At 41.4% G+C, this 144179-nt stretch overlaps 3 protein-coding genes across 11 annotated transcripts in view; 1 reads left to right on the forward strand and 2 right to left on the reverse strand.

The window, feature by feature from the left end:
• The first annotated feature begins 5872 nt into the window (after window positions 1-5872).
• Window positions 5873-86405, forward strand: Clock (clock circadian regulator). 9 transcript variants are annotated; one of them, XM_041671281.1, is made up of 24 exons: window positions 5873-6025; window positions 7150-7228; window positions 27396-27502; window positions 30350-30434; window positions 38542-38631; window positions 41250-41309; window positions 41550-41698; window positions 44386-44477; window positions 50380-50469; window positions 54142-54262; window positions 57073-57186; window positions 57318-57436; window positions 59613-59695; window positions 60097-60203; window positions 60909-61056; window positions 61936-62011; window positions 66182-66323; window positions 67209-67309; window positions 67766-67855; window positions 71959-72111; window positions 73461-73664; window positions 74297-74499; window positions 78713-79004; window positions 81726-86405. In XM_041671281.1, exons 5-24 carry the CDS (start codon window positions 38585-38587, stop codon window positions 81906-81908), a joined length of 2574 nt encoding a protein of 857 aa, XP_041527215.1. In that variant the 5' UTR covers window positions 5873-6025; window positions 7150-7228; window positions 27396-27502; window positions 30350-30434; window positions 38542-38584; the 3' UTR covers window positions 81909-86405. The 9 variants fall into 9 exon arrangements, with proteins under 9 accessions (XP_041527215.1, XP_041527214.1, XP_041527217.1 ...); XM_041671280.1 differs by lacking the exon at window positions 5873-6025 and adding an exon at window positions 6112-6322; XM_041671283.1 differs by lacking the exons at window positions 5873-6025; window positions 57073-57186 and adding an exon at window positions 6112-6322.
• A 3324-nt stretch (window positions 86406-89729) lies between these two features.
• Tmem165 (transmembrane protein 165) lies at window positions 89730-117480 on the reverse strand. The gene is made up of 6 exons (XM_041671290.1): window positions 117055-117480; window positions 104559-104784; window positions 95017-95192; window positions 94440-94619; window positions 90891-90996; window positions 89730-90123 (listed from the first exon to the last, which is right to left on the reverse strand). Exons 1-6 carry the CDS (start codon window positions 117253-117255, stop codon window positions 90047-90049), a joined length of 966 nt encoding a protein of 321 aa, XP_041527224.1. The 5' UTR covers window positions 117256-117480; the 3' UTR covers window positions 89730-90046.
• A 19222-nt stretch (window positions 117481-136702) lies between these two features.
• The window catches only part of Srd5a3 (steroid 5 alpha-reductase 3), a 15639-nt gene continuing 8162 nt past the window's right edge, over window positions 136703-144179 (reverse strand). The window contains exons 4-6 of the mRNA XM_041671644.1: window positions 143592-143789; window positions 140494-140628; window positions 136703-139570 (exon numbers count right to left, since the gene is read on the reverse strand). Coding sequence (XP_041527578.1) covers window positions 139311-139570; window positions 140494-140628; window positions 143592-143789 — 593 coding nt within the window. The 3' untranslated portion in view covers window positions 136703-139310. The remainder of the gene's footprint in view (window positions 139571-140493; window positions 140629-143591; window positions 143790-144179) is intronic.

Consider the following 144179-nt stretch of genomic DNA (forward strand, 5'->3'; position numbering starts at 1 on the left):
ATTCCGCTGATCTCTTAGTACTGTTCCCCCCTCACCCCCCAGAAGTATTCCTAGGCTTCTTGCTGTTAGAACTTCCTTTTTCTGTAGGTGTCAAAATGGTTCAAGCCCAGCAGTCAAATCACGAGAAATATCATACCCTGGCCTTATCAAATGGTGGGGATGTATGCTTTATTTCAGCCCATCTCTGGTCAGTGGTTTCTCTTTAAGTTTCTTTCTTCCTGTTTGGTAAGTATTGATGATATTGATACATCTTGTTGGGACTAACTGAGTCCTGGACTTCAGCTGCTCTTCCCTGTCTAGAGACTTCTAATTGAAGTTACTAGAAGCTGTTCTTTGCCTAGAGTATTAGAGGATGGGATTTTCACCTGTTGGCCATTGACTGCAGGGTATTTAAGCCTCCGTGGTGCTATTAAAGAAGGGCTTTTGTACCAGCGATTGGAGGTCCGTGTATTGGTCTGTCTCTGTGTGTTTCCTCAACCTCCAGCCTCTTGCCCGAAGCTTGCGAACTGGATTCTAGCTCATAGAGCGCAGACGGGGGAGAGGGGGCACGACGACGACGACGATGATGGCAGACACGGTGCACGGCACCCTGGCCTTATCAAATGGTGGGGATGTATACTTTGATTTAGTTCAGCCCATCTCTGGTCAGTGGTTTCAAGTCTCTTTCTTCCTGTTTGGTAAGTATTGATAATATTGATAAATCTCCCTTTAAACTCTCAACATTTAGAGACACCTTCAATTTGACACTATTAAAGCCTTTAGTCACTTAACATGGAAGGAAAAGGGGAGTAAAGAAAAAGACAGCACTCAGTAGGAACTCAAGGAGATGTGGCTTCAGGGGATACACGGATACAGAGATAAAGAACACAAGTCTGAGGGCAGCCTGGGCTACAAACATTATTGAGACTTGTCTTAATAAGAGCCAATAGCTGGAGATGGAGTTGAGGGGTAGAGCGCTTTGATCCTTAGCGCAAACACATACATGCACGCACACGCACACATACGAAAGCACAGAAGGAAGAGGAGGCAGCCACTGCAGCAACGTGGCTTCAGTGAATGATGCTCTCAGGTTTTTTTGTTTGTTTTTTTGAGGCAGGGTTTCTCTGGAGCCTGTCCTGTAACTAGCTCTTGTAGACTAGGCTGGCCTCAAACTCACAGAGATCTGTCTGCCTTCTGAGTGCTGGGATTAAAGGCATGCACCACCACTGCCTGGCGGGCACTCCTCTTTTTAAGTGCTGTGCGTGAGTGTGAAGTTAAGGATGGCCATGAAAGATCCACTTTCCACTACTTTTGACCATAGCTGAAGGGGCAGGTTGCGAGCATCAGATACTGGTAGTTATTTAGGGGATGAGATACTAGACACTCTGTTCCCTCCTTTGGACTTCACTTAGCATCATAAACTGGTGGCAGCATCCTGTTACTGTGTGACACCTGATACACAGGTGGTAGCTTTCTTGTCACTGTCACGTCTTCTTACAGACAGTAACTCATCTAATCCTGTGTTGAATGCTCCTACAAACGTGACAGCCTTGCCTATTTACAGTGCCACACATTCTTACACAGGTGGTAACTTTATTATGTATAGTCTCATGTTCTTATACAGATAATTCTATAAGAGTGTTCCACATTCTCCAGGATTCTCAAATACTAGGACAACAGTACTGGTCACATGATCTTCCCCAGTGAATTCCAGTTTATCCCTGCTTTGCACTTCTATATACATATCTAGAGCTACTTCTTGACAATCTGCCTCCAATCATAGTCTATTGGGTATAAAAATCTAGCATCTCTAATCTCATTCACTCAATTCACTTCAGATATTGAAATAAATGATACAGATAAAGCATGTGGTCCCTTTCCTCTTGAAGTGTATCATCTGGTAGGGGAGATGGTTAGTAAGACATTGAACATTAAACAAATACATATGCTACTAGGAAGTGTTATGGGAGAAAGAATAAGCCGAGAAGTGGTGGGCACTGTGCAGGTGGAAGAGTAGGGATCCTTTAAAATACCAAGCTCCTTTGACACATGAAAGTGGAGGAGGCAGGCTTAAGAATAGGCACAGCAGAAAGCAGGCAAGTCAAAGCCTGAAAGTGGGTGGTGATTAGCAAGGAATTGAAAAGATGTTTCTGGAATGTCACGAGAGCAAATGGTAGGCCATGACGTTGGAGGGCAGGCATGGGGCAGATCAAATAGGGGATCATGGCCATGGTTAAGCATTCGGATGAACTGCAAATAGATGTTTTAGAAGGAATACAATGTAATTTCTCTCACACTTTTTTCTTTTTTTAAAGACAGGGTCCTGCTCGGTAGCCTAGGCTAACCTTGAACTCACCATTCTTCTGTCTTGGTGTCCCTGGTGCTAGGATTACAAGTATGTACCACTACTAACCACTCACAATTTCAAAAGAATATTTCTGTTTGTGGGGCATACTTGAGACACCCAAGAAAAGACATCAAGTAGGTAACTGGACATGTGTATGAAAACTGATGAACTGGAAGCTGCAGTCAAAATGCTTGAGTCAATGGAACCATTCCTTGGGCTCTAGTGGCAGACTGTAAAGATGGACAGCAGCCATTCTCACCACCTAAAGCTACAATTCTCCAGAATTCCAATACTTGTATTTTATGGGTAATACTCGGAAGCTTGGGGGAATTACTTGCTCTGTGTCCCTTCAGCTTAAGGAACTTAAAATAACATTTTAAGTCTATATTGTTGACTCTGAGTTCTATAATACCACAGATATTGCTGAAATCCCCTCTATTTTAAAAGGACTAGAAAGATCCCAAGTCATACAGCCATGAATATTTAAAAACTGTACAGTATTCTTTTGCATGCCTGAAGCTTCCAACTCACCAAGAAGTATGGTGCACTAGTTGTGTCTATGGCAGATTGAACGGTATTATGAGAGGAAGACGCTACTTTGTGACTAGTGGGACATAGAGGGCTAGCCAAAGAATCTGACCAAAGACAGCTGAAATCATGGAAGGAAACTGATTTTTAAAATAGCCAAACAATATCCCTTCGAGTTTCATAGTAGCACACATCCATTGGCTGAAACCCAGCTCCTTCACTGGACTTAAGGCCCATTTAGCAAGAAGAAAATAATGCCTGGTATTGGAAACTTAGCCAGAGACTTGGTGCTAGTGAAATTGTGAAACTTGATGGAGAACCTACAATGTCCACATTACCAATCCAGCAAGAGTCCTAACTACATACTAAATATTAATCATTATAGCCACAGATAAGTATAGGTTTCACCCTTTATCAAACTTTTTTATGCAACAAATAGAGACTATTACAGAAAACCACAACAGATCAAAATGCAAGAATGAGTAACTGTATGGTACTTAGCCCCAACTTACACATCTACAACACAGTTCTGTACCTAGGGCTCGGGGGTCACAGTGGAAGAGGAGGCAGAAAGATTATAAGAGACAGAGGAACAGGAAGTTTGCTGTGAGATTGTATTTCCTAGAAATGTCAGAGAAGCTATATCTACAAAGTCTCAACAGTGTAGCTTCTGAAACAAGACCTGAGCAAGAAAGACATCAATAGACATGCTAACATGGAAGGGGTAAATCTCAAGGGGCCTCAACCCTTGTGTAGGCCACTAAGGAATGCTGAAATCGGGGAAACACAGTTCTCCCCAGAGATGAGCCCCTAAATTGGTTATTCAATATCAAGTGCCCAGCCCTGAAATCATAGCCGTACAGGTAGCATCATACAAACTAAGCAGGCTGTATTTATATATTTAGGAACACACACACACACACAATTAGAGAAACAGAGGCCATGAGTTTGAGAGAGAGCAAGGTGGCGTACATGGGAAGGACTGGAGGGAGGAAAGGGAAGCGGGGAGATGGTGCAATTAAATTTCAATTTCAAAAACATTTAAACTGGCCAATACTTGACATGGAATTTACTAGCAGGTAGTGTTAATGCACAGCTGTCTCAACTGTCCTATGCGCTGAGACTATTATCCTCATTTTACAGATGAAGAAGAGCTTTATATGGAAACATTTTAAATGGCAGCAAGGCACAGGGGAGTTTACAGAACACCTAACACATGTGGTTAAAATTGGGAGCCTTGATTTAGTATTTATGAAAACTATGAGGCCAAAATTTTTGTTTGACGGAAACATAGAATGTTCAAGTTGGGGAGAAAATAGTCCCTTGGAGAGAATATGGAAGGAAAGTTGTAAAGTGAACCGTGGAAATATTCAAACAGTGGCAGAGGACTGAGGAGAAAATCAAGGGATTATCAACAGGTCTTGGTAAATAATTAAACCCAAAATGTGAGAGGGAGGAGCCAGAGGTGACTAGGAGGACAATGAAATCATTTCAAGGGCAAAGGTCATGTGAAGATATATGTACTAGAGAATATGGAATATAAAATGGGACTGTCTCTAGACTAAAACAGAAGCATTGAGCCTAGGGAAAGCCCTCGGACTCTGGTCTGGCTGCAGCCTACTTCAACAGCACTCTGACCTTACTTCCTTTCACTACCGACGAGTGGTCAAGACACTAACTTGGACATGGCAGAAAATCTCATTGGTTTCAGCAATAAAACACACGCATTCGGGAATTTATTACTTCACTGAAATTTCCTGAGGAATCTAGCCCCCACTGACGGGCATCAAGCATCTAGGCTACATCTCCATCTTTGACTCTGCCTTTTTGTTTTTTCCTTCCCTTTTCATTAGCCACACAGGAAAAGGCTTCATTCTTCCAGATCCAAATCCACTGGAAACCAGTCTTCTGGGTAGTAACTGTCAGGCTGAAAGAGAACTCAGACAAGGTTTCCTCCTCTGCAGCGTTCTGCCTGGCCCGCAGGGACCGAGTGGAGAATGGGTAAGTTGTTTAGAGGACACGAACCAGAGCAGCACATGGCCTTCAGAACAGCAGAAATGTGCAGTAAGGGTTTTTTCGATGGCGAAAGGAACAAAGCACCCATCAAGGGAAAATTCTCCAGACAGGCTCTGGCTATGCAGCCCAGATTAGCCAGAAATTTGAGGATTCTCCTACCTCAGCGTTCACACTGCTGGGAGAATTGGCAGCTAAATTCTCCGGGTTTGAAGTTCTTTTATTCTGAGCATACACCAAGAATTTAATTCTTACTGAGGTGGACATACCTTGAAGAGAGATTTGGAAACTAAAGAGTACAGATTTATTTATTGCCTTCTGTTTCATGCCCAAAATGATTTTTAAAAAAGAAATTAGTAAGAATTAGGGCTCTAAAGGCTTCTTTTCCAATAATTCGGGTGCAGTGGCCACGAAATAAGTGTAATCTGGGGTCCTGGTTCATCTCTGGAGCCATCCTCAGATTTTATAGTGTTCTCTTGCCATTTTATAAAATGAGCAAACACATTCCGACCTTTTGCAGCCGAGGTCAATTGTGTCGCCCAAGTCCACGTCCGGGGAGCAGCTGGAAACCGAGTCCCCGCAGCCCACGCACCTCCAGGAGAGGAAGTCGACCTCTTACAAGTCGGGCTGGAGAATTTTCACTTGGCATCAGCTAAGCTCTTTGCTTTTCCAGGGACAGAGGTCCCTGTTGGGCCAGCGGCTCCCAGAAGCAGGGAGCTCTGCTCCCGGGGAACCGAGAGCCACCCAAACCGCTGCCGGCGGCCGCACCCTCCGTCAGGCCCCGCCTCCCGGCCCGCGCGGGACAGGGGACCCCGGGGCATCCCCGCTTCCCTCTGCGGCCGCAGAGCGAGCAGACGCCGGCCCGCAGGAGTCGGGGTTTCCTCGGGCGCCCGGGATCCTCGGGAGCAGCGCGACGCCGCGCGGCTCGGGGCTGCCTAACGGGGAAAGTCGCATGCGCGCCCGGGCGCGCTGGGGTAGGCGGCCGCGAGGGGAGGGGCGAGTGCTGAGCCCGGCCGGCCGCGGAGCCCCGCGTCCACGACGCATGCGCCGGGAGGGAGCGCAATCACAGACTCGGCTGGCGGCTACCGGCTGGGGAGAGGAAAGCCCGGACAGCGAGAGCGCGAAGGAAATCTGGCCGCCGCCGCGCGCGCGCTCCCGGTAGGTGCGCCCCACAGGGTGGGCCCCGGGTCGCACGCGCGGCGGGCGGGCGGCCGGCCTCGGCGGCGCATGCGTGCTTCCGGAGCCAGTGGAGGAGGGGAAGGCCGGGAGGGGGAGGAGCGCGGCAGTAGCGGTGAATTTGGAGGGGTGGGCTGGGGGCGCGCACCGGCCGCCCCAGGTGCTGCTGGCTGCCGGGGCCGCGGCGGCTCCCGGTCGTCACGGCCTGGCAGACGCCGGTCCCCACGGTCCGAGTCCGGGTTTGGGGGGGAGGAAGCCGGAGCCTCAGGCGGCCGCACGGTGAGGACGCGGGCGGGCGCGGGGGGCAGCGTGTGAGGCCGGGGGCGAGGGGGGCGGCGGCGGCAACCAGGCCGGGAGGCGGGAGCGGCGGCCGGGATCTGGGTGCTGGCCGAGCGCGGAGCTCCCCGGAGTCGCGCTCAGCTGGGCCTGCGGGAAGTGTCCGCGGGCTGCCGGGGTTACCTGCGGGGCAGGGGGGCGCGGCGGGTCCTGCGACCCGGGGGTGGGGGGTGGGGGACGCCGGGGCGGCCGCGCGCTGGAGGCTGGGCGCGGTGACAGGCCGACTCGGCCGCCCAGAGGGCTCGCGCCCGGGACCCGCTAGGCCTTGTGACCCACTTTATTCCTGTCACCATTCGGGCACGTTTGGAGCGGCGCCCAATGGGGCGATGGGGCGGCCAGCTCCTCCGCCGAGCCCCCGCCTTCGCGGCGGCCGGCGAGCGCCGCGGTCCGCGGTCCGAGCGGCCGCCGCTACCGCCCGGGGCTGGTTCCGTTAGTGGTCGTGGTTCCGGGGCTTGGTCGGCGGGCTGCGCGGGGCCCCGGGCGTCCGACCCGCCGCTCTCCGCTGGCGGAGCTGACCGTCCCGGCCGTGGTCCTGGCTCGAATCCTACGGAGCGCCACGAAGTTTATATTCCCGTGGGTGTTCTCAGCCGCCGTCCAAGTCCCGGGTAGTCAGTAGAATCTTGAAAGATGAAGAGCTTTGGCCTCCGACCTGGCAGATGACAGATCAGGTGGTGGATTTTTGCTATTAGAATGCCGTACCCCCACCACTTGAAAGGCTTTCTTGACGCTTTTAAGAAGACGACAACAAACCCCGGTGTTTTCTTTTCCAGTGAAAGAACAGCACAAGAAGAAACTTTTAAAGGCATTGTTGATTTGACTACGGCACCGATCCCCGAAATCACAGGAAAGGTAATTTCACTCGATTGCGTTGTTACAGCTTTAAAAGAGATGAGGGAAGAAAAGTTGTAGAACATCCATTTTCATAGCTGATTGAAAAGAAATTCTTAAGAGGCTATAACTTAATGAGTTGCTGTCTCTAAGTCATGTGCCCCGGAACAGTTCAAATCTGGTTTGTTTTAAAATCTTAGGGGAAAGAAACCTTATGTGCCAAGAGTTTACTGCCTAGAGTGACATTGGCTAGAAAAAAGAACGAAGCAAAACTTAGGCATAAAGTTAAAAAAGCAAGAAGTAGAATGGTATGAACTGTGTGTTGTTTTCTGTGTTAAGGGAGCATGTAATAACTATAAGGTTTGTATTGCTCTTCTGTATAAGGAAGTCCTAAAATAATACTAGAAAACCAATAATTTTGGGAAAGGGAGAAGTGGTCTAAAGAGGAAAGGGTGGAAGATGAAATGTTTTATGTATTGTCTATAGTATTTTTTTGTTTTATGGATTCATAAACAAAAATTACTTAAAATACTTTATATGCTGTTGGCTTCCTATTTTGTAGGGAATTTTGATTATTTTCAATATTTTTCTTAATATTTGAAAGAATAACCTGAAGAAAAGATTAGGATGAATTTGCCGGCTCTTTCCACTTTAAGAAGGTGAAGTCACACGACTTAAACCACAAAGGTTGTTCTTTTTCCTTGCTGTCACTTAGTGGTAACTGCATCTGGTGCCACAGTTGGATCATGCTCCTTTGATAGGGTAGTGGCTCCCTTTCATTTTTTCAGGAACTATAGTTCATATATTTTTTTCCTTTTGTCGATCCCTACCTTGGAAGTTTGAACACTGTATTTTCAATGCTAATAGACTAGATTGTTTAGCTCAATGTGCTGTTCTGATGGGCAGCCATTATTTCCTTTAAGGAGGTCAGACATGAAACCCAGTGAAGTGGGGGGGGGATTATTTCGTATGGAAAATAAAATTCAGAAGCATATATAAGAAAGTAAGCATTTTTATGATTACAGGTTGTGTAAATATACATTGTACCCTTTTCAACAGGGTTAAGGTGGAAAGGGTCTTGTGAGAATGGGTACAGTTTTAGGAGGGGAATACTCAGATGAAATGTTTTATGTGTTGTCTATAGTACAATAGTACTGGGTAGAAGCTAGTTGCTATAGAGATTTTCGTTTATAGTAGTATTTTTATTTTGTAGGCTAGGATATCTGTGTTGCTTCTGTTTGTTGCTGGTCGTCACTCTAGTGCACATGATATTTGTCTTTCATTTGCACTTCACGGGTGTCCCCCTTTCCAGTCTTGTAAGCCAGTGAATCACGGAAGTGAGGCTGTCTGCCCTGGTTGTTGTTGTTGTTGAGACAGGCTCTCAGGCTGTCCTGGAACTTACCCTGTGCTCTCGACTGGCCTTGAACTCATGATAATCCTCCTGCTTCAGCTTCCTGAGTACTAGGATTACAGGTGTGTGCCGCCACACTGGGTATACCTTTCTACTTTTACCTCCTAACTTTCTCCAGAATTAACAATTGGATGTGTAGCTTTCTCCATCTTCTTCTGTGAATTATAAGTATGCTCATTTTAGCCTTAAAAGCTGAATTATTGAGTTTTAGGTAGCTTTTTGTGGGGATGTTGGGGAGTCTTAGTATGAAGTCCAGATTTGTCTGGAGGTACAGAATCTCCTGCCTTATTGAGCCTTAACGTTGGGGTTATGCTTGGCCAGTTATTGAGTTCTTGAATGATTGTTCTGCCAGTTTGTCTCAACTGTACCCCACTCCCCAGGATAGAAATGATTAGAATATGTCATAGAGTTTCAACATCTGATATAAACTTTAGGATATAACCCCTTACACTCCCCACTCCCCAATGTTTGAAGGGAGTTCAGACTGGTGTGAATTCGGCACAGAGACTTAAGTTTTAACATTTGCTATAGCACTCTTAGGGGCCCAATTATAGGATCTCAAGTTTGGGTCCTCGAGGGTGAATAGGTATCTCAGCCTCTATCTAGTTAAGAAAGGAGAGAAAAGCAAACCAGAAAGCTCAGACTCTTCTTCACGCGAAGGAGTCAGCTGCAACCATACAGCAGGTGTCTCTGCGGTGGTGCTGTTTATCTGTGTACATGACTTAGTTTAGCTTTCCCTCTGGAGAGAGCCTTTTGCTGTTTTATTTGATGATTATAAACTAATTATATATTGATTTCAAGGTTGTTAGAAATATGAAACTCAGAACTACACTTGTCAGTGAACTGCTGCCCATTATCGAACACGTCGGGCAGGTTTTGCTAATAATAAAAGAAAGTTTTTTCCTTTCTTACCCTTTCCCCAGAGCACAGCATTAAATGCTTCCTCTCCTTATTTTTACTTATGCTTCTATATCAGGTAAGCTATTTATTTGTTCTTAATTTTTTAATAAAACATTGTAGGGAACACATTACCTTTAAGTTTCACATTTCATAGCACAACCATCTTTGTGACTATTCCTTTAGAACATCTGCAGACGTTGCAGCATCTTTTTTGAGGTAGATCCCTTGTAGACAGCACATCAACTGTATTTTCTCCCTTTCTGACCATTAAATTGTTGGTAGAGTTGAACGAATTATCAACTCAACACCGTTAAGTGTAAGAACAATTTAATCCTTACTAATTGGCTTAATTACATAATGGCATTTATAGATTTCTTTAAAACCATTTTTAATATCCCTGATATATGTAATTCCCATAAATTAAGTGGATAAAGAAGTTCTGTTTTCTCCATGCTTTACTCTGCAAATATTAAATTACCTAAACAATTTATCCTCACAGTTTTAATTCTGAGTTATCATGCTACTTGTATAATTCACAAAGAAGTACTTTGTCTTATTATTTTAAGTCTGTCCTGTCACTCTACAAAAAGAAATCATTTATAGAGTGTACATTTTTATTGTTTTGATTTTTTAAAAAGTACTATTTATTTTAAAATTTTATTTTATGTGTTTGGATGTTTTGTCTACATGTATGTCTATGCACCATGTCAGTGTGGGCTCTCTTGGGAGCTAGAAGAGTGTCGGGTCCCCTGAGAACTGGAGTTAGAGATGCTTGTGAGCTGCCATGTGGGTGCTGGGAATTGACCCCCGCTCCTCTGGAAGAGCAGCCAGTGCTCTTAACCAGTGACCCATCTTTCCATACCCTAATGGATTTAAATTTTTTTTAAATGCTCTCTATTTTAAATATTTAATTTTTTTGGTAAAATCTCTTTTATTTATATGGTGAGTGCTAGAATCAAAAGTGGACCCCTGTGTTCAGCAAATACTCTGCTTTTTAAAAGAGCTCATGTTTAATTGAATATCTTTTAATTTTTAATTTTCATTATAAGTAGTAGAAAATAAGACCTCAAATTGATTCCCTTTTTGTTTTTGTTGGTGTTCGGATTTGAGATAGAGTCTTGCTGTGTAGTCCAGGCTTGTCTTGTCCTCTGAATCAATCCTTCTGCTCTGACTTCTTTAGTACTGGGATATGCCATACTTAACTTGAAAGGTTTTTGTATTTAGGAAACGAGGCACAAATAAAGTGGTAATTGTAATCTAAGCCACGTGCCTAGCTAAGAGTTTATTATTTGTATTGAAATAGAACTTATGTTCAGTAGTTGACTTACTTTCTTAATTTTCAGCCTTTGGTTATAAATGCAGCACATTCCTGTATGGAAATTTGGAAAACATAGAAACCACAACAAAAAGCATAGTTTTAAGAATTTAAAATACTACTGAAAATCCTATCACCCAGAGGAGCCATTGTTATTTTTCTGTTACCTTTTCCTCCACTGTGCTTAAGCCTTGTGTGAGTTTATTATGCACACTCACAGACCCATGGCTGTATAGAGGGCACCGCCTACTCCAGTGTAAATGGCTGTGGTCTTTAACAGGCTCGTCAGCACGCTTTCGTGCCATTGTTTTCTGCAGTGTTACTGGATTAATATGTTGATTCTCATCCATGTTTTCCATATAATTTACTTAACTACTTTTACTATTGGATATGCAAGTTTTTAATTTTTAAGTTAATAAGGAGAATTACAGCTTGGAAATTTTCATAGGCTTCAGAATTAGAATACAAGTAAAATGATACTGAACTTGTGTTGATAACTGAATTCAACAGATTTTGTTGGAAAAATATGTCAGTCTATATAGTCGATTAATAATCATGATCAATAGTGAAGTGAATCAAAGATTTTTGTAGTATTTTCTTCCTAAATTTATGTTTTACTTTGAAATGTATTTCACGAGCAAAAATCAGTTGGGGATTTGGTTTTCTTTTTATTACTGAGGATGAATCTCATTGGCAGCCTCTAGTTTAACTGATTTCCTGGCGTTTTCTGCTTTTAAAGGCCTTGTTTTTTCTCTGCTGCTCATTGTTTTCTTTGGGTGTACTTTGTTTTCTCTAATCTCTGAAGCTAGAAGCTGAGATCATTTGATTTTTCATTATAACCATACTAGAAGTTCTGACTGCTTAAATTGGTTACTTCCACATTTTTCTATTTTGGGGACCTTGGGATTCTGTTGTTTCCCAGGTTAGCCTCTAACCTCTGGGCTGAGGAGATCCTTTTAGTCACTCTTAGGAGTATCTGGGCTGAAGGCAAACACAGCTGTGTGTGGCTTCTGGTATCTCTTTGATCTGGGATTATTGAGAAGTTTGTTTACAAGTATTAGGATCTTCGAGAGATATTTCTGTTAATTTCAGTGAGATGTGATTGTTTTAAATTCATTGAAATTTGTTTTATAGCTCCAAATGTGAGCTTGGTAAATGTCTTACATGTATTTGAAAAGAAGGTTGTTGGGTACAGTGTTCTATAAATACCAGTTATGTCATGTTGGTTTATTGTTTTATGTATACCTTATACTTTTGAATGAATGTCCAGACCTGCTCTTTTCTGCCAGAGCACACATGCACATTACTTTTTTCATTGCTGTGATAAAATATCTCAATGAAACGACTTAAGGAAGGGCGTTTTCTTCAGTTCCACAGGCTGACTGGCCCCATGATTGAGGTTCTGAGGTGAGACAGAGCTTGATAGGAGAGGGTGTGATAGCACGGGTTCCTCAGCCGGGCCAGCAGAGGCATAGAGCTCTGAGTGGAGCTCTAGTGACTTGGAAGTTTCTCATTTTCAGTAATGCCATCAAATTGGGAATCTGTCAGTGGGTTGATCCATTGATTAGGCCAGATCTCTACTGACCTGTTCTCTGTAGGGTTTTTTTTGGGGGGGGGTTGTTTGTTTGTTTTGTTTTGTTTTTTACTCTTTCGGGGCCCATCACCCAGCTTCTACTTAAATACATGGAGACTTATTCTTAGTTATGAATGTCTGGCCTTAGCTTGGCTTGTTTCTAGCCAGCTTCTGTAACTTAAATTAGCCTGTTTCTCCTCTTCTTTGTTTTGCTTCTGGGCTTTTTACCTTTCTTATATGACTTTCTTCCCTTCTTACTCCATGGCTGGTGTGTGATTGGGTGGCTGGCCTTTGGCATCCCCCTCTCCTCCTTTTCTTGCTCCTCCTCTTCTCTCAAGCCTAGATTTCTCCTATTTGTTCTCTCTGCCTGGCAGTTCTGCTTGTTTCTTTCTCCTGCCTAGTTATTGGCCATTCAGCTCTTTATTAGACCAATCAGGTGTTTTAGACAGGCAGAGTAACACAACTTTACAGAGTTAAACAAATACAACATAAAAGAATGCAACACATCTTTGCATCATTAAGCAAGCATTTCACAGCATAAATGAATGCAACGCATCTTATCACTAATATTCCACAACAGTTCTCCTCTTTGTAGTCAGATTCACCAACTTGGGACCATGCCCTCACCTTCCTGCCTTTTGGTAGGCGCATCTTATCTGGACCATAACAGAATGCTAACCTTTTCATTTAGGCCGGAAGGAAAGCACCTTAAACTAAGAGGAAGCTAAGAGACAAGATTTTGTTAAGTTGCCCTTGGATTCATGATCCTTCCACCTTGCTTCCTGAGAAGATGGATTGCAGGCCCAACATTTATGCCCTGTGTAGTTTCATAATTCAGTCGAGTATCCTAGAGGAGATAGAAGCTAAGAACTCTGAATTCCCGCATGCTGGCTGTTCTGTTACTCTAGCCCTTCACCAGCATCCAAGTGCTATCCTAGCTTCTCTGTTCTTCATCAACAGTATTCTGCACAGACCAAGCTGAAACTTAGTCTCTTCTCTGAGTCCAAATTAGAAAATGCTCTAGATCAGTGTAAGTCAGATAGAACGGAAACCTTTAAAAGCCTCCACCCGCCTCTTGTCCTCAAGCTGCTTTTGAATATGGTCTTTGTAATTCCATTGTTTTTTCTAGTTCTCAAAAAGAACGGTGGTCTATTGCAAGTTCTCTTTTGTACCTAGACACAAACATTTTCCTGTTAGTTTAAAAAATGCCTAGAAAGCTTGATTTGGGGAAATCATTTTATCTTACTGTTTATATATTTATGTTACTAGATTTTAATTTTAATACTTTTAAAAATCATTGTTTTAGAAGTGTAATTTATGTCTTAAAGTTCACTGATTTAAAACCTGTATATGTAAGTATGCAGGTTGAGTTGTAATAAATGTACACAAATAAATGTAGCCACTACCAGTACCAAGAAACAAAATTCTTTTCACCCTCGAAAGTTCCCTGTTCTCTGGCAGCCCCTGGTCTGTTTTCTGTTTGTATGTTTCCCTTTTCTGTGATATAGAAGTGGAGCTATGCAGTCTGTCTTCTGGGCCTACCTTTCATAGCATGCTCACATGTCAACTAGTTTGCCTCTTTTTGTGCTGGGTATTGTCTGTCATGTAGGGTATGCATATAAATTGTTTTTCCAGTTATGAGTTGATAGACATATGGGGCTACTACTGTAAGAACTGGCAAACATTGGAGCACATATATTCTCATTTCACTTGGGTAAACACCTGAGAATGGTATTACCAGGATTCGTAATAATTATATGCCTCACTTTCTAAGATACTGAATTGTTTCCTAAAGTGGGTGTGCAGCTTTACTATCCTTGAACCAATCATTGGCAGGTTTTTTTTGGCAACCTACTCTCAGTAATGTCGGTCAGTTTGCATTTTGGCCATTTTAATATGTGTGTATGATTAGGTATCTTGCATTTTTACAATAAACGATATTAAATACTTTCAGCTGTATGTCATTGGTGTATTTTCTTTTGTGGAGTGTACGCCCAAATCTTTGTCTACTTAGACATGTGGGTTATTTGCTTGTTATTGAGATAGAAAAATCTACTTTGCCTTAATATAGTCTATTAGAGTATATTTTGTTTTGTCAGATATTAGATAGTCAAATTGTAGAAATTATCTCCCGACCTGTGACTCACTCCCCTTTTTATGTTATTGGCATTTTTGAAGAGAGTTCTGTGATGATACCTGATCATTCATTTTGTCTCTCTTTCGCTTCCCCTCTTCCCCTTCTTTTTTTGTAGATCTTTCTGAGACAGGGTGTGCCTGTGTAGCCCTACCTGGCCTAGAACTTGCTAGGTAGGCCAGGCTGGCATCAAACTCACTGACATCTGCTTCCCTCTTCCTGCCCCGTGCCAGTATTGAAAGTGCACTACAATGCCTGGCAATTTCTTTTATTGTATGCTTTATGGTTTTTGGCGTCTTAGCTTAGAACTAGTATTTTTTTTTTGTCTCATGTTTTATCACAGAAGTTTTAAAGGTTTGCTTTTATATTTAAGTCTGTCTGATTCAAATTGATTTTTATATATAGTATGAGGAAAAGATTGATATTAAAAATAACTTTCCACGTAAATACACAGTTGTTACTTCAGAATTATAGTTAATAAATAGTATAGTTAATAAATAGTATTTCTCTGAAAATAATAAAGCATTAATGCTCAAAAAGCAAAGGAGAGTTTTTTGTTTTTGTTTTAATGGAATTGACCTTTTGTTTTTGTTTTGTTTGTTTTTTTGTTTTTTGTTTTGTTTTTCCGAGGCCAGCCTGGTTTGTTTTGTTTTTCAAGACAAGCTTTCTCTGTGTAACAGCTCTGGCTGTCCTGGAGCTCACTGTGTAGACCAGGCTAGCCTCGAACTCACAGACATCTGCTTTGCCTCTATAAACTACCACTGCCCAGCTAAAGGAGAGTTTTTTAGGAATCTTAGTAGAGGATTTCATGGACTTCTATCAGATAATACTGTATCAGATGAACAAAAACCAAGTCTGTATATAGTAGCTGAATATATCAATTGTAATTGGATGGGTAATCTTAATTCTGCTTTAAAAATAGAGATTGTTTTCCCACAAATGTTCTAAAAATAAGTATTATATTTGTGGGAAAATATAAAAATAGGCCATCATATTAGACAATAAAACTTGAGTGTATTCTAAAAGTAGTAGTAACATGTAGCAGTCCATGTTAATGGAGTAGTTATTAGTCATGCGTGCTTAAATTTAAAGTAAAATTTAGCACTCAGTTTTTCTCTCTCATTAGCCACATTCATATTTTAACTGAACTTGGTTGCCTTTAAAAGATATGGAGAAAAAAAATATATGTATACCTCCTCCTTTTAAAAATCTGTGTGTCTGTTGGTGGACACAGTCATATATCTAGTGAGCATAGAAACATAGGTTTCTCTTCAACATATTGCTGCAGTTCTTTTTGTTTTGTTTTGTTTTTGAGGCAGGGTTTCTCTGTGTAGCCCTGGCTGTCCTGGAACTCACCCTGTAGACCAGGCAGGCCTCACACTCAGAGAGATCTGTCTGCCTCTGCCTCTCAAATGCTGGGATTAAAGGCATGCGCCACCATCACCCGGCCTGACTGCAATCCTTTTATATACAGCTGTGGAATTGGTGGATTGTTGTTAATGTACTTGAGGAGTGTCCATACTGTTTTCTATACCAGGCCGCACTCATTTACATTCCTACCAGGAGTATGTAAGAGTTCATTTTTCCTCTGTGTCCCTGTCAGCACTTGTTATCTTTAGTCCTTTTTGGTATTAGTCATTCTTAATAGAATGAGGAAATACTTCATTGTGGTTTTGTTTTACATTTCCTAATGAGCAGTGATGCTAAGCATTTTTTCCTATACCAGTTGGCCTTTTGTATGGTTTTGTTAGTTTTTTCTTCTCTCCCTCTCCTTGTGTGTGTGTGTGTTGAAGGTGCACGTGCTCATGTGTGCCCACGCTGAAACCAAAGGCTGGCACTGGGTATCTTCCTTGGCTCTAACTCTCTGCCGTGCTTCTTTTTTCTGTTTTTATTGCCTTTTTTTGTCATATACTTAATTTTGATGTTTTCCCCTCCCCCAGTTCCTTCCAGATCCTCCTGAACTCTACCCACCCAACTTTGTTTATTTTTCCTCTTTCAAAAATAAAAACAAAATGAGAAATACAACAACCCCCCCCCACAAAATAAACAAGCAAAAGACCAATAAGAAAAAAAAAGGTCAAAACAAAGCAAAAATGAAACAAAAGGTCCACAATCAAGTTCCTTTTGTTTTGGCCAACTACTCCTGGTGGAGCCCTGCCCTGAAGTGTGATCGATAGACTCATTGTAGAAAACTGGTTTTCCCACCATAGGTGGATATCGATTGCAGATAGCTTCTTGGTTAGGGGAGGACCCTGTGTTGCCATTGCCCTCAGTGCTGGGCTCCATCTGTCTTGGCCCTGCTGCAGGTCCTGTGCGTGCTGCCACATCTCTAAGTTCATGGATCAGCTCTGCTGTGTCTGGAACACACTTCCCTTGGAGTCCTCATCATCTCTGGCTCTTACTGTCTTACTGCCTTTTCTTTCCCTTAGATCAGTGAGCCTTGAGGGGAGGTGCTTGATGAAGACCTTCCATTTAGGACTGCTCTCTCCAAAGTCTCTCACTCCACTCATAATTCAACATGGGTTTCTGTGTTAATTTCCAACTACAACAAGACACTTGTCTAATGTGAGTTGTTACTATCTTGCTATTTGAGGCACTTAGAACTCACTAATTTGGTTAGTCTGGCAGCAAACCCCAGGTATCCTCTTGTTTCTGCCTCCCCAGCTTTGAAATTAGAATTATGTGCTACCATGCTATCCCTTCAGCTCAGTTTTTTTGTTTGTTTTGTTGTTTTATTTATTTATTTTTGGGTTTTTGAGACTGCATTTCTTTTTTTTTTTTTTAATATGGAACGCTTCACGAATTTGCGTGTCATCCTTGCTTCGGCAGCACATATACTAAAATTGAGACTGCATTTCTTTATGTATCTTTGGAGCCTGCCCTGAAACTTGCTCTGTGGATCAGGCTGGACACAAACTTACAGAGATCTTCCTGTCTCTCTGTTTTCTTAGTGCTGGAATTAAAAGGTATGGTCATCACTGCCCGGCCAATTTTGTCAGTGTTTGAGGCAAAGATTTACTGAGTTTCCCAAGCTAGTCTGGAATTCCTGATCTCCTATTTGGAATTTGAGGATGTCCTGCCTCGAAAAGTAGTCATTGTACAGACGGAAGATCTCTGTGGTTATCTTAAATGGAGCACTGAATGGAGGAACAGAAGTTAAATCCTTGTCTACTGACCTTAAGATGCATCGCACTCTTCACTTTTTCAGCAAACACCTGATGCTTTGTGTTTGCTTATGTCTCTCAGGATTAGTACATGGTCTAAAAGTCTAGTAATAATTATTTGACATTTAGCCCAAATTATATCTACACTATGATTACCAGCATCGAAACAGTCACTTTAATGATTATGGTATAATATTTGATGAGCCCAGTGAAGTATAATTGGAACAGCCCTGCACTGAGGGCTTCCTTCGCCTGACTCTTACTACCCACCTGCTTGTGTGCTACAGGAGGGAGGCCATTGTTTTTCTTTAGATCCTCTCTGCTCCTTACCATTTGTTAAAAGCTTTGAGATTCCTTTCTAAAGATGTTACTAAAATGCTTTTTGTAGTTATAAAAATAATTTGAAGTATTGTGCCAATCATAAGGGGCTTGGTTTTATTTACTGATCAGCTCAGTTCCTAAAATAGTACCTAGTCATAGGATATATTCAGTAATTATTTTTTGTATTTAAGTAATTATTTATATTATTTTTTTAAAATAATATAATATTAATGAATTTAATTCCTTATGGTTTTCTTATATCTTTGTCTGGTTTTGATAAGTAGTTTTGATTTTCTAGGATGAATTTTTAAATGTCTTTTCCTTTTCAGGGCTTTGAAGGAGGACTGGTAGATAATTCTTAGAAGTGATCTGACGCTGGGTCTTCTTTGTGTTGTAACCCACTTTTATTTCTTGATTTAGTAATTTCAAATTGTATCTGTTCATCTCCTACTAAAAAAAATCTAAGAGTTCAACCTGGGTGGTGGTGGTGCACGCTTTTAATCCCAGCACTTGGGAGGCAGAGGCAAGCCAATCTCTGAGAGTCTGAGGTCAGCCTGATCTACAAGAGCTAGTTCCAGGACAGCCAGGGCTACACAGAGAAACCCTGTCTCAAAACAAACAACAACAAAGAAAGCTAAGGCTTCATCTCATACTGTCATTCTCTACTCTTATCATCACCGTCTGCCATGGAACAATCTACTTGAATGAAGCCTATGCAATAATAATGGAACAATTGCATTTCTTAGACAGTGTGTTTTAAGTTCTCTGTTTCATAGCAGGAGGATAGTGGACTTCTCTGCATTTTTCCATCTTGCCCCCTTTCCTTTTCCATCTCAGTTTTCTACCTTTTGTTTTTGACCACATTGATACTCTAAAAGCTGAATGCAGTATCCCTCACTTAACTTCCATTTCCATCCTCCAGCTCCTCCCCATCCTCTCCCATGTCCCTCTCCCAATATCATCTTGTTTCATTAGAATTTCTAGTGCCTATAAAGGCTTTGTAAGAGAAAAAACTGTGTGCTAGTGTGTGTATACACATATACATACACACATATACATTTATTTAAAATTTATATTGGTTGCTTTTGATAACTTTGTGACTTTAGAAAATAGACAAGTTAGTCAGTGACCAGTTTAAGAAGTCAGAGGTCTCCATGACAGTTTTACAGAAGACATTGTCTAGTTGGCTTCAGAAAGCTTGTGCTAGGAAGCAGGCCCCAGTCTTTTTATTGTTGTAACAGAATTGGAAAGGAGAGTAAATGTGTGTCTTTCTGTGTCTGTTAGGGCCCTAATGAGGAAAGAGTATGACCTAAGAATTTGGAGCCCTGCAGTTCCTGATGAAGTCTTTGTCTAACCCTAGAGAAGCATTTCCTTTGCTTTAACAGAGTATAACATCCTCCCCCCACACCACAGGCCATCGCCTAAAGACTGCCATGGTCCCAGGCAAAGACGAGATCTGTTTAATGACGTCCCTTCTCAAGATCAGTTCCCATTTGCTTCTTGTTGCCTTCTGCCCGACAACTATCATCAGCAACTTTGCACAGCCTGAGAGATTGGCAGTTTCTCTTCTGGCAAGACCTATCGTACATGCAAAATGGTTTATAAGGCTTAAATAATAAATATAAGAAGAAACCAGAGAGACAGGTGTGGGAATGTTTTGAAAAATGTTGACCTGAACAAAAACTTGGGAAGAAGGAAAGTTATTGATATAAGAGGTTACTATTGATAATCGGTGATTTGCAAATATTTTTCACAGTATGTAAACTTTTTCTGCATAGTCTTAATAGAGTCTTTTGTGGAACAAAACTTTACATATTGATGAAGTCTAATTTATCAGGTTTTTTTTGTTTGTTTGTGGATCATGTATTTGAAGTTAAGCTGAAAAATTGCACCAAGTTCTAGGTCCCTATGATTTTTCCCTTTTATTTAGTTCAGTTGTCTGCATTTGAATGCATGATATACCTGGGGGCTGGTGAGATGGTTTAGTGGCTAAGAGCTCTTACAGAGGACTAGAGTTCAATTCCTAGTACTTCTTTGAGTGACTTGTAACCATCTCCAGCTTAGCGTGCTTTTCCTGGTGCATGGACATGACTTACCACCCCCCCACCCACACACATAAATAAATATAACTTTAAATGTATATAAAGTTTGAAGATCAGGTCAGGGGTCTCATGATGAAGTTTCCTTGATTTGCCTATGGTTTTATGGTTTCTATACTGTGATGGTCCTTCAAGTTTTTAATCCATTTGAAGCTGCCCTACACTGAAATCTAGATATTGATGAGGTCTGGCATGTTCATTGCCATATTTCCAATTTCTGAAAAATAGGAGTGCCCCTACAGTTGTTCAGTATTTTAAAAATAGTAATAGTGGAGTCAGTGTTATATTTGGAATTTGGTTAGCAGCTGCCTTGTTTGTAGAGTTATTTTTTGTGTCGGTGTAAAACTCAGAAGCTGATTCTGTCAGTTGTTAGGAGAGAGGCCTTTGGAAACTTCTGCAGTCCTTCTAGATCAGTCTTTGAACTTGATGGATTTCACTCAGTAACCTCCAGCCTCTTCTTTGAGCTCAGAGGTGTGGCTCTGTGGGTTTTGTTGTTGTTGTTTTGTTTTTGTCATGTGGTGGAATTCATTATCCTGGTAAACATAGACCAAGGAAGTATAAGTGTATTTGGAGCATAGTCTGCTTCTTTTCTTTGTAGTTTTTATTTAAAAATAGTAAGGTTTTCATTTTTTATAAGGAATATGTATTAGTTAGCTTCCAATTGCCATAACAAAAGAACTGAAAACAAATTTTAAATGAGGAAAGTTATTTTGGTTCCGTTTCAGAGGTTTTAGTTCATCATCTGCTTGTTCTGTTGCTGCGGGTCTGTGGGGAGGCAGAGCTTCATGGCAGCAGCAGCGTGTGGAGAGGTTGCTTACCTCATATAGATATGAAAACTGGGAAGAAAGCCTGCTTTTCTAAGGCACACTCCTAGTAACCCGTTTGCCATCTCCTTATAGCCCATTCAGCTGTGGATTACATTCATTGGTAAGGTTAGCATCCTTATGGCGCAGTTCCTGTGAGTAGCACCACTCCCTGGGACTAAGCCTCTAACACATGAGCCCCAGGAACCATTTTATAGCCATGTGATAACAGAATGAAAAATAACTGAAATCCAAATGTGCTCTTTTTTAAAATCAATCTCTGAGATTTTCCCAGTTCCCTCTGAAAAATAAGAGCTGTAATTTTCCATTTCCTGTGATGGAGGTTATCTGCAAAAGTCTGAATAGTAGAATAAGAATTATTTGTTAGGTTTTAGACGGAGTAATGATTACCATGTTTTAGTGTTGCCTTAATATTTTACATGTAAATGCAATATCATTTGTACACTTTCTGTTTCTCTGTTATGCGATAAGTTCCCTGCTACAGCTCCGGTTCACATCAGAGGTCTACCTACTGCCACATTTGGTGTGCTAGCTGCTTACTTCTCTGTGACTCATAAGCTAAGACTGTTTGCTTTTAAAAAAGTCTCTTAAGTATAATGTGTGACATATAAAAAGGTGAAATTCAGATTTCAGTGTTGATTTTACTCAGATGTAGCCTCTCTTGTTTTCTGTGGACTGTGTAACTACGTTTAAACTATAGTGACTGTACAGTGGTGGCAACAGGGACTTTAAGACCCTTCTTCAAGACCGTCCTTTGCAGAATACGTTAGCTGACCCCTTACTTCTCTGACAAAACACTTAATAAAAGCAACTCAAGGAAGGAAGGGAGACTTTATTGTGCTTCATAGTTTGAGGGGTATAATGGGGAAGGCAAGGCAGTGTGGGTCTCTGAGGAAGCTGTCACATTGTGTCTGCAGTCAAGAATCAGAGAGACCAGCATGAATGCTGATGCTCAGCTCACTTTCCCGTTGTCTCTTTTATTCAGTCTAGGACTCATCCTGTGGGACAGCAACATCTACCTTTAGTGTGAGTCTTTGCTTTAGGTGAACCTCTGTGGAAACACCCTTATAGGCACACTCCCAGCTGTGTCTCCTCGTCTCTTCTAAATCCAGTCAAGTTAACAGTGAGGATTAATTACACCCTTGCTCTGTGTTGTAGGAGTATTTGTAGGTCAATTGCTAAGGTTTATAAAGTATAGGAGTAGGGGAAGGTTGCCAACTGGGGGTAAGAGTCGGTACCAGCTCTTAGTGACTGACTTAGGCTCTTTTCTATCCTGGGAAGAGTAACCCATATTAGGTAGACTAACTTGTGTTTCTTTTTTAAAGTAGGGAATAAATTAAGAGAATATATTCATTAATGAGTGGATATATATATATATATAATTAATATAGAAATTTTAAGTTTTTACCATGTTTTAAAGTCATCTCTATTTTACATGTAAATGCCTGTATGTGTCATTTACACATTTTCTATTTTTCCATAATGTGTGGTGATAGCTTGTTCATTTTATTTATTAAGTAAAAGAATTGATATCATTTGGAAACCACATAATGACAGTTATTAAAACTAGTACATTAAAGATGAAGGTGCACTGCCCCCTGGATGACTTAAGAGAATGATTTTGAGGAATTAACTGAAGTTAGATACAGGCAGTCCTATACTACTAGAAGAAAGACCAGGATTTTAGTATTTACCTCTGTTGTTCCTCTGGAACACTTGATAGCATCTGGGCATATCCATCTTTCTGAATCCAGTTCCTTTTTTTTTTTTTCAATCTCCAATCGTAACTTTTATTAAATGAAATTAACTCATCACAGAATTGTAAAGCCAGTCATTTTACTACACACCCTAGGGGCATTTAGGAAAAAAAAATTTCTGGCTGTAGGTGTTTGGGGGTTTGCTACAATTATTCATTGTGCGAGTTTTGCTCTCCATTGATTGATCTCCCACAGCTAGCAATAACTTGGCACATGGTTGACTATTTAAGTATTAGTTGAGTGGAAGAAAAAAGACTGGTTGAGGTTCCATGTCTCTCAGATAGGCACTATCACAGTAATGCCAGCTTCTTCAAAGGTTTGCTTTTGGGGATTTGACGAGTTTTTGTTAACTAGAGTAGCATTTTGATGGAAATAGAACTTTTCTTCAGATCTGTTATTTATAGAATGCTATCAATTTATTGACTAGATTTATTGGTATACTTAATTACATAATATTTTATGAATGCTTTAAATGGCAAGGTGAACTGCTATTTTAAGAATTAATAGCCTCTAAGAAACAGAGGAACTAATTCATTGTAAAGCCTTAGTGCGCGTGCATGTGTGCGTGCACACACACACAAACACACTCATTTGGAAAATTGATGTAAGTTTTCTGAACTTCCCCTAACTCTGCAACAAATCTCATTTTATAATGGAACTTGTCTACACAGTTTCTTCAACAGTTCAACTTACAGAGTCTGAGTTCACAACATGTAAAGATAGTGTACAGGAGTATTAATGAAGGATAATTGTTCCAGATTTTGAAAATGATTGGTAAGTGAAAGTAAAAAAAGAAAGCAGACATTTATCCGTCTCCTTCTATACAGATTATGTCCCAGGATTATAGAGTTGTAAGATATCTTTAGAGGAATCGCAGCTATCAGAAATGCTACAAAATGACAGGCCTCGTGGATTAATCATCAGTGACTCTGAAGATACTATGGAAAGACTGGTTGTGAAACGTGGGAAATGCATTGGCTAAAGCAGAATCCATAAACCTTTTTAACTGGTGAGAGTCAGGCACTCTGGCTAGGAGACAAAAGTCAACCCTGACAAGTAAATAGTAGGAGTTGGGCTGGGAAGGAAGTCGGCACTGAACAGCTGTGTACGGATGAGTGGAGGGGATACACTACAAATCGGTAGTGAGGACTGTGGAAAAGGCGCTCTCCTCATTTTCTTTCCCCTCCTACCCTGAAGCAGGGTTATGGTTTCATTGCCATGGTAGCATATACATTCATCATAAAGGTGAAGGAAAGTGTCTCTGGCCTGAAGAAGTGGGAAAGCTCCTTGGAAGCTGGACCATGATTTGGAAATCCTGAGAAAAGACAACTCTTTTTTTAGTCTTTTTAATGGCAAGTAATGGCTTCCTCTGAACCTGTGGAGTGACAAGGCTCAAACTGCACAAAGATCTCTGCAGCCGCTAAGGAGCAATTACGTGAGGAGCACGCCGATGTGTCCACACACACTACTCCAGGAGCAGAGAGCAGGGAGCACAACATGAACCTACATGGAGAAGATACAGCCTGCAGATCTCTACTATGCATCTCAAGTTCTCGCTTTCCATTCAATCTCCATTGAGCTGAGCCCACACAGTGAATTTATACTTCACATATTAATTTTTCAATTCTGAAATTTGACTTGATTCATGTTCTGATTTTCAGGAAAAATTTTCAAATATCAGAAGCAAATCCTGTACCCTATTTTTCCATTCACATCAAGTGCTTAGTTTTAACTCAAGGCTTGTTTAAGGACTTTCTTATAATTCTATTTTCTGGCTCCTCTCATGGTTTCCTTAAGAAATGTAGGTTCATGTTGTGCTCCCTGCTCTCTGCTCCTGGAGTAGTGTGTGTGGACACATCGGCGTGCTCCTCACGTAATTGCTCCTTAGCGGCTGCAGAGATCTTTGTGCAGTTTGAGCCTTGTCACTCCACAGGTTCAGAGGAAGCCATTACTTGCCATTAAAAAGACTAAAGACAAATATGTAGAGTAATTATTGGAGTGAAGAGAAAATATTATGGCTCTTATTTTCTAAATAATCTGCAGTTTGGATGCTCACCTTACTAAACCTGGATGGAGGTGGGCGGTCCTTGGACTTCCCACAGGTCAGGGAACCCTGATTGCTCTTCTAGCGGAGGAGGGAGAGGGACTTGATGGGGGAGGGGGAGGGAAATGAGAGGCGGTGGTGGGGAGGAGGCAGAAATCCTTAATAAATAAATAAATTAAAAAAAATAAACTGCTTATCTGCTTAACTGAAAAAAAAATAAAAAGACTAAAGACAAATATGTAATTATTAGAGTGAAGAGAAAATATTATGGCTCTTATTTTCTAAATAATCTGTGGTTCAGAATGTTTACTTAAACTAGTCAGATGGCTGTGAATTTGCTTGGCCTACTTGGTTGTACAAAAGTGATTTGGCACTTAGCACAAGTTTTAATAAATCAGGGTAACTCATTTTAGTGAAGTGATTATGCTGAAAAATATTTAGAGGACTTTTCAAGCCTTGAAAAAGGGTTTATTTACTGTGGGTGATGTTTTAAGTATAGCCTCGTTGATGGGATGGATATAAACATAATGGATATGTTGGAGTTAACTGCTGTGGGAGGAGGATAGATGGTGTGTTGTTTTCACTGGCGACATGGAGTTGTATATGTGTGTGTTTCTTATCAGACTTCCATAAGAGCATGTTCATGCAAGTGTGTAATGTACCTTGAACAAGTGTGTGTGTGTGCCTGTGTGTCTAAGCCTTGTGCTTTAGTAGTAATGCTGCGCAGATCAGATTTCCTAGCAGACCTCCTGAAGATTTGTGCACTGATGAAAGACTGGCCTTCTTTTAGGTTGGTACAGTTTTTTCTCTTTCATCTTTGGTGACCCATTTAAGAAGTCCACAAACATTTGGCTTTTTAAGTTAATGGACTCTTACAAAATTTGTGGATTAGTTAAATTTGGGTATCTGTTTCACACTTAAATCACATCATATCTTTTTAATGTGCATTTAGAAATTAATGTCATTTTTTAAAAAATACGACATAACAGTAAAGTAGTTTTTTTAGAAGAGAAAAATAGGTTCTCATATTTATTTGGACACTATACAAACAGGAGACTTAGGTAAAATTTGTAGAGATGTATTTGTTGAATTGTTGAAATGGCCATATGTTTTATTAAGAGAACTTACTACAGGAAGTATCTGTGGTACCGCCACAAGGCTTGATTCATAAACCTGGTTTGGGGTGCGGTTTTAAAGAATATTTCTTGAGTTTTGTATCATACCAACTAAACTTTAGCTCTACTTTTGATTAATGTTTGTATCAGGAAACAAAATTTGTGGTATCAACAAAATTCTAAAGTAGGTCATGAATCAACACGTTATTAGATTATAAACAAGTTATAGTTTTAATTTATAAATTATAGAAAATTTATAATTTTAGTTTTTACCTTAAGGTTTTGAGTTGTCCTTTGATAATGATAATTAGCAATAATTAAATCAAGTTAAAAGAATTTCCCTCCTTTGAGTGATGTAAATACATAGGAAAATAATTTTTTGCTCATGTGTTTGTTTTTTGGAATAAATAACATGTATTTTATCTTCCTTCTTACATGTAGGTCGAGCTATAGTATTAGACACCAAATTCATAAAAAGATAAAAAGAATACTTCAGCTTTCTAATTCGAAAAAGAATGTGTTTTCATGAAGGATATTTTAGAATATACAAAAGAAAATGTGAAGACCATTGTCCATAAAGCATCTCAGAAGCCATCATATGCTGTAGCTTTGATTTTGTTTTGGTCCCACTCTAAGTACAATTGGACATACAATTTTTTCTAGCTTTACTGTTGTATGAAGGCCACTTGTTTGTTCTTGGCTGACCAGAACCAAAATAATCGCACAGAACTATATTAATTAAATCACTGCTTGGCCTATTAACTTATGCATATTTCTAACTCACTTTTACTTCTTAAATTAACCCATTTCTATTATTTTATATTTTACCCAGAGGTTCATGGCTAACAGCAAGGTTCCACCTTACAGCTTGCGTCTTTCTCCTCTGGTGGTTTCATGGCATCTCCCGACTCAGCCTTCAGCATTCAGCATTCAGTTTTCCTCACCTACCTCTGTTCTGCCCCACTATAGGCCCAAAGCAGCTTCTTTATTCATTAACCGATAAAAACAACACATAGAAAGACCTCCCACAGCACTTTAGTTTAAGTAATATTTTGGTGATTATAAAACTTATGGTGCTTCTGGTTGTCTGTTTCCCAAAGTGAAATTATCGGGTCAAAGGATCTGTATATTCTCAGATTTTTTATGTGCCTGGGTCCCTCCTCCCCCTTTAAAAGTCAGGGTCTGGTGTAACCCAGGCTAGCCTTGAACTTAGTATGTAGCTGAGGGAGGATGCCTTTTATTACTTTTAACCCTCCTGCCTTCACTTCCTGAGTGAGTGTTAGAATTACAAACATGCACTATCATGCTTGGCTTATTTGGTGTGTTATCAAACTAGGGCTCCATGCTTTATAGGCAAGTGCTAGCAACTGAGCCACGGGCTTTCCTTTAAGAAGAGCAAATTCCTGGCTGAGGCTGTAACTCAGTTACTAGAGTGCTTAGTGAGTAAGCAAGTAAGCATGACAGCCAGAACTTGAGGCAGCTGGTCCCATTGAAAGCTCTTTGCTCAACTACCTGTTTCTTTTGCATGCAGTTCAGGACCCCAGCCCAGGGGATGATGCTGCTCACATCATAGTGGGTCTTGGCACCTCAGTCACCCAAATCTCGAGAATCCCTCACAGGAACATCCGGACTTCCTGGGTGAGTCTATATCCTGTGAAAAAAATAATTCGCGCTATCCATCATGGACATAGGACTTTCTCTGTACTTCTGTTTCTCCTTTGAATTTTTGTTAAGAAGGTCGTGCTGTCTTTGTGGAATCACTTTGTAATATCACTGAAGTTCTTTGGAAGAGTTTGAGGAGAAAAGGTGTTAACTCAGTCATGGTTTGATAGAACCAGTGAAGCCAGTTTGGTTTTTCTTTGTGAGTAGTTTTTGGTTATCGGGTCAGTATATTTATCTGTTTAGATTCCTTTCATCTTTAAATCTTGATAGGTAGTATGTGTGTAGGAGTTTATCCAGTTTTTTGTCTGGTTTGTAGTGGTTATGGTAATGTCTTACAGTACTGTGTCTGTGGCTTCAGTTCAATTGTCTCCTATTTCTGATTTGCTCTATCTGAATCTACTTCATAGAATGGACATAAATTCATTTGATTTTTTTTTAAGACTTAGCTTTGTTGATTTTGGAGGTGGGTCTTATTTCTGGTTGATGTTTATTTCCTTCCTTCAGCAGACTACAGACTTGGTTATTTTTCTTTCTGGTTCTTTGAGGTTTCTTAATTTTCCTTTTTCAGAGCTTGATGTTGGACCCAAGACTGTGAGTGCATCAGGCAAGTGCCCTTCAGAGAGCTGCACTCTGGGTGTGGTAGTTTTTATTGTGGGTATTTAAGTACTGCTCTAAAATGTAAAAATTCCTTTACATTTTGATGTGCTTTTGTTTCTCTCAAAGTACTTGATCATTTCCTTCTTGATTTGGTCTTCAGCTCTTTGGTTATCTAGTAATGTATTGTTAAATTTGCACATTAGCAAAAATCTGTTTTTATTCTATTTTGGTTGGAAAGCATACTTCAGACTTAAATTTGTTAAAGCTTGTTTTATGATCTAACATGTGACTTGTTCTATAGACTTTTCAGTGTATTTGAAAAGAGTGTACATTCTGTGACTGTGAATTTGAAATATTTTTTGTGTATTTGGTCTGTAATGTAAGTTTGCTTTTATTTTTCATCAGGATGAACTGTCCATCATCAAAACCTTTAGTTTTGTTTCTCTCCACGCTGCTTGTTTTATTTGGATGCTTTCTTGGTGGGAGTGTATGTCGTAATTGCTGTAGCTTTTGAGTGAAGTGACACTTTCCTGTCATGTATAGTATTTATCTTTGTAAGTATGCCCCTGTGTGCCTGTTTTTGTTTGTCACTTCCCTATGTGGAATATTTCTCTCTGTCCTTTCAGTTCTAGCCCATATATACTTTTAAATCTAAAGTGAGGCTTAAGATATTACATGGTTGGATCTTAGCTATTTTGAATTCATTCAGCTATTCTCTGTGTCTCACTCTAGGACAGTTACTCGTACACTCTTAGGTTAGTGTAATCCCTTGTTTTACAGTTCGCTAGTGCTCTTCTTGCCGGTTTCATCTGCATTTATTTTGTTCTCTTTATGTTATTGTGCTTGCACTGTTTTCACATTTCTTTCTGTGTATCCATAGAAATATCTGTTATTGTCATGGATAGTAAATAAAATGTGACAGTCTCTTTAAGCTGAAAACTTGAGTTAGGCGCAGAAATTCAAGTCATTTACTCTTCCTCCTGTTTTACGTTACTGATATCACATCTTACATTTATTTATTTATATTATATGCCCATTAGGATTTTTGTGTAGTTTTTAAAAATATCTATAGTTCAATTTCTGTAGAGAATTAAAAGTGATTTATCTTACTTATAGATTTTTTCTGTCTTCTCTTTTATTTTATTAAAAAGAGATTTATTTCGTATAATATATTTTGAATCTGATTTTCCTCCTCTTAGATTCCCCATACCTTCCTATTGGAATCCACACCCTTTCTATTCACAGGCATCTAAATAATAATAATAATAACAACAACAACAATAATAGCAAAAACAAACAGAACAGGACAAACAAACAGAAGAAATTAATAGCCCAAGGGAAAAAAGTACAGCATACACATGAAGATGCAGAGACACATTTTTGTTCACACAAGAATTCCCTAAAAACACAAAACCAGAAGCCAGAACACACACACACATAAAGCCTTCTCAAAACCTTATGGGACAGAGACCCTTCAAAATGCTATCGAATTCCTTCTGTATTGGCCGTCTCCTGCTAGGCATGGGACTTGGCTTTATGTCCCCAGACTCCGTTGGAGAGAACTGTCATTTTCGAATGGTTATCAACTGAACCATAGCTTCTGGGTTTGGGGTGGGGGCTTCTGTACACTTCTCCTCTCCGCTCTGGCACCCCATCTGTTGAAGACTTGTGCAGACCCTGTGCCTGTTGCCATGGCCTCCGTGAGGTTATATGTCCATCGGCCACTGTGTTTAAAAGGCCTTGTTTCCTTGGTGTTATTCATCCACTCTGCCTCGGACACTCTTTCCACCTCTTCCTCAGGGTTCCATGGAGACATTTCGTTTAGGACTGAGAATTCCAAAGTCTTTCGTTTTCTCTTCACATTGTCTGCCTATGGGTCTCTGTATTTCTTTTCATCTGCTGCAGCAGGAAACTTCTCTGATGATGGCCAAGCAAGGCACTGATCTCTGAGCATATGAGTGTATATGAGTAGAACATTGATAAAAGTCATTTTGTGGATATATTCCTTTAGAAAAAGAATAGTATTTGGTTTTCCCCTAGGCTCCTGGCCTTATTTGTAGTTTTAAAACTATTTTTTTATGGAATCAGTTTATAGAATTTCAATTTTATTGTTCATTTTTATAACAAAGTTCTAAATCTTCTATGTTTAAGAATTAGTTAAAATGTTTTTGTGTTAAAACTGTATATAAGTTGAATAGAGTTAACGTTTCTTTCTTGTTTAAATAGGGTTCTGATAGTCAGTCATACAGAGGAAGGCCTTGAGCACGTGGATTTTGGAGAATCCGTTCTAAAAGTGTAAAAAGTGCAAAAGGTAAAGGCATCTTATAGTGTTCTATTGTATTGATTTTTCCCTGAAAAAAATGTGTAAAAGGACTTAGAAATTACTTGGCATGCTCATTTGAGGAAAGCATTATTTAAAAAATTTTGCTTTTGTGCTAAGTCCAACTCATTTGGCAGACAGTAGTTACTGTTTATGTATTACTTTAATCAATGATTATGTGATGGTTAATAAGACTGCAGCTATCCCTGTCTCATAAAGATTGCATTTTAAAGAAAGACAAGCAGTAAACAAACCATTAGTGGTACCAAAAGAATTAAAATGGACAGTAGATTGGGGTGGCTTTAGTAGAGTTAGCCAGAGACAGCTGTGTTGAAAATGTGTTGTGAGTGAAATGGCAGGTGCTGAGCCATGTGTGGCTCTGAAAGAAAAAAAGAAATTACATTGGCAGGAGGAAAAGAATGACCGGGTGTTTAAAGAACAGAGTGTAAATGTGGCTGGTGTGTGCCCTAGGTACTGCAGAGCAGACATGAAGATCAGCCTGCAAAAAAGGAAATGAGGAGTAAAGCAGATGGCGAGAAAGCAGTCAGGTGTTCCGAGAACTCTGTTCTATTCTGGACACCCCGGAAGCCTATAGAAGAGTGTGGTGCTGGGGAGATGGCTCACTGGGCAGAGTGCTGGCTGTGCAAGCATGAGGGCTAGCCTGAGCTCACAACCCTAGCTCTCACATAAAAACAGACAAACAAACAAACAAAAAACTGTTGTGGCATTGTATACCTGTAAGCCCAGCACTTGTAGGTGGAGACAGGTGATTCTCCAGAACTCCCTGGCCAGATTAGCTAAATTGGTGAGCTTCAGGTTCAGTCAGTCTCTGTTTCAAAATGTTAGCTAGAGAACAATAGAAGAAAACATGGTATCAAACTCTGGTTTACACATGTACATGCCTTGCACTTACATGTGCATATACATAACATAACTACATAGTATACACCCACACAAACTACAGCTATGTCAAAAAGACATTGTGATACCAGATGTGGTAGCACATGCCTGTTTTGGAGGCAGGGAAAGGATCCAAAATTTGAGGCCAGCCTGGGTCCTGTGATAATTTGCCATGGGGCAGCGGGACGGGGTGGTGGTGGTGGGAGCGTCTATATTTAAGGCTTCGAAGTTGGAAATAATAGAGTAAGAAAATGTATTTAGGAATTATTGGCATAAAGAAGTGCTTGAGTGTTTTGCATTCAGTTACCTATGAAATGTATTCAGCCATGGTATGCACTCACTGATAGTTATTATAGGAAGTGTATTCAGCCATGGTATGCACTGATAGTTATCATAGGAAGTGTATTCAGCCCTAGTTCACACTGATAGTTATCATAGGAAGTGTATTCAGCTCTAGTTCACACTGATAGTTATCATAGGAAGTGTATTCAGCTCTAGTTCACACTGATAGTTATAGGAAGTGTATTCAGCTCTAGTTCACACTGATAGTTATCATAGGAAGTGTATTCAGCTCTAGTTCACACTGATAGTTATCATAAGAAGTGTATTCAGCCCTAGTTCACACTGATAGTTATCATAGGAAGTGTATTCAGCCCCAGTTCACACTGATAGTTATCATAGGAAGTGTATTCAGCCCTAGTTCACACAGATAGTTATCATAGGAAGTGTATTCAGCCCTAGTCCACACTGATAGTTATCATAGGAAGTATATTCAGCCCCAGTTCACACTGATAGTTATCATAGGAAATATATTCAGCCCTAGTACATGCTGATAGTTATCATAGGAGAAGCGATGTCATTAAAATGAATACAAAAGCTGAAAATGTTCTGCAGTAGAGAAGAAGAAATGATTAAGTCAGTACAGAAATGATGGCTACATCACATCCACCAAGGGATTGTCTAGAGAATCAAGGAAGCATTTAGCAATACAGTGTTTGTAAATACAGATAAGCGATCCAGTGGATGCTCCAGGAGTCCAACAGTAAGAGTGACAAGAAAGAGTGAGGACATCAAGACTGCAATGGCAAACAGCTCAGCTGAATTTCACGCCTTGAAATCTCCTTAAAGCCAGTGTGTTAGCTCCCTTGTCCCTGTGGTGCACTGCCCAGCGTAAGCTACTGTAAGACAGACTTCTTGATTATTATTTTGGATTCTGGGTTCAGTAGACCATGGTTATTTGCTTTTGGGTTTCTGGGCTCATTGTGAAGTTGACAATTAAGAGTAATTAATTGCACATTGCAGGAACATGAAGCAGAAGAGAAGGCAGGACACAGGAAGAGGTCAGGGCAAGACAACCTAGGATCTGGCTGCCATTGACCTACCTCTCCTCACAAAGCCTCACCTCCTGCCTTTTATGACCTGTCAATAATACCTTTGTATCATGAGTCAGTCAAAGCATCAATCTGCTCATTATGTTAGAACCCTTAGGATATATTTGACTCTAGAACTACCCTGGAGACACACCCAGAGATTTACTTCATTAATCCCTTAGATTAGTGGCTCTAAACCTGTGATCACAACCCTTTTGGTGGTCTAATGACTCTTTGACAGGGTACCTAAGACCATCGAAAAATGCCGATATTTACATTATGTTTTATAACTATCAAAATTACAGTTACGAAGTAGCAAAGAAAATAATTTTATTGTTGGGGTCACTATGAGGAACTATACTACAAGTTGCAGAATTAGGAAGGTTGAGATCCACTGTCTTAGATGTTTCTTAATCCAGTAAAGTTGACCAAGATTAACCAGTCACAGCTAAATACAGAAAAATAGTTTTGCAATTGATAGACATTCACAAGGACAGAGAGAATGGGAGAGAAAAAAAATGGACCTCGAGAAGCTAAAGGAAGTGTGGTAAGTTTCTTAAACTAGAAATGGAGATCTGAGGAACTTCTTGTCACCAGAGAGCCTCTGAAATCGCCATGAATTTCAAAGCTCTCTTTTATTTCTGGAAATGAAAGTGATGGTGGTATTAAACAGAGTAATTAGTTGCACATATACTGGAGAGATTTCTTTCTTCTGACTCTGAAATGTGTGTCGTTGCTCCTGATATTCCCAGAAGTCTGATTATTTAGTAAGTGTAAAATAAGTAAGAGCTAAATGGAAGGGTTGATAAATAAAAGCAATGTGTGAAGAGTAGAGAGAAAAGTTAAAAATTGAATAAACTGATTAAGCTGTCTTTTATCCTTCATATTCAAATAAGATTTCAAAAAAATCAAGAAAACAGAAAAAGTAAATAGGGAATGATGTAAGAAACCTGGCTTGAATGACATAAATTATAGCCTACCGAATGACTGTTACAGCTAGAAAAATAAGTAGAAAATGGGGTACATTACCATTAACTTTTAGAACAGAGGGTTGTTTTCAGGGTGAAAGAAGTCAGTCACATAAGAAAGGATTAATAATCAGAGCAGCATTGGACTTGTGATATCATTTCTCTTTTAACAAGCAAAAATTAAATTAAGTAAATAAAAAATGGTCACATCATGTGTTGGTCAGCGTTCGGTCACCTTGACAAAACACCCAAAATAAACACATTTTTAAAAGGAGGAAGGGTTAGCTTGGCTCATTGTTTCAGGGGGTTCAGTCTCCAGCCACTTGATGTCATTGCTTGTGGTGAGCCTGGACATCATGTGGTAAAGCTGCTCACTTTGTGGTACCCAGAAAAGATACTAGGGTACTGATAACTTCATTCCTTCAACATTTTACCTTCTGACATAGCTAGGAACTAAGCGTTCATCATGTGTCATTTGAGATCAAACCATGTCACCTAGGGTGAGAAAAGAGCTTCACTAGAGACCTAGGGAATCATCAGGGTGATACTGAATACTGATCCCAAGATGACAGCACTGTTCTTGGTGTACGATAACATTCATTGTAAGAATAGATTAGCAAGTTCTGGGGGAAACAGTTGGGAAATGGCGAGAAGTATATTTAGATAGTCATGAGTTTGTAGTAAATCAGCAACAAGTATGTGTAAAACCAGATAAGCGGTAAAGGGAAAAAGGGCATTACACACTTTCCTCCTGCTGTGATAAAACACTGTGACCAAGGCAACTTGTGAAATAAAGCATTTTATTGGGTTTACAGTTCCAAAGTGTTAAGAGTTCATGGTGGCTGCAGGAATAGCTTAGAACTCATATCTCAAACCACAAACGGGAGTAGGGAATGGCAGGAAGCTTTTAAGACACAAAGCCTGACCCTATGATAATCCCCAAGGCCACATCCTTCCCAAATAGTTGTACCAACTAGGGACCAAGTACTCAAATACATGAGCCAGTGGTAAACAATCTCTTTCAGACCTCTGGAGCAACTAACTACAGGGAAAACTACTCAGAGGGGAACTTAATGTGTACTGGAAGGCCGAGGCTTAGCTGTGAACCGCATTTACAGTTGTAAAAATGTGAACTTAGCAGTTGGGAGGGGTGTATGTTTTTAATGTCAAAAAGAAAAAAAAGTGAAAAAGATTGCTCAACAATTGTCTCAGTTGGGTTATCCATTGATAGGATTAAAATCGTGAGCTACAGAAACTTGGAGAGGAAAGGATTTATTTCAGTATCACACTCCGTTACTGAGGGAAGTCAAGGTAGGAACCTGGAGTTAACTGAAGCAGAGGCGGTAGAGGAGTGCTGTTTCCTGGCTTGTTCCTCGTGGCTTGCTCAGACTGCTTTCTTACACCTGTATCTAGCTATCCCACATCAGTCTCTAATTAAGAAAATACCCCCATAGGCTTATAAGGCCAGTCTTATAGTATCATTTTCTCAATTATAGTTCCTTTCTGTAGCTTCTGTGTAGTTGAAAAAAAAAAAAAAAGAAGAAGAAGACGAAGAAGAAGAAAAAAAAAGCTAAAACCAGCCAAAAAAGTGATTAAGATCTTTACCTGCTCTTCCAGAGGATTCAGGTTTGTTCAATACCTAACTTTGATGGGTGGCTTACAACCACCTGCAACTATAGACCCAGGGGAGTTTATGCCCTGTTTTAGCCTCTGAGGGCACTTCACTAGTGTTGTGCACTTATGTGCATATATACAAGCAGGCAAAACACCTATACATAGAAAAGTAAATGAATTAAAAATTTAAAAAATACTCCTGTTCCCTAAAAACAATGCTTTTCAGTAGAATTAAGTAGAAGATGTCTAAAAATCTAGACACTTTTGAGAGCCAAAGAAGCTAATTTAAATACATTGGGAGGATTATGACTATCTAGGTACTCTATCTGAAAATGAAAGAATCAAAATTAACCAAAGATGTTCGCAGTAGTAGGTTTATTACTGAAAGAAAGTGGAAACTGGGTCAGAACAAAGGGCTTCTGATTTTATAGTAAGTTTCTTACAACCACTCAACTGTATAAAGTTCATCCCCGTGTGTGCATGTGGGGAAAAAAAACTAAATTGTAAAATAAAAGAATGAACCGGACATTGAGATCACAGTTGTTTTCCTGGGGGAAAAGTAAGTGGCAATAGCTGAAGAAGGTCGGTTCATCAAGAGGAGTGAGGTTTTATCTTATTGTCTCCTAAAGCTCAGAAGTACGGTGCTAATACTGATCAATGGCAACAGTTGGAAAGGAAAGCCTGTGGTGGGGACAGCAGATGGGATTCAGAAAGACAGTAGTGTAATGCCAGTAATAATACACTGCACAGTTTATTTTTAAAACAGAATCCTTTTTATGTGAAGGATTCTATTCCAAAGATGGACTGCCAGACACTGAGATCGTCTCTAATTCTGTGCACTGCTCTCTGCTGAAGTAGGAGTTGCTTCTGTGTTTACCCCATTTAAATTGTTCATAGTTTTTTTCGTTTAATGCTGCCTGCCCATTCCCTGGTAGGCTTGCATTTAAAGCTGGTTTTAAAGTAGCATTTACACACCGGTACTTGTGCTCTCAGTACCCTGTCATCACGAAATAGTAACATGATACATGTTCACCTGCTAAATCTGTGATTTAGAGTTCAAGGAGCTTATGGAAAGGAACATTTAATTCCTAACTTAACTTGATCTTTTTGCATTTTGGTGAACTGTGCATTTAAGTAATTGCAACTGATCCTTTTAAAGACACATTGCCTATCATTCTGGGCAATTAATGTCAATACTTTATAAAAATAAATAAATGTTATTTTATATGAGTAGACTGTGTACTTGGAATTTCTCTTGAACTTGTGTAGGGAAATGATATGATGTCTAAAATGCAACCTTTCTGATGAGCAAGTATGACTCTACCTTGTCATTAAAAGCCTGGGTTATTGGGTGGGTTTTGTATTTGTGTGTGTGTGTTTCTTTATTACCACAGTATTCTGTTGCTTTGACACTCTTCAAAAAGATGTGTTCTGGAGGTAATTTAGTCCTACTTATTTTATTCCCTTCATTTTTCTCATAAATAAAATATATCTGTCAGTTGGCTGGAAAAGTAGAATAAAGATGTGAGCTGCCCTGAGAATGAGTATAGTCTTGAGTGCGTAGCTGTGAGTAAGCATAAGCTGAGCAAATCTTTTGAAAATTATTGTTGATGGTAACAGAGAATAGCTTAATAGTAGGTTGGTCTTCTAAGCCATTTTGCTTCATTCATTTTGTACATAGTCAGCAGTGTCCTTCCTGATAGGTTTGTCATAAACCCCCACCCTGTTGTTTGTCCCGTATTCTCCTTTTTAACAGTTAAGCATGCTAATGGCTTACTAAATGAATGACATATAAGACAGAGATTTGGCCCCTTAGTTTTGAAACTATATTTTATATGTGTTTTCCGCTGTCCTTTTTATTTTAGTAATAGAACCAGCATGTGTTCTTTGCCCTTTGTTGGGATCTAGAAGGTGGACATAGGTAAACCTGAATATTGTGTAGCTGTGTTCCCTCTTGTGGTGCTAACTGGAGTTAGTAACTTGGAGTCACAGTTGATCACCTCTGGTTATTATCCTGTAAGAATTCAGTCCTCTCAGTCTCATTTTGTTACCTGACCACATAGACAGTGCAGTGTCATTTTCAAGGGCTGTCTCTCCTCTTTCGGAGCGACATCTGAAAACAGTGATAGAATGTTTTAGACTCTCCTGTTAACTAACATACCTTTAAATACCTCTGGTTTAGATAGAATTACATGTTAATTTATATTATTTTATAAATTCTAAATAAAGGAAACAGCAATATAAATTTCTTAAACCTCAAAACTTAGGATGTTAATAAATCAGATCATTTGTTAATCAATATTTAACTCACGGCTTGAGATAAAACTGCTTTATAAAGGAATTTTAGGCTGTGACTCAGTTTGAAAGCAGTGCATTTTAAGATTTAATTACTTAAAGGTATGAAACACTTTAAGATACTTATTTTCTCTGCTGGATTTGCCTTCTCCTCAACTTTTCTGCAGCCCCTTTAGGTGCTAGTGATTAAGACTCTAAACTGTACATGCCTGTGAAGAAAATAAGCTCAAGATTTTCCCTGTGCGGTGTTGTAGCTCATGCCTGTGCGGTGTCAGACCATCACTGCTCTTTAGAGCCCTCTCAGCCGTCACATCTTTGTGTCCTGTGGTCACAGCAGTCAGTGAGGATCCTGGTGGAAATGTGGGTTCTCAAATGATGAGGATGCTTCCTGCCTCGGCACCATATTTTCAGTAACAAGTCTTGACACATGACAAGACTCGTTATCTCGGGCTTCCCTCTGTAATTCTCACAGATACTCTTGATTGGTTCTTGTCTGGGTGATTCCACTGGACAATAAAGGCTTCACAGTGCATTTTATCATAGTTGCTTAGATATCTGTCTCTTTGCTCATTATAGATTTTTGCCTGTAGAGCTTAGCCTCTCATCCTTATTGGTACAAGGCCTATCATGCTGTTTAACAGAAAATAGAATCTCAACAAATATCTATTAGATAGTATTATTGCAGCCAGTTTATAGTTATACAAAGTATACATTGAATATTAAAATGATATTTCTATTATTTTAGAGAAATACATTAAATATGCATTTAGATCTTTTCCATATTCCTTTTAGAAGAAAAAAAGTCTAAAATATTCTCCATCCAAAGATAATTTGCTCAAAAATAATGCACTAGCTTCATTTTGAAGTCTGCACAGTAACTTACAGTAGTCTCGAGATTTCTTTGTAGAAGTGCTTTAGAAAATTCATAACCATTTCTTTTTTTCTCCCAAGGAGAAATACAAATGTCTACCACAAGACGAAAACGCAATGTGTTATGTTGTTTACCGTAAGCTGTAGTAAGATGAGCTCAATTGTTGACAGGTATGTTTTTTAAATTCACTACTAGAGTAATGTTCTTAAGTGTTAGTGCTTAAACATAATTGCCATTATATTCAATTTCTACAGAGAACAAATAAGAAATAGTAAGAAAGGTATGTTAGTAGTTTTAAAAGCCAAAGTGGATTGCTTAGGATTTATGTTACAAATGAGTCCTTATTCTTAATTTTGGGAATTTTGGTCAACTGAAAGAAACAATAATGCTTGTAGATGATTCCCTGGCCCCTTTTAGACTCTAGGATTGAGTCTATCCCTGCAAACATCTTAGCACTTGTGACTGGTAAGACATAATTGTTACTAGGATTATTAGTTTATTAGTTTGTTTTTAATCTTTATATATAAGTCTTTGGGAAAAGATAAACTTGTTTATTTCTTTAACTGTAAAACTGCTGGTTAGTTTTTTTATTGTTTTTGTTTATTTGTTTGTTTGTGTTTTTTGTTTTTGGTGCTGGAAATGTCAGCCAAGGCCTAATGTGTACTAGTCAAGGAGCTTTACCACTGAGCTACCTCTCCAGCCTTGTTTCTAAGACTCTTTGTTATGTTGTTTTCATTCTAACACCTCTAACATTTGATTCGTCTTAAAATTCACTTCTCAGACTTCATTTGGTAGCTTCTTTTCTTTCTTCTTTCCTTTCCCCTACATCCCCTTCTTTCTCCTTCCCCCTTTTTCATTTCCCTTTCTTTCCCTCCCACCGTCCCTCCCTCACTTCTTCCCTTCTTTCCACATAAAGATGAATCTTAAAAATGTCTAGAATCTTTTATATTATTTCATTGAATTGCTTAGATCCTCAAGGTTCTGAAGATATAGGTCAGGGATTAGCTAGCTTTTTAAATTATGGTTACATAATTCACTGTATGACGATTCTAGTTCTTTAAGGATTTTGCAGATAGATTTGTATGTAGAGTAGTTGTTGATATCTGAAGGCAGCTTTTCTTCTTTTCTGACTAAACAAAGATATATCTTGTATTAGAGCATAAGACTTAAAGGCAAGGAATGTCCTTAAGAGGTTTGCCTTCACTGTGGCCCTAGTTTTGGATTAAGGCCTTGTCTCCTTCTTGAAAAGACACACCAGTCATCTAAAAGGACTGGAAATGACTGGGTGATCAATTCCTTTTCTATACTGTATGATGTTTGGGATGACACCTCTGTGTTCAGAGATAATGCAGTGATTATTAATATGGATTCCTTATATCTGAATATTATAATATTTATAGACTCCCTAGTCAGAAAAAGTATATTCATGTAGGGTTCTTAAAATAAGTTCCCAAGCATAAATGGACTACTTCAGGTCTATTCATGAGCCACCATAAAACACAATTTACAACTAATCTCAAAATGAGACTAATAGACGCCTCAAAGGCGTCTTCAGAAGTCACAGCTGGATTTGACTGAATGGTATGACTGGTGAGTTCATGTAGAAGCTCACAGTCATCAGAAACTTGGATATCACTCCTTAGTTTTAAGAGTCAGCTTCTAGTGCTCTTGATGTAATTTGTTAGACTTTCCCCCAGGTCTCAGCTGTCCTCATCTTGTCACTTAATTCTTCACTTAATGTTCCCAGTTATACAAGTTCTTCCTAACCACTCAGACTAAAGCAACCACCCAGGGTTGCTTAGTTGATTTTCTATTGCCACAACAAAACACTGTGACAAAAGCAGCTTATAAACATTTAATTTGGGACTGCAGAGGGTGGTCTAGACCATGACTGTCGTAGTAGGGAACATGACAGGTGAGCATGCATATCACTGGAGCAGTAGCTGAGGCTTGCCAGTTGAAATAATGTCCATGGGAGGGGGGGAGCAAAAGGAAGACAGAAAGAATGAAAGTGAGCTAAGGAGGAATAGCATGGGCTTTTGAAACCCCAGAGCCCACCCTGCCAGGGACATACATCCTCCAAAAAGGCCACACCTCCTAATCTTTACCAAATGAGGACCAAGCATTCAAGTACATGAGCTTTTGGGGATCAGTCTCATTCAAAACCACCCTCCTTTAGAAATAAGGCCTGTTGTTTCCATGTGTTTCTTTGTAACAGAAGATGAAAAAGAGGAGAGCAGCTGTTAGTTCTGTTTGCTGTTCTGTTACAGTTTACTATTTACTATTCTGTGTACTGTTTACTATTCTAGTACACAACCTGGTACCTGCGTGCTAATCAGTATCTGTTCAGTGGGTCAAATATGCTAAGTTCATGAGCTAATAGTTATTAGGATGTTTATGAGTAGTGGTGTTTTTAAAAGTGACTATCTGAAAAGGCTTTTAAGTTATGGTATTATAGTTAATATATTCCAGATGGGTAGTTTAATACAAGGACATTTCATACTGGCATTTGATAGGTTTCCAGTAGATATTAAAATTTTGAAATATGATATTTAAACTAGCTAAGTTCTTATTTAGCCTGATATATACACATAGCTGAGTATAACTTTTAAAAATTCACTTGCAGAAAACTAAAAGTATAATTAAATGTAATTAAACTTTTATTAAAAAATAATTTCGTGATTCCTGAGCTTGTATTTATTTGATCTCTTCACCTAGGAATCAGGTCAGTCTGAGTGGATTCACCTCTCCCTCTTACTAAGTCTTTTCATTTTGTTTTCTCTTGTAGAGATGACAGTAGTATTTTTGATGGATTGGTGGAAGAAGATGACAAGGACAAAGCAAAAAGGTAGTTAGCTGTGAAATAGAAAATAGTAAATAATATATAATACTTACATGTGTTAGATATATTAGCAAAGTAAAAAAGCTTAAACTATCAGTATACAGTTTAGAAATTAAACTATTTCCTGACTTTTTGAAAAGTAAGTTTGAATATATTATGTCATGTCCAAATTGGACACTGCATTAAACTATTTGTATAATTAAATAGATTATTTAAAAACTACATATTTAATTTCTTTTTTCATAGAGTATCTAGAAACAAATCTGAAAAGAAACGTAGAGATCAATTCAATGTTCTCATTAAAGAGCTTGGATCTATGCTTCCTGGTAATGCTAGAAAGATGGACAAGTCCACTGTTTTGCAGAAGAGCATTGACTTTTTACGCAAACATAAAGGTAAAATACTGTAAATTGGATATGGTTTCTATAGCAAACTCTCTTAGAAAATATGAGTTATATGATGCTTAAGGTAAAGAAGAAAAGATTCCTAGTATGTTCTTTAATTCAACAAGCATTTAGTTGTTTTTGTATTCTAGGTCCTTATGAAGTTAGGATGACTTTCTTGGCTCTCAACTTAAGCAAGGGGAGACAAATGTGTAAACACTAACTAAAATACAGATGAGTAATTATTAGGAACTATAAGCTTGAGAAGCACATGATTGTCATATTTTTTTTAAATAAAGAATGTTTTAAGGTATACAAATAAGTATTTTTTGTTTTTTAGCTAAATCTTTTAGGTTAGGCAAGTGAAAGTGCTTTACACAAAGGAAGTACTGTGTACAAAAGTGGAAGAGCAGAGAGGTTTGATTGTAACTGAGCTTGTTTGTGTTGGAAGGCTGGAGATGTATCAGAGTCAGGTCACGTCAGGTCATTGCAGGCCATTTTTAAAGGTCATTTCAGTGTATGTCTAGAAAGCAAACATTACACCTAAAAATATTTGTTACTAGAAGAAAATCATCTTCACTAAATCAGTCATGGAAAAAGAAACTTTAAAGTATTTGATATTTAGGTAGTGGAGATATGAAACTGAAGCTAGAGAGGATATTTGAGAGACGCTAACTGCTGCCTTTTTCATTTTCTTTACCACCTCTGTAATTCATGGCTAGGCTCGTTTGTGCGCCACTACTCTCTGGAATATTTTCATTTACTGACATTGCCCACCCATCCCCAGTACAGCAAAAGTTTTTTCTTCTTTACTCTCCATAAAGTTAGAACTGGTGATCTTGATCTGCCCGCTACTGACTTCATGGCTTCCATACTCTACTGCTGCTTCCCCTTCCTGTCTGGCCCTCTCTCCTCTTCCCTTCTCTGCTCTCTAAATGGAATGTTTCTCAAGGCTTATCCTTGTGATCTTATTTTCTCAACCCTCTTTCCTGGGATGACTCATTGTATAACTGTAGCTGCTGTGCATCTGTAAGCACTAACGAATCTTTGTTTTCAGATGCAGAATTTTCATCCTTGTATTTCTAGTTAACTTATAGATACCACTTTCCATGTGTCTAAACTCAGTTCCTCTAAAATGGAATTCGTTTTCGTTTTGTCAAGTCAGTTTCTCCTAAACTGGCTTTTTCCATTTTTATACCATTTGATTAGGTTCCCAGGGCTCAAACATGAAAATACTTTGGGAATGTTTTCATTTGTCTTAGCATCATATCACATGTGCCATATTCTCTCCTGATCTTTGTAAATGTGTCAGTCACTTAGATTGAACCTTTGTAAATGGTGTCCTTGCTGACTTCATCTCCCTTTGTATAATGGCACACTCAGAAACCAGTGCCTTAAACATTGTAGAGCTCAGTAAATGATTGTTGAATGAAATAAACTGAAATGCATACATTTCCACCCTCTGAAAATAGAACATTAATTTTGGCATTATCTAGGTTTTGCCCCCAAAATCGAATGTATAATTCTCACAAAAATGAAATTTTGGTAAATTTCAGGGACATTTTCAAAGTATTTATCTAACATAGACCTGTATTAACTAACCCTTAATAAATTAGTTTATATCGTTATATATATAATTGACAACAATTTAAAGTGCTTGACTGTATTTCACAGAATTAGTAGCTGTACTTTTAGTTCCCTGTCATAGTTCAGTATAGTCATTTGTAATCACCAAATTTGTTATATAAGTATGATATATTTAAATACCCGGTAACAAAACATTAAAATAATATAATCCATACTTTTCACTATAAAGTAAGGTAGAGTACAGCCTACCACATTGATCTTTAATTTGTGTGATTATTGTAGTATATCTATATCTAAAATGGAAAAAAAATGTTGAGGCATGGAGGTGTTTGCCTATAATTCTAGCATTTGGAAGCCAAGACAGGAGGGTCGTAAGTTTGAAGCCAGCCTGAAATATATAGTGAGACTATGTTTTAAAAAGAAAAGAAAACATACTTGTTAAACAGCAAATAGTTCAGACTTCACTATTTATGATAACATTTTTATGACTGAATCTGTTTGCGAAATGAAGGAATCACGTGGTAAATATGTGTGCTGTGCCAGAGGCCCCAGTGACTTGGGCAAACTCCACATAGTTAGGAGCATTAAAATGACACTGAGCAAGTCACTCTGCAAGTGTTGTTACTTTCTGTGAAATTCTGGCCTCAAATCCTCATTTAGTCTCCTAAGATTAGAAAAAATCTTTTTGCCTGGGAAAACAGACTGGCTGACCCCATTGGCAACTTTGCTTTGAGCTGACTGACTCCTTATCTCTACTTGAGATATTACCGTTTGAATGGCAAGGAAGCCAAGGTAAAAAATTTCCTCAAAATGTTTGGAATAATCTTGTTGTAATCTGCTTGTTTCTATTTGCTAATTATGTCAAGTCGGAAACAGATTTAGGCCTGTCACCCACAGAGCATATCAAAACTGTACCCTCGCCCGCCCAATAAAATCTCCAAAGAAATTGATACTAAATGGTCCATCCAGACCAAGTTCTAGAAGATAACATTTCACATTTTGAAACCCTATCCTCCTGTGCTTATCGTTGAGTAGGAAGAGAAGGCGACTTGTAGGTTTTTGTGCTCTCCCAGTGGTTAGAGTTTGCTGCTAATGTGTCGATCTGTTTACAGAAATCACTGCACAGTCAGATGCTAGTGAAATTCGACAGGACTGGAAACCTACATTCCTTAGTAATGAAGAGTTTACACAATTAATGTTAGAGGTATGTCCAGATTTAATTTTTGAAAGTTTTATTTCTCTAAATTTTTAACAGTGATTAATTTTAGTATAGTTTTAGCAGTATGAATATTAAAAAGTTTTAATTCAGTATAAATGTAATAAGCTCTGTTTGTGTATAATTACAGTTGATCAGTGTATTGACCAAGTATTTTAAGTAGATAATGCCATGTGGGAGAATAATACCAAATTTTCTTATTTTCATTATTTGAAATTTTGAGGTGCTTTCATACAGTTCAGAAATCTGTAGCTACTGAGTCTTCAGCCTGAGATGCCCACTCCATCCTAACAAAGCATAGCGTGTGTTATCACATCAAACACTGTTGCCAGTTGTGTATATTTTACTCCAGCTGTGCCGTCACAGATTGGACTCTGTAGTCCTGGAGGCAGGCAGTCCAGTGAGAAGACCCAGTGGGCTTGGTGTATGTGAGAGCACTTGAGTCTAGTTTGTGGGTGGTCTTCTTGCTGTGCCGTGGCATGAAGATATGCTGTATAGGAACTCTCAAGGACTCTCTTATGGGGACACTAATTTTATTTTGGAGGCTTTATCTTTATCACCAAATCACCTCCTAGCTGCCTCCTCCCAATGAAACATAATGGGAAATTAGGTTTCAACATAAATTTTGTAGGACACAGCATTTAGTCCTACTAGACATCTGTGTAAAATGACCACAAATTGTAATAAAAATGATGTATCTTTCAAATGAAAATATGTTAAAAGGTAATCATTCTGTAAATAGAAATGTTTAAAAGGAAGTGAGCAGATGTTCTTCTGTTACAGAATTGCTTTTAAAAATAATTTAAAACAGCTTTTGCTTGTATATAGACCATAACACCTCCTGTCAGAATGTAATGCACATGAATTTTATAATATTCATACCCAAAAGCTTTACTCTTCTACTCTTTTGTCTTTTCCTACATAGAGTAATGAAATTATCATTTATACAATAAGCTGGTCAGAATTTAATACCAAGTTTCATGAAAGCTTAAAATAGCAAATAGGTGGTTTGCTTTGTAGTTAACAGTGATAAGAAAACTCAAGAGGGTATGGTAGAGTAATTGGGGTGGGTCAGGGGTATTGTGGCTAGCCTGGGCAGCATGTACAGAAATCATAGATGTACAAAATGAAATTATTAGGTAATTTCATGTATCATGTGTATGTTTATAATGCTTATGTTGCAAATGGTTTTCTGTACTACTAGAGTCTGAAGTAAGGCAGAACATTTTTAGTAAGGGGCTTTGTGTTTCTTTGATTATACTTCAGGGTGTAACAATTAGTGAACTCTATTTGTGTGCTTACCAGAAATTATTAAAATTTGTTAAAGTATAAGTATAGCATAAGCATTTAAACTTATACTTTAAAACTGAGGAGTACTTTCCTCCTGTTAGCTCCACCAGTTCCCAGACCCGCTTTAAGAACGTGTTTGAAGCGGGAACAGGGCCTCTCCAACTCTTTTACTGGCTCCTAAGACACTACTTCTCGTTCTGCGTCGCCTTGCCCAGCTTTAACACATAGGAAGGTGCTCAGTCTTCCTGCAGCTTGCTGTGCCATGTTTTATTGATACTCAGGGGAGACCTGCCCGTTCCTGAATGGAGATGGAAGAGGAGAAGATTGGGGGAGGGGGGAGAAGGGTGGGGGCGGCTATGGCTGAAAAAGTGAATATTAAAAAAAGTGTTGGAGATAAGGATGAAATTCAGAAGCAAAGTTGTCAGGAAGTGTGCTCATGTCACATAGGTAGTCAAATGCTTCTGGGATGTGTAAGGATGCTGTGCCTTCAGCCACAATTATGCACAGTAGTTTTAAAACTCATTAATTAGTGATGAGGTACAGCTCAAGGAACAGTCTTACTTTTACTTGTTTTTTCCTCTTAAAAGAAGTTTGACATTGTACAAAAGTGTCTGTCTGTCTGTCTGTCTATCTATGTGGAAGGATACACACAAGCTAGTCTATAACAAGAAAAAAAAATAACCTATTTTATAATCCTAGTGCAATTTGTCATTCAATAAGATTTTCTGTGTTTGTTATAAACTGCTTACTTTTATTGGCATAAAGGTTTTCTATAATTCAAAAATTATTTATTTTGTTAATAATCTTAATGCACCTGCTTTACTAACAGGCTAAATACATTCAGAGTTTTTTTTCTTTATAATAGGAAGCTTTTATATTAGTTACTAAGGTGCATGTACTACATACCAGATAACTATCAAAGGAAATAATAAGCCAAAAATTCTAGTGATGATATGACATTATATAAACAGAGAAAATATATTAAGAACTTGAAAATGTAAGTTTAATTCTTTATATCCTCAGAGTTTAGATTCACATAACTGAACAACGTTGTATTTACTTTGAATATGTAAAAAAAAATACTTGTAATTTTTTATTATATCTATCCCTATCCATCTGTCTGTCTATCTGTCTGTCTGTGGTTCCATTCTTGCCCCAGCACACATGTGGAGGACAGAGGACAACTTGTGGGGGTTGGTTCTCTCTTTTCACCAGGTGGATTATGGAGATCAAACTCAAGTTGCCAGACCTAGTAGCAAGCACTTTTACCCACTTAACTATTTTAGTAGCCCAAATATTTTCAAGTTTTTTTATGTATTAAGTGTATGTTTAAAAAGTAAAAGACTAAGGTGAAGGGTGTGTATATAGGTGTGTATCTTATATCCTTAATCCAGGTGTTTGCACACATGTGATTTTACATGCTTCAAGTCTGCAGTTTTCTGATTGAATATGAAAATTTTAATCATAACTTAGAATTGGATTTGTTGATAGAATAGTCTGGTTTGGATAAAGTTTATCTGACTGGCAAGACTGTGATGTAGTTGTGTTACATTTAAGTAATCATGTTGATTACATTAGAGCTGAGTAGGCCTTTTCTGTTTTCAGCTGAATTTCAGATTTATGCTTTATCTTAAAAATGTTAGCATTGTGGTTCAGAAGCTTATTTAGTCTATCTACTTAACATGTTGGCGCTGCTGGTACAGGAGTTTAGACCATCCATTTAACATGTTAGCATTACTGGTTCAGGAGTTTAGACCATCCATTTAACATGTTAGCATTACTGGTTCAGGAGTTTAGACCATCCATTTAACATGTTAGCATTACTGGTTCAGGAGTTTAGACCATCCATTTAACATGTTAGCATTACTGGTTCAGGAGTTTAGACCATCCATTTAACATGTTAGCATTACTGGTTCAGGAGTTTAGACCATCCATTTAACATGTTAGCATTACTGGTTCAGGAGTTTAGACCATCTACTTAACATGTTGGCATTACTGGTACAGAAGTTTAGACCAACTACTTAACATATTAGTGTTGTGGGTATAGGAGTTTTAGATAATTTAGCTGAGCTTGTTCATTATTGACCATGCCCAGAGAAGTTGAAGCTTGCTTACCTTCCAAAAGCTAATTCGTGTCATAACTAGAACCTAGGTCTTAATACTTACTTATGTTGCCTCTCTTAATTCTTTGAATACAACTGTGCCTCCCCAAGCCCCCCCCCCCCCCGTCTATTGCCTGAGGAGTAATTTACTACAGGACCTGGGAGTAGGCATCTTAGGACAAAGTCATCTTGTTAAAGTCATCTCTGATTGTATACTGTTTTCCCCTTGGGAGCTCATAGTCTTCCTTGTAGTTTACAAAACAAGGGCTCACAATATGTGTCAGCCTTGTCTTTGCTGAAGATCTATAGGGAACTTCTGTACCCTTCCCTAGGACTGACATTCTTATCTTCCACAAACTAAATAATCACTGTTAGCAAGAAGATACCTAGATGAAAGTAATGTTCTAAATAATGAATAGTTCTCCTTCGTTCATACAGTAAGAGGACAGGGATAAATCACAGCTTCCCGTCATGATGTGGGGATGCTCTTTGCCTTATTCTTCCACATTTCTCCAATTACCCTTCTCAAGGAAATTTTATCCTCTACTCAGAAGATTTTCATGACTTGGCACTGTTGAAACTTTTCTTTGCAAGTGGAAAGAGCAGGTTTCAGCTCTCGGAGTGGGAATAAATGATTGAGCATTTTCATTTCAGTTCATTGTCTTCAGAGAGAAGCCCTGAAATTCCTAGCAGTCAGTGTCTTCCCAGCGTGAACAGATCATCACAGTGAAAGATAACTTCCTTTCAACACGGACAGTCTTTTCACATGAGAAAGCATAGGTTTTTTTTCTTTACACCAATTTGACTCTATTCACTGTAGCAATCAAATAGTTACTGATAAATCGTAATGGGGTAACACTTCAAGACTTGCTTTTTAATTTCAAGATTTCAAAACCCCTCATTATCTAAAAATATATTTGTTTGAGTTATTCTGGAAAGTAAGAAACGATTCAAAGTGCCTTTTTCTGGACCATATCTCTCCCCTAGTAGGAGAGAGGGGAAGGATACCTTTTTTTGTATCTTCAACAGTTAGAGACTGGGAATATAGCTTCATGGTAGGGCATGTGCCTAGCATTCATGAGGCCCTGCACCCATTTGTTAGCACTGCAAACAGCAATAATAATTGGGCATGTGGCTTCCTTGAGTTCAAGGCCAGTATGAGCATTGGAAGCTGTCTCAAGACACCCTGCTCCCAACCCCCAGCGCACACACACCAAAATAAAAATTAAAGCCCAACTCGTACTGATTTCCTTTGCTCCTAGTCCCATCCTTTATGGCTATTATACTTTTCACTGTACCAAGTGTGTTCATCTGTGCCCAGACATAAGGATGACTGAAACACAGTTTTTACCAGAGTTGCTGACCCTTTGAGGGAACTATTTAACTAAATAACTTGCAACTTCTCCACTAGTGATCTTTCTCTCCTTTAACTTACAAATGTACTGGTTAGCCTTTGCTTTATTCTTTTGGTACATGAGCCCTTTAAAATAATTCTTCTTCCTCCCTTATTGTCTTGCCAGTTTTATGAGTGAGTTATAATAGCTCTTGTCAGCTTGTTCTAAGTTTGTTTTAAGTGACTTGCCTTCCTGTTGATGTTGCTCTTTGAAAATAACTAAACTTGTTCCTTTGCCTATCTGCTATCACTGCACCATCCCTCTTTCCACACTGTATTCTGTCTTTACTGTTTGTCTGGCTCTTTGCTCTCCATATTCATATTTCAGTGATTCTTCCAAGCTTTGTCTTTGGCCCATTTCTTTATTGAAGGTCTCACCACTTCATTTAGCACTACTGTTCCTGTGGTTGTCAAATGAAAGCACACTGAGTCTCGTATTTTCTCTGACATCTCTCCTGAAGATGTTTGTATTTCTTAATCCTTGGTTAATCTTTCTCTTTTCATATTGCTCCTGATTTCATTCAGTGTTGTTAATTTCTTGATTATCCCAAGGCATGTTTTCTTGACTCAGACTACTAGAATTGAAACACAGCTACCGCCTTCCCCCATACAAAACCTTCTGTTGGCTTCCTTTATGTATAGAGTAAAGATACCTTTACCAAGAATTTGGGCTTTAGATGATTGTGCCTCAGATTAGTTTGGGGAGGCTTAATTTCTTTTCCCTTCATTCTGTTCCTTCTGTTCTAGTCCTTCACTTAAGTACACACCTGTCTGTGTGTACTTTATGAGATGTGACCATCTCCAGATAAGCTGTACTGTACTAAACAGTGTATCATACAGTGTATGTCTGCAGCTGGAAAGGCAGAACATGGGTTATCTCATCTTTAGAAACCGACTTCCAATAGATAGCCAAAATGATATTTTTCCCTCAGAAAGATCTAAAGATGCCCAAAAATTAATATCCTAAGGTACTGAAAGCAAATTAGCTGTCATTTTGACTGTATGCTAAACATTTCTACAATAACTTATTTGTCATTTTTCTTGTTTCTATTCAGTAAAATGCTTTTTTTCTTTTCCCTTAACTGACCATTATGTTTAATTTCAGGCTCTTGATGGTTTTTTTTTAGCGATCATGACAGATGGAAGTATAATATATGTATCTGAGAGTGTAACTTCATTACTTGAACATTTACCAGTAAGTATAAAAACCCTGTAATCTCTTTATTATTTAGTGTCTACATAAAATATTAGAATGCTCTAGGAAGTAGACCTTGAGAGTGATATTTGAACAGTGGTTGAGGGGTTGGGATTAAAACCCCAGCTAATGTCTTTGTTATTAGCATTGCCGTGTTTTCTCAGACCAGTCCTAAGTTGTTCTTCCTTTTGCATTCTAAGGCTTATTTTGCAATGTTTTTCTTTTAGCTAATATGAAAATATTGTATCAAAAAACAAACAAAAACCTCCAATCAAATTTCTACTGCACTTATTGCTATGAGGAGAATTCATAAATAATTTTCTCAAAAAAGTGACTTATAAAAACTGAAGTAGAGCCGGGCAGTGGTGGCGCATGGCTTTAGTCCCAGCACTTGGGAGGCAGAGGCAGGTGGATCTCCGTGAGTTCAAGGCCAGCCTGGTCTACAAGAGCTAGTTCCAGGACAGCTAGGACTGTTACACAGAGAAACTCTTGTCTCAAAAAAACAAACAAACAAAATACAAGTAGGTACAAAACTTGCATGCAATGTGAGTTGGACTGGTAATGTAATAATGGACATATTCCATTTTAAAATATGTCCTCAAAAAGGTACACTGTGCTAGAGATGCAGCTCCATAAACCTTGTATGTTTGCTTTTACTCATCCTGTATTTACTGAACATTCATTCTTTATTGAACACTAGGCTAAGTGCTTCCTACAGTTAAAGGTTTTAGAAGTTTATTTGAATTTATTATATAATGTGTATTTAAGATTGGTTTGTAGTATAAAAATTCTAATATTTTCAGATTACCCTTGAAATGCCCATTGTTGGAAAATTTACATCAGTGCAATATAAACCATTCTTTAAATATTTCTTTTTAAAAATATTTTTTAAGGGGCTAGAGAGATGGCTCAGAGGTTAAGGGTACTGACTGCTCTTCCAGAGGTTCTGAGTTCAATTCCCAGCAACCACATAGTGGCTCACAGCCATCTGTAAGGAGATCTGGTACCTTCTTCTGGCCTGCAAGCATACAGACAGACAGAACAGTGTATACATAATAAATAAATAAATAAACAAACAAACAAACAAATAAAGAAAAAGAAAAATATTAAAAAAAACAAAACTATTTCCTTCCCTTTGGTTTCTCTGCTACTTAATACCTTGTAAAGAGAAGGGACTCTACCCATAAAAATGTCAGATTGTAGAAGGGCAACTTTCTACTGAAAGGCAGTAAGCATTGTACTCATTTTTTAAAGTTCTTATTGCAGCATATGTATGTCTGTGTCTGTGTGTGTGTATGTCATTTGCATACCCCGCGAGGCAGAAGGTGTGGAGTGAAGGTAGTTGTGAGCTGCCTGGTGTGGGTGATGGGAACTGAACTCAGGTCGGGATTATGGGTGAGCAGTAGTAAGTGCTCTCAACTGCTGAGCCCTCTGTCCCTGTTGCTAGTTTCTATATTTGGCTTGACTTCACTAGTCTTCTTCCGCAAATAAAGCCCAGATCTAAAACGTATAAGTCAACTGGCACGGACAGAAAGAAGATCAGATCAAGTGGATATTCTTAATGACCCCTTTAAAAAAGTTATTTGCTCTTAAATGCTGAGCCAAAATGTTTAGAATTTGCTAGCTTAACAAAACATTACTCTCCACCGGCAGATGGGCTAAGGATGTTGTCAGATAATACCTGAAGTCCATAATTGAGATTTCTCTGGCTAGCCCATGTCTGATGTTTCATCCAGGTTTTTAAAATTAAAATACATACTGATGTATTTTTTTAATGTCTTGGTTTACAAATTTCTTTGTTCTGTTACCATAAAGCTCCATGAAATGATTCCATGTTGGAACAGCAGAACTTGGGATAAACTAAATCTACATTCCAGGGCCATGGTCACTTAAATTTGGCTTCAGAATAAGTTACCATTTTTCTTCTTTGATGGGGGTGGGGATTTATTTGCACAGTAGGAAAGTTTGGCAGACTGGGAAAAGAGTGCTGGGAGCCTGGGATGTGGTTCAGTGGTAGATCACTTGCCTAGCGTGCACATAGGGTTGACTGTTCGGTATTGAATACCAATTATTAGGGTCATTCCTGTGAAAGACTAATTTTCACTCTCTCAGTAGTCATTAGTCACTTAGAGTTCTTTATGTAGAGACTCCATGAGATTCTCCCATCCATATTAGCATATCTGCTGGTGTTGTCATTGTACGTATCTTGTTTAGGCAGCCATAGTTGTTGAGGTGTCATAGATACAGCTTTCTTGTCATTTCTAGGAGACAGGGTCTCACAGCAGATTTCCTAGTCTCCTGGCTCTTAATTTTTCCTGTTCCTTCTTCTGAGGTGTTCTCTGATAGGTGCAGGGGTTGTGTCGTAGATGTGTCCGTTGAGATTGGGCACACCACAATGAGTTGATCTCAGCATGTGGCCAGTTGTTTTCTTCAATGGTCTCTGTCTTCTGCTGCAAAGAGACACTTTTTTGATGAAGGCTGAGAGCTATACTTAATCTGTGTGTATAAGGATAAGTTTAAGAACGCAGTTAATAATTACGGTAAGTCTAGTAGTAGCTTCTCCTGTAAGATCTGTGACCTCACTAGCTAGGAGTACTTGGCTAGGTTTTTAGTACCAGGTATCGCTTTTTTGAAGGAAGTAATTTGAATTAGTGTTTGAAAAAATGCAAGATAGAGATGTGGAGTTTACCTAAGCTGTAGATAAGACTTTGTTTGATCCCTAGAGAAAAGCCAGAAGAAATCGTGTGAGTATATGGGGAGTAGTAAACCATCCCTCCCTTCCTCCTATGATTTGGTTTTTCTTACTGTTTTCTTTTAAGCAGTGGAGCTGTTCAGGTACAGTCTTTAAGGTATATAAATACAAACCAAATGGGAGTGCAGCTGCCTTCCCCCCCACAGCTCCCTCTACCTCCCTTGCCTCCCACAGGGCCTGAGCTCTCACTGCTCGATTCTAGAGTTAGAGCAGGGTGGACAGTGGGGCTCCAATAGGATGGGCTGGATTCAGTAGAAGGTAAAGTCGCTGAGGTGTCACTGTCGTTGGCTCTTCATCTTTGAGTCTACAGCATCACCTGTCACAGATTTCCTAACATTTGTGAGACTCCTGCTGATTACTGGATAATGATTAAAGTCACGTATTAGCATGCAAGAAGAATTAAAATGCTTTACATGCTAGCTGTTCATTTTAGGCAAGGCTTTTGGTAGTGTGATATAGAATAAATGCCTGGAAAAGATGAAATAAGATTAAAGGGCGTGTTGGACTATTGCACTGATAGTAGTGTCAGATCTCCTTATTCAGCTTATCACTGTCATCACCGCTGTTTAACAGGTGTTTGAATAAATTACAAGACTGTGTCTTAGAGCCAATAATTTTCTTAACTTTCTCTGCCCCATTGTATTTTACAATGTTCAAATTTGTTAAAACTCAAGTTTTCGAATAGTGTTTCTCACTTTTTGAATCCCTTCTGTTGTGGATCTGATACTCTGGTATGTTACCCTTCTCTAGCTTCTCAGTCTCAGTTTTTAATATAGAGTTTGTAGATTGACATTACTGGTTTTCATGGATAATTGAATATTAATCATATGTACCCCTGCTATTTAATATCTATTATACATGTTAGAGATAAGTGCCTCTCAAAGAACCATTATATAATTTTAAATTTTCTTATTTTTCAGTCTGATCTTGTGGATCAAAGTATATTTAATTTTATCCCAGAGGGAGAACATTCAGAGGTTTATAAGATACTCTCTACTCACCTGCTGGAAAGTGATTCATTAACCCCTGAATACTTAAAATGTAAGTAGGCCCTCCTAAGCAGAGACTCAAAACTTATATTTGGCACCATTATCCTTTATTTCTGTAAGTTTATGAAAAACACGATTTGTTTAACTAAATTAGAATAGCACTGTTTCTTGAACTCTATTAAATGCTTTTAAAACATTGGTGAATATACACAACTAAAAGAATTGTGTTCATTTTAAGATACCAGATCTATTATTCCATTGTATATTGAAGTCTCATCTTTTTTGTTATAAAATTGATCACAATTATGCAACAAACTGTAATATGTAAAAAGATGGAAAGATTTTTAAATGAAATCTTAAAGTTTTTATTAAATAATCTTTGCTGGATGTGTTTAATATAATTTCTTAAAGTGCCAAATATAGTGAAAAAATAGTCCCTGCCATCAAGTAGCACAAAATATTTTGGTGTAGTGAGACATTTCTGTAGATTGCCTGGGGAAGCAGTTGACTGGAACTTTTGCTGTCTTCATTCTTGGTGTTCTGGTTACCTTCACACAGTGTTCCCATGTAGTAGACTCTGATACGGGGCACGTTTATCTGGGCTCATGCTTTAGAGGTGTCTAACATTCTGGGGAGGATGTGGTGGGGCACAGCTGTTCACAGCATGACAGCTGGGAAGCAGGAAGGAAGAAGGGCATAAGGACATGCCTGCCACAGCCTACTCCTCCAGACTTCCCTCCTCCTCAGTCTCTAGATTCTCTCACAGTAGCATTGCCAGCTGTGAGCCCTTTGTGCTGACAGTTCGTGTACAACCTGTAATAGTTACCCTGAGTAAAATCAAGAATGTGGGTCTGGGCGTGTAACAGTGTGAAGTACTTGCCTATAATGCACATGACCCTGAGCTTGTTTGCAGTGTGTGTGTGTGTGTGTGTGTGTGTGTGTGTGTGTGTAAATTAGTACATTATTGTATTTGTGTGGCCATTAGCTATTAGAGACCTTCCTTAATACCTTTTTATTAATTTTAAAATGTATCTTACCTGGTAATAGTGACTTAAATCAACTTAAAAAGTTCTTTGTATTTGTATCTTCGGATTCTGTAATATTAAGAACTAACCTGTGTATACTTGCATACATGCTTACATCCATGTTAAGAATAGATTGTCTTTCAGAAGGAGTTATAAAAAATAGAAGTAGAAATTTACTTGGAGCCTATATGTAATTGTTTATAATGAGATTTGTATTACGCTAGTCATTAGACCATTTTAATATAGGTACTTAAAAGAAACATTTGAGCTGGACTTAATAGAGAAATCAACTATATGGCTTTAAACAGTATTTGAAGTCACAGAACAAAAGACATTACTGAGGCAAATGCATAGAAAAGGGGGAGAGATAGAAAGTTGGCCCTCTGAGTTGTCAGCAGAAGGACAGGGAGAAGGAGCCAGTTTTAGAGACTCTTGGAGGAGATGACTGCTCAAAAGCGCACATAAAAAGCTTCTGCCAAGATAGACCTCCTTCTCTGGAGATCAGAGAAGTCTTAACTAAGAGTTAAAACGCAAGCTATGTTGCTTAGAAAATGTAGTAGCCTCTTTTGCTATAATGTCTATGAGTTGGTACAGATAATATGATGTTTGTAAAGATGAAGCAGAATTATAAAACACCTGGATTTTCATCCTATGGAGTTTAATTTTTACTCTTTTCACAATAAAGAACTAGTGAAGGCCTTTTGGGTGGTTTATAGTTGCAGGGGGGGATCAAGATAGAGACTTCTGCAAAGAACCATTCTAGGGTCAAAAAGGGGAAGTGTATAATTAGCAATAGAAGTATGGATGGAGAAAAAACATGATTGATAAGTTGGCAGATCCCAGTATAACTACATCTGGGAAAATTTTGAAAAGATAATTGGAATTTACTTGTTGAGTTAGGTGATAAAGCCAGATGCAGAAGAGTCTAAGTGTGATGCAGTGAGCGAAGGAATGGGGTATTACATATTCATGATACGAGACTGTCTTACGTAAAGGGTAGAGTTGATCAGAAAGATACAGGAGGGTAAAGAGCCTCCCAAGATCAATTGGTGAATATAGAAAGGTTATTAAAGGTCAAGCTCAAAATGTCTTTGTGAAAGTGTCTAGTGTCAGACAGCTAGCAAATACAGTAGTATTGGGAGGGGAGTCCATGCTGTGGGGATGAGGAAGAACAAGTTGTCAGATTACCTGGAAAGAATGAGAAAAACCAGTTGAGGTTGACAATAAAAACGTCAGTATTGTTTGGGAGAGCCATCACTCTAGAGGCATAAGGAAGTTGGAGAAATGGACACATGAAAACCAGAGTACATTTTAATGAGTTCTCTGGTACTATAAGTAGATTAGCATGAAAAATACTTTGTTGAAAAGATTGAAGACCTGATCAGATTTAAAATTGTAGGAAGTAAGGAGCCAAAGAAAAATTTGCAGTTGCTAAAGGGATGAATATCAAATGGCAAGGCTTTGGTCCTAAAGGAGGCAAGAAAGACTCTTGAAGGTAGAGATGGGAACAGTAAGCCTGTAATTTTAACACTTGGGAGCCTGAAGCAAGGGACAAATTCTAGGCCAGACTGGGTTAGTGGGTAAAACCCTGCCAAAAAGCAATAGCAGCAGAATAGAAGGTATTGGATTTAAATAAAGGGGGAGCATTAGTTTTAAATGGAGAACAAAATATTTTTGTGAAATTAGAAGTAGGGGTGGGATGGGAGAGCGGATGGCGTGTGCGCTGCAGTCCTCTCCTGCAGGCACTTTACTGTGATGCACTGAAGACAACGTGTAACGCTGCTTCTGTTGAAAAAATGAGTGTGAACTTACCCAACTTTTTAATAATTTGTTTCAGCAAAAAATCAGTTAGAATTCTGTTGTCATATGCTTCGAGGAACAATAGATCCAAAGGAGCCATCTACCTATGAATATGTGAGATTTATAGGAAATTTTAAGTCTCTAAACAGTGGTAAGTTAAAATGCTTCTCTTACAATGCATTTTAACTGACTTTATTTTTCTAAGCTCTTAGATGCTTAAGTGTCAGTAACAAGTATATTTTACTGGATTAACCCATGATACATGTCTCCTTGCTTTTTTAGTATCAACTTCAGCACACAATGGTTTTGAAGGAACTATACAGCGCACACATAGGCCTTCTTATGAAGACAGAGTTTGTTTCGTAGCTACTGTCAGATTAGCTACACCTCAGTTCATCAAGGTAGGCTTCTAATTTTAATTGCTCTAGAGCCAGTTCATGGTATGAGAATTGTTCTTAGGAGATATTTTTTTTTTTTGTCTTCAGAAGGTTGAAACTTAGGCCAGCATCGAAGTAGTAATGGCTGGTGAATTATTAAATATGCGTGAACTTCTTCTTTTAACACAGTGAAGGACACAAGTACTCATTCAATAATATGTAACCTTTTTTAGTGTATTCTTTGCAAGCATCCCATGGCAGTATATTATTATTGCCCTGCTTTTGTGCAGAATTTAGTGTGTATAGTTCATTATCACCTTAAAGAAAAAAGTTGAAAAATAAAAATAAAATAAAAAATCTAGTTTTTAAAAGAATGTGGCACTGGGCAATGGAGGCACATGCTTTTTATCCCAGCACTTGAGAGGCAGAAGTAGGCAGATCTCTGAGATTGAGGCCAGCCTGGTCTAGAGAGTGAGTTCTAAGACAACCAGGGCTGTTATCAGGAAAACCTTCTCTCTGGAAAAAAAAAAAGAAGAAGAAGAAAAAGAAATAGAAAAAAGATATGGCTTTACTAGACATAATTTGATATTTGAATTTTTATTAATTTTTTAAAAAATGTGTATGGGTGTTTTTTTACACGTATGTTTGTGTACCATGTGCATGCTTGGTACCCAGGGAGGCCAGAAGAAGGCCAGAAAAAGGATGCCCTAGAACTGGAGTTACATACAGTTGTGAGTTACCATATGAATGCTGAAAATTGAACCAAAGCCCTTTGGGAGAACTGGAGAGTTCTTAACGGCTGAGCCATCTCTCCAGCCCCTGCTCTTTGAATTTTAAATTGTGTGGCTTTTATTTCTTGCATCCTATAAGCAGATGATTAGTAGAGAAGGAGAAAAGTGGATTTCTTTAGCCCTTGGAGACTGGGAAGAAGACAAGGTGACATTACGGCTGGGTGACATCGTAGTGTAAGACAGTTAGCTGATGGGAGATCTTAAACTAGTCTTGCTGTGCCTTTTGTCTTAGGGATTTGGAGGGCAGTTGCCTGCTTTGTCTCATTTCAGTTTTACACTGTAAGATAGATGCTGTCGTAATTTATATTTAAGGAAACTAAGGCTTAAGAAAGTTGCTTGCCAAATATCTAGTAAGTGGAACTTGATTGGAATTATTTTTCTTTCAAAGCCCCATCTCCTAACGGTTAGAGAAGATTGTGTAAGGATGGAGAGAAAGACTGTAGAACATTGCTTTGTACAACAAAATCTAGGTTTCATGGATATGAGGGAAGAACAGTCAGAACTTATTTTAGAAAACTGATCAGAGGCCAGGCCTGAAATTTGTTTTCTCTGTGGTTTTTCTCCTTGGAGAGATTCAAGCATGAGAAACCATAGAAGAGTTTTAAGTGGGAGGTTATATAATCATGTTTGAGAATTGCTAAGGTAATGATAATGGCTGACCATTAGGGAGGGAGGGTAAGGATCTAAACTTAGTCACTTCATAAGTGATGTAGAATGGATTTTAAAATTCCTAGAAGGTGAGATTAGAAGTCTTTAGAGCTGGAGAGATGGCTTAGTGGTTAACACTTACTGCTCTTACAAAGAACTGCCATTTGGTTCTCAGCAGCCATACATGCTAACTCCAGCTGGTGACCACGACCTCATCTGGTCTCCCCAGGCACATGTTGACACACACAAGGACACATATCTATACACATAAATAAAAACAAATCTTTATTAAAAAACATTTAATAATGGCTACTTATTTATTATCATGAAAGAGTGTGCTGATTTCTAGACTCTGTTGTACAGAAATAAGACCATCAATGAGAGGGGAATTGTGTAAGTATATATGAGAGTAAGGCATGTCCAGACACTGAGAAATGGGGAGGGTAAATCAAAATAAAGGTCTGGATTTAGTAGTAGAGCGAGAATGAGCTGGATTGTAACTGCTGACCTGAGGCTGGCAGTTGCTGCTGTTTATATTGTTGTCGCTTGAGATGGCTGTAAGAATCGTTAGGGATCAAACTTAGGACTTTGCAAACCCTAGACAGGTGCTCTGTATCTCCAGCCTGTGTTTAGTACTAAAAACTAAATGTGTTAAAGTTTGTTTAGATGAAACTTATTTAATGATTCATGTCTAACGATATTTAATATTTCTAAGGATACAGACAATTTCTTTTAAAGTATACTTGTTAATTCATTTGTAGGAAATGTGTACTGTTGAAGAGCCCAATGAAGAGTTTACATCTAGACACAGTTTAGAATGGAAGTTTCTATTTCTGGATCACAGGTAATGTCACCTTTAAATGTCACAAAAGAAAAAGAAAAGACCGTAATTATGTAATTCTGGTTATTAATGGACTACAGGGACAAATGTTCTAAACAGAATTTTGAAATTCATTATTCATTCTGGAAAAATGTAAATGCACTTCTCAAATTAATTTATGGCTGTGATGTCTCTTGTAGAAAAGTTGTAATACTGATTATTTATTTGTTGTTTGTTTGTTTGAGTTTTTCGAGGCACGGTTTCCCAGCAGCTATGGATGAGTCCTGGAATTTGCTCAGTAGATGAGGCTGGCCTTGAACTCACAGAGATCCACCTGCCTCTACCTCCCAAGTGCTGGGATTAAAAGGTGTACACCACCACCACCTGGCAATACTGATTGTTTTTATTGTCATTAAATAATTTAGGGCACCACCAATAATAGGCTATTTGCCTTTTGAAGTTTTGGGAACATCAGGCTATGATTACTATCATGTGGATGACCTAGAAAATCTGGCAAAATGTCATGAGCACTGTAAGTAAATCTTAATGTTTCTCTGTTAAGAACTATTTTAAAGCACACAGATAGATACTCTGTTCTATTAATGAGACTGAGGAAAGATTTAGAACTGTTTTTTTTCTAAACATATACAAAAGAAAATCTTACAGTACATTAGAGAAGTACATAGTTTCCCAAATCAGTTTAACCACAAAACCCAGTTTTTGCCTAACTTCAATTAAAGTACTTTAGAACCTAACATTTGAACTAGTTTGGGAAGTTCCACTTAACAATGATTGCAAACATTGGCATTATTCTGAGTTTTGGTTAATAAGAGCTTTATAATTAGATGCCTCAGGTATCATAGGTGTTAGTGTCTGTGAGAAAGTACAGTCGGTATGATTATGAGCTGTTGTTTCCCTACATGTTGTATATCTGGGCATGAACAAGTTAGTAGTTTGAGTCTTTCAGTATATGGGATTTGTTATGAATGAAGAAATGTATAAGATGAGCAATGATTGACTATAAAGTTGGAAACTGGGGGATCTGGTTATTTGGGAGACCTTAAGCTAGTTTTTAAAAAACATCCTTATAGTTGATACATTTTTCTGAAAGTTATCCAGAAAATAGTTCTATCTGTATAGAGTTAAAATGTAAATAAAAGCCTTTGTTTAAGAAATTTAGATTCTTATAGCTAAGTATATATCAAAGAAAAAAATACATGTTTCTTTTCTTTTTCAGTAATGCAGTATGGGAAAGGCAAATCCTGTTATTATAGATTCCTGACCAAAGGACAGCAGTGGATTTGGCTTCAGACTCATTATTATATCACTTACCATCAGTGGAACTCAAGGCCAGAGTTCATTGTGTGTACTCACACTGTAGTAAGGTAAATAATTCTCTAAAACATGTGTAGGGTGTGCTGAGAGCCAAATATAATTTTATGTGTAGTTTGTCAATGAATGATAGTGATCTTTTCCTAGTTTTAATACTTAATATTTTTAATAGTAAACTATTTAATAGTTAGAAATCTAATACTGGCAGTGCATAAGTATGTAAGAACTGACTTGAGTATTGTGCTGTAGCAGAAGCTGTACCAACATTCAAGCTGTGTAGTAGTATGAGCGGCGGGCTGCATTCCCGGCACCTGGCCGCCCACACTGCTAGCTTTACCCGAAATAATTACACGGAAACTGTATTCTTTTAAACACCGCTTGGCCCATTTCTATCTAGCCTCTTCTAGGCTAGCTCTCGCACCTGGACTAGCCCATTTCTAATAATCTGCTGTAGCCCACGAGCTGGCTTACCAGGAATGATCTTAACCTGCGTCTGCCTGGAGTGGGAGAATCATGGCGACTCACTGACTCAGCTTATTTCTCTCAGCCTTCTGTTCTGTTTACTCCACCCACCTATGTTTTAACCTATGAGGACCAAGCTGTTTCTTTATTGCTTAACCAATGAAATCAACAGATTGATATATGACACTCCCACATCAAAGCTGCAGTGCATGTCGTGAAAAGCATAAACCAGAGTAATGTCCTTCCTTCATTTAGTTCCTCTCAATTTACATGCTTAGTTCCTACAGGTCCTTCGTAGCATACCTAAGGCATATGTACACTGTACATATGTGTTAGGTTTGCTTAGCACATAGGAACTCATACAAAAGTACTGTGATCCAGAGAGAGATATAACTAGCACCAATTATTTGCATCTCTACAGTAATTTAAATAAATGGCAAACATTAAAATTTGATTCTTTCCATTTATAGTTATGCAGAAGTCAGAGCTGAAAGACGACGAGAACTTGGCATTGAAGAGTCTCTTCCTGAGACAGCTGCTGACAAAGTATGTTTCTTACAGCCTCTTTTTTAAATATTTCATTTCCTAATAATGTGTGAGAGAGATTTGGTTATCTTTATAATATTTATTTTTCACCTTTTAAAAAATACCATTTGCTTCTAAAAAGGAATTGAAGATCTTGCCATTTAAAACTTAATTAGGTGAGAGACATACCCAAAATAATATTAAAACTATCATTATAATTGACTTTGATGTGCTTGACTGTATTCCTTTTATAATTATAGACTATGATTTACTCCTTAGATGGCCTTTTCTGAGGTGATAACATACACTGTGAGAATACTGAGTAGTTTTAAGAGGGACCCTTCCCTAAAGACACGTGACTGGGAAATTATAGTTAGAATTGGAACTCTGGTTTCTTTTTGTATATCATGTGGAAACCAAGCATATCACCTGTCTGATTTGATGGAGAGAGAAGTAGAGACCCAAGAGTAGTATTCTGGAATATGTGTGGGAGTAAGTGCAGAGAGGGTTTCATCAGGGACAGATAGGTTTTCAACTCTATCAAACTGGCAGCTTATGACTTGCAGGTCACATCTGGTCTTCTGACTGATTTCACAACATCTATAAACTATAAATGCATTTTATATACTAAATACTTGAAAAATCCAAATAATAATAATGTTTTAATAATAAGGCTCCATGAAACAAGTATCAGATTCAAATTGCAGTGTTTATAAAGAACAGAACGACACCCGGTTGCTTATATTTTGTCTGTCGATATATTTGTGCTGCAGTAATTGAGTAGTGGTGACAGAGACTGTATGGCTGTGAGAAGCTGAGAGATTCACTCTCTGGGACAGTCAGTGTTACGGAGAGAGATGTCTGCTTCCTGGTTTATAGTAGCACACTGAGGCGTGGTAGATTACTTGAGGATCACATTTCCTCATCACGTTCTGCTCATGATTAGTGGTTGTTAGAATAGTGGGGAGCTTATGGCAAGGTTCTCAGTGAAATAAGAATTAGCTTAAGGAGAGGAGTTTGGGGTGTCACAAGGTTGGTTGGAAAGGGACGTAGGAAAGGGAATGTTGTTGTACGGAGGTTTACCGTCTGGATTGCAGGCAGATAAGAACCCTCGCAAGTTTCTTGATTATTAATTTGAAGTAAGAACAGTCAGTGTGCTTTGTTTCTTTGGCAATATTGTGCTGTGTAGGATAAGCAAAAGTGGTTTAACTATTGGGATTTTGTCAAGGAAATGATGATAAGAGGAAATAGGAGCTAGGGTATTGAGCATGTGTACACGGTTGTTAGAATATCAAACATAAATTTAAGATTCTTAACGGAAAGAGGACAAAATGAAAGTAATATATAGAAGTGTAGAGTCAATGTAACTTTGGCTTAAACCACAGGATTATTGGAATTAGGATACTTAGGGATGAGTAGGTAATGTGGCAAGTTTTGGTCAAAAATGAGGATACTTGAATTGAGGTAATGGCTTTGAGGTATGACCAAGAATTAGTGACTGAAGACTCATGGAGATTTTGAATGGGTGACACCAAGGACAAGAGCTTGCGGTGTTGGGTTTGAGTAGAAGTGATTCGGGATTACTAGTTCTGGGGAGCGCTGAGCCAGAAGTTAGAATGCCATTCAGGTGTATGTGTGAAGTCAGCACGGGAACGATACATGACCTCAAGAAACCGTGTGACATAGTGTGTGAGCTTAAGCTCCACACCACTGAGCTTAAGGAGGACGTTTCTTCATCCTGTGTAGTTAAGATCTGAGAGTCCTAAAATAGAAACTCCTATTTTTGATGGGAATTACACGGACATTGGTCAGGTCTGATTTTTAGAACTAACGAGTGAAATAAATAATCAGAGCTGAGGTGGAAAATGCAGAGCTATTTGTTATTATGCACTGTGAAGGTGGGTGGAAGGTTTCAGAGGTTAGGAAGCAGTGAGAAAAGGACTCAGATACAGGCTGGGAAGAGCTGCAAATTGACGAAGGAGGAGACAAGGCATTGAGTGACATGGCCTCCACCCCAGAATGAATAACTTTGAGAGCAAATATTTTGCAATTATATGTAGCCTTGAAATAGGATGTACACTTGTTTCTTGTTCACTGATGCATGATTGTACTCTGAGTATGGGATGGGGAGAAAGCACCAGTATATGTGTTCTGTCATAGAAGGTTCTGCTTTTGGTGGTGGGTAAGCCTGCCTAAGGCAAGGCTGTCAGTTGAGAGGGGAGACAAAGAATAAGGAACAGTGGGAAAGGTTTGGGATAACTCAAGAATAGAAAAATGAGCCCTTTAGTACACTTGGCAGTTCTGCTGACTAGACTTGAGCATACACTTGAAGTTAGTTACTTTTGATAGTTCCTTTTAAAATGTGGTAAAATGGCAATTTTATTGACTTTAAGGACACACTTCAACATTGTAACATTCCTGCAGCTGTACAGCTGTCATCAGCATCCATATCTAGAACCTTTTCATCCTCTTAAACATTAGCTGTGTTTGTTAAACAGCTTTTCACCCCTTCCCTCCAGCTCTTTTCATCTGTGGCTTTCTTTTTTAAATTTGACTACTCTTGAGTACCTCATGTAAGTAGAATCGTGCAGTGTTTGTTCCATTGTGACTGGCTAATTTTACTTGGTGGAATGTTCTCAGGGTTCATTATATCAGATTCCCCTTTGTTTTGCAGGATGGGTAATATTCTATTATATGTGTGTGTCCTCTTATTAATCACTGGAATCCTGGGTTGCCTTCACCTTTTATTTGTAATAATATGTGAACATAGGTAGGCATACAGACAGCTACTATAGTCCCTACTTCTTGGGTGTATACCAAGTAGTATACTGGATTATATGGTAGGTAACTCTCCATTAGATTTGAGAGAACCTGCCATACTGTTCTCCATAGAGGCCATGCCATTTTTCCGGTCCCTTTACCAAGCTATAAGAGTTCAAGATTCTTTTCATCTTTATCATACTGATTGATTTCTGAGAAGCTTTTGTGTTTGGTGGGAGTTTGTTGTTATTTTTTTGTTGTTTTATTTACAACACAAAAAACTTTGTAACATTGACAGCCAGGAACTCTATATAAACCAGGTTGACTTTGAACTCGCAGAGGAGATCTGTCACCCAAGTGTCTGACTTGGGTCTTCTGGTCCTAGCTATTCTAATAGAGCATGAGCTAGCGTGACCGGTTTTGATTTGGATTCCTCTGGTTAGTAAGTTTGAGCAGTTCATCAGGTGATTGTTTCCTTCTTGGAAAAGTATTTATTTTCATTCTCTCTCTTTTTTGTTTTCTTATTTATCTATTCATTCATTTATCTGTTTTGGATTTTTGGTTTTTTTTTTTTTTTTTTTTTTTTTGAGGTAGGGTTTCATACAGCCCAGGATAGCCTTGGGCTGGCTATGCAGCCAGGGATGACCTTGAATTCCTGATGATTCTGCCTCTGCATCCCAAGTGTTTTGATTACAGGTTTATACCACCTGTGCCCAACTTGTCCTCTTTTTGTTTGGGGGTTTTGTTTGTTTCTTGACAGGACATCTTGTTGTGTTGTCCAGGCTGAGCTCAAATGATCCTCTTACTAGCCTTTGCAAATACTGTGTTGAAAGGTACATACTCGCAGGTACAGTTGCTCACTCCTGTAATCTTAGTTTTTGGGAAACTGAGGCAGGAGGATTGCTACAGGTTTCTGGCCAGTAGTGTGAGACTTTTCTCAACAACAAACAGGAGTGCATCTTGTCACAAATGATGTGTTTTGTGTCCATTTTTATAACCGAGTTCTGTATTCTAGATATTTAGTCCTGATCAGATAATGATATATAAATATCTCCTTACTCTTGTAGATTATTTTAATTCTGTTGTCACCGGTGTTTTCTGATGCAGAAGTGTTTTTAATTTTGTGACCATTTCTTTATGCTTTCTTCAAGTGTTTTATGTTTAGTTTGTAATGTTTATGTCTTTGATGAATTTTGAGCTAATTTTTGAACATAAAACAAGAGTAAAACCTGAATCTTGTTATTTTTTTCTAAATAGAGAATGAAATCAAATTTTACAATATTAAAATAAGACTTTTTTCCTGACACGCATACATACACTCAGTTTTTAAACCTTGTAAAGCAAGGCTTCCGTTCCTTGTGCTTGCACACAGTCTCTCCAGCCTCTTGTCCAGCTGTGCTGAGACCATTTATTTTTTTCTCATCTCCTTAGAGCCAAGATTCAGGGTCTGACAACCGTATCAATACAGTCAGTCTCAAGGAAGCACTGGAAAGGTTTGATCACAGCCCAACTCCGTCTGCCTCTTCCAGAAGCTCACGAAAGTCATCTCACACAGCAGTCTCGGACCCTTCCTGTAAGTGCCTTGACCTGGGGACAAACGTGTGTTTCAAAGAGCTCTTCTAAATTATTTGTGTTGCTGATATCAGCACTTTTGTCCAGAGTTTTTCGAATTCTAGTTTTTTTTTTCAGTTTTGAAGTATAGAGTTACCTTTCTAGTAAGAAGCAAATTATTTATCTTTAGAAAAGATTTAAGGTCATCAGATGATGATATATAGATGGTAATATTCTGCTTACCTTTTAAATGATTCCCTTATAAGAAAAAATACTACCTTTCATTGTAAACCAGGTGCTTATCAGCCACATGTGAATGGTGGAAACAGAACCCTGGTCCTCTGCAATAATAAGGACTGTTAACCATTGAGTGTTCTTTAATTTATGGAGACTTGGGTAATTGCCTTTAAATTGTAGTTGATCCTCTGTATCTACAGCTGATAATAGGAAATGCCTTCTCCATTGTCTGTATGAGCATGTGCAGGCTTCTTTCTTTGCCATTATTCTCTAGTCCTATTACAGCTGTTTTATCAAGTATGCATTGTAGTAGGTATTAGTCATCCAAAGTTAATTTGAATTATACAGAAGAATGTACCTCGCTGATAAATACTATGCTATCTGCTAGAAGACACCTTAGTGTGCGTGGATTTTTATACCTGCAGGGAGCCTTGAAGCCTAGCTTTTGAGGGAATTGAGGAGAACGGGAGGAGCTGTTTTCAAAGTTTTTTGTCACACGTTTTCTTTGTCCTTAAAAACGAAGTAATTAAAATTACTCTTATAAACATGGATTTATCTATCTAATATCAGAAAGCTAACTTAGTCATTTCTATTCATAAAGCATATTTTGAGAATAACCATTCAGATCTATTTGTAAGCCCCAATTCTCTTCTTTTTTAACTAACTTCAGCAACACCGACAAAGATCCCCACTGATACTAGCACTTCTCCCAGACAGCATTTGCCAGCTCACGAAAAGACTACACAGCGGAGGCCGTCCTTCAGCAGTCAGGTATGCCTGTTAGCCAGCCCTAACAGCCTTCAGCAGTCAGGTATGCGTGTTAGCCGGCATCACAGCCTTCAGCAGATTCCCTGTTGCAGTAACAGATGACTAAGATACCCTTTCTGTAAGAATCACAATTTTCTGCAGACCTATGACATTCAAAATCTTTCCCATTTTATAGATAAAATGCTAGATAATTCTTTTTTTAATTGTGAAAAGTGCTAATTGAGAGCTATGAAGTTCCAGTTGCCTTCAGTTCAGTCCACCCAACTTCCAATTGAGTGTACATCCAAGGGCCTGTGCTGGGTACATGGGAAAGAAAAAAGAGTAGAAAGGGCAACGTACTTTGTACTCAACAAAATACAAGGTTGTGAATGATAAACACATTGTGTTGGTGTTTATGGTGGAAGTCCTCCTAGATGAGTATGAGCATCACTTCATTGTCATTTTTTATTTTGCTTCTAGTCCATAAACTCCCAGTCTGTTGGTCCATCATTAACACAGCCAGTGATGTCTCAAGCTGCAAATTTACCAATTCCACAAGGCATGTCACAGGTATTTTTGTTTGTTTTAGTTGAGCATTTACAAACGATAATTGCATTTAAGCAAATATGATTCTATTCATATGTATATATAAATACATATACTTATAAAGGCAGTAAATCTTAATTGGAAATATTTAGAATATGTAGTGACATTTTAGTTACCTACAATGATTTGGGTACCCCTGGACCCTTACTAGACAGAATCACAGGTGCATATATCTTTTAAGATTCTTGATGGTCTTATACAACAAAGAGTTTTCTTGCTTGCTGTGTTATAACATCTTATATATAACAACAGCTTATAGGTATGATCATTTTAAACATGAAATATACTAGTTCATTTTGTTCTTCCTATGACTATTGGAAGATTTGAGTAATTTACATATTAATTCATTTGTTTGCACATGGGGCATTAATTTCTATGTATGTATTGAGTTACATATATCAGGGATGCTGACAGTATTTGTAATATCTATATTAATAAGCCTCTTGATCTAGAATATATGATATATAATTAAAATATCATGTTATGCAGTCTACATACAAGACTTGGATCCTTAATACAGCTTAATCAAGTGTGAGATGCCAAGGGTGGTGGTACATGCCTGTCCTAACAATGTGGGAGGTGGGAGCCAGAAAATCAGGTGTTCAGGGTTTTCCATTGCTATATAGTGAGTTCACAACCAGCCGCCAAAAGCAAAACCAAAATAACAACACAAGTGAAGGAGAGCTGTTCAGAAATGTGAGATGGCCTGAGTCCAAGGAGAAGTGAGTACTGAAGTCAGCAAAAGAGGAGTTCCCAGCGCACTGCTGCCTTCTTAACTGGAGTTAGAGCTCCTTTAAAGTTTCAGAAATACTACCGACTTACAGTGGTAAATATAGTAGGAAATCTTCAGTTTATTTGACACTAAAAGCTGCTTGCTAGCAGCACTACCCTGTAAGAGCTCTATAACAGTACTGTATTATTAAATATCAAATTGAATCTTCAAATTTTATTTATTTTGAAGTATTGACAGAACTTTTATGTAATATGCAGACATAGTTTCAATATTATTTATTGTTTAATTTTATTATGAGTAAAATATTATCAACATCTTTATAGAGGTATTTTTATGAATATATAAGTAATATATACTATATCAAAAATGGTGCTAAGCATTCAGTCCTCCTGTTTTCATTGACTAAGTAAAGCTCAGTACTTTGCTTTTTTGTTCTGTGGATTTATTTCCTGTTATCCTCTATATTCTGTGCTTGTTTCTATTTTTTAGTTTGTGTATGGTAGAAATGCTTTAAATTGTGACAACATGACATTTACCTGTAGGAAAAAGTAATTTTAGTTACAATAAAATACATGTGTATGACATAAAAATAAATATAAAATATTTAACTAACATTTTTAAAAGGCATGAGAAAGTTGTACTAAATTTGTAATTTTTCTCAAGCCTAGTAGAATCTAATACATGATATCAGTTTGTTGTTGTCATCTTCAAAGGTCAAAGTTTCATTCTTTAAAAGCTATTATTCAGAAGCCAAGCATGATGGTGCAATACCTGATAGGCAGACGTAGGAGGATTACCAAAAGTTTGAAGCAAACCTGATGTATGAAAAGAGTTCCAATCCAGCCAGAGCTACACAGTGAGGCCATTTCAAGAAAATAAAAAAAAAAGTAATATTCAGCATCTTTAGCACAAGCGTAAAAAGAACTCATTAATTTAGGACAACGTTTTTGAAGATAGAATATGGAAGGGTAGGGTGGGCATTTCCTGCTTTTAGGTGCAGTTCACTGCAGGAAACTATGAAGTTAGATTTCCCATAAAGTGAAATGCTCTATTATTACATAGTACAAAGCTGTTCATGGAAATAAATGAGTAATGAGTCATCGCATGTGCCTAAATTATAGGAACAGCTTATTAATTGGATACAAAACCCCTGAATGTAGAATGACTTTCTTCATTCATGTGTATATTCATTCATAATTTCTTAGAATTCCTTAGTCTTTTAAAAAACTGTGTTTTAAACTGGTCTAAGGATAGTATCACTGAAAAGTAGTTTTTTCAAGACAGTATGAGAAGAAAATTATTGGTTATTTGTCAGATGTAAATAAGCGATTTTTGTATATGTGGAGAGGAAGGAAGATACTGGGAACTGAACTCGGGGTCTTGAACATCCTAGGGAAATGCTCTGTATTTGAGCCCTCAAGTCCTTTCTTTTTACTTTTTATTTTGAGACCCAGCCTTAAAGTGTTGCCCAGGCCAAACTTGAACTCACTCTGCATCCCATTTGTGATCCTCCTGCTTAGCTTTGGGTAATTCTGCCAATGTACACGCAGAGGGCCCTCTAGAGATGACAGTTTGCTTTGGGTTCATTCTCCTCTGGTAAAATGTAGACATGAAGGGAGTAGCTAAAGAACTTGTTTTGCTAAGTTGTTGAGGCACAGATGAGTTCAGGTTGTCTTTTCGCTTTCTTTCTTTTTTTTTTTTTTATTGAGAAAAGGAAAAAAAACAAGTTTCTGCCTCCTCCCAGCCTCCCATTTCCCTCCCCCTCCTCCCACCCTTCTCCCCCTCCCCCCAACCTTCTCCCCCTCCCCCCAACCTTCTCCCCCTCCCCCCACCCTTCTCCCCCTCCCCCCACTCCTCTCCCCCTCCCTCTCCAGTCCAAAGGGCAGTCAGGGTTCCCTGCCCTGTGGAAAGTCCTAGGTCCTCTCCCCTCCATCCATATCTAGGAAGGTGAACATCCAAACTGGCTAGGCTCCCACAAAGCCAGCACATTAAGTAGGATCAAAACCCCATGCCATTGTCCTTGGCTTCTCATCAGCCCTCATTGTTCGCATGTTCAGAGAGTCCGGTTTTATCCCATGCTTTTTCAGTCACAGTCCAGCTGGCCTTGGTGAGCTCCCAATAGATCAGCCCCACTGTCTCAGTGGGTGAGTGCACCCCTCGTGGTCCCGACTTCTTTGCTCATGTTCTCCCTCCTTCTGCTCCTCATTGGGACCTTGGGAGCTCAGTCCAGTTGTCGCTTTCTTTTTTTAAGAGTCGCACTCACTTTTTAGCCCTGACTGATCTAAACCATTCTGTGTAGACCAGGCTGGCCTCAACCTCACAGAGATCCACCTGCCTCTGCCTCCTAAGTGCTAAGATTAAAGGTGTGCGCCAGCATACCTAGAAGCACTCACATCTTCTAGCTGCAGATTGTTCTGTAATTAGTCAAGATCGAGTCAGAAGTCAAAACCATACCACCAGAATTCAAGCAGAGGTAATATAAAGATGTATTAGCTAGTCACTGGGAGAAGAATCTCTAAAAAAATGCTAAGAATAGGAAGGTAAGCCAGATAAGCCCGACAGCCTGAGTTCTGCCCCCAGACCTGCGTGGTAGAGGAGAGAACGGCTCCTCCAGGTTGTCCTCTGACCTACACACACATTTTGTGACATGTGCCCCTCCCCATGTAGTAATTGTAACTTTAAAAAAATGATGTGAGGCCGGGCGGTGGTGGCGCATGCCTTTAATCCCAGCACTCGGGAGGCAGAGGCAGGCGGATCTCTGTGAGTTCGAGGCCAGCCTGGTCTACAAGAGCTAGTTCCAGGACAGGCACCAAAGCTACAGAGAAACCCTGTCTCAAAAAACCAAAAAAAAAAAAAATGATGTGAGAATCACCACTCTCATAAATCAAGGGGAGCACAGCCAAAAACGGACGTACTGACGCAGCCTCCTGAGCAGCTCTTATTCTGCACTAGATGGGTTTCTTGTGGCTGGAGCCACTGAGTAGAGAAGTGCACTGAGCTGTCATGGAAGGAGGCCATCTGTTGGGAAAGTGAGGCTTTCTGGGTGAGCCAGGGGCGTTACAGGGGGAGGAGCAGCTACCACTGGCACATGGTGACAGAAGAGAAGGGCCCCACCAGCACCAGGAAGATAAGCACTTCTGCAGCAGCTTCCTAGGGGTCTGCAGCAAAGACACTGATTTTGAAGTCTAGCTCCAGTGTCACAAGGAGAATAAAGATGGCAGTTTGGGAACTGACAATTCTGGTCTCTTGGCACTGCTTGCTTTTCACAGCGCACAGGTATTAGGACCAGGGAATTCTAAGATGTGTTATGCTTTCTTTACATGTACTGCTACAGTTTCAGTTTTCAGCCCAGTTAGGAGCCATGCAGCATTTAAAAGACCAGCTGGAGCAGCGGACACGGATGATAGAGGCAAATATTCATCGGCAACAAGAAGAGCTAAGGAAAATCCAAGAACAGCTTCAAATGGTCCATGGACAAGGGCTTCAGGTAAATTATTCTGAGCACAGAGAATCTCATTCACAGTTTGGGTTCCTAAAAATTGCCTCCTCCCACTTAAATGAAAAGTTGGATGCAAGAGGTGGATTTTTCCCAGTTCAGTACACATTTGTAGTAGGGGGCTGCTTAGACCCGAAATAATCACCCAGAAGCTATATTATTTACAACATTGTTTGCCCAATAGCTTAAGTGTGTTGCTAGCTAGCATTTAGAATTAACCCATCTCTATTCATCTGTGTATTGCCTCATGGCTGGCTTACCAGCAAGGTTCTGGCTCGTCTGTTCCCAGTAGCTACATGGTGTCTCCTCACTCTGACTCTGCCTAATATATATATCTTTCAGCCTTATGTTCTGTTAAGCCATTGGCCGAAAGCAGCCTCTTTATTCATTAATCAATAAAAGCAACACATATATAGAAGGACTTCGCACACCACACATTAGCTATCTGCTCAATTCTAGAACCTCCAAAGATACTCATTCTAAGGGCATTACTATCAGCATCGTTGCTTTTTACACTAACAAACTTCAATTTTAGTAAGTTCAAATCCATAATTAAAAAAGTTTTACTTTGTAGAACCTTTGAGGTAGAGAGTTTATATGTTTTAGTAAAATGCCAATAGATAGGATTCCTATTACTTGACTAAGACATTATGCTTACTACTTGACTAACAGGGATGTGTAGGGAACTAGGGCTTTGCTGAAGGGAAACTAGGTGAACACTCTTCTGTGTACTGTCACGAACTTTGAGTGATGGATGGTGCAAAGCTGCCAGCAGCAGCCCTTTGACAAGCACTGGATAGCACGGTTGATCTTGTGGCTGAGAGAGAATGAATGTGTATCTTCATAGTTCATTGTTATTATTGCTAATTGCTCTTGCAAAATGTGCTAATTACTTGTTACTTGACTGTTAAACTTCATTTTGCTTGGCTTCTTTCAGTGTTTCTCCTTGGTCTTTTTGTTTGTTTGTTTTTTATTTAAAAACTGTAATGCTTATTTAGTCTGGGAATGTAGCTTATTGGTAGAGTGTTTACCTAAAATTCTTGAGGCCCTGGTTTGATTCCCAGCACCCTCACAAAAAAATGTAATTAAAAAGTGTGTGTGTGTGTGTGTGTGTGTGTGAGAGAGAGAGAGAGAGAGAGAGAGAGAGAGAGAGAGAGAGAGAATGTGAGCATGTGTGTACTACAGAATATATGTGGAGGTCAGAAGATAACTTTGGGGACTATATTTTTTTTCCTTCCACCATGGGATCCAAACACCAAACTCAGACTACCAGGCTTGTGCAGCAAGCTGAGTCTTCCTGCCAAAGAAAGTTCACTGAAATGTAATCTTTATTTTCAAAGATGTTTTTGCAACAATCAAACTCTGGATTGAATTTTGGTTCCGTTCAACTTGCCTCTGGAAATTCCAATATCCAGCAACTTACACCTATAAATATGCAAGGCCAAGTCGTTTCTGGTAGCCAGATTCCAAGTGGAATGAATACTGGACATATGACCACAAACCAGCATGTGATACAACAGAATCTACACAGTACGTCAGCTCAGGTAACAGACCAGAATGTCTGCCTAAAGCTCTGTGTTGCATCAGCTGCTAAATATTAATAAAAATTAGAACATACAATATTGACAACGATCACTAAAGTATTTTGTAGAAAATGTTACTATTAAATATTTTGATATTTAAGAATTTTATGTTTTATGGACCTAGTTTAATAATTATACGAGATTCTTAAAACATGTAAACTTCCTGTATGTAAAAGTCTTTGATTTGAAAGAGCTTCTTGAATAGCAAGTATACTGAATAGAATGTTGTGGAACTGGAAATAGTTTAATCATTCTGTAGAATTCTGATAATTAATTATTGTTCATCTGTTACTATATTTGAAAAACATACTATGTGACCATCACTGACTCGCTTTGAGCCTTTAACAGACGTCTCCCGTGCATGTTTTTTACTTCCTGTTAAGATCATACTTCTTTTAAAGTATTAGCTTACTTTTCATCAAAGAATCCAGACTAAGTCAACTATTCCAAATCCGCCTTTTTTGTATTTCTCTCAGAATAATATATTTTGCTAGTCCATTTCTGTTCTGTCAGCCATTGTCAAATGGTGAATAGTAAAAGCATACCGTCCTATAACTGTTAGATAATCTCTGTAAAATCTTCATTTCCAACAGAGTCAACAGAGTGTAATGAGTGGACATAGTCAGCAGACGTCTCTTCCAAGCCAGACGCCCAGCACTCTCACAGCCCCACTGTACAATACAATGGTGATCTCCCAGCCTGCGGCCGGGAGCATGGTCCAGATCCCATCCAGTATGCCCCAGAACAGTACGCAGAGTGCTACGGTAACCACGTTCACTCAGGACAGACAGATAAGGTGGTTGTCATACTTCAGTTATTATTTTCAGAGCTGTAAATTTATTGAATAAAAACAACCTGTGTGCTCAGTGCTTAAGAACACTTGCTTCTCTTCCAGAAAGACAAGTTCAGTTCCTAGCACTCCCCTTCTGCAGCCACAGCTCCTTAACTCCAGCTGCAGGGTTCTCATGACCTCTTCTGGCCTTCTGCATGCCTTCATGCATGCGGCAGACACAGGAAAAGAAAACCATAGAAACAAGAATATAAAAATATCTACATGGGCTAGTGATACAAGTCAGGAGTAGAGAAGTTGCCTGTGTGAACAGGACCCTCAGTTCAATCCTCAATATTTCACTTTTCTCCAAAACCATTAATTTCATTTTGTACCATGAAATTTTAGTTTATTGCTTACTATACCCATTTTTTAATTTTGAAGTAAATACTGTATCACTTATATTAAAGATTTAACAGAATAACATCAACATTTATTTTTCATCCCGAGCTGGGCTGTCAGATACAGAAGCCATTTTGTAGTCACTGTCACACAAAGCTTCAGTGGGCTCTGTCCCCATGCTGCTGGGGTCGTAGTGAAGCATTAAGAGAGCAGCACTGGGGTCCCAAGCTGAATGAGCTGGCTTGTATTTTGGGGAGCCCGGGAAGAGGGAACATATTTCAATAGATATTTCCTTTCCACAGGAAATGAGACATTAATGAAAATAAGAGAATAACCAGCTTGCATATAGTTGGTGTGATAAAGATTTGGCAGACTTTATAGGGGAAGAGATGAATTTTATGGTTGAAGTAAACAAATGAAAAGTGTGGTCAGAACTTGTTGGCCTTTGTCATAAAGAAACATGGCTTTAAAGGACTGGGGTTCAATCATTTGCACTGCAGAAATAACGCATTTTTGGTTGTGTGGATGGTATTAGCAATAAAGCACACATCTGTAGACTTCCTGCTTTTGTGCTGTGGCTCTCTCATGTCTGCCCTAGTCGGCTACTCCCTTGTCGTCAGTTCTAGCAGTGAACTTCAGCAAACGGGAAAGGCCAACAGAAGGAATACTGTCACCAGAGAATGGAAGAGAAGAGAAACTAGTCAATTCTGACCATGAGTAATATTCTGTATTGATAAATTTCACTTTGATTTATCCTTTAAAATGTCACTTTTCCTTACATTTATAAAATAAAAATCTTGAGTATAATTTTCCTATAAATGTAAAATTTTTTAAAAGTGATTTTATAGTAGTTGTAATTTTCTCATGAATTGTTTGCCATTGAACTCTGCTTACCATATATTTAACTCCTAAGTATCTTGCCATTTTATAAAAAGTGAACTTTTACAGATTTAAAAGTTTTAATTGATAAAATATAGACAACAAAACTTCTGTATTAACATTTATTTATTTATTTTGGAGTTTTTTATTTTAAAAAAACTATCTTTTTTTCCTTATACATACCAATCCAAGTTCCCATTCCCTCCTCTCCTCCCATTCCGTCCACTTACCCTCACCCCACCGCCCCCCATCCACTTCACAGAGAGGGTAAGGCACATTGCTTTGGGATAGGTCAAGGCCCTCCCTGCTATATCTAGGCTGAGCAAGGTATCCATCCAAAGAGAATAGGTTCCCAAAAAGCCAGTACATGCAGTAGGGATAAATCCTGGTGCCACTATCAGTGGCCCCACAGTCAGCCCCAGCCATGTAACTGTCACTTACATTCAGAGGGACTAGTTTGACCTATGCTGGTTCCTTCCCTATCTGACTGGTGTTGGTGAGCTCCCATTAGCTCAGGTAAACTGTCTCAGTGGGTGTCCCCATCACAGTCTTGAACTCTTCGCTCATATTCTCACTCCTCCCACTCTTAAACTGGACTTTGGGAGCTCAGTCCAGTGCTCTGATGGGGGTCTCTGCTTCTGTTTCCATCAGTTGCTGGATGAAGGTTCTATGGTGATATTTAAGATAGTCATCAATCTGACTACAGGGCAAGGCCTATTTGGGCACCTTCTCCTCTGTTGCTTTGAGTATTAGCTGGGGTCATTCTTGTAGACTGCTGGGAATTTCTCTAGAGCAAGGTAGCCCCATAATGGCTCCCTCAATCAAGATATCTCTTTCCTTGCTCTCATCTTTGTCCTTCCTTCATCTCAACTATCCTGGTCCCTCAAGTTCTTCTCTCCCCCTCCCCTTCCACCCTCCTTTTTCCCCACCCCCATGCTCCCAGTTCCAGGTGGTTCTATGTATGTTTTTCTTAGGGTTCACTTTGTTACTTAGCTTCTCTAGGATCATGAACTATAGGCACAACATCCTTTGTTTATAGCTAGTATAAGTGAGTACATACCATATCCATCTTTTTAGGTCTGGATTACCTCACCATCCATTCACATGCATTTTGGGTTTGTTGTTGTTGTTTTGAGACAGGATTTCTCTGTGTAGCTCTGACTGCCCTGGATCTCCCTTTGTAGACTAGTCTCACCCTGAAATCTGCCTGCCTCTGCCTCCCAGGTGCTGTGATTACAGGCATGCAGACTGCTACCTCGCTATGTGTTAACCATTTTAAAGTGTGCTGACCTGTGGCCTTGAGTATATCCACACGTGGTTCCAGCTATCACCCTCAACCATCTTCAGAGCATTTTTTATCTTTCCAAATTGAAACTCATTAAACAACTCCTTAACCTTTCTGCCTGTTGATTTTGGCAACCACCATTCTCTTTTCTGATTATATAAATTTGACTGCCTAAAGATACTTTGTGTAAATTAATTACCCAGTAATTTATCTTTTTGTAACTTGTATTTCACCTAACAGAATATTCTCAGGGCTCATCTTTGTTTTCAGATATCAGATTTATTTTAAGGCCAAGTGTTCTTCTGTATGTTGTACATAGGTAGCATTTTCCTTACCGTTCTGCCAGTGGATCCTTGGGTTGCTTCCATACCTCAGCTGCTGTCAGTAAATACAGCTGTGCACAAAGCATCCTCATGTGAGCTTCCTGCCTTTTGCATTCTCTGACTTAGTGCTCAGAAATGGACTTCTTTTAATTCTTTGAAGAACTGTTACAGGGTTGTCCTAAATGTTTAGGGTTAGTTGGTTGGTTTTGTTTTTGTCAACGTGACACAAGCTAGCGTTAGTAGGAAGAAGAATCTCAATTAAGAAAACAGAATAGCTCTATCCTGTTGTCTGTAGGCAATTTCTTGAAGAATGATTAATGTGGAGGGGCCCTGCCTATGGGGCAGTGCAGTTCCCTGCAGATGGTTCTAGGCTGTATGAGAAAGCCAGTAAAGGGTGCTTCTCTGTTCTCTCAACTTCAGTTCCTCCCTCCATTGTTCCTGCCTTGGCTTTCCTCAGTGGCCTGTGACTTGGGATTTTGTAAGCCAGATAAACCCTTTCCTCCTCATGTTGCTTTTTGGTCCTGCTGTTTTATCATAGCAATAGAAAGCAAATTAAGACAACAGTTTTCCTAGTCTGTTAATTTTTCTGTAATAGTGAACTGTTTGGCACACAGTGGCTTTCCATCGCTATTTTCATTTCTCTAATGATTAGGTCTAGTGAGGACTTTTTTTTATGTGTCTCTTGTCTATTAGTATTTTTTGGAAAAAAACGTTTAACTTTTGTCCAGTTTTTAAATGTGTTGAGTGTTGTTTGATTGCAAGAGTTCTTTATATGTCTGGCTAAGCTTGATGTCATCCAATTAATTTTTTATTTAATGTTACCTACCTGTGCTTTTGGCATTGATAGTGATATTGTTGCCAAGCCCAACATCATGAAACTTGTGTGCCTTTTTTCTTAAGAGTTTTGTAGTTTATATCTTATGTTTAGATCTTTTATTCATTTTGAACTAATTTTTATATATGGCATGGCAGGTCCTTCATTATCTTGAATATGAGTATTTTTTAAAGTTGTTTTGCTGTGTCTGTTTTTGTTGTTATAATATGTTTTATATTACAAACTGTGTGTGTGTATGTACTGTTTGTTTGACTGATATCCCCCCACACACCAAGAAAGAGCCCTTTAAAATTGTTTTTGGTGCTGGAGATTGACCCCAACATGCTATACAAGCAAGCACTCTGCCACTAAACTATATCCCTAGCCTCCAAGGAGAATCTCTGAAAATAGAAACTAGGAACATATGCTTTTATAAAATAAATTAATCATTTCATTGGGTATTATCTAAGATAAATATTTAGCTGACTTGAGTTATGCTTGGTCCTTTTGATGCCATTTCTTTGTTTTCTCTCACAGATTTTCTCAAGGTCAACAACTTGTGACCAAATTAGTGACCGCTCCTGTAGCTTGTGGGGCTGTCATGGTACCAAGTACCATGCTTATGGGTCAGGTGGTGACTGCCTATCCAACCTTTGCCACACAACAGCAACAGCAGCAGCAGCAACAGCAGCAGCAGCAGCAACAGCAGCAGCAGCAGCAGCAGCAGCAGCAGCAGCAGCAGCAGCAGAGCTCCCAAGAGCAGCAGCTTCCTGCAGTTCAGCAACCATCTCAGGCCCAGCTGACCCAGCCACCACAGCAGTTTTTACAGGTAAGTCTCACCATGGGGAAGTCGCCTTGAGCTGATTGCCTATTTTATAACCAAACAAGATGATAAATGAACAGCTTTGTAAAAGACCTGGAAAATCTGTAAAGGCTTTTTGTAGGATTTAAATATCTATAAAAATAGAAAGCTTGTCCTAATAGGCTATTTTATCTTTTCTTCTTCAGTCTTGGAAGGCTTTTAAAACCTTGTCTAGCCAAACTTCTAGTTATCTGAACTTCTGGCCAGAGTAAGTGGCCTACTTCCTGACCATATCAAATCACTTATTAAGCCCATTTTCTCTCTCAGGCTAGTATTTCAAGAATTTAATAAAAAAGCCCCATTTTCTTTCTTTAATACCTTCAAACTACTCTTCACTGAGCAGGTACATCAAGAAGAATCCCTTTTTTAGCCTAGGAGTTACCTTAATCATCAGATAAAATTTTATTAGATTGTGATTTTGTTGTGTTTGTTGTGCCTGGCCTGGAACTCATGCAGATCTGCATTCTGGGATTACAGGTATATACCATGCCAGATTATTGAAATTTTCTTGTAGGTGCAGTATAGTTTGTCACTAGAACTTAGGCTCTAAAGTCAGGTTCCCATCAAATTGAGTAATTGCTATACCACATACACATGACCTTTACGATAGCACTTAAACTTGTTAAACCTCATTAATGCATTGGTGTAATAGTTTATACTTCATAACACTGTAAGGTATATAGCTAGCTGTCATTGATGACCATGATACTGGCAAATGTGGTAAGACATTCATATTAATGACAAAACCCACCCAGATGCCATGTGGATAAACCTATCCATAGGTCCAGAAGAAAGTCCCCGTGGGTTAGGATCCTCAGCTAAGAACCAACAGAACTGGTTTCTAGACTCTAGTGTTGGGGAATCTGGTGTTTTTTCTACAAGAGGCCATCTGGGCTAGGTGGAATTCTTATTTTGGTAACATGGAATACTGAAACAGCCTTATTGCTTAAATATTTCTGAGTCACACCCACAGGACTTAAGTCTGAACTACTAAAATTAATAACTGGGTTAGCTATTGTTATAAATAATAAAACAAGTCTTAGGCTATTATTTAGATGATAATATATAAATACACACATATATAATATACAATATTACATAAAAAATCTCCAGTGAGATTTAAACAAAGCTTTAAAAAATGTGATTTGCCTTAAGGTCTAGTATTTTGAATCTATCAAAGAAGACAGGCCTTTAAAAAGAAGGAGTGTTTGGGACCAGGGAGACAGCTCAGTAAGTGAAAGTACTATCTTCTGAGCCTGATGTTCAATCTCAGATTTCTACATAGTGAAAGGAGAGAACTGACTCCCACAACTGTCCCATGACTCCCACATGTGAACCCTAATAGTTGCACACACAAACAGAATAAATGTTTATAAAATGAAAATCCTCTTCTTCCTTGTCCCCACCGCAAACATGCATCCCCAAAACACAAGAACTTTGATAAATACATAATTTGGCTTTTCTAATGGACCTCTGTTTGAAAATGTACTTGGATTGTAGTCAGGGAAGTAAATGCCATAAATTCATTTGACTTACCAAGACTTTCCTGGTAGCAAATCAAGAAGAAAAATTGTAAGTAAGGTCCTTGTCAAGTTTCGTCATCTCACGGTTTAAGTCTGTCCTTAGACTTGAGTACATAGGTTTTCTTCATACACATTTGCAAATATTACTAGTTTCAGTTCAAGGATGTCTCAGTAAGTGTGTGCTGTCTTCCAGAAGTTGTTCACTTGAAAATTCTCCCACTGTCTCAGCTAGTCCCTTTTTGTGAGCCAGGAGTCAAAACGTGACTAAAGAAACACTCAGAGTTGAGGCTTTCAGGTCTGACATGTGGATTAGTGATGGTAGACCAGTCCCTGTTTGGGGGAGGGGTTATTTTTGTTTTGTTACTTCATAAGGCCACATAGGACTTCAGCCTCCAGCTGTGCCCTCCTTTTTTCTATAATGTTTGTACAAACTCAGCATCATAGATACTTGTACTGAGGGTAGGAGTAGACCGCTTGATAGTGTCACACATCTGCAGGTGGACCAGCTCAATTTAACCAAATCTACTTAAGGCCTATGCTTTTATGACTACTCCGGTTGGGGGAGGGACGCTAGTGTGTGCAGGTGCAAATGTGTGGAGGCCAGCAGTCAGCCCTCAGGTCTTGCTCCTTAGTCTACCTTGTCTTTCTGAAACGGCCTTATAGGAACCTGGGGCTCACTTACTAGGCTAGGTTGGCTGACCAGTGAGCCTCAGGGATCGTCCTGTCTCCACCTCACCCATACTGGGATTACAAGCACTTATGGGCAGAGCTATTTTTTTTTAACTCTGGTCTTGTTCTTAACCAGCAGGCAGACCTATGTGCAGATGGCACTGTCTGTATGACCAGGGAGTATCCGTGTCTTATACAGACATAGCTGTGCTCCAGTTTTTCTGCCTAAATTTGGGCCTGGAGGAAATAAAATAAAAATATGCAGTTTGTCTCAAGACAGTAGTATTTTATACTATTAAATTCTCAGCACAAATTCTTTGAATTAAATTTTATTATGCTTTCAGAAAGAAGGTAAGGCTTCTGTTTTCCAAAACCAGTTTTTAGATTAGTGAACAAAATGAGAATTTAAAGTTCTTGTCCCTGTGGACAGTGGACAATGTGAATGGACAGTGTGAAGACATAAAATCATGTGCATAATCCTCCTTTTGTTCTGTAGACACCTAGGTTGCTCCATGGGAATCCTTCCGCTCAGCTCATCCTCTCTGCTGCCTTTCCTCTACAACAGAGCACCTTCCCTCCGTCGCATCACCAGCAACACCAGCCTCAGCAGCAGCAGCAGCAGCTTAGTCGGCACAGGACTGACAGTCTGAGTGACCCTCCCAAGGTCCAGCCACAGTAGCACACACACTTCCTCTCTGACACTAGAGAGGAAGGGGATGGCCAGAAAGTCACTCAGATGACATACGGTTAGAAGTTTGGCAGTTCTGTGAGGGTAGTCTTGAGTGTTCCAGTTCCTGGATTAGTTGGTAGGGAGATGCTGCCCAGTGCTACAGATGTACATTAAATACCAGCCAGTGGGGGATTGTAGGGACACAGCCAATCGGACAGTTTCTTTGCCCAGATATTTTTTTGATGGAGAAAGAGTATATTGCCAAATGTTAACAAGCTCAACTATCCTGACCTTTACTGAATCAGAAAAGCACTGACAGTGTTGGTAGCTTTAGTGGTTCTGTGCCTGGTATCAAATGTTACAGAGGACACACCACTGCCAGGGGTTTGCTTAGATCCATGAAGATAGTCCAGTAGTAAGTAGTCCCCACCCCAAACTCTCCTCCCTTCTCAGATAATGATGGATCAGTGATTCCTTTCAGAATGTTGTGCAGGTTTGAATTCTCTGTATAGACGCTCTATAGATGTGTCTGTGTCTGGATGGAGGAGAACAAGCCTTCTTTGCGCAGCATGAAAGCATTATCTGTCCCTTACAAGGTATGAGTACATTTCATTAGATTTTGACACCATGTACAAACTGATAACAGCCTCCTTTTCATTTTGTTTACAACATAATAGTGTTCTAGTCACTTTTCCAGGGCACAAGTCTTTTTGTTCGTGCTTTGGCTGTGGTGTCACAGTTTGTTCAGTGAGATATAATGTGCTGCTGGGAATGGATTTTTTTTTCAGGTTAAATTATTGCTACATTTCCATTTATTCAGAAATATCCCTATTTCATTATTTTAATTATGTTTGAAAATAGAATTGCACTGTTTTATTTTGGATGGTTGGTTGAGAGTTTGATCATGTATTTTGATATGTTTCATAGTTGGAATATTTATGTAAATGGTTTTCAACAAGCCTGAAAGTGATTTCAAGAATGTTTCAGTTATAAGAGTCAAATTTGCACACAGAACATTTTAGGCACTTTTTAACATTCTCAGTGGTGGGAATTTTAACTTTTAGGATTTGTTGGAATCTTTTTATTATCCTTAAAAATTTCAATGCTTCTTTTAGTCAAAATGATTCAGGGTTATTTGAGGGGGAAAAACCCATAGTGCCTTGATTTTAATTCAGGTGATAACTCACCGTCTTGAACTCATTGTCTGGTTTCAGTAGCAGTTTTGAAACCTTAGTACATTTTTAGCAGCATGTGGGTCTCAGTGTCATTCTCAAGTTCCCATGAAGACTGCTACGTCTCATGGGCCACCTGAATAGGATCACAGTTGTTAATGTGATCCCAAATTTATTTCCAAATTGTTTCTTCCTTTAAGGCTAAATAGTCCTTTAAGAATTACTGGTAAACACTTGCTCAGAGGAAGGGTAGGAATTGCCTTTAACCTTCGTCAAACCACGACTGTAACTCACATGCTTTCTAGACAGGAATTAAGATTTCATCTGGCAATATCATACTTTACAGGTAATAAACTCCAACGAAGTTACATAGATTTTAAAAAGCATTTTTTTTTTAGATTTTATGGTACTAATAATGAAATTTTCAATTATAGAACAAAAGAGAAAGAGAAAATAGAATATAAAACATTACTGGGAAAAGGGAAGACAAGTGTGGCAAATTAGAATTGACCTTAGAAGAAAGTATGTACCGGGTGAGGCTGTTAAGCAGAGGTTCTCAGCAGTGAAAATAACCTAATGCAGAATTCCTAGATAAGGGCTCTGGGAAACACGTAGTCAGTTATCTGTCCTCAGCTTTGTTGTCATCCTTAAGTATGTCTTTGTTTTCCTGTTTACCTGGCTGCAGTTAAGTTAGAAAGTTAGTGGTGAAAAAGAACACAACCAAAGAAAATTGGTACCTACCCTTCTGCAAAGAATCGTGGCTAGATACCAGTCAGTAACCGACATATCAGTCTTCTAGTTGACGCTCACATGGATACCCGAAGAGCGGGGAGAACACATGTATGTATATGCAAGCTTATACACACGTGATGAAATTAATGTGAAATAGAGCACCCACACTGCTTTTCTCCCCTTCCAAATTGCCTTCTTGATCTTACGCCATTCCATGTCATCTGAGTTGTGCCTCATTTACTTTTTGGCAATACCTAGTGATAAGGCTTTAGCTAACAGGAGATACAACGTACTAATTATGTAATTCTTGTTGTTCTCCACAGTTTATCTTCCTGCTTCAAAGCAGTTGATAAAGGAGCACCAAGCCACTAACTTAGGTGTCCATGTGGAGCGCGGTGCTGGGCAACACTTGTCAGCACCAACTGCCTCTCAGCTCCTTAATTCTTGCTTTCCCTGATGGCAAACTGTCCCTGTCTGTATCCTACATATAGACTTCAGCATTCTAATGAGGGTTGATCTGTTGCCTGCTCTTCATTTCTATAGCCAAAGTTATTGACTGAAACCTAAATCTAAAATCTAAATTATGAAAAGATACCAAATAGAAACACTTCTCAGCTTCTTATAAAGTTTAATGTCCCCTACTCTATTTCATGGGGATTCATTTTTCTTTAAAATTTGGATTCTGGGCAGCACTTTTTAGTTAAGAAATTGTTCGGGTGCGGGTCAGATAGGTTCTCGTTGCCCTGCAGGTACCTTGCTCTGGGCTGCTTCTGCATGGGGTGTTGCTGACGGTATGGGATGTTCTTGAGGCTGGCGTTAGCCCAGAGCCTAGACATTGGGAAGTACTCCTCTTTTCTTCCTTAGAGTAGTAACTATGGAGGGGCTGGGGAGCAGATGTGGTGGGTGGGGCTGCATACAACTGAGCACTACAGGCCCTTCCCCAAGCTCTAGAGTGCTGAGCTCTGCTGTCGCATAGACATGGCTTAGGAATGTACTAATAAAAGAACGCCTGTGTTTTTGAATAGTTTGTGATAGAAAACTGCAAACTAGTGTGTGTTTGAGTTGTGTGCTGTAGTTGGCCATTGCCTTAAAGCAGTCTCTTGAAGTTAGTTGGGAGCACTGAAGCAGTCCAGCTGTATAAAGGGCATCGTGTGGAGGGAGATGAGCCCTTGTTCAAGCCTTAGAAAGGGACCCTTAAAGTAGTAGTCTACAAAGGTAGATTCTTTTCACTTGGATATTACTGTGTGCTTAAAATGTTTCCACTACATTAAGGATTTTTTTTTAAAAGTGGAACGCAGATAGCATTTTTAGTATTATTTTTTCTGTATGGTGATTAGTTTGTTGGTAAGCATTTGTGTAAAACGCGTTCAAGCTTATCACCTTTCCAGTACCTGTGGTCCTGTTCTTAGTACCACAGAGTCCACATGGAAGGTATAAACACTGGATATTAATATTGCTGAGGGCATATAGCCAGGAGTAAGCTGACTGGAACTCTTCAGTGGTGGAGAAGAAACAGCACAAAGGCACTTGCCATTTTCATAGTGATTAGAGAAAGAAACCTTTTACGTTTGTCTGGATTGAGTGAACACTCTTCTAAGAGGAGCTTCTGAAGTAAATGCAAAGGAAAAGAGTTGACTATTTTTATAGCATATTTAATATATTTGTATATAACTATGAGTATAGTAGGAACCCTCCACCTGCCTCCCACTTTTCTAATCCCCCCCCTTTGCCATAGCCCTAGTACAGCCTCATCCGCATGGGTAATGTGCCTATTGTCAGCCTACCTACCAAAAGATAGTGCTGCTGCTTTCTGAGACAGGTGAGACCAGACTCTCATGCCTGGGGATCCTTTATGGGAGGAATAGCACACACTTAGATCAACATACCACAGTCTAAAAGCATCATTTTGAAAGGTAATAAAGCACTTTATTGCAATTATTCATTTAGATAAAGTTTGTATCTTAGGCATTAACCATTTTTAAAGGATCCCCTAATCATCACTTAGGTGAAATTATAAATGACACATTTCTGAGAAATGTTTAGATCCAGTGAACCGTAGCAGGTTTATGGGAGTGATTTCAAGGTAGCCAAATAAACTCTGACTTTTGTTTTGAATGTGGTGGAGTCAGGAGATTATAGATGCATAGTTCATTTAAACACTATTGTAAACCTATCTTGCCTATTGTGTGGACACCAAAAGAGACCAATGAGCCTGTTTGTTTTCAGAGGTCTAGGAAAATATGCATCTGTCTTGAGTAGATACACAGAACTAATCTATCAACGGTTGGTAGTAATATTTTAGGATACGGTAATTTCAAGAATTATTGAGTGTTTTAAATGTGCCCTGAAATGTTGGCATGTCATTTCAGCGTTCCCACTTGAGTTGCTCTTGTAATATTTTTGCACAAAAAAGACTGAGAATGACTGCTTTGGTTGAAGAAAACTATAATTTGGTCTTATTTTAATGTCTCCTGTGGAAACACCGGAGGTAAATTTTGTTGGTAGACTTACTAATTCAGGATATTTCAAACAGTGTTGAATAGCTCACCAGAAATTATGCAAAAGTATATATTTAAAAATTAAAATTCTTTTTCCCACGTGACTGTTTGCATATTTTTTCTGTTGTCATAACACTACATTCCTTGTTTTCCCGAAATAATAATACTTTGAAAGATGAGTATTTAACAATACTTTCTAAGTTGCTGGGTTTTCCCAGAAAAATGTTCTAGAGAAATAGGTTGTATTTGTATATAGTTTGTGGAGACTATTGAGACCCCATCAACACCACCAGCAAACACTGAGGTGCTGAACTAAGCGACAATCACCATAGGAAGTAGTTATAGGAGGTCTTAGAAGTGGTTGGAAGGAACTTGTTCCGAACGCAGTTCTCTGGGTTTCTTAAATAAAATGGCTATGTATTTATTTATATTTGTTTATCTACATTTGGTCTCCTGTATTTAATTTATGGTCAGTTTTGTTTTGCATCATTATCTTGTTCTTGGGTCTTATTTGGGGCAGCAGCTGTTACCCTGCCCCCAGTGACTCTACACTGACAGAAAATTGAAACCCATTGTACATCAGGATGGCAGTGGTGGGTCAACCTGGACATCCCTGCACTTCCTCCTGCTCTGAACTCATTTTAAGAAAAAATTTTCAAAGGTAACTCCTTTCAGCTCTGCTTTATTACATCACTCCAACCTTTCTCTAGTGTCACTTGTTGCCGTCAGTGTTTCATGGGCACTTTGTATATGGTACTTCCCCGACACAGTCAAAGGCCAGTATGACCGAAGCAAGGGCACATGTTACACGCTGCCTTTGTTTTACCCATCTGGGTAAATGCTAGCAAAATAGGACCTTTTAATGGCTGGCATCATTATTTCCATATATTGAGTCCATACAAATAGTTACACAATGTATGCATACTGAAAACTCTTTAAAAAGTTAAAGATTATCTTTAAATTTCCATAGCCAGCACTGACTAGTAAAGCGGTGCTTGAACATGGGAGGCCTCGCTCCGTGAGGATCCATCCTGTTCACCTGACCTGTGGGATATAGTCCTCCCATAGTACTCTCATTGTGGCTTTGAGTCCCACAGGTAGGGTCGAACTCACAGGGACCCCTTGGAGAACAGTAGTTAAAATACAATCAGGCAAACTGAGTTTAATTCTGTAAAAGATGTTTAACTCTGAGGAGAGTAAGTTGAAAATACACCATTTTTAGATACATGCTTTTAAATCAGAGAAAACAAACTGTGACATTGCTTTAAGAAATGACATTCAAATTGTTTGTGTTTGAGTACTCGTTCAAGTTTATTGCTGACAATGGTTTTAAGAATACGACAAACCTAAAATATAGGAAAAGCTGTTATCTTGAAGTTGACACCTTCAAGCAAAAACATTACCCTCAAAAAGTTCCTGATTAAACACTGGATGTATCAGCCAAAACAACTGGAATTTTGAAACCATTCTAAAGTTATTTTGAAATCTATTTTATTGTGGCTTCAGCTGGGGAAAGCTCTAATATAGCACTTTCACATTCACCCTGTGTAAGGAGTGAAGCCCAAAGACAAGTTCAGTTAGTGCTGTATTAAAACCAGTTAGTGCAAAATATATATATATATATATGTGTGTGTGTGTGTTTTATCTTTGTAAACTTTGTTAAATCAGTTAGTGGTTGTATAAACATGCACCAGATTCTTTGCTGTTCTCTGTGGTTCTTGCTGTGCTGTTCTTGACATTGCTGTCCTTACTGCTTGGTTCTGGGTTTAAATGAAAACAGTAGACATAGCTCATCATTTCCGGCTCTCGAGGGAGAGATACACACGGCTGCTGACCTCCAGATAAGAACACTCCCCCCCTCCAAGTAAACAGTTCATTGAGATAAATTCAGTTATTAGAAAAGACTGGCATTCTTTCAGGTATTACCCTTTTGCCAAAACCCTAAACTCCACAAACTATGGATAATGAATGGTTTCAATGGTGCTATATTAGGTTCCCTGGTTTTCATAAGCTACATTTGGAAAACAGTATTGACTAAAATATGGACTCCTATTACCAGCTGAATATTGCCATTTTAGTTGAGTTTGATACAATTGGTTATCCTTGGTTATCAAAGTTACTTCTTAAGAGGTAAAACTGTGTTGCCAGCATGCCTTCACTCAGGCTTCTTACTGTATGAGCACAGGCTCTACCTACATCTCCATGTACTATCAGAACGCTCTTTTCCATAGACACCTGTAATGTATTCAGAATCAAAAATTACAACAAAAGAGCCAAGCAGTAGCAATGGACTTTCTGTTTTTGTTTTAATGTCAAAATAATTAGATCCAAACTTTGTTTCCTTCAGTTTTAAAAATAAAGAATACCTCAGTGCTGCTTCTCAGTATGAATTACCTGCTTTCTGTGGACATAACATGTAAGAGTCACATTTGATTTACAGAAAGACTATTAAATGTTTTTAAATCTGTCAGTGACATTTTCCTTTCTTTCTTCAACAGTGGGGCCTAATTGTGCTAGCAGTGTTTGCCTTGTAGCTTACATTTTAATTACCACTTAGAGAGACAATGTCCTTCTGGTACAAGACTGCTTTCTCAGCAGTTATGCTCAGTGCTCACCTCACCCAGGCCTGGGGCTCCACTGCTGCCTGCTTTCCACAGCTGCATGCAGTGTGGGACAGGATGAGGGTTTCTCTAGCTCAGTAAATACATTGTTCTATCATGTTCCACACAGGGTTACCTGAACATTTCCATAAAGGAACCAGCCTTCACACTTAAAGATACTATTAATGGCAGTGCTCCCACGTTACACTAGAATACACGTTGGAAGCACAGTATCGTCAGAACACACTCTTGAGTGACTACTGAGGTTGCTGTGATCAAGGGATGACTTCAGACTCTGAAATAAACTGCATAGTAGTTCTTGGAAATAACAGAATGTAAATAAAATAAATAGGAAATACTACTACTACTACTTTGGTAAGTTATAAAGTATTTTGTATAACACACAAGGAAAACCAAGTACTAGTCATACCACTTTTATTTACATTGTATCTGTTACATTGTTTATTCAGTATAGAAAAAATAGGAATACATTTATAGTATTCGCTTTTAACTTGGTAAGTCCATGTTGTCAAATATTGACTATTTTTATATTGGGTGTCTTAACCCAATTAAAAAAAAATAGGAGGGAGAATGGACCTAGCCAACAACTCTTATGGCATGTTACTAATACAACAGTAAACCTTATTTCTCTCTTTAATCCTAATTCCCAAAAGACAAAACTACTGATTACTATACTGGCTCAGGAATATGGTTTTAAAAGTAGAAATATTTCATTTTCCCCCCAAGGAAATGTTTAAGGTATATATATATATATATATATATATATATATATATATATATATATATATATATATATATAAACATCCCAGTGTCCAAGGAGAAATTGTATTTATAAAAGGGTCATGCTGCAAAAAACCTCAAGTGGACACACGTAGCAGAACAGACCTAAGGGCTGAGGTGTTAACATAATTAGGCTGGAGAAAAAACCCACACTTAGAAGTCAGACTTCTAAATTCTTTACAACTAGAATCAATGATTATCTCTTTTGGACATAATACTTCATTAAATGGGTCAAACTTACAAATTAATACTACAAAATACAGTGTTTTCCATTACTTTTAGTTGTAATGTACACTATGTACAGAAAGTTGTATATCTTAAGCTGAGTACACATGAAGAGCTTTTTAAAAACCAGAGTCTGGACTTATAAATAGTGCAGAAAATGCAAACGCCAGGAAAACGATGCCTCCTATGATTGTCACTGGAAAAGAGAGAGAGGTGAGTGAGGCGGCATGTCTTCCACCGTGACACTGCTAACAAACCGTTTGTTCTCCACTCTCACACGACTAAACTGTCAGTGGCCCAGCATTCCTGATTCTCATTCTTACCTGACAAGCAGAACTTTCTTCGCACACTACTTAGAGCAAGAATTAAGTGAAAGTGTTGGCAAGCAGCAGTTGTATAAATCAGGGCAGTAGGATGGCTTAGCATATAAAGGTGCTGTTGCCAAGCCTGACAGATGATGCCCACAAGCGTCAGACCCCAAACCGCCTTCAAAGGCTGAAAATGGTGGAGCTGGGCGGTGGTGGCACATGCTTTTAATCCTAGCACTCGGGAGTAGAGGCAGGCCAACCTCTGTGAGTTCAAGGCCAGCCTGGACTACAAGAGCTAGTTCCAGGACAGCTAGGGCTGTTAGAGGGGAACCCTATCTTGAAAAAAAACAACAAAAGGTTGCAGATGGTCAAGTCTCACACAGGACCTGCCTATCATAAACATACTTCAGGCCAGTGGGTTTTTCACTGGCTTAGAAGCTGAGTTTGGCCATGTTTTGGTAAATTTGTAATTTAACTAATTTGTATACATGAGAAAAGTCAGTTTGCAGAAGCAGGTAATGTACACACAGGTCTAAGTGATGAGCATGAAGACCAGGTGGTCTCTAGAGAGATGAGCAAAGCTAGCATGCCATTTCTGTTATGTCTGATTTTCAAGCATTAGAACACGTTTGCATTTTAATTAAAGAGACCTTACCTGTTCTAACAGATATTTTTTGTGCTATCATCCTTCCTCCAATTACTGCCAATCCAGTGCATAAACAGTGTCCCACTGTTCCACCCACTGCTACACCATAGGGATCCTGGAAGCAGATGGAGCTAGTGTTAATTTAAGTTGGAGATGCTGTTTGAGAAACATCAGTATTAAGTAGAACTGAAAATGGATCATGAACCACATAGCATCATAAACACTTAGAAAAGTCCAGATACGCTCTAACTTTATGAAACAGAAAATCGCTGCTTCAAGGAATGTGGACAATACAAGGCTAGATCTGAATACTGAAATCCTGTATGGTACAATATTGTTGTGTTCCTGAGAGCAGAAATCCTGCCTTTGTGGATTTAGCTCAAAGTAAGGAATAAATACCAGAATGAGCTAGAAGGTAGCAAATTGGGGGAGCAGTGAAAGCCCCCAGAAAAGACAGCCCAGGAGAATAAGTAAGAACCCCATGTATCTCTCGGGGAAGAGGAACAATAGAGCACTGGAGGAGGCCTGCGGAGTATGTCAGGAAGGCTGAGAGCCAGGGATGGAGTGTAGGCTGGCACCTGACTTCTGTTTCAGAGGCCAAGGTTCAGTCCCTAGCTACAAGGGATCCCTATGAACACTTCCCTGTCTTGAGATACTGACTGGTTTTAACACAAGTGGGTTTCTGCTTTCAAAGGAGAAACAGTGATGCCTCGACTGGGGCAGGAGACGAAGACGAGAAAAGCAGGTGAGTGGAAACGCACATGGATGCCACGAAGGCATCAGGTGTGACAACTAGTAACTGAATAGACATGGTAACACTGGTGTGATAAGACTGGAGGACAGTTCAGCAGTTAGTAATATTCGTTGCTCTTCTTGAGGACCAGAATTCTTTTTTATTATGTCGGGTGGCAGGCACACTACTGCCTGTAACTCGGTTTCCAGGGAATTCAGTGCCCTCTTCTGGCTTCTACAAGCACCCACATACACGTTGTCATACACAGGCTCACAATACATTAAATATGTTTTTAAAGGAGCAGAGGAATGAATTATGGGAGCTGGCAAGTGAAAAGTAGGGTGTATTCAGCTGAAAGCTAGGCACAGCACACTTGTAATCTCAATTCAAGGGAGGCTCAGGTAAGAGGACTGCCTGAGGTTCAAGGTCAGCGTTGGTTAGCTAAAGCAATTGTCCTTTATAAAAAAGGCCAAATTTGATAATAACATCACCTGAGGGAGCACAGAAAAACTCATAGGAAAAAAGTATGGACAAGTTGACCATGATGTAATTAACAGGATGAAAACTACCCAGTAATTGGCCTCAACAGGTGAACATCTGTGATGTCCGATAAACTGGGAAAGGCAACTTAAGGATGGTGAGTTTATTTGGGTTCACAGCTCAAGAGAACAGTTCATCGTGGTAGACGGTAAGAAAGCAAGAACTTGAGGCAGTGGTCACTAGTATCCACAATTAAGAAGCAGTGATGAATGCTTGTGTCCAACTCACTTCCTCATTCCTAAACCAGGGAATGGTGCCTCCACCCCCAAGTAGGATCTTTCACCCTAATCTAGTCAACATAATTCTCAGGTGACTCTAAGATCTCAAGTTGATAACAGATTAACCTCCCACCCTGTGAGGTGAGCAGTTGGGTGGTGGTAGAGTGGTCCTCTTAACCAACCATAACCATGCTCCCGAACTCTGGAAATCCAGTGAGGTAAGCGACAGGAGGACCCTAAAGACAGTGGAGGGAGTAATGCAAAAATGCTCCAAAAACTCAGCTAGGAGAAAGGTGAGAAGGTGGGCGCCATGAAGGCATCAGGTGGGGTCCAAGACTGCACTGTGGTTGCTGGGGGTGAAGAAAGCTGAGCAACAGGTCAGCAGCCAGCTGCTGGGAGTGAGAAGGTAGCATGTATAGTCAGGACTCAGACAGCCTGACATGGACCAGAGAACGCACTACCACCAAACTGCTACCCCAGACAACTGCCTCATTCCATGTGAAAATAAAATGGTACTTAAAAAAAAAAAGATCAGTGGGTTAAATAAAGTCATTTTAACAAAGACTGAAAAAATGCTCCTTTAAAAGCCAAGCCACATGATTTACACAGAGACGGAGAGTAGTGCTGACATGGAGTGCTGTGTTGGGAGCTGCTAAACACCCTATGTATCCCACACAGTGGTAACTGCAGGTACCAGCTGACCCGCAGAGCTTCCACCACAGCTCATTTTCAAGGCCCAATTCTGACATCCAAGAGGAGGCAGGACATAGCCATTAAGGAGCATTTTAAAAGGTTGTTTTATGAGAATCAAATAATAAGAGATCCTTTCCCATCTCTAAATAAAGCATTCTTAGGCTTCTTTCCGTGTAATCTCAGTCCTGGCCTGGAAATGCTTTCTATTTTAAGCTGGAGGACTATGGTAAGGAACATTTTTGTTTTTTTTGAGACAGGTTTGTGTTACAGCTCTGGCTGTCCTGGAATTCTCTTTGTAGAACCGGCTGGCCTTGAACCACCAAGATTCCTGCCTTTGCCTCCTGAGTGCTAGGATTAAAGGTGTATGCCCCCTAGGAATGTGATCTTTCAGAGAGACATTCCCAGGATTTAAATGTTTCAGTGTAAAATAATATAACTGATACAAACTTAAGATCAAGAGCATGCAGCTCCCCAGGACATCAGCATCTGTGAACAGAAACTGGCATCTCATAGAAGATGACATCAAACATCCTCCCTCCTCCCAGTAGCAAACTGATAGGTCTTTAAAATATGTGTGCCCAAGGGCACCCGCAGAAGACAGGCTGCCTTCTGGTCCTGACTCGAGCCACCCCACCTCGCGAGTGAAGGGTTGGAAGGTGTCTTCTAACTGCACTGCAGTCATCGGCTTCTAGAGCTGAGGGGACAGAAATGCTCTGCAGACAGTCTGCAGCGTCCCAAGATGAGCACTGCGAGCATTCTGATGTCCTAGATCCTATGTGTTCCTTCCTCTCAATTTCAGAAGTAACCCTCCTTGGGTCAGTGTAAACTCACAGGCAAATGTGCTTCAGAAAACTTCTGAGTCATTAAAGTGATGTTGAAAAATGATTAATCAAAGAGCTGCTCAAAAATGTATGAACAAGTAAGCGAGTTCCCCTCTGTTACATCAAGTTTTGCTATTAAAAATTTTGTTGTTTTAAGACAGTCTCAGTATGTAGCCCAGGCTGACCTGAATTCAAGATCATCTTTGCCAGACTCCCCAGTGCTGGGATTACAAGCAAGTGATATACTAATTTATATTCCCAATGAGCATATAGAGAAGACACGAAGGGAGAGCCAGGCAACAAAGACAACTGCCACAGCTTTATTTTGGCAAAACACAGGGGACAGACCCAGCAAGATAAAAAGAAAAGAACAATTAAATTTGAGTTCAAGACGTACAGACATGGAGAAAGTTTGGAAGGCTAATTCCAGGTCATAAAATGAACAGATGTGTCCAACTTTCAGCATGGGTAGTCAGCCTGTGGCCTACTTGCCCACTGGTGTGGAACAGTGTGAACTGTGGTCTTGATACAGAAGCAATCAAACACTACTCACCTCTCTAGCTGCCAGAACAATGGTAGTGAGTTGAGAGCGATCTCCCCATTCTGCCAAGAATGTTAAAGTGAGAGCTTGAACAAAAATGGGTGAAATAAAATGCAACCACTTCTTCTGAGGTATTGTTGTGCTTGTACCACTTTCAACATCTGGTCCATTTAAGAGTTTGGTTCGTTGAAACTGAAACAAATAAAAATTACCATTAACCCTAGTAATTATATCCAAATAACATAAAGTCACTCAACCCTTTCAATGCATTTAATTGCACAGACATTCACTAAAGAAAATATACTCTGCATCCTGACTGCCCCTTAGCCACCAACCTCACATGGTATATCAGCTTTCCCACTCCAACAAAACCAAACAGTATGCAGATGCATAAGAAACACGTAGAACTAACAGTTCCCAGAACCCAGACACTGGCCATCAGCCTAAAGCATTTTCCTCCCTGCCACATTCACAGTAACCTAAAAGCACATCAAAGCCAAGTTCTAGGAGTGGAAACTAATCAAGTTCACCCACACATAAAGCAGGGCTGTGTCCCGAGTGCCTTTGGCATGTACCAGTGACAACTTACTTCTTCATCCTTCTTCTTTAACTCTGCCTGAACTTCTTCCAGCTCCTCCTGACCCTCATCTGGGCTCATCTTCAAACCTTCCCGAAGCATTCTAATGCCAAAAATGGCAAAGAGTGCAGTTGAAACATAGTAGGTATACACCCTGGGGATGACTGTTGTGGCATAGCCGAACAAAACTGTAAGGAAATGCCAACAGTGTTAGGTGTCTTCCACAGCAGGTAAACTCAAAGAAATTGTAACGTACTTTGTTGAAGGAGAGCTGGTTCACATTAGACACATCAGCTATGTAATACTTCTGCTTCTTTCTTTCCAGAACTGAGTTTTGAGAATGTCAAAGCTCACTGGCTTTCCATGACGCCCACATCTGCCACAGGGACCTTTAAGATGTTGACCTCCTCTCCAGTCATGCTCAACTAGAGGCTGGCTTCCCACTTACATCTGTGCTGGGCACAGTACTTGAGCCAGGTGGACTGATGTCCTTCAAGAAGTTCAAGATTTTATAAACTGGAAGCCACATACCACTCTATAAATAGGTGCCTCTTTGTCACGGATCTTTAAAAGATCAAGAATCATGACAATTCTTTTTTTTTTTTTTTTTTTTTTTTTTTGGTTTTTGGTTTTTCGAGACAGGGTTTCTCTGTAGCTTTGAAGCCTGTCCTGGAACTAGCTCTTGTAGCCCAGGCTGGTCTCGAACTCAAAGAGATCCGCCTGCCTCTGCCTCCCAAGTGCTGGGATTAAAGGCGTGCGCCACCATCGTCCGGCATGACAATTCTCTTATAGCACAATTCACACTGTTCCTTTTTAACTATGTAAATTTAGCATATCTTATGAAATACTAAAAATTCCTTATAGGTATGTGTAGAAATACCAATATGACATATATTTTCTATCCTTTGCCTACTGAAAGGGCAAAGAAACAGACGTTTTGGTAACAAAGCATTCCTGGGGAATGTCCGAGAAGAGGCTGACCCAAGCACAAGATGCACCTGGTATTCCTACAAGGTAAGGAAGGGCAAGAAGCTGCCCCAGAACAAAGACAGCAGCTAGATAGGCTCCCACAGGCCAGCCTGGACAATGTGGTCAATGAACACCTGGAGAAGGTGCATGAGCATAAGAGTGGGAGGAAGGAGCGCAAGGCCGAGCTCACTCGTGGAGAACAGAAGCCAGAGTTAAGCTACCATTCTGAAAGCATTAAGGGAAAACATGCGAGAATTATACTACATCTCTGGGGAAATGTCAGTAAAGAACAAGTTATAAATTGTTACAGTGTGTCCCCACAGGCTGGATATTAGCTCCAAGAGAACACTAAGAAAAGAAATCCTGAACTGGACAAGTCAAACTACAATGTCACTGAGGAAAAAAAAAATGGATGCCATGTGCTTCCATGAGATACTCTTCTGAGGACACAGGGACACTCATGGGCTTCTGGCTAAGAAGATGAACTTGAGTTTAACCATGTGCAAACATCCCCCATGAAAGAGGAAAAAACACAGGGTATGGGCTTCCCCCACCACACACCCTGTGTCCCCAACAGCAATTGGGAGAGAGGGGCCTGCACCTTGCCTATGCAAAACAGTAGTGTGAAGAAGACCTGAATCTGAGGGCAGCACTGACCCTGCTCCTTGCTGCAGGCTGCACTGGTGAGCTAGCCACGACAGTTCAGATCGTACGGACAGTGACCATGAGGGAAAGCTGGCAGACTGGCCAGGCTGACCAACCCAGCTCTCAACCCAGATCCAGAACCAGGGCTATGTGTTGGCTCACCCCAACATCCACCTCATCTGTGAACCATTGGAACATATGGAGGGGACGAACCTACAGACCCAAAACAGCAGGATCTCCATGACACAGGACAACAGAATGTCCAAGAGGAGCCCCAGTGAGAGCCCAGCAGTGTAGAGGAGCCCCAGTGAGAGCCCAGCAGGGTAGCAGAGCCCAGTGAGAGCCCAGAAGTGTAGAGGAGCCCCAGTGAGAGCCCAGCAGGGTAGCAGAGCCCCAGTGAGAGCCCAGCAGGGTAGCAGAGCCCCAGTGAGAGCCCAGCAGTGTAGAGGAGCCCCAGTGAGAGCCCAGCAGGGTAGCAGAGCCCCAGTGAGAGCCCAGCAGGGTAGCAGAGCCCCAGTGAGAGCCCAGCAGGGTAGCAGAGCCCCAGTGAGAGCCCAGCAGTGTAGAGGAGCCCCAGTGAGAGCCCAGCAGGGTAGCAGAGCCCAGTGAGAGCCCAGCAGGGTAGCAGAGCCCCAGTGAGAGCCCAGCAGGGTAGCAGAGCCCCAGTGAGAGCCCAGCAGGGTAGCAGAGCCCCAGTGAGAGCCCAGCAGGGTAGCAGAGCCCCAGTGAGAGCCCAGCAGTGTAGAGGAGCCCCAGTGAGAGCCCAGCAGTGTAGAGGAGCCCAGTGAGAGCCCAGCAGTGTAGAGGAGCCCCAGTGAGAGCCCAGCAGTGTAGCAGAGCCCCAGTGAGAGCCCAGCAGTGTAGAGGAGCCCCAGTGAGAGCCCAGCAGTGTAGAGGAGCCCAGTGAGAGCCCAGCAGTGTAGAGGAGCCCCAGTGAGAGCCCAGCAGTGTAGAGGAGCCCCAGTGAGAGCCCAGCAGGGTAGCAGAGCCCCAGTGAGAGCCCAGCAGGGTAGCAGAGCCCCAGTGAGAGCCCAGCAGTGTAGAGGAGCCCCAGTGAGAGCCCAGCAGTGTAGAGGAGCCCAGTGAGAGCCCAGCAGTGTAGAGGAGCCCCAGTGAGAGCCCAGCAGTGTAGAGGAGCCCCAGTGAGAGCCCAGCAGTGTAGAGGAGCCCCAGTGAGAGCCCAGCAGGGTAGCAGAGCCCCAGTGAGAGCCCAGCAGTGTAGAGGAGCCCCAGTGAGAGCCCAGCAGTGTAGCGGAGCCCAGTGAGAGCCCAGCAGTGTAGAGGAGCCCCAGTGAGAGCCCAGCAGTGTAGCGGAGCCCAGTGAGAGCCCAGCAGTATAACTGAGCCAGACCAATGACTCGCGGCAATGAACACTTGCAAGTAAAGATGAGTGAATTAAAGGGTAAACTGCGGGACTCGGCAGGCCTTCTTTTTTTTCCTTTCAAATTTGGTTTTATTTTGGAGGGAGATTGCAAGGGCAGAGAGTGGATGCAACAGGACAGGGAGATAAGTGGGATCGGAATGCATGATGTGAAATCCACAAAAAAAAATCAGTAAAAGTTAAAAAAAAAAAGTACTATGTGTAGTATGTCTAAGTACATTCTATTTGCCTAAAGATACAGAAAGTATATAAACATGCCCAGGTTATTTACACAGATTGGCCACAAATGCTAAAGCAACAGGGTAAGATGCTAACAGTCAGTGCACCTGAGCAAGAGCACTACACCAGTGTTCACTGCACCCTCTCATCTGTGCAGCTTTACATATAAAATTACTTAAAATGGGTAAATCATTTATTGTGAAAGCATGAGGACCTGAGTTCAAATCCCCAGAACCCACATAGAGCCAGACACAGCAGCATACATCTGTCATCTCAGTGCTCACATGGGGCAACGGGAAATGGGAGTCAGAAGCAGGAGAGGCTCCAGGAGCTCATGGGCCAGCTAAACTCGTATACACAGCTGTGAACATAGGCAGAAGGCGAGGACCAAAATCACTCTAGACTGTTCCCTTACCTCCATACATGTACTGTGCAGATATCCACACTCAACAAGCACAGGCATACAAGACAGAATAGGAAAATAAAACTACTTCCATAAAAAATATTAAGTGCTGAAATAAAATGTAGAAGACCCTTTGAAATCTTCCAAACTTAATTCTTCTTTTCTCCCCAGATACAACATTCTCAAATCCAGTGCGGGCCTAGAAACCCACATCCGTCCAAGACCTATACACTGTCTTCTGGAGGCCCGGAACCGAGAAGCACATACACAGCACTACGGGGTGCTTTAGCGCCTGCCCTGTAGTCAAGTTAACAGCAGTTTCAGAACAACTGTGTTAGCACACCAGAGGTCTGAAGATGAAGGCTTTCAGTTATGAGAGGAGAGTCCGATGAGGAAGTGACACAGGAAGACACTTCCCACAGACTTCCAACTCTTTACATGTCTCCTCCACAGCACACAGGAAACAAATAGCATTTAAGATGCCACTGGGTAGATCTCTTTGGTTATTTATCTATGTATTTGTTTGATGAGTGTTTGGCCTGCATGCACGGCTGGCACCTGAGGTGGTCAGCAGAGGGTACTGATGACGCCCTGGAACTGTAGTCAGGGTGGCAGTGAGGAGGCTCTGGGTGCTGGGAGCCAAGCCTGGGTCTCTGCAAGGGCGGCCAGAGCTCTCAGCTGCTCGACTTTCTCTCCAGCCTCAGGTTTTATTACTTTAATTTTTTATATGGTTAATATTTTTGGGGTGTGTGTGTGTGTGTGTGTGTGTGTGTGAGTATGAAGTTATGTGCACAGAGAGGCCACAGGAAGACATGGGGGCTCTCTCACTGACCCTGAGGCTCAACAGTTTTACTGTCTCTACTCCACAAAGCTTGGGTTACAGGCACAGGCAGGCAGACGTACCTGGCTTTTTATGTTAGGAATTAAACTCAGGTCCTCATGCTTACACAGCAGTGCTCTCACCCACTGAGCCATCTCTCCAGGACTGCACTGCGCATATTTTACAATACCGTAATTGCTTTGCTGTATACAATATACCAGAAATAACAGCTTTGCAACTCCTGAAATTTAAGTTTGGAAAAATTAATCTATTTTAGGTAAAATCAGATGAAGTACAAAAAAAGATGCTTAGCAGGGCGGTGGTGGCGCACGCCTTTAATCCCAGCACTCAGGAGGCAGAGGCAGGCGGATCTCTGTGAGTTCGAGGCCAGCCTGGTCTACAAGAGCTAGTTCCAGGACAGGAACCAAAAGCTACGGAGAAACCCTGTCTCGAAAAATCAAAAAAAAAAAAAGATGCTTAGGTCCCCATAGAGAGCAGAGCCACCGGGCAGCCCCACAGACGGGAGGACCCGATAGAGACAGCAGAGCCACCGGGCAGTCCCACAGACGGGAGGACCCGATAGAGACAGCAGAGCCATCGGGCAGCCCCACAGACGGGAGGACTCGATAGAGAGAGCAGAGCCATCAGGCAGCCCCCATAGGCAGCAGGAGGTAGGAGAGGCTTAGGGAAGATACCCAGCGGAGGGAAAGGATTAAGCACACATAAGAGCTGGAGAATGGATGGAACTGCATTCTGCAGCATAGAACGGTGCATAAAGACACAGAAATGACGCTGCTAGCATTGTCAATATACAACTGACGGCACTCAGAACATCCCAAGTGTGGCCAAGTTCAACTCTACTTCCTACAATTAATATTACTTCATATAGAATATATGAGATCATATTCACCACTAACTCCTCCCAGGTCCACTCCCATCCTCTCTATACCCCTGACTTCGTGTCCTCTTTCTTTTTCCTTTTTGTTTTTTTAAGTTAAAGAACTAATCAAGATCATATACTCCTGGATATGAAGCCCTTCACTGGAGAATGGTTGACTTACCATGGCCACAATCAAAAAGAAAACTGCCTCTGCCTCCCTAAGAAGCCATCAGCTGTCCAGTTTCAGAGTCTAGGGTGGGGCTCCTGAACTCCTTCCTGGTTTACTCAAGCTACAGTGCAGACAGGCCTACTCTTGTGCCAAGAGTGACAGCTGCTATGAGTCCATGTGTATAGTGCTCCGTCATGTTCAGTGTGCAGTGCTCTGTCATGTCCAGTGTGCAGTGCTCCGTCATGTCCATGCATACATAATGCGTGCAGTGCTTCGTCATGTCCATGCGTGCAGTGCTCCATCATGTCCATGCGTGCAGTGCTCCATCATGTCCATGCGTGCAGTGCTGCGTCATGTCCATGCGTGCATAATGCGTGCAGTGCTTCGTCATGTCCATGCGTGCAGTGCTTCGTCATGTCCATGCGTGCAGTGCTCCATCATGTCCATGCGTGCAGTGCTGCGTCATGTCCATGCGTGCATAATGTGTGCAGTGCTTCGTCATGTCCATGCGTGCAGTGCTTCGTCATGTCCATGCGTGCAGTGCTTCGTCATGTCCATGCGTGCAGTGCTCCGTCATGTCCATGCGTGCAGTGCTCCGTCATGTCCATGCGTGCAGTGCTGCGTCATGTCCATGCGTGCAGTGCTGCGTCATGTCCATGCGTGCAGTGCTCCGTCATGTCCATGCGTGCAGTGCTGCGTCATGTCCATGCGTGCAGTGCTCCGTCATGTCCATGCGTGCAGTGCTCCGTCATGTCCATGCGTGCAGTGCTGCGTCATGTCCATGCGTGCAGTGCTCCGTCATGTCCAGAGTGCAGTGATCCGTCATGTCCACTCTAGTCTTCCCTGACCTCAGGCTCTTACATCCTTTAACCCCCAACCCCCTCTTCTGTGATACGTTACTTCTGAAGAAAAAAACCTATTGCTGCTATAAAATACTAATACCTATACTAATTTTCAAATTGTAAACAGTATTCAAATTATTCTAAATATCTAAAATACTGTGTTTATAAAAACACAAGTTTTAATTAAGAATCAAGGCATCAGAGAATCAGAAATAAACCTTGCTCTACATTTTTTCTTAAGTATTATTTTTTTAAAAAAGAAAACAAACTATCCTTTTTCATTTTATGTACCAATCCCAGTTCCCTTTTCTTCCCCTTCACCCATTCCCTCCACCTTATGTCCCACCCCAGTTCCCATCCACTCCTCAGAGAGACTAAGGCACACTGCTTTGGGGCACGTCCAAGACCCTCCCCATTATATCTAGGCTGAACAATTTATTCATCCAAAGAGAATGGGTTCCCAAAAAGCCAGTACAAGCAGTAAGGATAAATCCTGGTGCCACTGTCAGTGGCCCCACAGTCAGCCCCAGCCATGTAACTGTCACTTACATTCAGAGGGACTAGTTTGACCTATGCTGGTTCCTTCCCTATCTGACTGGTGTTGGTGAGCTCCCATTAGCTCAGGTAAACTGTCTCAGTGGGTGTCACCATTATGGTCTTAACCTCTTTGCTCATATTCTCACTCCTCCCACTCTTCAACTGGACTCCACTGCGTGTCTCTGCCTCTATTTCCATCTGTTGCTGGATGAAGGTTCTATGGTGACATTTAAGATATTCATCAATATGATTACAGGGCAAGGCCAGTTCAGGCACCCTCTTCTCTACTGCTTAGGGTCTTAGCTCAATGCATGGGCACAGGAGACCACGCCCTAAATATAACACCAGTAGCACAGACTCTGAGAGCAACAATAAATAAATAGGACCTCAGGAAACTGAGAAGTTTCTGTAAAGCAAAGGACACAGTCAGTAAGACAAAAAGGCAGCCTACTGAATGGGAAAAGATCTTCACCAACCCCACATCAGATAAAGGACTGATCTCCAAAATATATAAAGAACTTAAGAAATTAGACATCAAATTCCAAATAATCCATTATAAAAAACGGGATATAGAACTAAACAGAGAATTCTTAACAGAAGAATCTCAAATGGTTGGAAGACACTTAAAAATATTCAACATCCTTTGCCATAATGGAAAAGCAAATAAAATGACTCTGAGATACTATCTTACATCTGTCAGAATGGCTAAGATCAAAAACACCAATAATAGCTTATGCTGGAGAGGATGTGGAGTAAGAGGAACACGCCTCCATTGCTGGTGGGAATGCAAACTTGTACAACCACTCTGGAAATAAGTATGGCGGTTTCTCAGAAAATTGAGAAATCAACCTACCTCAGGACCCAGCAATACCACTCTTGGGCATATACCCAAAGGATGCTCAATCATACTGTAAGGACATTTGTTCAACTATGTTCATAGCAGTATTACTTGTAATAGCAGAACCTAGAAACAACCTAGATGCCCCTCAACTGAAGAATGGATAAAGAAAATATGGTACATTTACACAATGGACTACTACTACTCAGCAGTAAAAAACAATGAAATACTGAAACTTGCAGAAAAATATATGGAACTAGAAAAAAATCTTCCTGAATGAAGTAACCCAGACCCAGAAAGAGGAACATGGTATGTACTCACTCACTCATAAGTGGATACTAGCTGTAAAGCAAAGAATACTGAGCCTATAGTCCATGACTCTAGAGAAGCTAAGTACAAGGTGAACCCTAAGAAAAACATGCATCAATCCACCTGGAAAGAGGAAATAGACAAGATCACCTGACAAAATTGGAAGCACAGGGGTGGGAGAAGGGAGGGCAGAAGGGGAAGAGAAAGGGAGAAAAGGTGAAGTGGAAGGAGAAGGAGAATTTGAGGGAATGGGATAGTCGAGATGGAGGAAGGGCAGAGATGAGAGCAAGGAAAGAAATATTTTGATTGAGGGAGCCATTATGGGGCTAGCAAGAAACCTGGCTCTAGAGAAATACCCAGGAATCCACAAGGACGGCCCTTGCTCTACATTTTAAGAAATTAGTTTCATAATAGCAAGAGGCAAATGGCAAAGCCCTCCAAATAAACTATCTTATCACAATAGAACAGAAACCACTAGGTGGGCAGAAACTATTTTCTGTACTTCACAGAGAGGAAGCTAAAATCCAGGGGTCAGTTAACTTAATTCACTAGGGTATGCCATGGAAGTCAGTCTCAAACCAAGCTGTGGCTCAAAGGGAAATACCATCGTCTAACACACTGTGGTGGCCTGAGGTAGCTCTCACATAGCAACTAAATACAGCTCGGTTGAGTGATAAATTGACTTTCTTGTGGTCTAACATCTTAGAGCCTATAAAGCAGTAAACCGAACCGTAACATAATCAAGAAGGTTAAAGAATGCTTCATTTCCCATAAGCGGGGTAAGAAAAAGATTAATAAAAACAAATGAAGACTGCTTCTCAGTGCTACCACCCACTGTGCCTCAGGAAGTAAGCACGCAGTTTTCTGTGGCCTCTTGAACCCCACTTCTAAAACTACAAGTATAAATGAACTTATCTGGACAGAAGAAAAAAAAAAACCTGAACTCGAATACAATTAAAAAATTAAGAATTAAGGCTAGAGTGATTAACAGTGCTTGTTGCTCTTGCAGACCCAGGTTCGGCTCCTCACACCCACACGATGGCTCACTACCATCTGATACCCTCTTTCTCAAGTCTGCAGGGACCAGACACACTCATGGTGCAAAACACATGCAGACAAAACACTCATACACACAGAATAAGTCAATTTAAAAAATAAATAAAGATTGCCAGGCTGCGGTGGCACACCTTTAATCCCAGCACGTGAGAGGCAGAGACAAGCGGATCTCTCTGAACACAAGGCCAACCTGATCTACAGAGCAAGCTCCAGGACAGTTAGAGCTGTTACAGAGAAAACTGTAAAATAAATGAATGAATACATAAAAATTAAGGGCAAAAGCCACCAGTGAATAAATGACAGGAGTATGTATCTTGGCTCTGAATAGCTAAAACTTCCATTTAAGAAGTAAAATCTAGGTTTTAATAATGTATATCCTGAAACCATTTGCTCATTTGTTGTTTACTAAAGTCTGGGGATAAGCAGATTTCAATGTAACTGGGTGATACAAGACACATATCATGTTCCCTAGGAAAGCACCCTTACCCGACAAGCATGTCATCAAGGCCAAGGCAAGCATGGCACCAGCCAGCACAGTCAGCCGGTTATAACGCATCGCCATGATGGCTGCTATGAAAAATGTCTTGTCGCCGAGTTCAGACACTATGATGACTGATATGGCAGCGACAAATGCATGGATAAATCCCAGATTCGTCTGGGTGGCTGCATCTTCTCTGTTGGTATGAACTGGGGCGGCTGGTGTAAGTCCTTTCTGAAAATTAAAGAAAAAAAAAACAAACAAGAAAATGTTTAAGTCATTTAACTGTCATTCTCTTAAATGAGAATTATTTTTTGTCATAGCCATTGCACTAATTTATTGCTTTAAAATTCTGAATGTCATTAGTGATAGCAGTAGCCCATAATTCAGCTCTCTATACAGATCAATTTAGAAGAGTACATTATGTCTTGACACCGTAATTACCTTATTTTCTAAGTAAGTGTTAGAGCCAATTCACTGCTGTCTCGTTCAAGTTCTCACTAGTAATTCAGGTGAAGACTCAGGTGTTTATCAAACATTCTCTGACATGAGGCTGACAAGACCTATCACTAACACTGTAAAGGCCTATACGGGATACAGGAAGCTCTCAAAGGCTACAGTCAGAGCTGGCTGCAGCTAAGATGAGGTTTAATATAGCTGGATGTGTAGATGGTCCTGTGATGAACTCTAAAAATATCCTGGAAGGTTATCTGATAAAAAAAAAAAAAACAGAGCAGTCTTGGTGGATAACAACCTAACAGTATGAGAAACTTCATTGGCCTTCCCCAAAGTTGGCTAGAAAGTTCCAAAGCCCTGCCCTTTAAGAAGGCACTGACTTCTGTCTGAAGGTCATCAGAAATGGAGAGATTCGAAACCCAGGGCCTAGCAAGCAAGAAGAGGCAAACTCTGCTTGTTCAGTTTGTTTGCTTGCTTTTATTTATTTATTTATTTATTTATTTATTATGTATACAATATTCTGTCTGTGTGTATGTCTGAAGGCCAGAAGAGGGCACCAGACCTCATTACAGATGGTTGTGAGTCACCACATGGTTGCTGGAAATTGAACTCAGGACCTTTGGAAGAGCAGGCAATGCTCTTAACCTCTGAGCCATCTTTCCAGCCCCTGTTCTGTTTTAAGAGATCATAAAAAAGGAAAAAAGGAAGGGAGGGTGAAGAGAAAACCTGTAAAGGATGGTTACAGAGCAGGGGTTTTATGCAGCCAGCACAGATGTGAAATCTAATACTGTTAGTTCCTGACTTGCTACTGAGACGCTAAGGTAATCAGATGAATACCAGGAAGGACAGTGTGTCTCGGTTTCAGTAACTGGGAAAGTTTTCATGTGGCTCTAGCTATGCTATATGTAACATTTTCCACTGTTATTGTGTACACTATTCCTCAATGAATGACATAAATTTGACTTCAGCTGCTACAGGGAACATTAGACTGTAAGAGTGGCGCAGACTAGGGGAGACCTCTGAGCCAAAACAAGGAAACCCTCTGTGGTCCCCGCAGTCAGCAAGCACCGTGCTACAGGTTCTCTCCTTCAGCACCTTAGTTCTAGTTACACTCCTTTAAAATAAGCTTATACCTGGCCCAATAAATAGTCTGTGAGCATGAAGCTTTCCAGGAGACATAGGCACTTCAACTAGGACGTCCCAAACACATAACTTTCCTGCTGGAACCCCACCCTTCTTCCCCACACTACCCTCCTTATGAGACAGAGTCTGGAAGTCACCATCTTGTTGCATCATCATCCTCCTAAGTCCTGGGGTTAATTACAAGCACCAACCACCACATAGCTAGATTTTTTTATATAAAAAGACTTCACAAAACTTCAGGATCTTAAGTCCAAAAAAAATTTCAGGAGTAATATACAGCACTTAAGATCATTGGCTCTAAAGCTCAAAAAAGAGAAAATTTTGCATTTTAAATCAAATAACAGTAGAGATAAGCGCTTCATATTTTCATGGCTTTCTAAAACTTAAGTCCTTGGCCAGGTTATTTAGTCTGTTCTCCTATGAAATAAAGAATCAAGTTTGCCTAGAGAATACACTAAAGGGGGAGCTGGCTGGAGAGATGGCTCAATACTCTGCGAGAGGACTCAAGTTTGGTCCTCAACATCTACACAAGGCATCTCAAATCAACTCAAGGGATCAGACACCCTCTTCCGGCTTCCACAGGCACGAATGGGGCATACATTCACTCTCTCATAATACTTTTAAGGGGGCTGGAGAGATGGCACAGAGGTTAAGAGCATTGCCTGCTCTTCCAAAGGTCCTGAGTTCAATTCCCAGCAACCACATGGTGGCTCACAACCATCTGTAATGAGGTCTGGTGCCCTCTTCTGGCCTGCAGGCATACACACAAACAGAATATTGTATACATAATAAGTAAATAAATAAATATTTAAAAAAAAAATACTTTTAAGGGCGAGTCCGGCATATGGCTTAGTGAGTAAAGGTCCTTGTGGCCAATCTGACTACCTAAGTTTAACGCCCAAGACTCAGGGTGGAAGGAGAAAACCAACTCCTCCAAGCTACCTTCTGACCTCTATGCATATGTGCATGTCCACACACACACAGATGTATGTAGGTACACACATACATAGATGCATAAAAATAATAAAAAATTAAAATGAAACAAAGTAAAACAAACACAATCCTCCATATTCTCAAAACTTTTCTACACAGAAGACTAAAAGTTTATTAAGTCAGTCCTGGATGGCCAAAACTGAAGGATCAGGATGCTGTGAAGACAACAGGATTTTTAAGAATCAAGTATTGCAGATGTCCCATTTGGCACGGGGCCACCCAGTCACTTATTCTCTGTCCAGTTCAGTCTCTGCAATGGTCTCTGTCCTACGGAAAGGGCTCTTTGCTGAGGGTCAAGCTGCACTGACCTGTGCATGGCAGGTTAGTATTAGAACTGCAGACAACAGCACTAAGTGGACTCGGTAGGTTCAGCAGTCAGAGAGGGTAGAGGGAGAGGTAGAATTATGCAAATACAATAGACTCCTATGTGAAAATCTCCATTTCTTAAAACATGAACTATTAATTGAATCAGAAAATGATGCATTAACATCTACTGGTTGGTGTGGCCAGCCTTCACTGAGTTAGTAGTGTCTAGGTCCACAGCTCTAGAGCAGACTGTTCACACCCAAAGCATTACCAACATGACCTGACTCAGTCATCCGCCCACTAAGGCAGCCATGGCTCAGAACTGTAGTTTCAGGGAGGTCCTCAGGAGGGGTGGCGCCTGGCATACAACAAGCCCTCAGGACCACACCACAGGACCAGCTCACCAACCTTCCCAGGACCAACTACTCCACGTCCCTTCACTACTCAGCCACTGTTGCTATGCTTCTGTTTATGTTGCTGGTTCAGTTGAAAAGAGGTAGAGGTAGTGTTTCTATTCAGCTGGCCAGAATGGGCCGAGTCTTGGGCAACTGAGAAGAGAAAGAGTGAAGGGGCAGGGAAGAGGCAGAGGCGGGGGTTTCTCTGCAGTAGCTGTGACCCACCTCCATTTTTTATCTTATGCTCTGTTCTTAGTTTTAAAATAAACTTAAAAGAAATCAGTATCACTGTCAAGAGTGTTTCAGGCCTAGAATGTAAACCCTACCTGTATCTATTTAATACTCCTAAGCTAACCACACCAGTTCCCAATATAAACCTTTCTCCCAAAGAACTCAGAATAGCAGTGCTAAGTGCAAAACACCACAAGCTAAAAAATTAGCTCATAATGTACTTTTATATTTTCTGGTTTAAATTACTCATTATACATTATACAAAGTAAAAGCAGGTAAAATTATTTGAGAGATCAATTTAACTCAATGCACCCAATCACCACTAACTTATAAGCAATATTTTTAAATTGCCATGAAGTATTCTAACATTTTTTCATACTACTTTTAAAGTGGTATCCATGTGCTGATTCTTCCTCATGGATCGGTCATGGACAGTGTAGCCTGAGCACTTTCGGGGCTTCTGCTAACTACAGTCTCAGTCACTCAGACTTCCTTTCCCAGTGCTCTTCATTTTGCCCCATTCGTCCGGGCTCCTCAAACCCAGCTAAGAAAATGTCTTGAGCAAGCTTTATCAGGCCTTTAGCCCTTTACACTCCAGGCCCCTGAAATCTAGCCATATTCATACAGTGACAATATACCACAGAAGGGGTGAGAGCCACAAAGGTGAGGCCAGGAACCCTGGGAAGCTGACATTTTTGTAGTGGAAACATATTACTAATGAAATCAAAGAGACAAAGTAACTAAGTGTCCAATCAACAGGAACCTATGAGCGCTACATAAAATATACTGGCTGGCAAGATGGATCAGCAGTAAGGGCACTGACTTCCAAACCTACCAACCTGAGTTCCATCCCTGCGACCTTCAAGAAGAACTTCTTCAACAAGTTGTCCTTTGACCTCCACAAGTGTGATGTGGTCCACATACATTCACATAAACAAACACAGATAGTTGTAATTTAAGAAATTCAAGATTATGAACAAAAATGTTCTATAAATACTAATGTTGAAAAAACTATTAAGATACTTCAGATGAAATCTGTATTACATATGAAGGTAACACATACAGGGAGAAAGGGAGTTATGTACATGATGGTAAATGCACCCCAGATCGCAAGAAACAGTGGGCATTTCCAGAGCCGGAAATCAGAACCAGAATGGCTGAGCCACTTTTCCTTAAAGAGCCAAGTATTTCACAGCTTTGTGGGCTGGATAGTTTTGTGGGAATTACTCAACTCTGCTGCTGTAACTCCAGAGCAGCTGTAAAATACTTTAAGAAATGAAACAGCAGGGCTGTTCCAACAGAACTTCACTCAGAGAAACCAGCCGGTCAGTGGGAATCCAGTCTGTGGAGCCACAGAGTATGAGAAGGCAAAGCGACACCTCGTCCCACACAGCCTTCCGTACCTGTTTCTGCCATCATGACCCAGGTTTGCATCACTTCAAAGACCTTTTTGAAAAATGTATTTTTAACTGTGTGTGTATCCGTGTGTGCGCGAGCAGATGCACATGTGTGAGGACAGGCACCCACAGAATCTAGACAAGGCAGCTGGATCCCTTGGAACTGAAGTCACAAGCGGCTTTGAAGCACCCTTCACGGGTGCTGGGAACCAAACCTGAGTCCTCACAAGGGCAGTACCTTCTCTCAACAGCTGAGTCCCGCCTCCAGTCCCTCCCAAGAACTGTCCCCTGACCTGCTACTCCAGCAGGGCATCAGTTCTTTGTGAGCTGTGGCAAGCCTCGTGCAGATCCCACCAGAAAGGACATACTCTGCACTTATTCTCCCAAAGGGCAGGGAGCTCGCAGCTGGATAACCTATCTACAGAGAACTAACTTGTCAGGTCAGTCTTCACAACTGTCAAATCCTTGTGAAACATCTCTTTATAGCAGAACTTGGGGTATGGGGAGGGCTTAGAAAACCTACTTTGGGGTAGGGGTAGAAGAAGGAAAGAAAGCAAACAGAAATAAAAAGGCTGCTGTTTACTGTGTAGCAACTACTAGGGACTAAGTAGGTCCCTAAGTTACTAAGAAGAACTCAGATTATTTTCACATCATTTCATTTGATAAGCAAAAAAATCATAAAAGCGGTGATCGCAATTTAACCTGGGCACAAAAGACTTAACCCATTTTTCTACAATCATATTGCCATGATGGTGTTAGACTTAAAATTTTAAGAGAGTAGCTCGCCATGTCAAATGAGAGCAGGAAAAGATCTCTGGACTTAATTTGCTAGGTTACAAGTGGGCTTCAAAATGATGGGGTGGAGGCTGGAAAGAAGGCTCGGCAGGTGAGTACACTAGCTGCTCTGAGTACTTTTTATATATTACTTACATATTATATTCTTTATGTAAGTCTCAAAAGGATATAAAGGCATGGCAGGAACCATGATCAAAGATTAGCTGACAGCCAACTGTCCAGTAGAAGTGGTCTCTAAACAGCAGAACAGAAACCAATGGGGCCAGGCAGTGCTAGTAAAGGTCCCTAATTATTTCTTCTTCCTTCCTCAGAATAGGAGGAGCTGGCTATGGAAGTGGGGCTGAAGAACAATGGAAAGGGGGAGAATAAGAGAATCAAGGAAGAAAGCACTAGAGGTCAGAGGAGCACAGAAGGTGGGCAGGGCTGGGATGTGGCTGAATGGTAGAGCAGTTCCCAACAGACACAAGACCCTGAGGTCAATTCACAACACTGGAAAGGATGAGTTTGATGCCAACATAGTTCCCAAAGGGCAGAAAGAGCGCAGAAGCCAACACGGAGATGACTGGGTACAGCTGGAAGGCAGCGCAGTTCCAATTCTGGCACTCCATTCCTCTGCCACACATCCCACCACAGGACACCAAATACTGGGGGTTTCCTTATAGTATTTCTGATACACCATTAGGCCAGGTTTGGTTTGGGTTTTTGTTTGTTTTTTTTTTTTTTCCCAATACAGGGTTTCTCTGTATAGCTTTGGAGCATGTCCTGGGAACTCGTTCTGTAGACCAGGCTGGCCTCAAATTCACAGATCCGCCAGACTCTGCCTCCCAAATGCTGGGATTAAAGATGTGTGCCACCGCCACGGGGCTCTATGCCAGTATTTTAATATATGAAACACAAATTGCATCTTGAAACACAGGACCAGCATCCTGCACTTAAACATAACAAAAATCTTTGCTGAGAGCTGGGGAGAGGAATTGGTTCATACTCGTCACAAAAAAACTATTGGGGCTTGAGTTTAGATCTCAGAACCCACTCAGAGCCAGGGGCTGCAGCACAGGCCTAGAACCTCAGTGTTCCTCCAAGATGGGAAGCAGAAAGAGGATAATCCCACAAGTTTGCAGAACATCTAGCATGCCAAACACAGCATAAAACAAGAGCCCCTGGCTGTCTCAAACAGGGCGGAACTCCAGGATGAACACCAGTGGTCCTGTCACCTCCATAAACAGGGCGGAACTCCAGGATGAACACCCACTGGTCCGGTCACCTCCATAAACACACCACGGCACACCTGTGCTCACACCCTCATATGACACACACTCAAAGAACTCTGCATGTAATGCCTCATTTAAGAAACTGATCATGGGCTGGAGAGATAGCTCAGAGGTTAAGAGCATTGCCTGCTCTTCCAAAGGTCCTGAGTTCAATTCCCGGCAACCATATGGTGGCTCACAACCATCTGTAATGGGGTCTGGTGCCCTCTTCTGGCCTTCAGGCATACACACAGACAGAATATTGTATAGATAATAAATAAATATTTTAAAATAAATAAATAAAAAGAAACTGATCATTTGGGGCCATCTCCCTTGAAACTCCTGCGCCATGAGAGCAAAGTGGAGGAAGAAGCGAATGTGCAGGCTGAAGAGCCAGAGACGGCAGATGAGGCAGAGGCGCAAGTAAACTAGCTTGTTCACCCCGGAAGGCTGAAGGAGCCCAAGTAAGGGACGCTGAAGTACACTGGTACTAGTTGTTGGACTGTGTGCTACGGTCAGTATGAGTCTCAGTGGCCCTGGAACCTCGCCATCTGCTCACAGAGACCACCTAGAGACCTGACTGCCTTCATGACAACCAAAACATTACTACTGGCCCTTTGCCCTGGACCTATGGCATTCTGGACTAGTTCCGTTCTCACTTGTGGCCAAGTGTAACTCGTGTACAATAAACCATCTTCTTAGCTGTCTTAGATGAAGAATCAAAAAATAAAAATAAAATAAAGGAAGGAAGGAAGGAAGGAAGGAAGGAAGGAAGGAAGGAAACTGGTTACTGGAGAACCAGCCTCTCTATATAGGCTAGGCTGCACTCAACTTGAAACCTCTTATTGTAGCTTCCCCAGTGCTGAGATTATAGGTATGCATCACCATAACATTATCCTCACGAGAAAATGACAACAAAGAGAGAGAGAACTGTATTCTAACCAATTCTAACCGTAGAATTTAATGAACACAAACATGACTTACTAAATTCTCCTTTTATTCATGATGAAACCAGGAAGATGCTTGCATGGAAACAAGCTTGCTGCTAAAAACTGATTCCACCCCTTCAGATTTTGTGTGTGTGTATAATAAAGAAAGATATATAAAAGGTTATTAAATAAGAGGTGACACCACGTGAGATAATGGAATCTGGGACAACACTTAGGACTAGCTCAGCCTCAACACTACTGACAGAGTCAGAACAGGTTTAGAAATATCACTGTGTGCAAATGACAAAAAGCCAAAAGCTACGCAACCTAAAACAATGGCCCTGCAGACAAAGCCAGCACTAAAAGATCCCAATTAGAGACTGGGTAGGAGCAGCATCTTGCTATGCAGCTGGATCTGTAACAGAGCAATATGTACCAACAGAGCCAAACTCCATCCAGGGGTTATAGAGGTGTGTGCCACCATGGCCAGATGAAGGCATTTTATTACAAGTTTTCATTGCAATGTCTAAGTCTTTCTGGATGATTTCATTAGATGATCTAAATATTCTTTTATTTTTACTAATGTTACATTTGACTCCTATTAAGAGTATATATTTTAAATTTATTTTTTATTAACATTTAGCAACTTGTTTACGGACATTGCCATTCTACTATGTATTTATATATTTGAAGCATATTACACACTTAGTATTACTGATTTTTCTTAATAAAGTTCTTTTGCTGACATAACACCAAATAAATGGAGTACCAAAGCACTATTTCAGGCAGAGGGCACTATAGGAAACAGTCGTCACAGCCTAAAGTGTCAGTCACAGCCATGCAGAGGCTAATCTGGGCGTCTGACAGTATGGAGGAAGAATGCCGTTTAATGAAAATGGGGAAAACAAACGATTCTGTGGAAGTTTTCTCACAGCAAATATGTAACAGAACAGCAAGAAGTGGTGTGAAAACATGAACCTGGGCAGGACGGGTAACAAGATTTTTGTAGGTCTACCAACAGTGCTACACAGCCAGAACAGTTTCTTCAACTTCAGAATATTTATCATCTATACTCTGCCCAGGAAAGAAATAGAAAAAATAAGAGCAAACTTAGGTCACTATCTGGAGCACAAAAACTGTGATTTGTTCATGACTGTATGATCAAAGAGAACCCCTCTGCTCCTCCTCGACCTCCTGAGGGCTGGGACAACTGTACATCACCACCTGGCTTCTTCCTAACCAGGTTCTAAAGACAAAGAACACTCAACACAAGAGCCCCGTCTGAAAGTTCTGCCAGCTCACTTCTCCCAGTAAGATACAGCCACTTGTTCGTGCTGTCTCTTCCACCCAAACACCTGCCAATGAAGACAAGATTTTCCCAGTCCACTCTCAACTTGAGGCAGTGGCCTCAAAGGTTAAATTTAAATATCTCATCCTTTTAAAACTACTACTGCATATAGTTGCAAAGTCAGCTGAAACCCAGATACTCAACAGATATGAATCCTGGCTTATATGGTTGTTAAACTGTGCTTTGGTCATTTATGTCACACAGAAGCAAGTGATACTTTTATTAAACAGTTAAGAAACATGAAAGAAGAAAATTTTCAATGTATTCTAGTACTGTAAGAAATATTTGAGCTACAGCAAAAAGTTATACAAAAATATAATTAAAATGAGACAGTTTTGCTACTAAGTGTAAATCATCAATTCCTAATGGAAAAGAACACCAATACTTATGAAAATATTAAGACAAAACCCAGAGTGTCTGCACTTTCCCTCCAACCATTAGCTGTAAAGTCAGACATCCATAAGACCACTTAAGTGAGGCCAACAGACTGTGACCTTAACACAGTAAGATTATCTCCAGCATCCTCAAAGGACTGCAGTAACTAACTGTAACTGTGCCTGCCACCATTTCTGCCTTAAAAATTGTTAATGACCACAGCGACCATGAAATGCCTAGAAAGTTATACATTCATAAATTGCACTCTTGCATTTGGTTATTTCACTCCCAGGGGGGTGGGGTGGGGGGCGCTGTTTTAAAGCAGGCTTCTGATGCTCAAGTATGTGGCAGCAGGCTCAATGATGAACACAAAGAAGAAAGTTCACGACTCAGCGTTTTGGAGTTGGTTCAGAAGATGTATAGAGTAGGGACAGACCAGCCAGACCATGAATGCAGTCATCTGAATGGCAGCGATGCTGCGGATCTACGGTTGGAGGAGGCAGTGCAGGTAGAAGACAGGACAGGGAAAACCCGCTCCACCAAATGCCTCTATGCCAAAGAACTAGAGCCCCTGGCTTCTGAGAGCCAGTGACTCCCACTTCTACATGGGCCATCTGATCTGTACTGCAATCAGAGGCAATTTATTACTCTTGATTTCAAACACTCCTGACCCCACACACACACTGAGCATGCGTGCATATGTGTGTGACTGTGCGCATGCGCGCTTGCACTTTAAACTTTACAAGGGTCCCAGCATTAACATCTATATAATCTACTGCAATTCAATTTCTAAGTTAAAACCAGTCCATTAATGAACAAAATCACAACAGAGGATGAAGCTGAGTTTCCTTAACTTCACCTAGTAAACCCTTTAGCAAGTAAAAGCCTGGATGTATACTGTTAAGATAGTTTTTCCTGCTCAAGTTCATTTTATACATCTTCCATAAAGGTATTTAAAACCCGAAAGGAACTAAAATGTAAAATCTTAGATCTTCCTCTTAGAAAATTACTTAGCCAACAACTAATAAAATACAAAAATAAAAAAATACAAGGTCTTAGGAAAGAGACCAAGAGGAGTAAGATAACAACACTCTCTAGACATTAACATGCTGCAAGGGCAGACAACATGTATACAAGTTTTAAAAAACCAAGTCAGAACTGCAAGTATTAAGAATAGATAAAATAGTAAAGTCCCTCAAAGGGAAGGAGGCAAGGGGGTATAAGTCATCAAGATCAAAGGCTTACAGCAATATACAATCCAGCAACAACTAAAATGCATTAGAATTAAACAAAAGGCTAAGAACTGCTAAGAGCACCCGGAAGATGAGAAGCAGGACCTGGCTTCAAACTCTGCTAAGAGCACCCGGGAGATGAGAAGCAGGATCTGGCTTCTAACTCTGGCTGGGATAATGGACATTAAACCACCCAAACCTAGGCCGCCCCATCCACAACCAGGAAATGTCACCTGCTCTACCTGCTTAACAGCCACATATGGCTGAAATCAGCTCCCCAAATCTTAACGTCACACCAATGAAATCGCCTAACAGGTGGCTATTGATTTAACTTCTTCCTGAGCACTTCCAGTAAGGAGAATCTTTCCTTATTTCTCAAAACCGATTACTACACTCTGGGCAGGTGATTCTTAGAAAGTACTTGCTGTGTAAAGGCAAACTCAGAATCGCAGACATTCCCACCTCCCGGTAACTGCATAGAAAACAAAATCCGGGAAAGGCCAGTGTAATATGAACCGTGGGGAAATGAAAACACCCATTACTCAGAGAATGATCTCTTCCGAAGAGCAGCTTGGGAAAGGCTCCAGAGGTTTCTGTTGGCTCTTGAAGATGGGAAGGGTTCTGACCCGCAGGCTTCAAGCTTGAATTCTGTTGTAAGGCCTTTGTTTAAGAGGGACTGGCAAGAGAGCACATGCCAGGTCTCAGATCTGGAAGCGGCGGTTTCAGAAAAGAGGGAGGGTGTGGTGGGTCCCTAAAAGACCTAGAAGTTGGCTGGAACTGGGTGATGAAGAAACGTGAATATCCAACCTGTCATATGACTGAGGTCAGAACAGAGCCATTCTCTTAAGAGTTTTGAGTTCAGTGAATTAGGGGGCATAGACTGGGGCAGGAAACTGAATGCCAAAATGGACCCTACTGACAGACTAAAAACTCCAGAATGTATGAGTCAAAACTGGAAATAAGAGAGCCCAAGACAGAGAAGAGTGTCTTAGAAAGGAGAAATTCTACGAACATAGATTAAAAGGTTAATCTATATCTATGTGGTGAACGTAAATGTAGTTTTTAGAATCCCCCACCCTACCATCAGACACAGGTCTCTGCGTTCTTTAAGGGCCACTTCCCTCAAGCCAAAGCATGGTTTTTAAAAAAGGGAGGCCAGCAATGCATGATCTCTAGACCAATATTTGGCAAAGAACCAAGCTGAGCTTGGGTGAGCATCTCCGACTGGACTGCTTCCACAATGATGTGGAAGATCATGTGTGATGATGACCCTTTGACAAGCTAAAGTCTCCCAGCTGCTCTGTGCTAAAAACTTTCTACTCCGGATGAGTATTTCCAGTCTTTCCAGTACGGCACATCTGATCAGCACAACGCTGACTCCGGAGCAAGCACGTCGATCCCGGGGATCTTGGGGACCACTGGGGACCCCCGGCTGGGCTCTCCCTTTCCCTTCCCCCAAGCAGTCAAGCGAGGCCAGGCCGCGCCTGGGAAAAACAGTCGAACACCCTCCCCCCACCCCAAGCGAAGCTAGCAGGGGCCGGCTCCCCTCCCCCAGTCGCCTCGGAAAGAGGGCGGCGCCGCCAGCGGCGGAGCCTGGTACCCGGCGGCCGGCTCCTGGCTCGCCCGCCCCGTACCCTCCAGCCGCGGCCCTCACCTCGGCCCGGGCCGGCTCGAGGCCCTGCACTGCCGCGGGCTGCGGCTGCAGCTGCTGGGCGGGCGCCGGCGGCTCCTGATTTCGGTGGCTCAGGTCTTCGTCGGGGCCGGCGCGGACCCCAACCGGGGCCCAGAGCAGCGGAAGCAGCAGGAGCAAGAGCAGCCGTCGCGTCGGAGCCCGGCAGCTCCCTCGGGCCGCCATCCCGCCCGCCCAGCCGGCACCGCGCTGCAGCAGGAGGAAGTGCGGGCTAAGGGAAGCGTCGAGCCTGGCGTGCCGGGAGGTGCGTCCGTCAGCTCCCGCCGCCGCTCAGCGGGGCAGCCTGCACCACGCGGGACGCGGCGACCGGGACGGACTAGCTGCGGGCGCTCCGCGGCTGCCGGGCAGGAGAACCCACACACTCCTCCAACTGCCTCCGCGGCCCGACTCCTACGGCCCCGCCCCCTGGCTAGGAAGGCCTCCCATTGGCCTGACGTCAGCCTCGGCGTCGTGACGTTTCAGGCAGGTTGAGGTGCGGCTCGCGCGCTCCTCCCATTGGACCCGGCGCGCCGGGCAGGTAGCTGGCCTTGGATGATTGACGCTCCCGGCTTCTTTCCGGGGCCCCACCAGCGACCCCTTGGGATCTTGGCCAGGCAGTGACCAGGCTGCAAGGCTCCTGCCAGCACTTCCTCAAGATCATTAAGCAATTAGAGCCAAAGCCACCGCTACTTCCACTTCTGTTGAATGTCAAGTGACACCCAGCCCCGCTACTTACGTGGCACTTTCCTGGCAGGAACTGCCACACCTTAAAGTGGTCATTTACCCTCACTAAGTCCCAGTGTCACCTGCATAGAATATTTTTCGGGGGTCCACATGCTGGTTTTTGAAGGCTCTGAAATGGGATTCAGAAGTAAAAGATGAAAACGTCCAAGCTTTGTTTTAAGACCTTGTTGAATAGCAGCAGGCAAAACGGTCTTTAACTACCCTGCCTTACTCTTTGAGATGTCCTGAAAAGGCTCGGCTTTTGAAAAGTTGGGTGTTGTTTAAGGACTTTTGTAGGATGGAGGCTCTGGGGTAGGCAAGACTACAAGACGGGAAGGAATGGCTAGTTAGACTCTAGAATACGACTTCAGTTTTATTTTTTTTTTTTTTTTATTTTTTGTGGTTTTTCGAGACAGGGTTTCTCTGTGGTTTTGGAGCCTGTCCTGGAACTAGCTCTTGTAGACCAGGCTGGTCTCGAACTCACAGAGATCCGCCTGCCTCTGCCTCCCGAGTGCTGGGATTAAAGGCGTGCGCCACCACCGCCCGGCACGACTTCAGTTTTAAAAAGAAAAGCTGAACACACACCTCCTGCCAGGTCCTATTTTAATACGACTCCTAGTTCCACAAGCCATTCCTGTAACCTGTCCTTAGCCTTCTACTGCTCCTTAAAGAATACAGCACTTGGCCCTTCAAGCCCTAGCTTATGTATGCGCCTGGTGTGCTAAGGTAACCAGGATGCCCCCCTACACGTAGTTTGGGGTGCAGCTGTTGTACCTCCCGGTCCATTCCGGGAGTGAAAATGTTCTGAGCCCTCACAAAGTAATGTAACAGATCAGAAATGCAGACTCCTTCAGCCACCTCCTTTTCCTGCAAAGATTTGCTTTGGTCAAGTGGGAGGGAAGGAGCATCCCGGTACACAGAGAGCTAAGTGCTGCAAGCTCTTTCTTCCTGCTAGGGGCTGGGTTTATTTTTCTGGAGTTAGCCGCCCCCAATCTATGACTGTCTCAGAGGAAGGGCTTCTGGCTAAATACTAGTTACCTCACATAGAGAAAGTAAATAAGACCCTGGGCTAAAACTGCAGGGTGTTGAGCCGCGGGCTCCAAAGCTCCAGTGGCTCTGGAGTAAGGCGGGGATGTTCAACAAAGGCTGTCAGGGAAGGGGCAGGGGGCTTTGTTCCCAGAGGGGAGCTGGTATCGCATGGTTACAGTGGTGGGTCTGAGGAGTGTGGGGTTTTCCCAGCCCCTCGGTGTTGCCCAGCTCCCCAGCCTCACTGGGGCTCTGCCAGGTAAGCTCCAGGTGTTAGATTCCAAAGCGAGTAGCTCTTTGTGTTCCACACAGCTGTACCTCCTGGCCTATGCATTGCTTCAGATTGAGGCAAGACATAGCTTTAACCCCTGGAGGACTCAGAACTATTATCCTAGGCTTTAATAGTGACTCTCTTTGAAAAACAAACAAAAAAATCAAAACAAAACCAAAAATAAAAGAGGCTATTTTTTTTAAGTGCTGGTGAGTGAATCCAGGCTTTGTGCTTACTAGGCAAATTGTTCTACTACTAAGCTACTTCCCCACACTGTTGGCATCCCTCCCTGAAGAAGAACTGAAGCCGTTTACTTGACCCCTACCCAAGATCAGCTTTTTGGCACATCCTACTTAGATGTGGTCTCACTGAAATACGATCCCCAGCAGGCATTTACAGCGAGGAATACTGCTGCCTGGGCAGCAGCATGTGCAGTGTGTGAGCTGGGCATGACACCCAGGACCAAGTGGGAGCTAAGCAGAGACTAGCACTGGGCCGCCCCTCTCAGCCCGGAAGATAATTTTTATTTCTGTATTGTGTTTGTTTCTCATTAGTGTAACAAACACCAGAGACAATTTATAAAGAGGAGCGGTGTATGTCTGCTCACGGTTGTGGAAATGTCAGACCGTGATCAGTTGATCCTGTTGTCTGGGGACCTGTGGTGGAACAACACAAGATGGTGGGGCGTGTGTTATAGGAAGGTGGCTCACCTCATGGCTAGGGGACAGAAGGCCAGGTCTCTTCAATCTCTTCTACCTCTTTTTAAAAGTATTTTTGTTTGTTTTTGGAAACATGTACAATGTATCTTAACAATCTCTCCCTCTGCTCTTCCACTCCCTCTAGGTTCCCTCCAACACATATACCTCTGAACTTCATTTTCTTTCTTTTTTGCTTCTTAAAAATAATCCACTGGGTCCAGTTAGTGTTGCCTAGATGCACATATGAAGCCATCCGCTGAGGCCTGGGGATCATCCCAGGAGCCACATATAGATAACAAACCTCTAGCCAACATCAGGCTATTAGAAAAAAGGCATTCCCATGAAAATCAGAACAAGACGAGATTGTCCACTCTGTCCACCCCTAGTCAATAGAGTGCTTGAAGTCTTAGGGCAATAAGGAAAGAGAAAGAAACCAAAGAAATACAAATGACAGGGCACATGGGGGGAGGGGGTGTTGGAGAGGTGGTGTTTCTATTTGAATCTATATATATAAGAGATCTTACAGCCTTCACCATCAAAACCTGTAGGAGCCGATGAATACATTCTACAAAGTGGCAGGATACAAACTGCACAAAGATCACTAGGCTTTAAATATACCGATTACATGCAAAAATAGAAATCAGGGTAACAATGCCACTGACTGCACACGCACATACACACCCACAGCAAGCCTAACCAAGGAAATGAAAGTGAAGAGATCAATTAAGGAGTTCTCTAGATGACAGAAAGACCCTTCTCGTACCACCCCTTTTGAGCGCGTGCTCGGGGTCACCAGAGACCTCTCTGCAGGCCCCAGGTCTTAAAGTTCTTAGCGCTTCTCAACAGCACTCAGCTGGGGACCAAGCCTTTGGCATATGGACCTTTGGGCAACACTCAAGATCGATGGTATAGCATAGCTGTTAACAGGCCTTCGAGGCTTCCATCTGCTGAGATTAACCCTATCTGCATAGCCCCCCCCCCCACACACACACGCACCTTACCTAAGAAGGGGAATAGGCACTTATTGGCACTCTGCTGGTAGCACATCTTTATCAAATGTTTATTCTAAGTCAAGCAGGACAGTCCTGGGTCATCTCACAAGGTGGGTACTAACCCCCTTTTAATGTCTTCACAAATGACAAGGAATTATTCTACAACTGCTAACCAGTGACAGAGTTTATGAGGGTTCAGCCATCATACCAGTCAGCGGGTCAAGAGTACATGTTTCATTTCCTGTCAAGAGAACGACCTCTCTCCACCCGGGGTTTTACAGGAAGAACTATTTCCTCACCTCCTAATCTGCATATCTGGTGATGGAGAATAAATTGGGACAGGAGAATTGGGCATACTGGACTCCTCCCACTGTGCTGTTCCTCATGGGAGTTTCCCCCTCAGCCTGCGGAGAGAAAGATGGTCTCCGCTGCTCTACCAGACCTGGGTCAGGCCCAAGGCCATCATCTATTGAATGATAAAGCTCTTGGATCTGGATGCCCGTATTAGCCCAGCCCATCGGGCCACCACATCTAAAAGAATAAAGGGGGGGAAAGTATAGCTGGTTCCATTACAGTAAAGATCTGTGGCAACAAGATGGACAAGTTAAATTCAATACCCAGAATTCACATGGTAAAAGGAGAAAGCCAGCACACACACACATACACATACACACACACACACACACACACACACACACACACACACACACACACAGTAGGCATTCCCTCCAAACAGGCCTCCTATCTGTCTAGCTCTCTGCTTTCATTCTGAAGTTTCTGGAAGGAAAAGGAGCACTTCCCCAGCAACTCAGAAGCAGCCCCCAAATAATTTAAAAACCATTTTGTTCACTTTATTCTTGAAAGGCTTCATGGGATAAAGACTAGTTAGAGAAGACTCCAACAGACAAAAGTGATAAAGGCGGGGGGGGGCAGAAACTGGAAATGTCACTGAGTCAGCTAAAGATCAACCAGAATTAAAAAGAGAACATGACAAATTGAAGTGTAAGTGGATGACAAAGAGCAGCTTGCAACATTCTTGGCCTCAGCTCTTCCATGCCTACCTAGTCTGAGAAGTAAAGGCTGGCACGCAGGCTAAACACTAAGACCCTGGAAACATGGCGATCATGAGTCTGGTGGGTATGTCCAGCTGGCCCAAGGAAACCTCACACAAGGCTGGGTATAACTTGAAGGGTTTCATGCATTAAATGCAATTTCAGAAGTAATTTATAGAATTTCCTGGCTTTCTATCTGAGAAACCTGGTTGCGCATTCAGAAAGAGTGCTAAATAATGCCCTCCCTCACTTACATACCTGTTTGCTCATCCTCTTTCTTGGGATAGTTAACAGAAATTTCAAAGTGGGAGCCAAGAGAGTCTTCTGCTTGCCTGTCCGAATCTGTTCTTCCTTCAGGCTTCTGTATGAGTGACGGGGACCAGCTTCCATGCCACTGAGTACCTGTCATGTCCTCACACCCCACATCCGATCTGCTAGCAATTCTGGCTGTCTCTAAAACAGATAGTAAGTCTCTTCATTTTTCCAAAGCAGGTGTCATTTCTCAGGGGACTGTTAAATATCTTGTTGGTTGACCTCCTTGCTTCTGGTGTGTGTGTGCGTGCGTGCGTGCGTGCACGTGTGTGTGTGTGTAGTTATTTATGTTTGTTTTGAGATAGGCTGGCTTCAAACTCCTGATCCTTCTGCTTTAATTCCCAGGCGGGGGAGATTCCGCTCAGCTCTTGCAAGTCTACAGTCTAACCAGGAACCAGAAGGAGTTTTTAAAATGAAATAGGTAATTTCATTCACTTGCTTAGAATTCTCTAAGGAGAACTAGGGAGTTGGGTCAGCTAGTAAATGTGATGGTTCCACAGCCTGAGTTTGGATCCCCAGAATTGACATAGCACGTGTGTGTACTCTCAGCTCTCCTGAGCGAGATGGGAGGCAAAGGCAGGAGAGGCTCTCAGAAGCGCACAGGCCATCCAGCCTGGAGTCACAGTAGCAAGCAACAACAAAAATTTGTCTCTACCAAGGTGAAAGGTGAGGGCTGACAGCCGAGGATGTCCTGTGATCTCTGCGTGTACACCGAAGCAAGTTCACACCTTCACACACAGACATAGCCACAGATGAAGAAATAGAACTTCTCTAATGACATCTAAATACACTCAGGATAAAGACCAAAGTGCCTGCCTCCGGAGGATGGATTACGTAACTCCTGCCTCCTTGTGTGATCTCATCTTCACCTTTCTCCACCACGTGGACCATGCCCAGTCAAACTTGCTTCCGCCTCAGGACCTTTGACCTTGCTGTGTCTATTTTTAGAACACACTTTTGTCTTACCTCTAGGAACTGAAAGGAAGGAAATAGACTTGGGAGGCCCTTTAGCTCCATCTGATGCATCTGATTTCATTATTCTGTGCTGATTAATTGATATGACCTCAACTTGAGTTCATATCGATTGATATCCTATATCATATCAATTGATAACTCAAGTTGATCAAACATGCCACATGTTCAGGGGAGAATTCAGAGATTCAAATTCTTATGTAAAATTTCCATTCTTTTAAAGCTGGCAATTGTATCAAACTAGAACTATATCTACATAGTCTACATTAGCATCGATTAGAAGGGTTTCCTTCAGCAACAGTGGTTTAGATCCAGTCCAGGAGACCCATGGAGATCAGGGATCAAGGTTCCTTCCAGCTTTGTGCTGTCGTCCATGGGGTGTGGCTCTCAGCTTCATGACTCAGTATGTCCTCTAGACTCTAGCTCCTACATCTCAGACTGCAGGATGCATGTCTGGCTGTTACAATGGGGACACAAGGGAGCCATCAGGTACATTTTATGAAGTTTCCATAATGTTCATCTGCTTATATCTTATTGGGCAGATTTTAAAATATGGCTACCGATAGCTGCAAGGGAAGCTGGGAAATGTAGTCTTTCTATCAGGAGCTTTTAGTACAGAAACTAAGGGGAGTCAGCCCACTGGGGTCAGAAATTAATAGGTTTATGTCAAAATAACAGTGTCAGTTCGGGTTCTCCACAACAGTAGACCTAGAACAAATCTGAACCTTTAAGGCTGGAAACTAAAAGAGGACTTTTCTATATAAAAGCAGAATTCATTCTTCCAAAAGTCCTCAGGTTTTGCTTCCAAGACATTCAACCTATTTGATGCAACCATCCCTTTAAAACTGTACATACATCTATAAGATATTTTAAGAGCAATCTAGATTAGTGCTTTAAAAAAAAAACAAAAAAGTTAATACATAAATTCAAGAGCACAATAGCCCCAAATTTTTTTATTGGTTGATTTTTAAAGAGATTTCTTTTTTTTTTTTTTTAATATTTATTTATTTATTTATTTATTTATTTATTTATTTATTTATTATACAATGTTCTGTCTGTATGCCTACAGGCCAGAAGAGGGCGCCAGACCTCATTACAGATGGTTGTGAGCCACCATGTGGTTGCTGGGAATTGAACTCAGGACCTTTGGACGAGCAGGCAATGCTCTTAACCACTGAGCCATCTCTCCAGCCCTTAAAGAGATTTCTTTAATTGTTTTAAGCATATATCTGTATGCCTGAGTGTCTGTGCACCATGAGCATGCAGTGCCCACAGAAGCCAGAAGATGGCATCAACTCCCTTAGAAAGGGAGCGATATAGGTAGTTGTGAGTTGCCTAATATGTGCTGGGAACCAAATTCAGATCCTTTGCAAGAGCAGTAAGTACCCTTAACCATGGATTTCTACGGCCCCAACTCAAAATTTAAAAAACACTGTGCAAAACAGAGCCTGTCTGTTGGCTGCATTTGACTTGCATCCTGCCTGTTGGTCATCTTTTCCTATATAGTTGAGAAAACAGGTTGGGCCCTGATAGGCTCACAGTGAAAATCCTGTAACTTGAGACCCTGCATAAAACTGGGGTCTCAACCACCATGAGAAGCTCTGTAGCAAAGGCACAAAGTCCCACACGCTTTCTGTGCCTGCAGTCAAAGAGAGAGCCCTGATTCCATCTGGGTTTTGTTAGTTTAAATTTTGGTGTCTAACCACACTGCCAACGGAAAACTATCTTAAAGACGAAACACTTTTCTCCATCACCTCCTAAATTCTTTCCTCTGCTATCTAATGATTTAGAGAGTTAGTGGAAGGAAGGAGGAAATAATTAACTGGGGTCCTCAAAAAGTCCATGGCCTTTTCAACCTGTAATCACCAGCTATGCGTGCACACTGTCTCACTGCACAGAGGAATCTTCCCCGCAGTTCTCAGTCGTCTTTCAGAGTTGACCTTGAAACACCCTGAAAAGTGTAGGCAAGGCCAGAGGTGTTTTGTCACAGATCTGCAAGCAGGCTTTATTAATATCAAATATGCTTTCTCTTTTTTGTATGTGTTGTCATTGTCTTCCCTAAGTTTAGAGACTCGTGTATGAAATCTTCTGTTGTAATACTGCACACACTTGCATGTTGTCTGAGTCAGTCTGGACTGTTTAAGTAATGAAAGACTAAAACGGGCCCAGGAGAGGCACCAACACAAAAGCTACATCACTTAGGAATCTGTAATTTTACTGAAAACTGAGAAGATAAAATATGTTCAGTTGTCTTGTCCAATAGCTTTGGGGAAGTATAAATTCCTGTCATAAATTGGTTTATACAATAACCATCAGACAATAAATAAATAGATTAAAAACCAGGTATAATTCAATACATCTGTGCTAGCTCTATAGGAAGCAAATTTGTTCATCTGCTTGAAGTTCTTTTTCTCTGCTATCTCGTTTTCAAAAAGCAAGTCATGTTGTTGTGATTTTGAGTGCGTTGAGAGTCATTTTTTAACTTTTGATTTGTGTGTGTACATATGCATTCATATATGTTTGTGCACTATGTATGTTCTGATGCCACGGAGCCAAAAGAGGGTGTCAGATCCCCTGGAGCTGAAGTTAAGGGTGCTGGTGAGACTGAGGTCGGAGCACAGGTCCTCTGGAAGAGCAGTAAGCACTCCTAACAGATGAACCGTTTTCCTAGGTCCCGAGAGTCACTGTTTCTAAAGAAACACCAAAAAAAAAAAAAAAAAAAAAAAAAAAAAGGTTGGCTCACATCACTGCAGTTATCTATCTGCTCTTTGGGAAAAGAAAATAACACTGCATCCTTGAATATCATAGAACATTGATGAACAATTCATGTGAATTTGATCTTTGTCTGAATGGATTTTTATTCTGATAAACTCATGTTTTTTTTTTATGCAAAGACTATCTTTGACAAGCATGCTACTCACTGAAGATAGTGCCCTTAATCTTTTCTTTCCTGACGGCAACCTCAGCACAAATGTAAAAACGTATTGTTATGGAATATTAGTTGAAAATGTGTTACATTTGTTTATGCTGCGGAACATTAGTTTAATGATGCAGAGATGTGTTGCATTGCTGTGATTCTTTGCCTGTCTAAAACACCTGATTGGTCTAATAAAGAGCTAAATGGCCAATAGCTAGACAGGAGAAAGGAGAGGCAGGGCTGGTGGGCATAGAATAAATAGGAGGAGAAATCAAGAGAAGAGGGAGGAGTGAGAAGAGGTGAAGGAGAGGGGGACTCCAGGATCAGCCACCAAGCCACACAACCAGCACGGAGTAAGAAGGGAAGAAAGACATAAAGAATAAAACAAAGGCAAAAGGCTCAGAGGCAGAACATAGTTGAAGAGAAACGGGATAATTTAAATTTGAAAAGTTGGCTAGAAATAGGTCAAGCTAAGGCCAGGCATTCATAAGCAAAATAAGTAAAAATACGTCTCAGTGACTTACTGAGAACTGAGTGGCAGGCCCCCAAATAGTAAAAACAAAAGTCAACTAAAGCATATTTTCTGATTCTAATTCTCTACTTTACCTACCCCGGCAGTACATTGCTTGTCTCTTAATATAGATTAAATGCCCACTCCATGATTTTTTTTTTTTTTTTTGGTTTTTCGAGACAGGGTTTCTCTGTGTGTTTTGGAGCCTGTCCTGGAACTAACTCTTGTAGACGAGGCTGGTCTCGAACTCACAGAGATCCGCCTGCCTCTGCCTCCAGAGTGCTGGGATTAAAGGCGTGCGCCACCACCGCCCGGCCTCACTCCGTGGTTTTATACAGAACATTTTAAAAGTACATGTCTTGTCTTTCTTGCTCTTTTCCTACACCCCGTAAACATTTATGGGTGGACAATGTCTCCCTTCATGACTTAATGAACCTTGTGACAGCCTTGGGGCTGGCTGCACAATTTGTTCAGCCCTGTGCAAAAGGCAATGAGGGCTCCCTGCTCAAACGGCAGGAAAGCTGTGCAGTAGAAGCTCTGCTACAAGAGGGGAAATAATGGCTCATGAGAAACTACAGACCCTTAAAAGTTGCCAAAATAATATGTTGAGGTTATCATTTTATATACTTAATGGCTTATCAATAATCTTTCCCCCCAACATAATATTTTATTAATTATTTGGGAATTTCATACAATGCACCCTGGTCACACTCAATTCCCCTTCCTCCCAGGTCTATCCTCACTCCCTTGCACCTCCTCCCTCTCTCAAAAAAAAAAAAAACCATACACCAAGTCCAATTTGTGTTGCCCTAGTCAAACTCCCAGCGGCCAGCCCTTAAAGAAAGCTGAGTGCTTCCCCGGCAACCACCACCACCACCCCCTTGCCAGAAGCCATCAGCTGTGAAGAACTACACTTCAGCCTCTTTATCATAACTTTTTTTTTATTTTATTGAGCTATATATTTTTCTCTGCTCCCTTCCCTTCCTCTCCCCTCCCCTTCAACCCTCTCCCATGCTCCCAGTTTACTCAGGAGATCTTGTCTTTTTCTACTTCCCATGTAGATTAGATCCATGTATGTCTCTCTTAAGGTCCTTATTGTTGTCTAGGTTTTCTGGGATTGTGGTTTGTAGGTTAGTTTTCTTTGCTTTATGTTCAAAAACCACTTATGAGTGAGTACATATGATATTTGTCTTTCTGGGTCTGGGTTACTTCACTCAACATGATGTTTTCTAGATCCATCCATTTGCCTGCAAATTTCAAGATGTCATTATTTTTTTTCTGCTGTGTAGTAGTACTCCATTGTGTAAATGTACCACATTTTCCTTATCCATTCTTCAGTCAAGGGGCATTTTGGTTGTTTCCAGGTTCTGGCTATGACAAACAATGCTACTATGAACATAGTTGAGCACACGTCGTTGTGGCACATTTATCACAACCTTTAAGAAGTCTCTTCAAGCCTGGCGGTGGTGGCGCACACCTTTAATCCCAGCACTTGGGAGGCAGAGGCAGGCAGATCTCTGGGAGTTCGAAACCAGCCTGGTCTACAAGAGCTAGTTCCGGGACAGGCACCAAAGCTACAGAGAAACCCTGTCTCGAAGAAAAAAAAAAAAAGAAGTCTCTTCAATAGCTTCCTGTCTGTCTGGGCTACTTCCCTTGGGGTAGAGTGTCTCAGAAACTTTCCACATCTCTCATTCTCAGTTATAAGCCTGCAGTCATCGATAGATACCACTGGGAAGGAAGCTTCCTTGCCCATAGTAACTGGTAGCAGCATGGATCATGGACTTCCACATGACTTCTGGTAGCATCAAGGACCACAGAAATCAACACCGTCTCCGGCAGCAGCCGTGATTACGGCCGTCAACATGGTCATTTGCAGCAGCACGGACCAAGGACATCAACCTGGCGTCCAGGGGCCAGCATGGCTTCCAGCAGCAATCAAACCATACATTTCTTTTGAGGAGGCTTAATCCAGAAAATGAACCATTCTTCATCTCGATATTTTGTTGCTCAGAGACAGGGTGACTGTGAGACTGGCCAGCACCGGCAGGACGCAGCGCTGACGCCGGATGCGGGTGCTCTCTTCCCAGCAGGGCGATCATTACAAGCATAGTCCGCTGTGGCCTTCCCCCATAACTATTGCTGCGGCGCCATCTCTAATCCTGCTTCTCTCTGCCACGGACGCTGGTCCCTTCTGTTAGTATTATTGCTAAATTATTATAGATAAATTACTACTTTTTGTTTCACATCAGTAACATGTAGATTTGGGAGCTAGCGTTCCTCCACTGGAAGACACTGAACTGATCGAAATTGGTGCAAAACCCTTCAGAGCTGCTAGTCTCATCCATGGGAGGAACATCATTAGTGCCTCCTGCTGCCACTCCTCAAACGTGCCCTCGGGTAAACTTCCCAAATGTGGTAAGGATCGGCCTGAGTTTTTCTTCTCTTAAGACTATTGATAAGCTTCTGGTTCCCCCCCACACACACACACCTTTTTTCCATAAGAGAAGTTCTTTCCCAGATTCAAAATAAAAAAAAAATAGTTTTTTTTTCTTACCAAGAATTCCTCAAGGTGATTTTGTAATGCTGTCTTAGAACACCCTGTGAAATACCAGGAAATTCAATTAGAGTATTCGCTGTGCGAAGGGAAGGGGCTGAGGGCAGAGTGAGGTGTCTAATAACACAGAAGATTAGCTTTGGAGTAGACAGGCTGGAGAGTTCCTACTTGGCCGAGTAGCAGCAGTCAGTAGCTCTGGGGATTGTACTTTTTTTACTTGTTTGGATTTTATGGTTAAGAAAATACACACTGTGGAGTCACGAAGATAGGCCTGGATACTGTAAGACAGGTTACATGAGTGTTTCCTCTGTAGACAGACATGTTCTCATGAGCCTGAATCACCTAGCAAGATCTCTATATGTGCAAATACTTTAAAAAAAGTTTCTCCACCTTTTGTGCGCGCGTGTGTGTGTGTGTGTGTGTGTGTGTATGTGTGTGTGTGTGTGTGTTAGGCAGAAAGAGGGTGCCCACATGTCCCGTGGAGCTCAGGCTAACCTTGCCTATCAGTTGCCCTCACCGTTGCTTTTGATAGGGTCCCTCGTTACATTGCAGGAGATGCAATCCATGGAGAGGAATGAAATTATTTTTTTTTCTTCAAATCTCCTGGAACAGAACAGAAACAAAAGTTACCCACTTGACAATCTGAAGCTCTTCTGAGTAGGGAAAATGTTGAACCACATTAAACCCTAACCGTGGATAGAAGAAACTCTGTCTTGTTCAGTGGGCTTTGCCTGCCAGTGGGTGTGCCAGGAGAGCTGGCCAGTGTGCTTCTGGGATTCTCATAGCTCCCCCTTCCCTCTTGTCATAGGAGTGCCGGGACTAGAGACACCCTACCTCATCCTGCTGGATGTGGCTTCTGGGGGTTCCAGATTCAAATTCTCAAGCTTATAAGTGCTTTGCCTACTGACCCATCTCCCCTGCCCTCTGAATGCCATTCTGATCGTAACGTCAGAATGTATTCTGTGAATGAGGAAGAGTATGCACAGCAAGCAGAATGTTACACATTCCTCTGACACACCCTCAGACACTTCTGCTTTTAAACGGTCCCATCCTAGGAGAGACTTTACAGGGAACACAATCCAAGGAATAGAATAAAATTAATTTAAATCTTGTGTTCTCCTTGAATAAAACAGAAACACATCTTGACAATCTGATGTCGTTCTGAGTAGGGAAAAACACTAAGCCACGGTAAACCCTAACTGCGGGCCGAGGGAGCGCTGTCTTGTTCAATGTGCTTTGTAATTCTAGGACACTAAGAGAACGCGCCCGGAGGATGAAAGGGGAAACTCTGAAGGGCAACGCCGAGCGATGGACTTGAGAGAACAGGCTCTCCAGAGATGCTGCCAACTAACATCACAAACACAGTGCTCACGGGGACTTTGGAAACTGTACAGCAGATAAGTGAATTATTTAGAAAAACATCTTAGATTTCCTCCAGCTGCACATGTTTTTAGCATGATCTCCCAGGACATGTCTAGCAGAAGGTGTGGTAGTTTGCGTGAAAATGGGACCCAGAGGTTCACAGGCAGTGGCATTATTGGAGGTATGACTTTGTTGGGGTAGGTATGGCCTTGTTGGAGGAAGTGTGTCACTTTGAGGCTTCAAATGCTCAAGCCAGGTCCAGGGTCACTGTCTTTTCCTGCTGCCTGCCAGTCTTGATGTAGAACTCTCAGTTACCTCTCCAGCACCATGTCTGCCTGCACTCCACCGTGTGTCCTGCCATGATAATGATGGACTAAACTTCTGAACAATTAGTCACCCCCAAATAAACGTTTTCCTTTATAAGAGCTGACATGGTCATGGTGTCCCTTTACAGCAACGGAAACCCGAACTAAGAAGTTGTTCTCTGATTTTACCCCAGAATTGCATCTCTTAGGGCGAGGGAAAAGACAACCCATTCCCATCCTGCTGTCTCTTCCTCACAATTACTTTGTGCTCTAAGCTTCCTGCATGTCTTCTTTTTAAAATGATTTATTAATTTATTATAAAGATAACATTCGAGCACATGTTGGACACACATTACGTGGAGGCCAGAGGACCATGTGGGTCCTCAGGTCATCAGGCTTGGTAGCAAGAACTTTTACCCTCTGAGCCATCTTTTGGCCATGCTTCCTAATCTTGAAAGCAAAACCACATAAGGAAACCCTAACAGACTATCAGTTCTCAGCCTGTGGGTCGCAACCCCTCTGGGAGTCAAGTGACCGACCCTTTCATAGGAGTCGACAAAAACCATCAGAAAACACAGAGATTTACATTATCATTCACAACAGTAGCAAAACTACAACAACAAAAATAATTTTATGGTTGGGGGTCACCACAACATGAGGAACTGTGTTAAAGGGTCACAGCCCTTGGAAGGTTGAGAGCCCCTGCTGTACACGATTGAAGGTGAAAAGGAGAAAGATGAACTGGAGGTAAAATTTGTCTGCAACAAGCAGGTAGGAGGGAGAGCTGGAAGAGCGGCTAATCCTGATGAAACAGAACCCAGTCTTTACCGTCCTTTACCTGGGATTGTGGGCCAGAGCCGCATTCACAGCTATGTCCTCGTCAGCCCAGCTACAAGCTGCGTTCCCGCCCACCTACTGGGTTCTGTGATTTCTTCAGTGTGGGTTGCTTTCAAGCTTCAAATATCTTATACAGTCAACTAAGCCAAAGAGTTATGATTAGAGTCAGTTGACAGTAGGTCACTGGGCATCAGGTCTCGAGGTCAGGAGACAGGAAACCTCAAAGCACTGGCCTGTTTTGGTTCAGTTTATACGGGAACAAATACTAGCATTACAGTCTTCAAGTTGAAGACCAGTGGCTGTTCACTTCGCCAAACAGATTCAAATGCTAACATTTTGGAGACATTTCTCTCAATCTCTCATGAATTGAGAGTAACCTGGTAAAAAGATGTGAGTGGGATGATAGGATTATTGGCTCCTAAACACTACTTCTGCCTGGGTTGTTTACTCCCTTCTCAGAATGATTACAGTGTCGTTAGCAGTCTACATACCCAAAGAATGACTACTTTTTACATATCAGTATTAAACCACATTTAATCTTTTTAAATTAAATTTACATTTAAGGACACGGTGCTAAGGACTTCATTAAAAGAGCAATCCATTTTGACAAACATTGCTCTGGAGTGCCTCAAGGTACTTGGTATCAGGCAAATATTTACGGTCTCTATTAAATGCAATTCCATCCAGCTTTCTTGGTAGATGAGAGTCAGTTTTGTCACTGTGACCAGACACCTGAGTAGACTAATGTAAAGAAGAAAGGATACGCATCTCTGCTTACACTGTCCAAACGTTCAGTCCACAGTTAGCTGGCTGCATTGCTTGTAGGCCTATGGCGTTATGTAGCTGTTTCCTCTAGGCTGGACATTATCATTGCTGTCCTACATCAGAGCAGTTGACAAGATTTTCCTATTAATGTCCCTCGAGGAGGGAGCTGGGAACTCACACAGCTCGTAAGGCCCCTCCTGGACAGCGTACTGAGTCCATTCCTTTCCTGTAAGAAGGTGATTTGGGGTGCGTTATGGTTTCAATGTGCATTGTCCCCTGGAGGCTCGTGTATTTAAACACTTGATCCTCAGCAGCTGCTGTCTTGGGAGACTGTAGAACCTTTAAGTGATGGAGCCTTACAGGAAGAAGTACATAATTGGGGCAGGCTTTGAGGTTGTCAGGCTCACTTCCTGTCTTCCCTACGTTCCCTGGCTTGCTAAGTGGTGAGCAAGTATTTGCCACAGAGTGTTTCTGCCATCACAGGACCACACGACATTGTCTTCCTCATCACGACAGACTATCTCCTTTCAACTTGTGGGCCAAGAATCCTCCCTTACTTGCCAGGTATTTGGTCACCATGGTGAGCAAACATAGGAGAGCTAAGCTGATGCTTCCTTTGTCATATAACACCACAGAGTTTCGCCTTGGGCTGCACACTATAGGGAGAGTCACACAGCTGGGCAAAATGAGTCTGTAAAGCTGAGAGATTATTTGTCCAACCATGGCCCTGATGGCCAGGTGCAGCCTGTGAGGTGAGACAGCTTCTGGAAACTAACTGGGTTGTGAAGGGTTAAATGGGGTGATTACTTCATCTGTGCTGCTTGCCCAATATTGCTCTTTTGAAAGCCCCAAATGGTGCACGTGATGGGAGCTTTTCATGCTGTGTTGGACCCTGTAAAGTTCTGTGAGTACCCCCTTAGCTGCCGAATTCCAAGACCAATTCACATTCCTTGGAACAGGAGGCCATGGATCTTCAGAGATACCGCTCAGCCTAAGTGAAAAGATTTCAATCTACAATGCTAGCCTCTAAGTGTCTTACAGATTTGGAAAGGCATTTGAAAGACCTGTAAAAACAGCAGCTAAAGGGTTTAAAAACAGCAGCATTCAGTCTGGATGCAAGGGGCACCCAAATGCTACAGGGTTATTGAATGGAAATCCCAGTGCCAGGTGAAGGTGCTTAACTACAGTTATTAGCAAGGGAGGCTTCTGAGAGCCACCCATGCCTGCACACAACACGGCTATTGCCTCTGCTGTTTGCATGCCCGAACTAGAGAGCAAGTCTCTAGTGCTGAAGATCTTGCCCACTCTGGCTGAAGGTTCTGGGTAAACTCAACTGGGACTGAAATGGAGACATCCTCACTAATGGGTGACTTTCCTAGCTACTAGGTTAGCTGCCGAGGGAAACAATGGTCCTGCTCAGCTGTGGACTGGTCCCATGTATTCATGCCACTAGCAGGCCCTACAAGATGTGACCCCTAGGAGCAATAGTGGCACAACTCTCTGGGCGTAACCAACTCACTTCCAGTTGGATTTAAGACCTACTCCACAGAGGGAATCCAGGCTTGATACTATAAACCAAAATAAAATCTTGTGGCTCAGAAAGGCCATAGGCTCAATGGAGAGGTTGCTGTTATTGTTTTGTTAAATGGATGTGTTGTGTCTATGGCCTAAACATCTAGGTTTATGGTCATACATTAGCTCTGCTGTTGGCCTTGGTCAGGGTAGCAGTTGCTATGAAAACTCCGAGCTGGTCACATTGTCTAGAATACATGACTTTTACTGTGGTAGAATGGTTCAAAGCTCAGCTCTCAATGGGATGATATAATTATACCACTCCTTTCTTACCACTCCTCTGGGGCTCAAGGCACATTGAGCATTAGAGGGAGGGGGAAAGAATGTCAGAGCAAGAAGCAAAGGTGTTCTGAAACTTTACACTGTGGGTTGCACGGGCTCGCTGCCATCTTGGATCAGAACAACTGTAAAAACCCACACGAGATGCTTAGCAGTTAGGCCTAGAAACATTCCCTCGTGGAGGCCAGAGGGAGGTTTCCTAGACCCATGGGGCTCACAAATCCCCAACCTCCCCAAGGTAGGAGAGTTGCTTATGGGAGGCAGAGTCTTAGCAGTGCAGTCACTCACAAGCTGTCCGTGGTGCAGACACCATGAGCAGGGCTTTGCAGGGGCCCAGCTGCAAGCTGTCAAAGGGACGTCCTGGTGGTGCAGCTGTCTTGGTTGCAAATACTAGCCCCTAACCAAATGGTTCACAAAACTAGATTTAGACAGAAGTGTTTTAGTCTGTTGGTACCTGCTCTATCTGGGGTGATTAAATGTTTCTTTACCTCTTTCTAGAAGTCCCATGACAGCTAGCCAGAAACACATGGTAGGAGGGCATGCCAGAGGAAAACTGCTCGCTTTAGAGCAACCAGGAAGGAGAGACAGAGAGAGAGAGAGAGAGAGAGAGAGAGAGAGAGAGAGTTGAGAAACTTCCAAGGGACAAGATAGACCTGTCCCTAGAGAGCCACTAACTTGAACCAGGCCCCACCCATTAAAAGTTCATTCAGCTAGTAATTTAATTAGTGTATTAACTTAGGAGTCATTCATCTCCTAAATAAATACATGCATGGCTGTTTGCCTGCATGTGTATCTATGCACCATATGTACACCTGGTGTCCACAAAGTTCAGAAGAGAATGTCATATGTCCCATTGGAGACACATCCAGGTGTGAGACACCATGTGAATGCTAGGAATTGATTCTGGACCATCTGGAAGAGCAGTGGTCTTACCTGCTGAGCCGTCTTTCCAGTTTTCCAGTCATCACTTAAAGACCCATTAATTGCAAGCAGCCCTCTAATACACAAACCCTTGTGTATTCTACCCGTATCAGAGCGCAGGAATAACCACTCTTTGTATTGAAAATACAGTACAAAACACGAGATTGTGCAGATAATCCATGCTCGCTGTAAGAACATGTTAGGGTGCAGGATGAGGCATAGCCCCAAACAGAGGCTACTGTCAGCACGCTAGGGTAGCCAGTGCTGTTGAGATAGCACCTTTTTTCTGCCAGCTTGACAGTGTTGCAGTTACATCCCAGGAGGTGAAGAATTTCCACCTCGGTCGATTTCTGAGTCATCTCTGGGAAGAATTTACAAATCTGCATGATGCTCGCCCTTTTGGAATATTTTCGCAAACACGAAACACAGTGATGATTCTGCCCCTGAAGACAGCACATAGTTCTTACGTGTGTTGCATCGCTCAGGCCCTACTCACGCTACTTTCACAGTCACGCACACACACACACACACACACACTCACACACAACACACACACACACACTCACACACATACACACACACACTCACACACACAACACACACACGCACTCACACACGCACGCACACACACACGCACACACACACACACGCGCACACACACGCACACACACTCACACATACTCACACACACTCACACACACACACACACACATACACACACACACACACACACACACACACACACACACACACTTTTTCTAAAAGAGCATTTCATGTAGCCCAAATTGGCCCTGAACTTGCTGTGTAGCCAAGGAGGACTGATATTCTGATCCTCCTGCCTCCACGTTCCAAGTCCTGGGATGATGGAGGAAGGTCATTGGCTAATAAAGGAACTGCCTTGGCCCATTTTATTGGTTAGAAGATAGGTGGGAGGAGTAAACAGAACAGAACGTTGGGAGGAAGAGGAAGTGAGGTCAGACTCGACAGCTCTCCTCTCGGGAGCAGATGCGTCAGAGAGAGATGCCATGCTCCCAGGCAGACGCACGCTATGAAGCTCCGACCCAGGATGGACATAGGCTAGAATCTCCCCGGTAAGCGCACCTTGGGGTGCTACACACAGATGATTAGAAATGGGCTAAATTAATATGTGAGAATTAGCCTAGAAGAGAGAATGGGCCAAGCAGTGTTTAAAAGAATACAGTGTCCGTGTAATTATTTCGGGGCATAAGCTAGCCGAGCAGGCAGCTGGGGTGCTGGGGACGCAGCCCTGCCGCCCCTATTTACAACACTGGGATTACAGGCATTCACTCTCACACCTGGTTTTATGCAGTGCAGGGGATCAACCTCAGGGACTCATGCAAGCGAGGCAGGTGTTCTAGAAGCTGAGCTACATCCCAGGCCTGTTCTGAGTCCTGGAACACTTTGCTATTTCCTCTTTCCTCCCTCTGCACCTAGAAGTGACATATTTGGGCGAGGAAGAAGAGGAAGAAATAAATACAGAATGGTGTGCATGGGACAGCAAAGGACAGGAGGGGCAGGAACAGGAAACCGGAACTATCTCACAGACCGACAGGCCATCAAAGGAGATGCTCCTTAGTTCACTCCAAAGTCCAAGTCCTCAGTTAACTTAGGTGCAAAATTTCTTCCTACAGCAAAGTACAACTTTGCTTTAAACTATTTATTTAAAATCCTGCGTGTCATTCGTATGGGTGTTAAGAACAAACTGCCACATGATTTCTGGACATACCCTACTTGAAAGAGTTTTGTTCCTGAGCTCTGGTCCCGAAGACAGCAAATTCTAAGTAATAAATGATATACTGCATTTATTCGAACTGAACAAACAATTGGTCTTAAGTGGTGAGTTGATTGATGGCAGAGAAAACACATCGGGATTCACACAGGAGCTGCAGGGTAGACTTTGATAAGCAAGTGTGCTAGACAGTAGTTGACTCCAAAAATTAAACCGTCTGGGTTAAGGGAAGTTCATTAAACACAAGATGTTAAAGGGATGTGAAACACCAGGATGTTCTAAGAGGAGCTGAACATTCCATCCTGCCCGAAGTTCATTAAACCCAGGAAAGAAAACAACTCAGTGGCTTCAGGAAGTCTCTGAAACTGAGCAGATTCAGGAAGTCTCTGAAACTGAGCAGATTTATTAGGCCCCTCCTCCTCAGGAATATATAACATGTAAGGGCTGCTGAGAAACACTCTGATGAGATACGCTGCCTGGAAGAAGCATGAGCTGCATGGGAAGGGACCCTCTCCACAGGTCCTGTGGAGCCGCCTGCAGGCTGTGCAGTGTGCTCCAGGGTCCCAGCTTCAGGGAGCTGTCACTTAGGCTGGGATGGGCTTTGTTCCTGTAAGCTTCCCCTCACCCATACTGCTGCAAGTAACCTAATAAACCTGATTAGTTCACCAAGGATCTTGGTGCTAACCTTATTTCTGTCAACCACAGATTCCCCACACAGAGCTAGATGTGGTGGCACGTGCCTTTAATCCCAGCCTTTGGGAGGCAGAGGTGTGTGGATATTTGTGTTTGAGGTTAGCCTGGTCTAAGGAGCAAGTTACAAGACAGCCAGGACTAAACAGAGAGATTCTGTCTCAAAAACAAAACAAAACAACCCAAAACAAAAAACACTTCTCCCTGGGACAAAACAAAAAAACAAAAACCCCAAACAAAAAAACACTTCTCCCTGGGTACCACTGTCATACAATAGATTAAAAGAGTTAGGGTGTAGCTCAGTGATAAGAGGGTGTGACAAGCATTTGTGAGGCCTCAGGCTCAACCCTATCACTGGAAGACAAGTACATAAGTAAGTTTTAAGAATCCATTAGATTAGAATGCTGTCAGTTAAACAGCCTCAGTTGGCAGACTGCAGGGATGTCTTACTCAGTAGAGTATATGACATCTGCGTTGACCGAGTAAGCTGGGGATGAAGGCTGAGTGTGCAGGAGGCATGAAGGCACCGGGTTCAACCCACAGTGCTAGACTGTATGCACCTGCAATTCCGGCACTTAGGAGACTGAGACATAGTGCAGGGTCATTCTCTGGTGCAGGACTTCAAGGCAACCTGGGATACCTGAGACCCTGACTCAACAAAGTAAACAAACCCCAACCATAAAAAACCAAGTACCTCAGCTAGTAAGCAGTATGCCCAAGTTTCTTTCTCAGTGTTGGGAGCAGAATGCAGTGTCTCATATACTCCAGGCAAGCATTCAACTACCCAACTCCATCCCAGCCCAGAATATGTTCCACCGCAGGGATGTGAAGGGTTTCCTGTTGCCAGGGCACTGGTATTCTTTCTCATGCTTCCGTCTCCTTGCATCCCATGCTTCTACTTCCCTTTAATCCAGCTGGATATTTCCCTTAACAGAAAGAAGCATCTGAATAGGTGTGATGCCATTCCTTGTACCTTTAGGCTTGGCTCTACTAGTTGAAACAAACCCAGGCATCAGGGAACACTGAGTCACGGCAGAGTGAGGCTGCTGCTTTCAGTTCTCCCGGTTCAGGGCATGTCTGTACGCATAAGTATAAAAATAGTTTACTTCCCGAGTTTTATTCAGTACAAACGTCAAAAAGAGGATTCAATCAAAGAGGTTCCCAAACTTATTATCAGGCTAGTTTTCAGGGCAGGCAAAGTACTGGCCAGGTAACTGGAGATACTGGTGATAAAATTCAGAATGTTAACTAATTCCAACAAACTCCTTTCTCCCTGCACCCACTGGGGTGGTATCACACATTCCTATGATTTTTAGAGGTTTCTGTTGTTACTGACATGTAACATTTATTAAAAACCTAGGATATCCCATGACACTCAGTCCAGTTCACTGTTCCCAGCCACAGATGATCATTTTAATTCCTGTACAAAAGAGAGAGGGGTAGGGGGTAGGGGGGGAGGCTCAAGCATGCATGCATGCAAAACTGTTTATACTCCTGGTTAGTGTCACCGTAAATCAGCTCAGAGATGCCCATTTACTGCAGTCAGCTGCCTCTGCAAAGCTCGGCAGGAATGTCTTCTCCGGGAACACTGCTCTCCCAGTTAATGCTCCGCAGCACTGCAGTAGAACAGGGAATGGCAAACATTCCCGCAGCAAGTGTACTTCCCTTTGTCTCAGTGTCTCTAGGAACGGAATCTGTTGCCTGGCTCGCATTCTCCACCACAAAGGCTGCCTTAAAACAAAAATGGAAGGAACGCTTTCCTATGCTTCGGGTAGGAGACAAAAGTGCTCTTGTAGAAGTTGTGGTTGAAGAACGCAGACAGGGCCTGGCTGAAGAAGACGTACGTCACCACCAGCCACCAGGTTAAGTTGTGGAACCCAAAGGTGACCGCCATGGAGATGTAGATCATCAGCTCTGCAAGGTAGTTGGCTGAAGACACATAATCGAACCAGTCTCCGAAGGGGATCCTGTGCTGGCAGTGAACGATCACACCTGAAACAGAAAGGTGGCGGCGGTTAACCACTCCGCCTCCTAAACCATTGACAGGACCTCCAGCAAGTATCACCCCCACCCCCACCCCCCCGTAGGAAAACAACCATCCCCTCACATTTCCACCAGTCACCAACCACAGAGTCAGGCGTGGTACAGCATGGCTTTAATCCCAGCACTTGCGAGGCACTGGCAGGTAGATCTCTGTGAGTTCGAGGCCAGCCAGTGCTGCACAGTGAGACTATGTCTCAGGAAAAGAGAAGGCCTGCTGGGCATGGTGGAGCACACCTTTAATCCTAGCACTCGGGAAGTAGAGGCTGGTGGACCTCTGCGAGTTTGAGGCCAGCCTGGCCTACAAAGGGAGTTCCAGGACAGCGAGGGATATACTAGTGGCCCCATCTTAAAACAACAAAAACAACAATAAACACAAAACAAAACAACAGAAAAAAAACAAAACAAAAAAATCTGAAAGTCTCTGTTCAGGTTTCCCATCAGTTCTCACAGCACACAAGGGCTCAGATGCCAGAGTCAGGGTGCATGAGTTCAAATCCTGCCTCTCCCACTTGTTATCTGTGTAACTTCACATAAACTGCTCAGTCTCACTGTGCCTCAGTTTCCTCGTCTATAAAACAAGAATCCTACAAATTGCACACATGAGGAGTCGGTCCAGCCTATCTCGGAAGTTCAGTTTCTTTCCTTTTGCTGGATCACGCTACCCCATACTAATGTGAGCTTTCCACACGCTGATCGAGATCTGCCACTCCATTTAACCAATGGGAGGATCACAACTCAGGAAGGTGTCTTGTCAAAAACTGAGAATTTGATATCAACAGGGACATGAAAGGAAGGAATGAAGGGCAGAGAAAGCCACCCCCCCGGGGGGGGGGGGCTAGAGCCCATCTGGGAGGCGCCGGGAGAGATCTCACCTTTTTTGTTCCTCCTGAGGTTGCTGAGAATGGCGTGGCACTTGTACTGATGGGCGGATGACCAGAAGAACATCAGCATCCCAAGGATGTGGAACCACCGGGCTTGTGTTAGCAGATTCTTCCCCAGGACATAGACTATGGAAACAGGAACCACCCTATCAGCCAATGCTAACTCCAGAATCCCAGAGCTCCGAGAATTACGTCATCATGTTATCTTGTATTATAGTATCATAATATTGCCTCTGGACAGTGAGAGCTGCTTCTCAGTCTCCACAGCTCCGGTGATTACAGGCAGAGACTGAGCAACATCTTCTCTTGAACATTCTTCAAATGCTTCTGGCAAGAACAGCCCATCCCTGAGTGACTTACTGTGTGGTGAGATGCTTTATGCTTCTATGATTGAGTCTTATTTTAAGCTTTCTTGCTCACATTCTCCCATCAAGAAAAAAATTCTCTAAAGAAACATCTCCCTGAGCTTTCACCCAGAACCCTGTGAGAGAGAACCTGAGTACAGAAAGCTGAGCTAACCCAGGCATAGTGGTTACATACCTGCCATCCTAGGACTTGGAAAACTGAGGCAAGAGGATCAGGAGTTCAAGGCCAGCTAAGGCTGACGTGGAAAACACAATAACCACCCCTGCAAATACGAGAGAAAGACAGAGAGACAGAGAGAGGGGGGGACGAGAACATGTATGCACTGCATTGCCTAGTTCTGTCTAGTAGAAAGACCTAAGGTAAAGGGTGAGTGGTCTCTCATAAAGAGAAGAAACATAAACGCTAAGAAAACTTAAACACTTAAAAATGATGTCCTTTCTGGATTAGAGCGAGCCTAGTCTGAGAGACTGTTCCCAAAGCAGAAGAGCTGGTAGCACAACCTTCATTTTGGTGTAGCAGCAAGAAGGAAAGGCAGGCCGCTGAAGGATTCCTAGAGCCACCAGAATGGGACAGTCTTGTCTTAGCTCAAGAAGCAGAACTTGTCCACTGAAAACTGGCAAAAGCCCGGGACTCTGGAGCTAAGGCAAAGCCCTAAGAAGCTGACTCGGGCAAGAGCACCAAGGATCACGCTACTCTACACAGAAACCCACAGTGGGAGTGAGTTGAGGATAACTAATGGCTAACCAGAATCCGCCAAATTCACCTGTGGTGATTTCAGTTCTAACCCGGTTCTTCTGGACTGCAGACACGCCTTTCACTTGCATAAGGGCCCTGATCACTGGCAGTATCTGAGCTTGAAGAAACTTCGTTAAGCGGACATTGGCCCAGCACACATGCAAACCTACAGTATTTCTATCAGGTCCTACAAACACCAAATGCAGTGTTTCCCACTATGGAGGTGGATTTCGATTTGTGTTTTTGAGATAGGGTTTGGCTGTGTAGACCTGGGTAGCTTGGAATTCAGTATATGGACAAAGCTGGCTTTGAACTTGAAATGATCCTCTTGTCTTCGTGCCATAAATGCTGGGATTAGAGGCGTGAGTTACCGCGCCTGGATAAAATACATAAACCCACTGCTGGGCAAGTGTTCTTAACAAAGAGGAGGAGTAACTAATCCAGTCATGATGCCCCAGGGGCTCCAGGGGACCCTGTGAGGGGTGATTGGGTGAAACAGAAGCAGTGACACAAAGGAATGCTTGGAAGGCTATTTTTGTGGGTGTCTTAGCTGTCTTTTTGTAAACATTTTTATAGAGTAAAAAGTAGAAGCAGACAGAGAGAAAGCTGGTGGGCAACCAAGGAGTTCTGGAAAGTTCCCCTGGGTGCAAAGCCGCAGTAACTGGCTGAGCATCTGAATGCCGTAGTGGAAGATGCTGGAGGAAAACCTGACTTGATTAATGGTTAACATGGTGGTTTGCGTGAGAAATACCCTGCACAGGCTCAGGGACTTGTCTCTAGTTGGTGGCACTGTCTGTGGAGCTTTGGGGGTACAGCCTGGCTGGAGGGAGCGCACCCCGAGACGTGAGACTCGAGACTAGATACCCTCTTCCTGCTCCCAGTTCACCCTTCTGCTTCGTGTCACAGTTGAGGTGTGATCTCTCAGCTTCCCGCTCTGCAGGCTTGCTGCCGTGCCTCCCCAGTGAGAAGGATGCAGCCCTCTGGAACTGTGATCTTTCTCCTGGGAGTTGTCCGACCACAGTATGTTACCAGGACAACAAGAAAGTAATTAATACAATGCAGTCCAGAGGACTTAGAAGAGATGTTGCCTGAATGACTGGAACTGGTAAACAAATCACAAATTGAGAAGCTATATGGTTGATGAGCCTGCCTTTCAAAGAATTCTTCTAGCCTCAGGAAGTGTATTCCAGCAAGAGAGCAGGCTTTGGAGCACTCTGAGACTGGAATCAAACAGGGAAAGGCTCAATCACTGATAGTTGGAAATACAGATCTCTGCCTCAACTTATGATACAGGACACGAAGAGAACGGTCGCAGGAGATCTGGGCTGAAAGCCCACGGCTTCAATGTCAAGTTAACCTCAGCACTGAAACAGTCATTCTAACCGCCCCAAAGGATCAGAGTTCTATACTGTCCACACAGATTGCTTTTATGAAACTATGCTATGCAGCTTCCAAATAAGACAGCAAGCTACCTCACTTCCTTCTTCACACAGAGCTCTTCCTGCTAGAGAACACTCGGACACCTTGAGGCCATTTCCAGTGACTGCCAGACTGGGCTGTCCTCTTCCCTCAGGCTGTCCCAGCTGAAAAGGCTTTGTTATGCGGGCAGTCCTCCCAAGAACTCGAGGCAAGAGAAAGGTTTGTTTTCCTTCTTCAGATGAGAATTACTGGCCTAAAGTGCCTCCCTCATCTCACAGTTCTGTGATTTAATCCCGCATAACTTCTTTCTCCCACATACACCCCCAGATAGCTGGGCTCTGGCGAGGTCACTTCCTTCCATGCCCCCTTCTCCTCCTCTTTTGGACATCTCATGCCTCCTGTTCAGAGCTTAGCTATGCTTTCTACAGGTCTCAAGAATACTCTGTACCTTACTATTGTCACTCAAGGCTTGGCTGCTTATGCTGGTGTTTTTCAGGTTTCAGCTGTCATGGCTGACATGTCTACCCTCTGACGTGACGACACTTGAACGTACTGCAAGGGCCACTCACCATTCTTGTCATCCATGGGCATTTGGCTCAGCACTGTTAGGCCGACTAGGACATAGTAGACAAGCCCGAAACAGTACTGCACGACGTGAATCACCGCATTGGAGAAGACGCTGACGTAGAAACACTCGAAGAGTCTCCGCAGGCTGTGGACCCAGAGGAACACCAGCACCAGGAAGGCAGACAGAGCCAGCTCACCCACTGCAGTGCAGAAGGCAACGCGGTCAGGGGCTCCTCCAGCATTAAGCCAAGCGTTCTGCCTACCCACTTGAAACAGAGCCTCACATAGGCTCAGAGTCAGAGGGCTAGAGAGGCCATTCAAACTAATGTCTTACTCTTTCAAGCTGTGAGGACACAAGCTGAATAACGGCCATGTGGTCAGCTAGTGCCTGGACGGTGGGAAGAGGGGACAGGACGCATCTCTGATTCTACTTTATCATTTAAGAGCCTTCCAGGCTACATGGATACATGAGGAAGGGTCTGTGTGCTCAGGACTCGGGATCCGTGGGTCTCTAGTTCCTGTACCAACTGCTAGATGAAAATGGTCAGGGAGAGGTTCCTGGTGATGTTGGTACTGTCCTATCTGGTGGG

The sequence above is a fragment of the Microtus oregoni genome, unplaced genomic scaffold, assembly GCF_018167655.1.
Source record: "Microtus oregoni isolate MIOR12 unplaced genomic scaffold, Mior012 000021F_ref0000039, whole genome shotgun sequence".
In the NCBI taxonomy this organism is placed as follows: Eukaryota; Metazoa; Chordata; class Mammalia; order Rodentia; family Cricetidae; genus Microtus; species Microtus oregoni.

What these genes read in the sequence shown, in the direction of transcription:
- Clock (XM_041671281.1), top strand. Translation starts at nt 38,585, where the DNA reads ATGTTGTTTACCGTAAGCTGTAGTAAGATGAGCTCAATTGTTGACAG. An exon ending in CTTTTTACGCAAACATAAAG is followed by an intron (nt 41,699 to 44,385) that starts GTAAAATACTGT and finishes ATCTGTTTACAG; the next exon opens with AAATCACTGCACAGTCAGAT. An exon ending in TTCCACAAGGCATGTCACAG is followed by an intron (nt 67,856 to 71,958) that starts GTATTTTTGTTT and finishes GTACTGCTACAG; the next exon opens with TTTCAGTTTTCAGCCCAGTT.
- Tmem165 (XM_041671290.1), bottom strand. Translation starts at nt 117,255, where the DNA reads ATGGCGGCCCGAGGGAGCTGCCGGGCTCCGACGCGACGGCTGCTCTTG. An exon ending in CTTGATGACATGCTTGTCGG is followed by an intron (nt 95,193 to 104,558) that starts GTAAGGGTGCTT and finishes ATTTCCTTACAG; the next exon opens with TTTTGTTCGGCTATGCCACA. An exon ending in TAAAGAAGAAGGATGAAGAA is followed by an intron (nt 94,620 to 95,016) that starts GTAAGTTGTCAC and finishes TATTTGTTTCAG; the next exon opens with TTTCAACGAACCAAACTCTT.